Genomic DNA, 144,179 nt, shown 5'->3' on the forward strand with positions numbered 1-144,179 from the left:
TCACTCTACAGTTGCCCTCTTGTGTATTTTGTACCTTTGTGGAGATAGGCCAAGCTATTGAAAAGGGCAAGAGTAAAAGGCAACAATAGAATATAGATACCCTTAATAAAAACTTCCTTCTAAAAAAAAAGATATCCTTAAAATCGTCCCACTCTGAGACACAAAGCTACTGTCATGTAATTATTATGGACTGCTCCCCTCCAAAAATACTGAATACACACATCAATACACACTGAGCTCATAGGATATACTGACAAAAGAGCACAATATGGGCAGTATCATAATAGCATGTCCTTCTTTTTGCTGATTGGGAAAATGTATTTAGGTTCCAATTTTCTTATAAGTCGACTGAACTTCAATGCATTTGCCTGTTAAACTGTGTTAGGATTCTAGGACATACACACCAGGCCTTGAATGGGCCACTGTAAGATTTTTCACATTTGCAGCTCATGGAAGGCAGACTAGCTGAACATGATGACCACTAGCATTCTCTCAGCTGTGGGACTGGCCTCTATGACTTGTCAGACTTTTGTTCCCACATTTTGTCAGGAGAGACCATTCCCTGGAGAAGGACATCTATGGGGGGCAAGGCCAGCCCCCCACAACTAATCATGGGTTCAGTAAGCGCATTGTATGGTTAAGATACATAAAGATTATAATAAAGTCATAGAGAGCATGAGAGATAACAGATTGAAATAATGGAGTTAGACACATTTCATGGTAGCATGCTCACCTCATGGACGACCATGATCTTAGCAGCCAGGTCCACACACAGCATGAGCCGAGGGCAGGAGAGCAAGGTGAAGTGCATCGATTTATCGGTCCCAACACGTAGCTAACGGAGGCTTATATCTAGTTAGGGGGCATGATTACAGGTAACCAGATGTCACAGGAAGGGGCTGAACCATAGTCACTACAAGTAATAGGAGGGGGGATATACAATGGCCATAGGAGTAACAGGAAGGGGATGAGCTAGGGGTGAACACATGATGGGAAGGGGAGGGACTAAGGGCATACATGTGACAAGAAGGGCAGCTCCGTGGACTCAATATGGCAGCCAAACCTTGATCACCCGTGAGTGGGCTTGACTTCCCTGGGTTCTCCTTCAGAGAAACAATTTAGTACTCTCCTTATCAGAAGAGAGTGGGCCCTGCTTGTTGTGGGATAAACAGTAGTGTCTGCTTATTCTGAATGGCTGATAACCCTTAGGGAGAATATCCCCTACTTCTGTTGACCCCCAAGTGTAGTCATTTGATGCATGTAACAAGCAGCTAAGTTTGGCATGTATTTGGGGGAGACAACTTGGGAGAAATCCTCTGTTTCCCCAGACATTGTGCTTGGTAAGGGAGAGATTGGTAAAGAAGGGAAAGGCCTTCCAACAAAATGGATCGACACAGGGGCTCAAACATGGGACATTTGTGAGGATGGTGCAGGACAGGGCAGTGTGTCATGCTGATATATAGAGGGTTTTAGGGGATTGGTATGGACACAATGACACCTATCAACAACATAGAAAAGGCCGCACTTTGATGCTAATATTTCACGGCATCGCCAACGAGCTATAATATAAAGTCACATGAACTGCACGGTCAATCTACAATTCTTCTACAACAGTGTAACGTAGTGTCAATTCAATAAGCCTTTCAAAATCTCATCTACAGCAATGCACCAGGTGACATGTTTTAAAGGCTTCCCAAGCCAAAATTTCGTTCCTTTATGATGAACAAAAACAAAATGCAGTGCTGTCAAGTAAATTCTAACTCATTTTGACCTTCTAAGAGGGAATGAAAGTGCTCATTAGTGTTTCCAAGACTGAAGAGCACAAATAGTCTCGTTGTCCTCCCTTGATTGGCCTGGTATGCTGGAGACACAGAGGGTCTAACTAGCAACCAATCGATTAAACCAGTGAACCACTAGGGTCTCTTTCACACAACATGTTCGTGATAAAACCTTGCATTTATTCAGCAACCACGATTCTGAAGCAATTTCCAAAGAGATTTAGACACATTGGTTCATTTAGCCTCTTGTCTCTTTTAAGCAGATGTTGCTTCTAATGGGATACAGCTGAGGAAAGTCATGAACCATTAAGTCCATGTTCAGTATTGCTCAAATGGTAAGCTGTTGAATCGAGTCAGCATGCAGGTCCATGTGCCTGGCAACTACATTTCTGTTCATATGCCGATAGTCTGTATTCTGTCAGTCATCAGTTACAGAGATGATCTAGACATCTTCTGAATAGCACAAAGAGGAGACAAAGAAAACAATCTATTCAATTCAGTTAACTGGAACTCAATTTCCTGGAAAAGCCAGGACTCTCAGACAATACAGCTTACCTCAGGCCCGTAGAGCTGGCTCTTGCATTTATTAGACTGATTGAAATAATATAACACCCAGGCAAAGCATGGAGGAAATCAAAAGAAAACAAGACCAATCTGCTCAGACAGGGCACACCATTCCCAAACCCACAGAGTTCCACCCTGGACACAGGAGGTGGCTATGAGTTAAAAATGACTCCACAGCAACTACTAAGAACAGAAGGACAAGGTCAAATGCTAACAACTTGTATGAGAAATGCAACAAAGGTGGAGCCTAAGCATTAACACATGCATATTTACATTTTGTGAGCTAATGTAGGAGAAATAAAATGATCACTTTAGGAAACACTAGCCAGAGAACCCCGGCAGGATAAGGAAATTCTAATAACGTGGGAAGGTTCTGTGATGAATTTGCAAATGCTCAGTTCGATTTCCATTTCTCAAACATACAAGCAAAGAAGTCAAAGAGCATCCAGGTCTTCATGGGCAGGAGAGGGAAACTCCATGGTCACCCACCAAATGAAAAGCTCATTAGCAATAAGCATTCATGGAAAATCCCACACAAGAAAAATAAATGGAGCATGAAGAAGCACTAGCAAGAAAGTCAAACAAAAGGGGCGATAGTTACAAGAAATGCAAAGGAGGACTTTCAGGTTTATGACCAATATGTGAAGAGCCCAAAGTCACCATTTCAGTCTCAGATCAAAAAAGCTGACCATGTTGAAGTCAGAGTACGGAGGTCACAGGGCATGGTTTTCATGTTTTAATGTTGTACATTTAAAAAAAACAGTCATTGGGTCAATTCTGATTCAAAACATCCCTAAAGAGCAGAGTAGAATAGGCCCTGTGTGTTTCTGAAACCACAACTCTTTAAGGGAGTAGAAAGTCTCATCTTTCTACTGTGGACCAGTTAGTGGCTTTGAAATGGCTGAATATGTGGGCACATGTTCAACACATAGCCCACTACATCACCAACTCAACACAGAGCCCACTACCTCACCAACTCAACACATAGCCCATTACATCACCAACTCAACACATAGCCCACTACCTCACCAACTCAACACAGAGCCCACGACATCACCAACTCAACACAGAGCCCACTACCTCACCAACTCAACACATAGCCCACTACTTCACCAACTCAACACATAGCCCACTACCTCACCATGGGTGCACAGTGTTGTTATAAAACAACAGTGAGAAAACTAGAGGGCAACTAACATCAATAAAGGCATTCTCTTCAATGCCTCTAATTAATTAATCTAATTAGGACACAGCGCAAACATCTGTCCTCAAAACAGAGGGGAGGTGAAAATAGGTACTCTCTCAGCTGATTTCCACTGTGAAATCATTCTCTGTATCTGCCTATGGGGCCCTTTTGTTCAGTGGTGGTTTTAATCATCTGCCCTTAATAGTCTAATCAATTCAATTCATTGACAACAGTGATTTGAAGGACGTGATGGACTTAACTAAGGGATAGCCCAAAAGACTTTGCTCCAGGAGGACAAAATACCAGACCACAGCGCATCAGGTGGGGGTGTACTTGTTATGTTTTAAGGATAGGCAAACCCCAGGTAGACCAAATAAATTTTAATAAGGATAAATGATGTCAGAAAGTTGTATCACTGCCACTTCAATGAAGAAATACAAAGAAGACTGTAATCTATAAAAAAGTAGCATGTTCCAAAACAACTCACCTCCACAAATAATCACTTCCGAAAACTGTCACAAACATTTTTTTTGCACTTCACAAGAGTCCACAAAACATGAATCAACTTGCATTTAGCCTCAAATAGGTAATAAGTGGTCAAGAACAAGGTCTCGCGTTGTCCACAACGTAACTCCCTGCCACCACGTTTGGTCCAACTCACAGCAGAGCTATCACACAGAGCAGAACTCCCTATAGTTCTCCCAAACCTGTACATCTTTACTGGAGCAGGCAGACTCATCTTCTCCTGCACATTTTTGGTGAGTATGAACAGCTGCCCTTGCAGTCAGCAACCCAATATTTAACCCACTGTGACAAAAGCGTTCCTTTGTTCATATACCCCATATGCAATAAAGTATCATTATAGGAACTCATGAAAGACCTACAGAAAAATAAAGGCAGCCCCAGAAAGGCCCACCAATTTGTAAGGGAAGCTAATTCATGACACATCAGGCCACACAGGGCTCTGCCTGCAAGCACTCACACTTCAAGATGCAGTTCCTTAAATGAAGTCCCTGAGTGGTGAGAGCAACTGAGTGCTCAGCTACCAAACAAAAGATTGTAGACTGGAGGCAACCTTAGAAGAAATCAGCCAACTTCTGAAGTTAGCCAATGAAAATCTTACAGAGTATAATTTTACTCAGAAACCACATATGGTCACCATATAGAATCATATGGTAGGCAAAATGATTGATATTTACCAAACTATTAACTAATTGAGATAGAAGGAGCTCATTGGTAGCCAATCATTCATGCCATATTCATGAAAGCACAAGGGGCTTTCAAAAAGGTCATGAAAAATGGAATAAAGATAATGGAATTTATCCATGAAACTTTTGAAGCTACTGCATATCTGTTCCTAATAGATTATGCTAAACAGAATAATGTAATACATTTGTATTCATTCCTCAAATATTGTACATCTTAGAAATCTTTAGGACACCTGTTCAACTTCCATGAAAATTCAGGAAGAATATTAAGCTGTTTACATATAACATCTCTCTTAAAGATCTATTAAAGTTGACATTAATTTTATTCTCTAGCTATGGTAAAGATACCAGTTAGGTTACAGTATATTTGTATGATTCACAACAAACTTGATAGCTGAAAACTAACAGAATGTCTATTGTTCTGGGTCCTGTAATTTTACAAACTCAACTGTGTGGTTTGTCATATTATGGTTAGAAACTCAACCTTATTTTTTACTTTAGAGTTTTCCATCTCTGAAAGATTTCCAACTTACATAGGTTCTGGCTTTCCTGTGTGTGTACATGCACACATGTGTGCCTTGCTTCATTTTTGATGTCCCTGAGCATTACAGATGGTTAACATGGATAGGTGTTCATGGAGAGACTGGAAGTTTGTGTCTCCTCAAAGTCTCCAGGGATGAAAGTCTGAGTGATGCACTTTGAGAAACCAGTCACTGAAACCCCTATGCAACATCCCTGTGCTCTGACACACCAGGAGTCTCCAGGAGTTGGTGTGGATTTGATGGCATCTGCTTGATTTGATTCATTTCTAGGTGGGGAAATGAATTCTGGCCTCATTTGCTACCCTCAAGGCTGGCAGTTCAACTCTAGCAGCAGATCTAAGAGAGGAATATGAGGCTGATTGCTCCTGTATAGATCTCAGATACCTATAGAGGAACACTATGAGTCAGAATTGACTTAGTGGCAGTGAGTTAGTTTTGGGGGATTAGGGTCAATGAATATTTCTAGGTGGCACAAACAGATTGGACGGTTCCACTGAGGATTGATGAGGTAAACTCAGCCTGCATTACGGTGGAAGAACAGATCTGCCTCCACTATCATGATGCTCCAGAAACACTATGGAACTGTTCTGCTATATAACACATGACACAGCCGTGAGATGGAACTAACTCCATGGCACCTAACCAAATGGGAAATTGATCATGATGAGTGCATATCCTGTCTATGTATGCACATGGATATTGTGTTGAAAATATGACTAAATGAGAAACAAACACAATTCCCATTAAGAATCACCATGTCTATAATGAACAACATGTCAGCGTGGCCCATCTAAATTAGTCCGTGAAGAAGCCCTACTCCTCCAGTGGTTAAAGGACTGGGAGGTCCATGAAATGAAAGCAGTTGTGTTCCATGAGGTGGCCATCTGGTAACACATGATTATAGCCTAGAAACCCCAAGGAGGAGTTTAAGGTGCTATGGCATCACTCACAGAATCCACTGTAGCACAGTGGACAAAACAGGCCTCTGATCAAGAACACGTGGATAAATACTAGACTATTCAAGCATTACCATGCATGGGCACAGAGGAAATGGTATCTTATTTCAAATAAGATCCTGTCTTACTATATATAAGAGTTATATATCTGGAGGTTGCCTTGTATTAGAAAAAATTATGACATATTTTTTTAAATGAAGAGCTAGTAGTAGGACACATTTCTTGAACAGCAAATGCAAACAAATTGAAAAAACAGCTAACTTATGAAAAAAGTCAATCAAAATTTACATACTTAGAATTTGCTTCCAAGAAACTGTTATGTCCAGGTCTGAAGATTAATCAGGGCCACACAGAAAAGGATCAAATGCAAAGCTTCACTGGAGCTGGCCGCCAGGACACAGCTGGCGCTCAATCTCGAACTCTGGTTTACACAGCAAGAAACCACGAACGGGTGGGAATACTTTTCTCCTCCTATCACAACAGTACTCCCTGACTAAGGGGGATGGAGCAGCTAGGGAACTTCCTGCTGGTATCCAACATGGGCATGGGCAGCAGCCCACTAACATTTTGAATCTGGTTGGTCTGTGGACCAATGCAGCAATAGCAAGCTTAAACAATGGAAAAGTAGAGAGGCAAGTGTCAGCAGGTTAGCAAATGAGACTCAAGGTCCTTCAGTCAAAGTATGCAGCCCCTAGGATGTGGATGTATGTCCACCATTAATGATTTTAAAATAAGTCATGTGGGGAGAAGGGTGGGGTGGGGAATGGGGACCAACTCAGTTAAACATGAGCAAGAAAATACAGAAGCTAAATTCAGCTGGTTAATTAATAAACACCAGGATATTTCAAAACGTTTTCTGTATCCACTAGGATAAATGATAAATGATCGATTTAAATTCTTTGTCACTGTGAAAATAACTCGAATTTTTTAAAAGTGCTGACCTTGAGGGTACGTGCCACGAAAATACACCAATTCTGATTCATAGTGACACTATAGGATAGGGTAGAACTGCCCTGTGGATTTTCAACACTGAAACATTACAGGTGAAGAAAATCTATTATTTCTCCAGATTAATACAGAAAAGGACCTGAAAATAAATAATTGCTGGATTCTGCAAATCAAAAGGATGACAAAGGAAACCAAAATTCGCTATTAAGAAAATTAGTGGATATTAAATCTGGGTCAGCAATACTCTAAGAGCCAAGAGGGATGGCAAGGGGGTGGTGGCAGGGGTGGAAGAGCACAGTGTTAAAGAGAGATGATCCATTAACACAACCAATGTCTGAGGTGAGGCTTATTAGGGGACACATCCCCCCCGTGGAGCTCTTCACACTCCAAGTGGAAAGGTACAGCAGCAGCACACAAATCGCAGGAGCTCTATTAGAGTCTAAATCTTAGCACCCTGAGAGGTGAAAACTGAGACGCAGAGCAGAGATTGACTTCAGCCCGGAATGTGAAGTTAAGAAAGGCTTTATTTAGGCAGGGAAAGAAATTGCAGGCAGATTCCACAATACAAGGAGCTAGGTCAAGAAAGTCGCGCCTGGCAGTGGGGCAGTGGGACTTGAATAGGGTCCCAGACAAGGAGTATGTGTTGATAAGGGGAAGGCTTTTAGCACTACAGCTGCAAGGCCTTGAGTCAGGATGTCTCTGTGAATAAATCATGTTGGTTTTCTGCAGACCTGCTTCCCAGAATGCTGGGGGAAGGGGCTGTGTGGGCCCTGCCAGGAGAGAGAAGCTCCTCGGAATGCTGGAGGCAAGGACTGCAAAGTCCAGCAGGTCATTCTTCTGAGAAGCTGGGGCAAGGGGGCTGCAAAGTCCAGCAGGTCATCATTTTCTGAGAGGCTGGGGGAGGGGCTGCATGGTCTGGACCCATCCCAAATACTAACTGGGGTCAGTTAGTAAAGGGCTATGGATGGCAGTGTAGACTAAGCCCCCAATGAATTCTTTCTGATCATTAAGCAAACAGGTGGATTAAATTTGCCCGGGGGCAGAGGAACTTGGAAAGTGGACACCATCCACCTTTCTCCAGCCAATCTCGGTCATCAGTGGGGTGGCCTGATGACTGCAAGGCTGCCTCTCCTTTCAGTAAAGGCCACTCTGGGGTCCCCTTGCTCTCATGCCCGCGACCTGACATGGAAGGGACAGGCCCCCGGCAAGAACCCACCCCCAATCGCGTCTTTCTGGGGTGAGGGGTGAGCAGGAGCAGCTCTGAGCAAGAAAAGAAGCCGGAGCCCGAACGCTGAGGCCTGTAGCCAGCTCAGAAAGGATTTAACTGGAATGTCCCAGGGGTCGCGGTGACCTGGAACACTGGCAGACAATAATTTCCTTGAGAACCCGGACACAGCTATGGAAGCCAGGCCTGTTCCCTGGGAATCCAGACACAGCTGGGGATACCAGGCCTGTGGGGAATTCCGCGCCTGGGATCAGCACAGAAACACAGAAATTCACTCACCCTTGGAAACACGTGCGATGCTCACTCGGATCCTTCTCAGTCAGAGGAAATGGAGTCAGCAGGAAACTGTTATCACCTGGGGAGGGGGTAGGGTGGTGTCTGTGCGAAGGGGCAGGGCCTGGAGATAATAAGGGCGGTCTGAAGGGAGGGGCCTGGAGGTGAGGCTCAGGGCTAAGGATCCATTCTTAGTGGTTTCTTCTTAGTCTGGAAATCCTGCAGAAACCTGTGCCATTTGGGTGGCCCTGCTTGCATTTGAAACGCGTTTGCATTTGAATCACAGCAACACACAAGCCCAGTCAGAAAGACAAACTGTCAAAAAAAGTGGTGGGTGGAAGGCATGCTTCCCAAGAGGGAATTTCCCCTGAGAGACTCCAGCACCTAAGGCCACAGAGACACACACTTGACAGCATCTGATGCCATCTGCTCCACTTGACCACCTCTCTCCTGGCTTCCACCTGAACGCCTCTCAACCACCCAACTCAAAGAACAGGCCTAAGCTCTGTAGAATCAAGAGCCACAACGGGGAGACCCTGCACAACCTGCTTCATCCTCAGACAAGGATGTCAGGCTCTGCTCCCTGTGCTACAGCACCCAGACCCGAGACTCCTGTCCCTTGATGCATGTCCAGTGAGCAGCAAGATGGGAATTCCTGAAAATGCCACAGTTGTCCAGTTGTTATCTCCTCCTCCCCTGCTCTCTCTCTCCCCTCACTGGTAAAGATCTATTTCCCCATAATCTGTGGGTTCTGTATGACTCTTTTGATGAAACTTTCCGTGTGAATAAGTGTCTTATTTTCAGCAAGTTCCAGTCAACTAATTGTCCTTCACGGACTGTGGTTCCTTTAAAACATTTCATGTGTTGAGGTCTCTCCTTTCTATTTCTATGTCATTGAGTGTTTTTATCAGGAATGGTTGTTAGATATTGTCAAATGCCTTTTCTGCACCTATCAATATGATCATATGGTTCTTATTCTTAATCCTGTTCATATAGTTGGTTAAATAATAGTTTTTCTAATACTGAATCATATTTGCATCCCTGGTAATAATCTCACTGAGTCCAGTTGAAATATGAACTCAAAGTCAAGGATAGGGGCTCTCAAACTCAATCCATCCCATTTCCACAAATGTAGAGATACACTGCTCTGATATATGATCTAATCACTGTTCTAATCCAATAAAATTATGTAATCATCAAATATGCTACTTTATTGTTAAAACACCAGTATAATGTATCCTGTTGTGATGTGTTTTATAAATAATTTTACCCCATATACTCTGTAGTCTTAAAATTTTCTTTTATAGTTTCTCAGGCATTAAAGTAATAAATAAATAAATAAAGTTTCTCATACCAATCTACTACCCTTGTTCAATTTTGTCCTTGATTATTGCTTCATCTTGCAGGTATTTATATTAAAATCATGATTATATATATTCAACAATGATTCTGGAATGATTATTACTTTACTGCATATTTTAAAAAGAAACACTAACATTTCAGTACTTATACAAGGGAGGTGGTTGTTAGGGGGTCACTCAGTGAGTTCCAAATCATAGTGACCCCGTGTACCACAGGGAGAAACACTGTCCTGTCCTGGATCAGCCTCAGAATTGTTCTTGTATTTGAGCCTGTTGTTTTAGGATTTGTCAATCTAAAAAGTTTTCCTCTTGTTTGCTTCCCCTCTACCAAGCACCATGGTTGAAGTGATTTATCTCTTGTATTTGCCTCTAGTTTGCAAATACACAAACACACTAAGGTTTTACTTATATGGCATAACAGAATGCATTTAAAAGAACAATAAAGTCAGAGCTGCCATGTGAATTCTGACTCATAGAACCATAAGGAGCAGAGTAAAAGCTCCGTAGGCTTTTGTTTTTTGTATTTTATAAACCATAATGTTTCATCTTTACCACAGCAGGTAGTGTCCTTATAAAAATAGTCCAAAACGAGACAGGTGATGTAGTGGTTAATTTTTGTGGTCTCAGACATAGATAAGCTCCACATGGAAGTTAAAGTGTTCTAGTGTATTTGAGTATCCAAGAGATGAAGAAAATATTCCGTTTATTTCGTATAAAATTAAAATTGTGTTGTGTGGTACGAGTGGGGGGGTGCCAGTCCCCCACCAGTAATCACGGGTTCAGTAAGCACAATTGCATGGTTGAGATATATAAGTAGTATATTAAAGTCATCAAGAACATGAGAGCTAGAAGAGAGAGTCAAATAATGGAGTCAGACACACATTTCATGGTAGCATTGCTCACCTCAGCCCTGCTTGGTGGTTCATGTGGAGAGAGGGGGAAGGGAAGGAGGAGAGGAGGAGCTGAGAGAGAGAGAGAGAGAGAGAGAGAGAGAGAGAGAGAGAGAGAGAGAGATCTATCATTGCTACCCCAGGCCTATATACCTTTTGGTGGCATGCAAGCCCACTGATCACAGGTAAAGACATATGTCACAGGAAGAATTGGCACTATAGGTTCTACAGCAGTTAGAAGGGGTGGTCTAGCGACATACACCAATAGGAAGAGAAGGGATTGGGGTATACATGTGACAAGATGGGCGGATCCTAGATTTAGGATGACCTGTTCTCTGGATCTCCATAGGAGCCATTATCAGTAGGGTGTGAACTCCACCTGCAGGAACCAAATCAATGACTGCAGGCCTGTCCATTTTCCTTAACAGCAGGGAGCTGGGCCTACTCCCTAGTGACTGACTCTCTTCAGGGAGGATGTCTGTAAGCATCTGACCTCCCCCCACAGTGTTGATATGGTAGATGTATATTAATTGTCTTTCCTGGCCCTATGCACAGCTGTGAGAATTGTAAGGCAAGGATTGTAAGAGACCCATTTTTAAAGTGACTGAGGAATCACCTTATAGCGTCTGGGGTCTTAAAGGCTTGAAGATAAACAAGCGGCCATCTAGCTCAAAAGCAACAATGCCCACATGTGCGATCACAAGGTGCCAAAGGGACCAGGTATAAGGCAACATGCAAAAAAAAAAAAAAAAAGAATATATACACACACACACACCATGGTGAATGAAGGGGGATGTGCAGAGTGGAGACCCAAGGCCCATTTGTCGGCCACTGGAGATTCCCTCATAGAGGGGGTTAGGAGAGGAGTCAGGGTGTGATGTAGTACCGATGAAGAACACAGCTTTCCCCCAGATCCTGCATGCTTCCTCCCCCCAACTACCATGATCCGAATTCTACCTTGCAGGACTGGATAGGGCAGAGGTTGTACACTGGTGCATATGGGAGCTGGAGGCACAGGGAATCCAGGGTGGAAGATACCTTCAGGACCGGGGTGTGAGGGGTGATGCTGGGAAGTGGAGGGTGAGTGGGTTGGAAAGGGGGAACTGATTACAAGGATCCACATGTAACCTCCTCCCTGGGAGAGGGACAGCAGAGAACGGGGGGGAAGGGAGACTCCGGATAGGGCAAGATATGACAAAATAACAATCTATAAATTATCAAGGGCTCTTGAGGGAGGCGGGAGCAGGGAGGGAGGGGGAAAAAAGAGGACTTGATGCAAAGGACTTAAGTGGAGAGCAAATGCTTTGAAAGTGATTAGGGCAAAGAATGTATAGATGTGCTTTATAGCTTTATACAATTGATGTATGTATATGTATGGATTGTGATAAAGAGTTGTATGAGCCCCTAAAATATGTAAAAATATATATATATAATATATTCTTATTGCTATATATACGATGTGCACATTAAAATGCTTAAAGGGTTTTGTGAAAGTGCGGAAGTCGAATATCTGAAAATACTTGGATACAGTAAAATGTGCTGGTTAGCTGTTTTGCCCGCTGTCAAAAGAATTTTGAAAATATATGATCCTTTGAAATCTTACTTTCTATCACAGGATAAATGTCCTAGAATTTTAGAAGAATTTTTTTAAAAGGTATCTTCAAACATTTAGCTAGAGTTTTCACACAATCAAGCAGCTCTTTTTCAAAATACTATAAAACTTATTAAAGGTGACAAAATTTTGGTAATCGAAGTAGCAAATGAAGTTAATAATTTAGAATTTCAGTGGCAAGAGCAGTTAGAGAATATTTTTCTTCCGTTAACAATCTATAATAGTATAAGCCAGCTAGAAGAGCACGGTGCAATAAATCGTGCAGATATCATGAATCACGCTGAAAAGTTCTATAGTAACTGCATGGATTATTTAGAAGAGTAGACAGTACATTATAATGATATTGAACATTTTCATTGGGTTTCATTAAAACAAGAACTTAAATGGAATTATGTGCAAAAATCATTCGATCATATTACTCAAAATTTCCCATATAGTATTATTTCTGAAAACGATCTTTTTAATGAGGTATTGTTAGGTAGCTTAGCCTAGGGAATTGGGAAGTCCATTTACGCATGCCCAGGAGAGCCAGCAAAAGACAAAAGCTGGATTTTCCCGACCGTGGGCTTGGATGGGCATTACACCTGGAGCAGCCCACCTGGGCCTGGTGATTGCAATTCAGCCAATGGAATTGACCTGGGATCGTTCACCACACCTCCCCCGGGAACCCTTAAAAGGCAGGGACCAGAAGGGAGAGGGGCTCTTTGTCTTCTGTCTTGTCTTGCTTGGGCGGTCTGGTGGTCTTCGTGGGAGGAGAGAGATCCTTGCGTGTCCCGGAGCAGTCTCTGCCAGGCCGCATGGTCAAAGGAATCCTATGGGTGCCGCGTAAAACCTGATGCTTCTTTGAACTTTCATTAAATTCACTTGGATCACGAGCCCGGCTTCGGCGTGAAATCTTTCTCGCGTGGAGCTAAGGACCGAGGCTGAGATTTAGGCCGGAGAGAGAAACCTAACAGTATTATTATTAAAAATATATTGATAAGGAAAAGGTTAAACCTTGGGCATCAGCAAAACTCACAATAGAGAACAAATGGTTAGAAATATTTCATCATTTTGAAACAAACCATGTTCCATACAATAATGCACTAAAAATTGTGAAATACCTGCTGTCCTTACCAGGAACTAATGCTGTGACTGAATGTGTTTTTTCTGTTAAATAAAGTGTGTACATCAGAAAAATCACAATTAAGTGTTGAGACTTTGAAAGCAATTTCATGTGTGACATAATTTTACAAATTCTTGGGATAAATTTCATGACCTTTTAAACAACGACAGCAATCTACTCAAAAACTTCAATCAAATGAGAAATATGTCCATGAAAAAATACTATACATAATTTTAATGTGTTATATTTGTAAATTGTACTTATGTTGAAATTTGAAAATATATATTACAATACTGTTTTTGCATTCTATGATCGCTTCTCGGCCTTTTGGCTAAGATCAAGTGTAGTATCTGTTCTTATCAGTTTAATATCTGATACGTTCTCTATCCGAGGACAATATATTAAATGGATTTTTGGAGCAGGGAGTTGGAATAGGAGCTTGCTCCGTCCCCTCCACGCATCGACCTGGTATTGCAGTGCTTCCAGGAACGGTGCACCAAAAAAAAAAAGAAAGAAAGAAAGAAAATTTTTGTTGCTCCATATAGACCAAATTTTTATTCAAGAACCCAAGAACCTCCCCGCCCCCCACCGACCTTCCCCATCGGTCACTTTATCAATTATGCTGGAAACTGAGAGCAGCATAGTAAAAGCTTAGACAAATAGACATAAGTTAAGAAGCAGACTAAGACTTGAGACAAGAGAAAAGAGGGAAGAAACTGTTGTTGCTGGTTTTTAAATTGCAATATGCTTTCTTCCAGAGTTGATAAGGAACACATTCCCATGGCAGAGAAATTCATTCTATCTCAGTGTCCAATAGAAATTGTCCTCTGTCAAAAGTCTTTTAAGTCCTTTTTTTCTGTGGTTGCCTGATGATCACTGACTACTTTTCATTGTGAGTCCAAATTCTGCTTTTTCACTTGCTGTTTCAATAGCAATGATAAACAATCCTGGCCACACTAAAGATTGGGAAGGTAAAAATCTTGTGGATCATTGACTATCAAGGACAGACCAATGTACATAAGGTATTGAATGGGACATTAGATGAATTCAGATGAAGAAAAGACAACCCATGTGATTATAGGTGAAACAATGAAATAGATCAGAAACCTCCTCAGCTAATTTAAGGAGGTGTTCTTTCTCTCTGAATTGCTAATTTCAATCACTCAGTGATGTGTTCTATTGTCACTAAGACAAGGTCCATTTTTATCAGGTGTGTGCTCACTTTATTACCTCTGTCTACTTAGAAATGTTCTTAAAGGAAAGCCTTAGCCCATTCAATTTTTTTTGTTTTAATATGATGTACTTTTCCTGAATTGCTAATTAACAAAAGTCTAAGAAGTTGGGAAGCAAGCCCTCCACCCACCACTTTTCTGTCAGGTTGTCTTTCTCTCCAGGCTTGTGTGTTATTGTGATTCAAATGCAAGGTGTTTCAAATGCAAGCCGGGTCACCCAGAGTGAAGAGCTTTTAGCAGAACTTCCAGACTAAGAAGATACTAAGAAGGGAATGGTTGCCACTCCAGGCTTTGAGCTTCACTTCCAGGCCCCTCCCTCCAGGAGGCCCTCATTACCTCCAGACCCCGCCCCTTGGGAAACACCCCACCCCTACCCAGGTGACACAATTTCCTGCAGAACTCACTTCCTCTGACTGAGAAGGTGCAGCCTGAGCGTCCCCCAAGAGTAAGTGAGTCTCTGTTTCTATGCTCAACCCAGACTCTGAGTCCCCTACAGACCCTGCATCCCCAGCTGTGCCCCGATCCCCACGGATATTACTATTCCTGCATCCTGTCTGCCTGCGTTCCAGGTCGCCACGACCCCCTGGCATATTTCCAGTTAAATCCTTTCTGAGCTGGTTACAAGCCTCTTTGCCTTAGGTCTTGGGAATATGCCGGTCCCCTTTTCCTGCCCAGAGCCCCTCATTCACCCTCACATCTCACACCAGAAAGGCCTGATTGAGGGTGGGTTCTTGCCTGGGGCTCGTTCCCTCCTTGTCAATCTTCAGGCAGGAGAGCAGGGGACCCCAGCGTGGCCTTTACTGCAAGGAGAGGCCAGCCTTGCAGCCATCAGGCCACTCCCCTGATGACCGAGGTCTGTATTAGAGCTTAACTTCTCAGCACCTTGCTTTGCAAAAGGGCACAGTAGCAGTGACAGCCCCAGATCCCCGGATAGATTTAGTCCTCACATATCTTGCAGAACCCCACACAGAGGAAGCTTCCATGGAGTGCTTTCTGTCTAGGAAGCAAGGTTGTAGGTAACATGGCCCTCAGGCAGAGGGCTTTGGAGTGTGAATTACCTTCATCTCTCTCCAGGCAGCTGGGGAGGGCGGTCTTGCTTATAAGCTTACAAGCCTGTGTGTCCTTGATGGAGGTAACCAAACGAGACTGTACAGGGGTCTCAGAGGCCCTGGACCAATATTAAAGAAGTGTCTGTCATTGTGATGTATTGATTGGCCACCAATCATGCTTTTATGACCATTTCCTTTGCCCCTCCCCTCCCCCACACCCTCTTTAGCTGACATCTCAATTGTGAACCTGGGAAGCCATTTCCACTTGTAGGTGGCTTCCCTCACCCAGATGATGTGTTTGTGTCTTTGTGCTGCCTGTATCTCTTAAGAGTTAACAAGTGTTCCCTTTAAACTACACTGAAAATGGGTCTCCAGAACAGATCTGTCCTGTGTGTGCCTCCTCACTCATTTCTGCCACCAGAAACTAGCTTGTGCTCTGTTACAAACTGCAAAAGGGACTCCAATCTCAAACATAATTTAAGGAGAACATTTATTAAGTCATAATAGAGACAAAGAATACAAAGACACAAACAGAAGTCACCCGGATGAAGGAGATCATTAGTGGAAGTCAAGGTGTTTTACATGAACCGGACAAGAACAACTCAGTCTCTGGTAAGAAGCTAAACAGTTTATTTAAGGGGGACCGAAAAGAGAAAAAACCTGTGCAGGGACCAGCTCCCTGAAGAGAGGGAGAATGGCTGGTCTCCATCGCTCACGGACTTGGGTTTTTATAGGGGGGGTAAACAGTGGGGCCTTTTCAGCTGTGCAAATATGCAAGAACAGAAGCAGACTTTGCAGTTAGCATTGACATTTTAAAATCGTTTTTTTTTTTTCCTTTGAGATAAATGTGTGGCCTTATCTTGCAGTTGCTATTTTCTGGCAAATGTTTGCTTGACCTTAACCTCAGGGGAATTTCCATAGCTTGACACAAAATGGAGACTGCTACGAGATGGTTCCACTTAGGCTAACTATCACATTCCTCCCTGTGGTTATTCCACGTGTGAATCTTCCAGATGCAAGCGTTCAGAGGGCTGTGGAAAGGGTTCACTCTGGCCTACCCGGTCATATGATTTACTTGGTACCAACAACGTGACAGATTGCACTCGGTCTTGTACAAACTGCACTAATTTATTGATGATTAGCGGGCCACAAGTTAGTCCTATTAAAAGCAAAAGCAGAGGGCCTACTAGGCTGGAGGTTAGGGTGGTGAGTCATGGAGACCAGCTAAACATTTGCTGTCTTGGCTTTTTCTGTTTTCTTCTCGCTTGCTTAATCTTTTTCTGACTAAAGCTAAGGTATTTTGAGTATTCCTGAATGCTTGGCATAAAAGCAGCAAGTTTCACCCATAGCCATACAAAGGCCGCCTTGCTTAAGAAATAAAATGTTTAATCCTCGCCTGTTTTGTCATACTACTTTAGCAAGGGAATTGAGGGATTTTTCTAGATAACTGAAAGACTTCTTCAAATCCAGTAAATCATTATCGGTTCGCTGACTTAAAATTTTATAATTTTCATTTCCTTGTATAAAGGCCACCATTCCTACTGATGCTGACCCAGTTACACCTAGTCCCACAAATAAAGGAACCAAAATGGGGGCTCTTTTGACTCTGGAATAAATGTTAAAATGCTGCCACCCAGCTTCCCCTGAATACAGAAATACTTGGGGTAAAATATGAACCAATATACAAAGTCCTTTGTGGTTAGAGGTGAGTAAGGTTGTAGAGAACAGGCAGGGAGTGATTCCAGTAGAACAAGCAAACCACATTCCTGGTGGGGCTTCTAACAGAAAGGGTTCCTTGGAACTGGGTATAACAGAAACACTGGCACAATACTGACTGTACCGTTGGGGTTTCCAGCTGGTTTGGTAACAGTGTCCTTTCCCTTGTCAGTCTTCCAGAGTTAAGGTGGACCTTTCCCCAGCTTCCTTCCACCTGCACACACTACTGTTATTTTTATCATTGGACAGTGATGTTGGCTACTGAGGAGGTATCGTTAGATCCAATTCCTACAAAGTAGGGTGGTGCTGGGTTACGACATAGCCAACCATCCCTGGTGAAGTTTGGGTTAGTAGCATTTATAAAAGCCAAAAAAGGGTTCTAGGGTTTTTACTTCTACTAACACAGAGGGAGAATGGCTGGTCTCCATCGCTTCCAGACTTGGGTTTTTATAGGGTGGGGTAAACAATGGGGGCTTTTTAGCTGTGCAAGCAAGCAAGCAAGAACAGAAGCAGACTTTGCAGTTAGCCTTGACATTTTGAAACGTCTTTTTTCCTTTGAGATAGATGTGTGGCCTTATCTTTCAGCTGCTTTTTCTGGCAAATGTTTGCTTGACCTTAACCTCAGGGGCATTTCCATAGCTTTTCACAAAATGGAGACTGCTACAAGGTGGTTCCACTCAGGCTATTACACTTTGTCTTTCCCTCCAAATGAATGCGCAAGGCCATGCAAATAAGGTATACGAAACTAGAACAAGTGGGACACACACATGCACGCACACACACCACCACCCCTTTACGGCCATGCGAATAAGGTGTATGAAACTAGAACAAGTGGGACACACACACACACCAGCCCCACCTTTATGGCCATGCGAATAAGGTGTATGAAACTAGAACAATCTAAGCATGGCGCCCTCCACCAAGTCTGTGCGGGGCAGGGCCGGAAGTGCGTGTCACCAGCGTCTGGCGTGTATTTTGGCCTTTGGTGGCCGCCTTAGTCACACACACCGTCCCTGGACACTCGGAGCTGCAGCGGGAGTTTGAGGAGGGTCCTGAGCACCTCCAGGGCGGTGGAGCCTTTGGGAAGTAAGTGTAAGTTGTCGGGACGACGGTGAGAGAGGAGAACAAGTGTGTTTCTGTCTCTGAAACAGGGCGAGCGACGCGCCGACGTGCGGCGTCAGGACCCGGGCTCCTGAGGGCGAGGCTGGGCAGAGGAGCTCGGTGGGCAGCAGGCGGGAGCCATGCTTTCTGGGGTCCGACGGGGAGAGCACGCACCGCAATCGCCTGGCTGTCCTGCCCGTCAGGGCCAGAGGGCTTTGCACCTCTCCCTGAATGACAGAATTCACTGGATGGACAACCGCTTATAATTGTATTAGAGCTTCTTAAATTCTGAGCGCTCCAATTTGCAAAAAGTGGTGGCCTCAGTGGTTACAGATTGGGATGCTAACTGCAAGGTCAGCAGTTCAGAATTACGAGCCACACCTGGACAGAAAAGCAGGGTTTCTACTCTTGTCAAGAGTTACAGTCTCAGGAACCCACCCGGGGCAGTTCCAATTGCTCCTAAAAGGTCGCTATAATTGGAATCCACTAAATGGCAGTGAATTGGGTTTTAGGTTTCTATTGCTGATGACAGTGATAACAGTGTCCATTTGCTGTGCCCCACTTTGATTAAGCCGCCATTAAATTCTCTCTGATCATTAATGAAGTATATAGATCATCCCTCCCACTGGGAAAATGCATTAGAAAGTAGATCGTCTGAACTCTGCAGCCAGCCCTCTTTGCGGGCCTGCCTCGGTGTATGCCTGATGGAGGTCACCTTACTGAAGACAGAACAAGGGACATTGTCGTGACTGTTGCCTTGACTGGCTTTGTATGAAAGCCCTGGACCAGTCTTGTAAGTCCTTCTATTGAATGAGGTGCATGTCCTACTCATGGTCCCTTTCCTGCTTCTGAAGTCCCACCTGTACCTGTGATGTATTGATCTGCCACCAGTCATGATCTGTGACATGCCTTTTGTTCTATGCCCTGTTATCCAGGGTCCAGGCTGTGAATCCTCAGGTGTTATTTTGACCTCGTGCTAATGGTCTCCCTTATCCATATGGTGTGTGTCTCTTGTTGTCTCTTAAAGTTCAATAAATGTTCTCCTTAAATTATATTTGGCATAGGGGTAACTTTTGTACCCTAATACACAATTTGGATCCTAAATGACTCAAGATACAGTTCTACTTTGGGACAGCATCTTGACAGCCATACCTGCAGCTAAATTGCGGCCCTGCAGCCCCTTGGCTTCTGTCCTGAATGGGCAAGTGTTACAAAGGTCTTTTAGTTCTGCAGATAAGTGCCCACTCTGTCCCGCAGCCTCACAGACCTCTGTGTACGTTGGCAGATCTGGTTCCCCAGATAAATACTCAGATGTACACCACTTCACGTATTAACCTCCTGCCCAGAGGCACTCAGCTCTCTTGTTCCGTGGCCTGGGAATTGCACTGCTCTGTTTCAGTCTCTTGGTTCTGCAGCCACCATGTCTCTGTTGCTGCTTCTCCCCTTCACTTCCTCTCTTGTGTCACAGCTGCCTGTCTGCTGGACTGAAGAGTTTCAGTGCAAGAATCTGAGTTTCAAAGGCCGCTACTCCTGGTTCTTTCTCTTTTTTCGATGGTAGTGAGATCCCAATTTCTGTCTGAGAAATGCCTCAGTTAAACCTAACAGACGTCCAATGTGACTCATTTCCAGGTTGGGTTTTCAGGCAGCTTACTTGCATAGCCCCAAGTCTCAAGGGTATCAATCTATTGTTTGGCAATTTTCACAATTCTCTTAAACCAAAAAAACCAAACTCACTGCCATCAAGTTAACACTGACTTATAGCGAGCCTGTATGACAGGGTACAACTGTCCCACGTGGGTTTCCAAGACTGTCACTCTTTAGTGGACTAGAAAGCCATGTCACTCGTGAAAGAAGAAATCCCCATCTTTCGTTCTAGGAGAAATTGGTGGTTTCCAACTGCTGACCTTGCTGTGAGAAGCCCAACAGTAACCACTATGCCACCAGATCTCCTTTTCCTCATTCACATTGTCAGATGACACACCCACCTAAACATTTGGAAGGAGTTAAGGGACCATCTCTAGAAAGACGTACAGGTAAACTAACTGCATTGCGTTACTGCAAATAATACTACAATTAAAATGTCATTTGTCTTGGAGTTCAAAAGTGCACTCACTATGGGGGGATATTTACTTCTTCATTCTTATATACATACATGTATATAGATTTTAAACTAATAGATGATGTATAAGTGTTTAATTTGGAGCCCTGGTTTTGACATGTGTTAAGTGTTGGATTGCTAACCTCAAGGTTAGAGGTACAAACTCATCAGCTGCCTGCCGTGGCTTTCTAGTCTCAGAAACTATAGAACAGTTCTCCTCTGTCCTATCGGTGCTTACATGTGTAACTCTCCTTGATGGTGACTTTGAAAGTGTTTCTAAAGTGATTGTACAATTTACAGCTCCTGTAGAAAAATAGCATTCCGTTTATAATAGTTCTTTATATAGCCCATTTCAAACTTTCCAGATGCTTTAATTAACACCATCATCATAAAGGTTCATTGATTTGTCATTCTCCTTGACAGTCCCACAGTAAGGAATTGATAGTCCATGTGCTTTGAGGTAGCGGTCCAGGTTTATTGTTTCTTCTTTTTGACATGTGTATTTGGTTGTCCAATCTCTATTTATTATAAAGTCATCTTTTACTCATAGGTCTGAAAATTATGAGTTTTAGCTTTTATTGCTCATGGTGTTAACATGTTTTCCGTCACTCAGTAGGAGACCGTTAACAGTATTGGGGACTGTGTTAAGAAGACGGACAGGAACACTTACAGCATCTGGACCTAAACTACTCACATTGTATCCTCCCATCAGCCTGCAGGAGGAAGAAGTGCCTGGTTTGGGTATTATTATTTCTGGGATGTCCTCATGAGAGACTGAAATTCGTGAGCATCATTGGAGCTGATACAGATAAGACAAACATAGAACATCCCAGTTCCTGGCAATGTTACAAGGACCAAAGAAAATGACCAAGGCTCAGGTAATTCTGATGAGTTTTATCCTTTTCTGTATTTCCTACTGGAAGTGCAGAACCTGTATAATAACTGATTCGGTTCCTTGGAAAGTGGAAATTTGAAATAGTAGAAGTTAGAGATGAACTTTGACTCTGACTTCAACATTGGGATGGAGAAGATTAGGAATATGTTGATCACAGGAATAACACTAAACTACTGACATTGAACATAATACATCACTACGGATTCTTTGGGTGATATGAGCTTTCAACTGATAATTCATTATTCTATGGGCAATCCATGAGAATCATTCAAATTTAACACTATGCTTTGTTTTTAAGGAGAAATAAGATCACTTCTTTAGGAAAGTCCATTATTCCATAGGTTTTTTGTCTGAGTAAGTTTCTTTAATGTTTGTTTCTGAAGGTGGTATTAAATAGTCTCCCAAACTGCAGCATTCTCATTAATGCATTTGAATGGGCCTTGTAGCAATACTAATTTAAAAATGGGTGTCAGCTTTTCACCTCCTCTAATTCTAGATGTAGGAGAGAGAATCAACTATCAGCTTCAACCCTGATTCATGTGAACTTAAACATACATGTACTCTCCAATGGTTTTCCAGTTCTAACAGCAGTTATCTTTACCACAGTTATCTCCTTCTCAGTTCATTAATTTTTTGCAGTGGCCACATATAAATTACAATCCAGTCATAGGTACAAGTTTTATTAAGTAACAAAATGTAACTTGCTATCAGAATCAATAGGATAGACATTGGGATTCATATTAAGGAAACATGTAGGCAGATTTGCTCCTCTTCAGAGCAGGCCTGTTCTTTCTGCCCCTCTCAGCCATTGTGCCTTCTCAATATAGGCTCATTTCTTAGTTCCATCTTTACAGTCTCCTCTCAGCTCCTTGGTGATATGGTCCTCTTGATCTTGCCTGCCTGTCCGACAATCTTGGCTGAAAAGCTCTTTGTGGATCTCTCACCATTGGCTCTGTCACTGTGTCCCATCTGCCCTGGTCATTATCTTCATTGGTATATCTCTTGCTCCATGAATATTACAGTTCATTTTGCAGGACCAGCAGTAGACCTGTCCCTATGAGGTAGAGGTTCAGGATGTTCCATGATTTGCCCTGCAGTATCTCACAAAACTAAATAGCCACCAAGTAAATAACTCTTCAAGATGTGGAAGCTGGTGAGTCCCAAATCCATAGGTCAGTTATCACTCTGGAGCAGTGGTTCTCAACCTTCCTAATACGGCAACCTTTTAATACAGTTCCTTACGTTGTGACCCCCAATCATAAAATTATTTTCCTTCCTTCTTCATAAGAGTAATTTTGCTGCTGTTAGGAATCATAATGTAAATAGGACGTGTTTTCATTGTTACAAATTGACCATAATTAAAGCATAGTGTTTAATCACAAAACAGTATGTAATTAGATATTGTGAAATATTTGTTTCTAATGACAAATAAATGAAATTTTGTTTTGAAGCAATGTGTAGTATGGGTAATAGTCTTCACACCCGGTACTCATATGTGGGAGTATCTGCACGTGGGTGGACCTGCCTGGATACAGATAGAGGAGCGGTGTTTTGGTTCCTAAGACATTGGAAATATGTGTTTTCTGATGGTCTTAGGTGGCCCCTGTGAACATGCCATTTGATCCCCAAAGGGGTTGAGACCCATAGATTGAGAACCGCTGGTCTGGTGGATTCACCTCATTGATGTGTTTACAAAGGCTGATGAACCAGATCATCAGGTGAGACCACAGTCCACTGCCTCACAAAGTGAAGTTGTTGAATCTGGTCAGCTAATAGGTTGCAGGCTGAGGAACCCAAATGGGAAGGTCACATAGCAGGCTTTTGGTTCACAGAGTGGTGGAAACTCTGAAATTAGGTCACACAGGTGACTCCCAGTTACAGGGATGTCAAGGAAATGGCTCCTGCATTTCTGGAAGCTGGCAAATTCCCAATTCAAGAGTTCAAGCTGAACCATGTGCCTGCAAGAGCTAACAAAACCAAACCAGCAGGTCAGATGACAGGCCAATATTCCACTGTCTCTTCTCAACCATGCCTGCAGGCAGTTCTCTCTATCCCGCCCCTCACTCTTTCTGTCTCTCCATCTTGACATGATGGCTTCTTGGGCCCATCTAGCACCTTTCCCGCCTAGGCAAGATTAGAATGGCAACAGAACTAGGAGAGGCCCATTGGAGAGCATATAGTGAAAGATGGGAGGTCCAAGAGGACATTGTAATTAAAGTTAAGGCAATACTCTCCAAAGGTGGCTGAGAAGAATTTGTCCGAAGGTAGGCAAGAGGACCTTGTTCTAAAGTGGCCTTTAGGAGTATAGAACGTTGTTCTGCACTCAGGAAGGTAGATATTGCCTATAAACTTTCTGTTCTTGGTCCTGACTTATAGCATCTTGTTCCTGATCCTGAGTTGTACCTTGTTCATTAATAAATCACTTTTATCTATGAGTTTTGTGTGGCCATAGCAAAGGATTAATAAACCCAGAAGAGAGACAATGCTGTGGGCAGAATGACTTATGTAAGAATTGACAACAAATTTTGGACAACTGAGGTATCTTTGAACTTCCATCATAGGGATCATTTCTGAATTGAGCCGGATAGCTGTCAGCACTGAAGGTATAGAACATCTCATAATGGAGATGCTGTTAGGACTCCTAATTCCATTTCACATATACTGTTAACATGCTTGTTAATATAAACAGGTCTGTGTTTATCTACTGTGTGTGAGTATAAATCTGAGCTCTTTCTAGATCATTCAGATAATTTCACTTCTGAAAATTCTAGTTGTATGAGTGGGTGCATTATTGTTGGGGCATGGGTGGCCCCAACACTCAAACGGGTTCTCAGGAGCAACTTTGTGATTGTGGAAAATATTAAAGATAAGACAGACAACAGGCACAGGGACTCCTCTTCCCATGTCAAAACTGAGAGGGAATGTATTTTCCAATGGGTATAAATAAAGGGGCTTACAAATCTCTCATAAGTCAAGTACATGTTACAGTTAACTTATATAGTCAATGGGTAATATAAGCAGGTAACAATTAAAAAATGGAGGTGAGTCGCCACTTTGACCTAGTGGTAGCTGACCTCAAACCTTCCACCCCCACTCCCAAACCTTCCCAGGTTTTGCTACAATTATGGATTGTTTGCTATAGAACAAGATTGCTCTTATCTACAGACAGCCTTCAGGCATAGCAACTTATCCAGAGACAGAAATGAGGAATCTACTATGGTAGCTCCTTTAAGACTCCTCCGTAATGGAGTGCTTTTGCAGGGGGCACTTTATTTGGCCTGAAGAACGTGTATTGAAACCATTTTTATCTCAGAACAATGAGATCTTTCTCAAAATAGGGCTAGTTTTTTGTGCCCGTGGTTGCAAGTTTAGCAATAAGTTCAAATAGTTTCTCCCAACCTTCAGTTTACCACAAATTATGGAATGCACTATCACAGAATAGTTTTTATTACTCTCTTGCTTTCTTTATTGTAAGATACACTCTCTTAAATCTTCAAATGGAAAATACCTCATTAAATAGTCTCCTCTTTCTACAGGAATCACTGACATTCGATGATGTGGCTGTAAAGTTCACCTGGGAGGAATGGCAGCTCCTGAACTCTGCTCAGAAGACCCTGTATCAGGATGTGATGTTGGACAACTATTGCAAATTGGTTTGCATTGGTGAGGAGAATTCCCACCTTACGTATTAAAATCTTTGCAGTGTCTGTAGTGAACTCAAGAGGTAGATTCTCATTGCATCCTCTGGTCCTAGGTTAGAGGGTGCAGTCTAATACACTTGAACGAACACCCTTTGCTTTGTTGCTTTGAATATTATTTCCCCAGAAATACACCACTACAGGCTTCACAAACCTATGTTTAATTTTTGTGTGTCTAATATTTTGCAATTTATTATGAATTGGTTATTTTGTTGTCAACCCAGAAGCTTTGTCTCAATTGGAACAAGAACAACTGTGGTCTGTGTGAGAAAAAAGCTGTAGTGGAAGTTTTTCAGGTGTGTGAGCAAAAAACCTTAAGGGGAATTTTCTGGGGGAGTTGATTCAACTGGCATAAGGCCTCGCATCCATGATAGGTGTCAGATCATACACTGAAACTCCGTGCTTCAATGTGAGTCCTCACTTTCCATAGATGTACAGAGAAAAACTCCTCTAGCTCTGTGAGATTAGATTTCCATTGATTTGTATGTTTGGTTCCACAATTTTCTTTCTTGGAGATTCCCAAACCTTTCCCTTTTTTATGTTCTCCCACCTTACTATGAAAGTCTTAACTTGCAAGCTTCTCTCCAAACAGAGAACTTTTCTTTTTTTTTTTTTAGAACATTTAATTCTTAATCATCCTCCAAATACAGCACATTCCTCCCCCATTGAATAAGAATGGATTTCCCTTTGTAGTATCTCTCCACCCCCAGCTTGGAGCTCCCGCCATAAACGGGTCTCTCTTGTGCTTCCTTTGCTTCCCCACTTGGATTTTCCCTTAAGTTTCTCATTTCCATTTGCTCATTTGTTCTCCTGTCCCTTTAAAGTTTTCTTTATTCTTTCCTTTTTTGAATAGAGATGGTCAAATTGCCTTCACTGTTGGGATTTCTTAACATACACATTTCTCTATATTTTACTCCTTTTGATGCAACACGTTTATGACTTGTGTTATTTTAAGGTATTTAAGGCCATCTTCCCAGCAGAAAAGTTATCAATGTAGGCTATCCCTTAGCATTCTACCTTCAATGTTTTTCCACCTGTGAGATTATCTTTAAAGTTGTTTACTCCTCTGATAATTTTGTCAGTGAAAATGAGACATTTTAAAAATCCTGTATTCTTGGTTCTGTCATTAAATGCATGTCTGCAATTTCAGTCTGCAAAAGTCAGGTCAAATTTTGAATATATTTTTAAATCATTCTATTGGGAGCTCTTATATATATCAGAACATTCCATAGTTAAATCACATCCAGCAGCATTTTACAACAGATACCACAATCAGTTTCAAAACAATTTCTTCTTGAAGTTCTTGATATCAACTCCCCTTTATCAACCGCACCCCACCCCTTAAATTTCCTTTTTGTGGAAAACAGAACCTGGATAATAGACTAAACAGGTTCCCTTTGTTGCTGTCACTCTAGGAGTCAACTGTTTCTTTGTCTCTTAAATGCCTTCTGGATGAGTGCTAAGGGATAGTTGTGTAATTGAACCACAGCTCTAAAAAGGCAGACAAAAGCATGTAGGCACTCGCCACCTCCTTGATGCCTGGTCTGAGTGGAATAGAGAAAGAGACTGTATTCTATCACCAATTTACATAGTCTAGAGCCATGCAAGCCATCCCCCCACCCCAAAACAGGTGTCTCCCTTCCCCCAACCATATATAAACCAGTTTACTATCCAAACTTACACACACATACATACCTAACAAGGTGGTCAGTGTCTGACCATGGAGGTCCCTGAACTAGTTGGTTGAGTTACTTAGCCCCAGTGCTGAGAGCAGATAGAGGGGAGTGACTTATTCCTTGAGCAGGGAGAACAATAACACTTCTGTTCTTACAGAAAAAGCTGGGGGCTGCTCGTGATTAGCCATGCACTTTTATGAGATATCATTAAGGTATCACTTTAATGGGAGGATATTGTGAGGATGATGGTGATGAAGTTTAATAGAAAAATTATGACTGCGAGTCTTCTGTAGCCCACCGATGCGAAGGCTCCCTCCACCCAGAATCCTGGTCTTACAGGCTTCTTTAATTTTGACAATAACGAATTTGTCTGCTTCTATTCTCTTCCTGGTCCTCAATTCCCACAGCTTGATACTTGTCATGAAGCGTTCTCCTAAAAGAATCAGTCTATCCCAGATTCATATTTTGCCCATTTTGTTGTATATGCCTGCTGAAGGCTTGCATGCCTTGCTACTGTATAAATTCACTGTTAAATGAACTCGATCACTTATTCGGCATTGCAGATGAGGCCTCAGTACCCTGTCTTTGCTGTCTGCTTCGTCTTCCTTAATTTCACATGCTGCTCCTAAGGACTCATTTGACTATGGGGCTTGATCCCACACTTTGTTTGATTTAACACTTGGTGAAAAAATTTAAATAACACTTGCAGTAACTGGTTTTGCAGGCACATAACTCTTAACCTACCACTGACAACATTGAACTTCAGGAAAGATTTTGCAATGTGTTTTTTGATGTTGAATACAACACTAGTCTTCTTGAATTTGTCAATCTCAACCATATAAACCACTTGATTCTCTAATTAAAATGGCTACAACTTAATGTCCAATAATACATATACTGTAAGCATTTGAACATTTCATTTTGCTTTTGACAACTTAAAATTATTCTTGATAATACTTCATAAATTTCATCTTCTAGTTATTTTCACTCATTTTCATTGATGCCATGTCACCCACTGAAGGTCCCCAAAGCGTTACTCCATTCACATCATTGCTGTTGACTGTACTTTGAGAAGTTAGTACTTCTAAAATGTTATTCTGGTGCCAGTAAACCCGAGGGGCTCATGTTCTAGAAGTAAATTACCAGTTCCTGCTCCCAGTCTGTCTTTCTGGATATTCCACTAAGACCTGGGCACCATGGTTGATCCTGCTTGAATTTGAAGTACTGGGTGGCATTGCTTCTAACATCACAGCAACATGCAAGACACCACAGGACACTGGAAATTGAGTTTTGTAAGCTAGAGTGTAGGCTCTCCATTAACATAAGGAATATCTTTGTGTACTGTAATAACTTTCATATATACTTATAAAAATTTTTCTCCTAACTAGAACAGTCTCCATTTTTCACATTCCCAACTTTGTCTAGTACTCAGCTGTCTTCCATTAAAGATTGGTAGAATGAATATCTGACGTCTAGCAACTGAAATTAGCAGTCCTTACCACCACTATGGTCTAGGGGTCTCAGTGTCATGCTTGTGTTACGTTCTTTGTATATTTTCTTGGGCATATTTAAGCAACTACTAAATATCGGTTCATTCATCATTTTCATATTTAACCCGGTTTCTACAGTAACTGTTTTTACAATTTGGATTGTTTACACAATTACATTTGTAATGGTGGGCAAGAAGCATTAAGCATAGTATTTTATTGACATTCATATGAGCGTTGTCACTAAAGATCTACCTTGCATCAATGCATGTTTTTAGGTTCCATTGTAAATCGAGATGATGAAAAGATTCAATGTTCTGTTCTTTTACAGTGATCTAAAACGTTGATGATCATGAGCTGCAGCACTCACAACACAAAAGAAATCTGGACAAAACCAAAAAATGCTATAAATTTAATACATTGGAAAATATTTTTCATCACAAAAATAATTTTCCTCAACAGGAAAATTATGAGATATTTGGCTTACATGAAAAAAAATAGAATTAGGTTTAATCATTCTTGCATTAAATCTGAAGAATAGCAGCAAAATAAAGAAGTCAGTTGTGCTCAATGAGGATGAGAAACCTTTTCTTGAAATTGAACAAGAGCAATTTTGTACTGGAATGAAATTCTCAGAGTGTGAAAAATCCAGTGGTATGAAGTCACAATGCATTCAGCATCGGGAATCTGACAAAATTGAGAAACCACACATAGGTGATAAATGTGGGAAAACCTTCATCAAGGAGTCTATCCTCTGTGAGCATCAGTTCATTCATATAATAGATAAGAATTATGAATGCAGTCAGTGTGGGCAAGAATTCGACAAAGTATTCAAACTCACTGCACATTATCGAACAACTGATAAAGGAAAAAAAACATATAACTGCTTGGAAAGTGGCCAAGCTTTTCATAGAAAATCATACCTCAAGAAATAATGAGAAATCGCATGTGGCAGGGATGCCCTGTGTATGCAGTGAATGTGGGAAAGGCTTCACTACTAACAGTGATCTCATTGCTCATCAGCGAACTCATGCTGGAGAGAAATCCTATGAATGTGGCAAAGGCTTTATTCAGATAGCACATCTCAAAACTCATCTACGAACTCATAATGGAGAAACCCCTTATGTATGTGATGAGTGTGGTAAAGCTTTCAGCCAGAAGCGATACCTTAGAGCACATCAGATGTGTCACACAGGAAAGAAACCCCATGTATGTGGTGAATGTGGGAAAGCCTTTGTCAGGAAGTATGTTCTCACTAGTCATCAGCGAAATCATACTGGAGTGAAACCCCATGTATGTGGTCAATGTGGAAAAGATGAGCTCACTGTTCATCAGCGAACTCATACTGGAGAAAAACCTTATGTATGTGGTGAGTGTGGTAAAGGTTTCAGCAGTAAACATTGCCTTAAAGCACATCAGACATTTCATACAGGAAGGAAACCCTATGTATGTGGTAAATGTGGAAATGCCTTTACCTGGAAGAATATTCTTACTGATCATCAGCGAACTCATACTGGAGAGAAGCCCTATGTATGTGGTGAATGTGGAAAAGCCTTTACCTGGAAGAAGGGCCTCACTGTTCATCAGCGTACTCATACTGGGGAGAAACCCCATGCATGTGGTGAATGTGGAAAAATCTTTATCAGGAAGAGTGAGCTCACTGTTCATCAGCGTACTCATACTGGGGAGAAACCCCATATATGTAGTGAATGTGGAAAAGCCTTTATCACAAAATATGTTCTCACTCTTCATCAGCGAACTCATACTGGAGAGAAACCCCATGTATGTGGTGAATGTGGAAAAGCCTTTATCCAGACATCACATCTCAAAACTCATCTACGCATTCATTCTGATTAAAAACCTTATATATATGGTGATGGTGGTAAATCTTTCAGCCAGAAACTGTGCCTTACAATACATCAGATTTTTCACACATGAAGACCTTTAAATGTGGAATATCTAATATGCAGAAGTCAAGTATAATTCAACATGAGAAAATTCTTAATGAGAAAACCTTTCAATGGGGCAAGTGTAACAAATCTTCCAAAACAAAGAGGTACTAGGGCTTGGTCTGGGCTGATTGCGGGACCAGATAATTGTAACTTACCATGTGACTACACATTCTCTGAATGGCTGTCACTTTACTGACATGGCCCACTGTTGTGGGGAGAGGGTCTTCCAAAGTTCTGCACAGCACATGGGCACCTCCTTGCTCTTCAGGCTTTCAGTACCCAAACGAGAGCTGAATTTGGTGTTTCTGGATCACAGCTATGCCAAGCAGCAGAGTGCCCTCCCAGATGCCAGTAGTGTCCACTCCATCTGCATGCTCTTTGTTACCACCCAGACACAGCACAACAGTATCATAAAATAAGACTGGAGAAAATAGAAGATGTATGGGAACAATTAGTTCAGAGGATGAATGGACTACAGCAAACCTCAGTCTCCACGACCCTGAGACAAGAAGAACTAAGTGGTACCCAGCTACCACTGCTAATTACTCTGAAGAGGATTTCAAAAGAGGGTCCTTGTTAGACTGGGAGAACAAAGTGGAACAAAACTCAGTATCATAAAATAGACCAGACTTACTGGTCTGATGGAAACTAGTGGAATACCAAGACTATAGCCCTTCACTCCTAAAACTGTCCTCACTCCTCTGACCCAGGTTTAAACCCAACAATGTACAGGCTTGGAGGGGAAGAATAACATTCAAGAGGTATACACTCCTTAAAAAAATCAATCATTCCAAATAAAAAGGACAGCATTTGCTTATGGATAAAAAATCTTAAAAGCAAGACAGAACAGAAAAGAAGGATGAATAATGATGGTAAAACACAGGGAGGGCGAAAGTGGGGAGCGTGCTGGTACATCTTGGGGATTGCAATCTACATAGGAAGTTTTGAATGGAAAACCAATTTACTCTCTAAAGTTTTTTTAAAAATTAAGAGTTCATGTCTCATCAATTATTTCTTGTAGGATAGTCCCATGTAGCTGTAGTGCGTGTGGGTAAACTTTTACCAGTGTTGACATAAACACACGACAGTGAAAAGGCTTAAGTTCAGTCAAGATGGGAAAACTCTCCACAGGGAATCACTTGACATCACATAACACTGATCGCATGCAGGAGGAAAGCTCTGGCAATATAGTGACTGCAAATTTTTTGGCCTCATCTGTCAGTAAACTACATTAGGATTCTAACTGACATAGTTCTGGTTTGGGATTTGTATAGCAGACACCTCATGAATACATGAAACGTTACCATGCATATGCTTTTGGTGACTGACAGTGCCTCCAGTATCCAATTACATTTTATTTTATGTTCCAGAAAGCCCATAGGATAAACTGTGATGTAATAATTGGACAAAAGGGCTGAACAAAATGTCTGCCACATTGTTTGAATACAATGTAAATCCTGCAGGAAACCACATGAGTACAGAGACTGGGAAAGCTGATGGACTCATCCTGTGTGCATATGTACCAAGTCCAATGTCTGATTTTACATTTGATCTCTCTTGACCCATGTTAATTCCGTTAATTGGAGAGATACTGTACTATTAAACAAGAATGTGAATGGCCTTGTTGTCATGCAGAATTCTTTGGAAAGTGGATGATTGCAGATGCAGTTAAGGTAAAATATAAACCTTTATCCTTTGAGATCCTTTTTGACTCATTTAAAATATGTAGTGTTTAATATTCCTTTTTGATGGACCTTTATCTTTTTTCCTTTGTTGTTTTTAAAAATATATTCCTCGGTATAAGACTTCCATGATGTCTACTAGTGGTATTGCTGGTTTATATGGGATTTCAAGTACTGGTTGTTTTAAGTAGTGAGATGGTTTTTCACAGTGGCTGCATGGTACTTGTGTGTGTCTGTATGTATTTATAAGTCCACCAGCAGTATATATGACTCCCAATCCTTCCATATCCGCCAGCATTTGTCGTTTTGCTTCTTTGGTTTTGGCTGGAATTAGGTGTTAAGTCCTCTCATTGTGGTTTGAATTTGCATCTCACTGAAGGCTAGTGATCATGGGCATTTTTTTTACATCTGTTAATCATTTGTCCTTCATTTTTAGTGAACTGTGTTCATATCTTTTCACATTACTTGATTGGGTCTCTTGTTATTTTCTTTTTGAGATGTTGTAAAAATCTGTATATTTTCTTAATCAGCCCTTTGTCTGATGTGTCTTTGGTTAAAAATAAATAAACATTTTCCTAATCCGTGGGCTCCCATTTCACTCTTCTAATGCTGTCTTTGGATGCGCATAAGTGGTGTGATTTATTTATGTCTAAATTGGGAGACTATTCTAGCCAGTGAGCTCTGGGAAGATCCATGTGTCTCCGAAAGCCAGTTTGGCAGTCGAGGGGCTGAGGGTATTACATTTCTTTCAGTGGGTAAGCAGGAAGAGGCTGAGGACTCGACTCTCCTTTTACAAAGGCTAAGGCAAGTTAATTTTTCCTAGCTTTTGGAGGGAAAAAAACTAACAAGGGTTGGTATTTTTGGTGCTGGGTAGTGCCTCTTTCAGGGACTGAACTTGGACATTGTGAGGGGCCTCACTATGGATGTGTAGAGGAGACAAACCCTGGTCTTTTGATTCTCCAGGAGTCAATGGGGCACTTCCTTTCTGCAGGGTTTAACATAAGGCTGGGGAAGGTCAGACTCCTTGGGAAGAGTAGGGTAAACTACCTTAGGGACGGGATCCTGGGCTAGCTACTGCACTACCCTTAGTTGTCAACAAAGGTCCTGTGTGGAAATTTGCTAAAATCACATGGAGATCTTTCTGCTTGGCACATTTAAAAAAATCATTCCAGGATTCCATGCATATATCAATTATATAAAGCATATCTGTACATTCTTTGCCCTCATCATTTTCCGAGCATTTGCCCTCCACTTAAGCCCTTTGTATCAAGTCCTCTTTTTCTCCCTCCTCCCTCATGAGCCCTTGATAATTTATCAATTATTATTTTGTCATATCTTGCCCTGTACGGCATCTCCCTTCACCCCCTTTTCTGTTTTCCATCCTCCAGGGAAGACGTCACATGTAGATTCTTGTATTTGGTTCCCTCTTTCCAACCCACTCACCCTCTACCCTCCCCTTATTGCCCCTCACACCCCTAGTCCTGAAGGTATCATCCACCCTGGATTCCCAGTGCCTTCAGCTCCTATCTGCACCAGTGTACCTACTCTGCTCTATCCAGATTTTCAAGGTAGAATTCGGATCATGGTAGTTGGGGGGGTGGGGCGGGGAGGAAGCATTTAGGAACTGGAGGAATGCTGTATTCTTCATCTGTGCTACATCGCACCTTGACTGACTCATCTCCTCCAGTATACCCTTCTGTGAGTGCATCTCCAGTGGCCGACGAATGGGCTTTGGGTCTCCACTCTGCACTTCCCCCTTCATTCACTATGGTAAGATTTGTTTTGATGATGCCTTATACCTGATCCCTTCGATACCTTGTGATCGCACAGGCTGGTGTGCTTCTTTCATGTGGCCTTTGTTGCTTCTGAGCTAGATGGCTACTTGTTCACCTTCAAGCCGACCCCAGACACTATCTCTTTTGATAGCTGGGCACCATCAGATTTCTTCGCCTCATTTGCCTATGTACCCGTTTGTCCATGACGATCGTATCATGGAGGTGTGCACCCAATGATGTGATTTTTTGTTCTTTGATGCCTGATAACTGTTCCCTTCGGAACCACTTGATCACACAGGCTGGTATGTTCTTTCATGTGGGCTTTGTTACTTCTGAGCTAGATGGCCGCTTGTTTATCTTCAAGTCTTTAAGACCCCAGATGCTATCTCTTTTGATCGCCAGGCACCATCAGCTTTCTTCACCACATTTGCTTGTTCACCTGCTTTAGCTTCAGCGGTTGTGTAGGGAGGGTGAGCATCATAGAATGCCAGTTTAATAGAAGAAAGTATTCATGCATTGAGGGAGTGCTTGAGTAGAGGCCCAAGGTCCTTCTGCCACCTTAATACTAAACCTATAAATATAGACACATAGATTTATTTCCCCATCCCCATATATATATTTGCATATGTACATGTCTTTGTCTCGTCCTCTATAAATGCCCTTTGCCTCCTAGCTCTTTCCTCTATTTCCCTTGACTTTCCTCCTGCCCCACTGTCATGCTCCGTACCCACCTGGGTTACAGCTATACCTCTTCGTTACCTTACTCTTGATCACTCCCTACCAGGCCTGCCACTCCCACCTCACCACCAATTTGGATCCCTTGTTGTTCTCTTGTCCCTTGGTTTGTTAACACCACTTCCTTACCCCCCACCATTCCCTATCCCCAGTCCCCCCGGAACTGTCGGCTCCGTTGTTTTTCCTCCAGATAGTTCAGCCTATCTTATTTAGACAGACCTGTAGAGATAATAACATGCACAGAAACAAGACAGAGGAAAACAAAGCAACTGTATACAACAAAACAACAACAAACCACTGACGATCAAAACAAAAGACATCGAGAAAGAAAAGCTTGTAGTTAGTTCAAGGATCGCTTTTTGCCTAGATCCAGGCTTTTTGTCAGGCATTTTGATCTTCTATCAGCCATTTTCCTTGAGCAGCATTGTTTCTGAGCTCAATATATATATTAACATTCATATTTTGCCATTTCACACAGGAATAACCAAAGGCTACAACCAAATGTAATAATCAAAACTTTAACCTCATATTTCCAGAAAACGATTCAGTAAACTGCTTTGATATGACTTCTGGCTAACTAAAGTAGAAGCACATCCACTCTCCATCTTTATGATTTGTTTCTCCAGTATCCCACTCCTGGAACCATAATGACTTAGTCTAGGTAGACTAGAGAAGCAAATCCACAGAAACTCATATGTGTATAAGAGAATTTTATGTAAAGGTTAAGTGTACATTAAGAAAACATCCCAACCCAGTGCTGTCCAAGCCCATAAGTCTGACATTAGCCCATATGTCCATCACCGATCTACAAAGTTCTCCTTAATCTCACAAAATACACCTAATGTGGGAAGAAAGCCAAATCAGTGAGTATGTAAGTATCTCAGCACTGGGAGGGGTCTCCATGAGGCTTCTCCAGCATGAAAACTGCATCAGGGTAGGTCCATGTGGCTTCTCAGGGATGTCTCAGGAAGTGAGCCTTGCCAGCTGAGGCAGAGAACTAGGTATGGCAACTGCACATTTGTCCGGTCATCAGAGAACAAGGGACAAGATGGGCTAGGATCACCAAGCCATTTATCTCTCTGCCCTTCAATTAAAGTACCCTTTAATCCCACTTGTGTTTATAGGCATGTTGGAACAATAAACCTTAACTATCACACCTCCTATAGCAGTGTTTTCAACCTTCCTAATGCCTCGATCCTTTAATACAGTTCCTCATATTGTGGTGATCCCCAACCATAAAGTCATTTTTGTTGCTACTTCATAACTAACTTAGCTATTGTTATTAATTGGGTGGCCCTGCAAGGGGGTCGTTCGACCCCCAAAAGGGGTCATGACCCACTGGTTGAGAACAGCTGTCTTACAGGGTTGTCTTGCTGAAGAATTGAATGAGTAGCTGAGAATCTGAGTTTTCTTGAAAACCAAAGGGACACTTCTCCTATTTTCTATAAAACTGCTCTGACTAGCAATAGACAAGATGGCAGTAAATTTGTGCTAAGTGCAGAGGCCAGATAGATAAATATTCAAAATGTCAAAAGCATATGGCATGAGATTCCGTTTGATAAAGCTATTTCTGGAAGGGTATTGCTCACACCTCCTTCCCTTTCACATTTTTCTGTTACTTTAAACCACTTGGGTTGGTAATGTGTAATGCCTGAGGCTGGGTATCAACTTCTCTAGGCCAGGATTCACAGAGAGTTAGCAATTATGATAACAGCAGCCCGGGTGACTATGCTTGATATAATGCCATCACTTCAATGAAGAGATTTTCTGACAGCAGCCAGAGAGTTGGAGGTGTTATCCTGGTGGGTGTGGTTTTCCCCAGTAGATTGGTAAGTGAATCCTCTCTGTTAGCTGTGTAGCTTTTGGCCATGTCCAGGACCTCACCAGATGGGTGGATCTCCAGACATGAGACAGCATCTTGCCATATTTCCTATTTAGCTTGGATTCATCCATCTTCACAACCCGTGAGGAAGCAGCCTGCCACCTGATCCACCCATTTTGGGTTCATGAGGCACTGGACTTACTTGAATCAAGAAAAGGGTCCAGACTGATATCTGAGCCTCTCTGGCCTCTACAACTGTGAATTGAAAAGGTGAGTACTGTGAATAGAATTCTTCCTATTTGTGAGACTCTGTAAGCATGGCTGGACAGGAGAAAACAGGGCTTTGTTTTGGGGTAGAGGCTCAGAAACTCACATGGGGCCATTTATCTTTTCTATAGGGTTTTTATGAGTAAGCATTGACTCAATAGAGTGAATAAGGATGTTGAGGGCAAGATTATGGAGGGCCGCAGTAACCAGCTTGGCTCTCTCTGAGGTCTCAGAAGACACAACTTACCATTCACAGGTCAGGATTCCTTTTGGAGCAGATTCATCAGAATGAGTTCAGGGACCCAGTATTTTGGAATTTGCCATCCTGTGTTTGTTGAAAAATGAGGCTTTACCTATGGCCTCTCTGGAATGGCTGACCATAGAACTTTCCCACCATTGTTCATAGCAGCTGTTGCCCAGAGATATAGGGAGACAGTGGAAGTCACGGTGGAGTCCTGGCCCTTCATCTCGCTGCCCCTGGTTGTTCTAGTGACATTCTCACAGGCCACCTTTTGCTTGTGAGAGGCAATTGTCTTCGTATTCTCAGTTTCAAGAGTGTTTAGATAACATTTGACATTCCGTTGCTTTTAATTTATGTTTGTCAGAGAAGAACCATGCCTCATAGTGTTTTCAAAGGTTGATTTTTCAAAATAACTCACCAGACCTATCTTTTAAATTTTCTCTGAGGAGAAATGCACCAACTTCTCAGTTAGCTGTTAAATATGGTAACTATTTGAATAATTAGGGGCTCCAAGTTTAAAGAAGTTACTATGCATTTCAAATTTATTTCAAGAAGGAAAATGACACATTGTGATGCTTTAATTTGAAGGGGGTGTTAACTTTTTCTAACAAAGTTGTTCCATTTAAGATCTTTGTGTTTGCATTTATATTTGTTTGATTGTCTAGTAAAATTCTCTAAGGTTTTAGGAAAAAGACGTTGCATTCAGTGTGCTCTTACTAATGTTTCTGAGATGCTTGCTAGGTGTGACATAAGAGTGGATCGATTAGAAGGTGGGTGGAGATAACATAGGCTTAAATAAGACACTGTGATAGAATTTTCACATTAGAATCTGGGTAGGTGTAACCCAATAAGAATTGTGTTAGGAAATTTGAATTAATGTGGTGAGAATATTTCATTTAGAAGCATAATTCATATATTGAATTCTATTTATGGATCCTAAAATGCCTATCTCTGACACAGTGCTTTATGCATTTCTTGTTAAGAGCCATGGACTCTGTCCTGACTCATCCTTATCCTCAGTTCTGACTCACAGTCAGCCTTTGTTAAAGTGGAGACAATACTGTCCAATCCATTGTCGCTCATAGGATCCTAAAGGATAGTATCTTATGGCTTTCACAACTGTCTTTCTGTAAGCAAACAGCCTCATCTCCCTTCATTACAGTAGCTGATGTGTTTAGCCCACTCATTTGGCTGTTTTTGACTTAACCCACTAAGACAGGAGATCTCCTTTCATTAGTCATTAGAGAAATATAAATCAAAATCAGGGATTAGATATCATATTACACCAATTCAAATGGCAATCACTTTTTAAAACGTGATTAGAAGTTTTGAAAAGGATGATTTAATAGTGGGACCCTTATCCATTACTGGTAGATTATAATAGGAAAAAGCATGATATGGATAAGTAGAGGCTGTGGTGTTAAGAGCATTTGAGCAGCCCTGTGAGATGGAACTAGTGGTAACTGCTTGAGAAAGGAGCAAATGAAAGTCTCAGAAGAACAATAGTCAATAAAAACAATAAAAAGATAAGGAAAACAGATGCTGCTGAATATCACTACAAAACACCCTGATAAGATCAGTATGGATCAGGATGGGAGAGAAAAATATATAGCAGATATCAATTTCTTTACCACTTTCAGAATTATTTCACCTCTCTTTAAAGTTGGAGGACACTGATATGGTTTTCCTCAAATTCTCTTTCGAATTTGAACAGAAATTGCCCCCTGGAATCAACTTTTGTTGAAAAACAAACAAAGATGGCACAAAAATAAAGAATATTACTATTTAGTACAGGACTCCATTTAAAATTTAAAACGATATGTACACACATGGGTACAGAAAGCAAGTGATTATTATAAGGAAAAGATGAGAAGATCAAGTGGAGATTAGCAAGAAACAATAACAACATGGTAATAATTTATATAATTAATGTCCCTGAAATATGTGTGAGAAAAATGTCAAATAAGAATCTAATTTGCTGAGTTAACATCAAAAACACACTAAAATTTTATCTTTAAAAAGAACTACAGAGAGGAGAGTGAGACTGGGAAGTGGGGCAGGTGGAGGGAGAATTGGGGTGGGGAGAAACTGAGTTGATGTCACAGGGGGAACAGGGCACTAACCCACCCAAGGGGAAAGTATTGGTTGTGTCCCCAAAGAACTGGAATGTGCATATAGATCCCGCCATGACACACCAAACCAGGAGGGTAACGTAACACGTGGAAGAATCCACAAAAAGACTGGCCCATACACCGGCCCTAACCAGAATCAGCCCGACCCCCACCATGGACGGGCATGCCACAGAAAATGAAAACAGACCGTCTGGTGAGGGAAAGAAACTGACCTACCATACCCAGAAGGAAGCTGAAGTAAATGAAGGAGGTGGAAGGGGTGGAGCACACCTGGGCCCACCAAGCTCAGAGGATGATAGCCCAGCTAGAGTGCCCAATGCACAGAGAGGACCATGTGGTCTGCCCCACTGAGAGATGTGACATGCTGCACTGACCCATGCCTCAACATGGGACAGCACCGGAGACATTGTGGGATGTGTGACTGAGTTGGCCCCACCAAACTGAGGCAAAACACTGGAGCATGTAGTTGAGCGTCGGGGAAAGCAGAGCAAGGAGGCCCCGGGGGAGTGTAAAGGATGGACTTTGGGGCCAGGACTTGACACCCTATCAGACTCATCCAGAAAACACTCCTAAAGGTCAGCAAACAGACCTTGGACTGTTAGCAGGCTTTTATTGGTTTTGTTTTTTGTGGTGTTTTTTTTTTCTCTTTTAAATTTTGTATGTCAGTGACTTTTTTGTTTGTTACTTTGTCAGTGTTGCTGCCGTCATTGCCATGTTCTTCTGTGTGACTTTGGTGCTTTCGAAGCCATCCGCAATTTTATGCACACATTATTATTTCTGCAGGTCCATCTAGATAAGATAGGCTGGATAAGCAATATGAGAAGAAAATAATGGAACCAATGGTCCTGTAGGGACATGAGAGCATTGGAGGTGGGGGAAGGGAGGAGTTATTGTCCAACCTAGGCACAAGGGAAAAACAAGTGGTTCAAAGCCAGTGGCAGAGAGGAATGAGAGGACTAGTAGGGAGTGACCAGGAACAATGTAAGTGAGAGGAATTACTGAAACCAGAATGAAGGATGAACATGGTATTGGGACAGGAGGAAAGCATAAGGAAATAGAGGAAAGGAGTAGTAGGCAAAGGGCATACTTACAGGCCTAAATACAGACATGTACATATGTAAATATATTTATGACTATGGGGGAAATAGACCTATTTGCATATAATTATAGCTTTAGTAGTAGTGTAACAGGTGGACATTGGGCCTCCTCATACACATTCCCTTAATACAAGAGCACTTTTCTCAGCTAAACTGTCATTCCGTGATACCCACCTTCCCTACATGATCACTAAAGACAAACGTGTGCATAAGCAAACATGGTGAAGAAAGCTGATGGTGCCTAGCTATCAAAAGATATAGCGTGGGCTCTTAAAGACTTGAAGGCAAACAAGCTCAGAAGCAACAAAGCCCACAGATAAGAAGCCCACAAGCCTGTGTGATTGCGAGGTATTGAAGGGATCAGGTAGCAGACACCAAAAATCAAAAACCATCATTGTGTGATCACCTTCTCCATATAAACGTTGAAGTCAAATGTGTGCATAAGTAAGTGTGGTGAAGAAGGCTGATGGTGCCCAAGTATCGAGAGATATAGCATCTGGGGTCTTAAAGGCTTGAAAGTAAACAAGTGGCCATCTAGCCCAGAAGCAACAAAGCCCACATAGAAGCAGCACACCAGCATGTGTGATCATGAAGAGTCATAGGGACCAGGTATCAAGCACCAAAGGTGAGGGGGCGGGATTCATATCATCATGAATGAGGGGAGCATGTGATGGGGACCCAATGCCCATTTGTAGACAACTGGACATCCCTTGCAGAAGGGTAGTGGGGAGGAGATTAGTTACTCAGTGTTCAGTGTAGAAATAATGAAACACAACATTTCTCTAGTTCTTAAATGCTTCCTCCCCTCCAATTATCATGTTCCCAATTCTGCCTTGTAAGCCTGGTTAGACCAGAGGATGTACAGTGGTGCAGATGGGAACTGGAAACACAGGGAAACCAGGACAGATGAACCCCTCAGGACCAGTGGTGAAAATGTCAATTCCAGGAGGGAAGGGGCAGTAGAAAGGGGAAACCTATCACAAGGATCTACATATAACCTTCTCCCTGGGGGATGGGCAACAAAAAAGTAGGTGAAGGGAGACACTGGGCAGTGTAAGATAAGATACAATAATAATTTATAAATTATCAAGGGTTCATGAGGGAGGCAGGGGAGGGAAATGAGGAACTGATTCCAGGGGCCCAAGTGGAAAACGAGTTTGAGAATGATGAGAGCAAGGAATGTATAAGTGTGTTTTACTCAATTGATGTATGTGCAGATTGTGATTAGTTGTATGAGCCCCAATAAAATGATTTAAAAAAATACTACAGAGAGAAGATTGAGACAGTCTTCAGGAAATGACATGAAAATCCCAAGCAAACAAGAGCAGGATATTGTTTGGAAACAAAGTTAGAAATTATTACATATGAGAATGCCACTAATGAGGAATGATTTCTTTTGATCTAATCTAGTACAAAAGACATCCTATGTATCTATTTATGTTACCAGAAAAATATGAACATGTTTTAATCTCTAAAATATAGCAACATAATCAAATCTGAGAGTATAATTCCATTTCAACCACAATGAGCATAATGAGACATGGAAGAAACATTGCTTCTGAATTCTGCTGCTTAGTTTTTGCAGAAGACTGGTGTTCTGAGGGCTAGCACAAGCCAAGGCCAAGAAGAGCAGATTCCGTAAACGAAGCATAGACATGCTTATGAGAAGTGAGGCGGTTCTCTAATGGGTGAGTTTGTATTCAGGTAGCCTGGTAAATTTCCTGAACATTTGGAGGGTTCCACTGATATAAAAGAAAGTTCCTCCTACCTCTCTTTTTTTTGTGTTACTTTACTCAGGGTAAGAAGACTTGCATCTGAAATGAGTGATTCCAGTTTCTATGGTCTTCTCTGCACTTTCTCTCATAAACATTTCCCCCAATTAACTGGATGCCCTTAACCCCTGCTGAGGCTAGCATGCATATATACATATAATTTTTATAAAGCTGTTTCAAACATTTATTCTTTCATTGTAGAATCAGTTTGTCGAGTTATAAAAATATATGCTGGCCTCTTGTTTGAATGTGAATTGAATTTTTAGATGGTTTGGAAACAAATGACATTTTAAAAATTCACTTTATTGGAGGCTCTTACACTTATAACAATCCATACATCCGTTTTGTCTAGCGCATTTGTATATATGTTGTCATCATTTTCAAATCATTTTCTTTCTACTTGAGCCCTTGGTATCAGCTCCTCATTATTTCCCCACCCTTCCTCCCTCCCTCATGAAGTCTTGATAATTTACAAAGTACTATTTTTTCATAGCTTACACTAACCACTGTCTCCCTTCACCCATGTTTCTGTTGTTCATCCCCCTAAGAGGGGATTATAATCTATTGTGATCGGTTTACCCTTTTCCCCCTCACCTGCCTCCTACCCCTATAGTGTAGCTACTCCCATTATTGTTCCTGAGGGGGTTACCTATCCTGGATTCCCTGTGTCAAGAGCTCTTATCTGGACCAGTATACATGCCAGATTTGTGAGGTAGAATTGGGGTCATGATAGTTGGGGGAAGGAAGCATTAAAGGACTAGAGGAATGTTGTATGTTACATCGGTGCTATATTGCACCCTAGCTGGCTCCTCCCTTGTACATATTTTTTACAAAGTTTTTAAGCATATGAACACACTTAGTAATATAAACTGGAAAAAAAGAACCATGGATTAGGTGAATTTACTGAATTAGGGGTAAAGGAAAAAAAACTAAGTAAAATAGTTCGCATATGAGCAGTGTGTACACATCACTGCTTGCCCTCCTGTTTTCCTGTTCCTGTAGTTCATCCATTTCCCCCCTAGTGCAAGTCATGTGAGAGAAGGAATTGAGGTTTAGGGTGAGGGATGATGAGCGCGTAGGCAGCTAGAACTGTGATATTTTGCAGCCATGTAAAAGATCAGGTACACTATCAAGTGTCAAAATGGGGGAGAACAAAAATTTAATCAACATATGCAAATGTGTTTTCCTAGATAGGACGTTCCATAGGATTCAGGAACTTGAAAATGTATCATTGTTAGAATCAGTCTGTAGTTAAGATAAGAATCTAGGTTCTGGGATTAATCAATGTTTCCAGTTCAAGAAAAAGACTCAAGGGATAGAATTAGGAGTTAAGTGTCATGAGTCAAGCCAGATTAAAGGGTCTTATCATTAGAAAATGTAGTGCTTAAAAGATTATGTTTTGAGTTGATTAGGAGCATATGTGTTAAATTGTAATGATGTAGAGTCATGGCTTTAAGATTAGAAATTTGAGGCTTTGGTTTCTGAATTTCAGATTAAGGGTTATAAAGTTAGAATTAAGATTCTAGAATATATTCAAAGTTGTGATGCCAATTTAAAGATATGGCTTACATGCATTAGACTAGATTTAGAGTGTATGGTCATAGGATTTGTGAAGCATGTTGAATTTGCTGTGGGTAGCAGGGAATACTGAGGGTGTTCATAGAAGTTCTGTATGCTAAGGGGCTTTTCAGGTGGTTAGGTGTGCCGTGCTTTAGGACGTATCAGTGATTTGTAAAGATGCTAGTTTGTTAATATGTAAGGGTTAATGGTTTGGAAGTTGGTGATTAGCAGTTAACAGTTAGGGATTTAAGTATCAAAAGTCATTCTGTGTGTTCAAATGCAGTCTACAACTTTTTTTTCTTACATTTATTAACTATAGTATTTATGGCCTATTTGGAATCTTTTATGTATGAAATCATTAATTTTTGATGAGCAAAGAATTTTTACTTTGGGGTAGTTTTTCTCCCTTTAAAAAAATCTTTTTCAAGTTTGTTTAGCTAGTACAGACAGTACAAATTTTTATTGAGTGGTGAAAATGAATATGTATGTTTTGCCTGTTTCTGAGGTGGGGTAATGCTTTTGTCTTTCTACTAAGCCTGACATTTGCAATGTTTGTTGTTGTTCTCATGAATGTATATTAATATATTGGGTTATACCTGTTTCATGTGCGATTTGTAACTGTTTTTTTTAAACATTTTATTAGGGGCTCATACAACTCTTATCACAATCCATACATATGCATACATCAATTGTATAAAGCACATCTGTACATTCTTTGCCCTTATCTTTTTTTTTCTTTTCTTTTTTTACATTTTATTAGGGGCTCATACAAGTCTTATCACAATCCATACATATACATACATCAATTGTACAAAGCACATCTGCACATTCCCTGCCCCAATCATTCTCAAAGCATTTGCTCTCCACTTAAGCCCTTTGCATCAGGCCCTCTTTTTTTTTTCCCCTCCCTCCCCACTCCCCCCTCCCCCATGTGCCCCTGGTAATTTATACATTGTTATTTTGTCATATCTTGCCCTATCCGGAGTCTCCCTTCCCCCCCTTCTCTGCCGTCCATCTCCCAGGGAGGAGGTCACATGTGGATCCTTGTAATCAGTTCCCCCTTTCCAACCCACTCACCCTCCACTCTCCCAGCACCGCCCCTCACACCCCTGGTCCTGAAGGTATCATCCACCCTGGATTCCCTGTGCCTCCATGAAACGCCTTTGATTTTGTATAGTATATATTCTGTGTCTATTTAGATAATTGATTCTTTTTTTCCATCAACAGGTGTATTTGAGTACTTATTTTCTTGTGTTAAATCAATTATGGGAATGGGATACATTACAATTAATCATGATGTATACTTAGTTACATAATTTGTCTGACTCAGTTTTCAATTTTTGAAAGAACTCATTCAAGCAGCCTCATTATCAATATTAGTCTACAGTTTTCTTAAAGTATCATTTTCTGACATTGGTTTTAGGTTTATTTCTGTTCTCATAGAAAGAGTTATCTTCCAAAATTATTGTTGTGCTTGAACCCAATAACTTGAACTTAAACAGCAAAAAGGTGTTTATTCATCCTATGTAAGTACTCTGGTTTTTGGCTGCCAGAATCTTCAGTTTTCATCTATCTTACAGTTAGGCTAGAAACTTCTCATGAAATTTTATTGATTCAATTGATTATAGACTTTCTAAATGGGCTGAAACCCACTTAAGTATCATCAATCCCTTGCTCTGATATTCCAGGTGACCCCTCAGTGTAGAGGCCTATATGATTCATGCTTCCCTTCAAAGATAAATAGCTGCTCACGACTGAGTGACTGTGTGCTGCCCTTACACTAGAGTCCATGTTCTGAAAATACTGTGCCATAAGGCATCCTGTGTGGACTTTAGAGAATCTTCTTCAGCTCACCTCCAAAAGAATAGTTTTCCGAGGGGTAGGAATTCCTCAATGCTTTTGTCATCACCTTGTTTGTTCTATTTTTTAAAAATCAAACAAAAGTAACTACTTCCCCCTTTACATAAGTGAAATAATAACTTTTGTAAACACAACTAATATACTAGCATGTTTTTTTCTATGTCTTGGGTGCTTATTAGTGGTTTCTGAGGCTGTTGTTATGTTAGCTGTCATTGAGTTAATTCCATCTCACAGGGACAGAGTGCACAACAGAACAAAACACTGCACTCTCCTGTGCCGTCCTCACAATTTAGGATGAACCCATTGGGGCAGTCACTTTGTTAATCCATTTAGTAGAGGAATTCCTATTTTTCAATGCCTCTCTTCTTTACCAAACATAATGTCCTACTCCCGAGACTGTTCTCTTTGATAACATGTCCAAAGTACATAATTTGAACACTCACCATCCTTACCTCCAGTAGCACTCGGACATTACTTCTGCCAAGACAGGCTTGTGTGTACTTTGAATGTCCATGGTACTTGGGATATTGTTGGCCAGCACTACAATTCAAACACAGTGAATCTTCTTCAGCCTTCCTTATTCAGTGTCCATCTTTCAAATGCATATGAAGCCATAGACAATAGCATGTTTGGGTCAAATGAACCCAGTCTTCTAAGTAATATCTTTGCTTTTCATCACTCTAAAGAGGCATTCTTCAGCAGATTTATCCAATGCAATATCTGTATTGATCTCTTGATGGTTACGTTCACCATTCAAGGTTTTTGGGTTTTTTTTCTTCATTTTTTGCCCATAAGCTAACCATTTTTCTGGAAGGAGTTAACATTCACTCAAGCTTAGATTAAGAACTTTGATCAAGGAGGGGCCTGGTATACAACCTTGTTCTTCAACCCACCTGCCTCAGAGCTCGAAGAGTGAAACCTGGACTTAAGACCTAGGGAAATGGTGAGTCTTACATTTCAGATATTCATGATGACTGGGCAGGAGACAGTCAAAAATAAAGTGTGTATTTTTCTAGTAGCCTGACTTGCAGATTAGTTTTATAGGGGCACTAATCTACACCCCTGTCAAATAACGGCCACTTCACAGGACCTTGCCTTAGAAACTCTCTGGGGCTTTCAAGAGGGCAATGCCAATGATATCCAAGTAGCCACTCAGGCTAATGCTGCCTACTTTATCACAGCATAGCCTCTTCCCTCTGCACTCATTTTGGCTTCCTACCCCTCCAGTCTTCCTGATGAAACATATTTTACAAGCTCATGCCTCCACACTAGCTTTCTTCCCCCTCCCTAGAAGTCCAAGACTATGGATGGGACATCCTAACCCAAATCGATAAGCCCTCTCCCACAGTTTGTGTTATTTATCATCAGTCAGCATTACTTGGAGAGATTGAAACCCTTGCTCTAGGCCCAGATGACATAATGGATAAGGCATATCTTTCCTTGATCCATCTCATGTAATTTTAAGCTTCTGCCCTCACCCTGGCTCTTGGCATCACCTATCTACCTACCCTTAGCCATTCCTTGAGTGCAAGTTGTAGTCTTTTACAAAGGCTTTACCATTGGGCATCCTTAAACACAAGAGCTGCAGAGAAGAGAAAATAAACACCCCTTTGTGCTTGTTCCCTAGTTAAGGTTGTCTCTGCATTGACAAAGTGACCTCTAGGATTTGCTGCTCATGTCCTTCTGTCCCTTGTTATCCACTTCTAAAGAAGTTTCTCTGGCTACCACACTCTGCTGTGCATATTATTATGGGCCTTTAATGGACTCCCTCAACCGTAGTCATTTCTTTTTATTTCTTTCAGTTTTTTGTTTTGTTTATTTCTTTAAAAATTAAAAAAAACATTTTATTGGGGACTCTTAACAGCGCTCATAAAAATCCATACATCAATTGTATCAAGCACATTTGTACATATGTTGCCATCATCATTTCCAAAACACTTTCTTTCTACTTGGGCCCTTGGAAACAGCAGTCATTTCTTAACACACAATAGATATTTTATCTAAGGGCATGGGCGGTGCTAAAGTTTTATGAAGAGCTCAGCATGGGTTTCAGCGGCATGGATGAGCATGATTCAGTTGGATTACTTTCGCCAACCATGCCAAGAGTTACGGACAGTGGTGGAGTGTGGTCTGGTAAATAACTTCCTTTATAACATATAACTTCCTTAAATTAAATGTCTTGTGAAAAAAGTTGTTTATCTTTAATGGGGCTTGAGGTTATTTATATCTTAAAAACATCCGATTTACTCTAACATTGAATATTATATGTAAAGAATATGTATTAAATGTTGTGCTAGACAGGGTTCTCTAGAGAGACAAAACCAGATTGCTAGTAATTTTCTATATATATTTATAAAGATAGATATATAACACAAGAAATGAACTATTAAAGTATATACAGATAGATAGATATATGACATAAGAAATGAACAGTTAAATTATAAAGCAATACAAATGACTCAGTGAAACTCACTCCCCTGAGAGTGTTGGTAGACACTAGCAGTCCTTTAAGTCTTGAGGGCTGCCAGTTCCACCTCTGTAGAGCTGGGCTGTATATCCCCAGGCAGCAAACAGCAAGACAGGTCACTAACTGTCACCAACTTTCGGTCCCCAGCTCTAGAGATGTACATTCCAATCATGTGGGCTTAAAGGGACCTCAACTTACAGTGACACAGTCCACTGGCTATGCGTCCCACAGGTAGTGTAGCCTCTAAATTGAGGCACAGAACAAGCATGGCAGCCACACACTGGTCCATTGATCAAAGAGGAAGAGACAAGAAAGGCGAGACTCACCGAGCCACTTATCTCTCCGGCCTTCAATTAATCTCACTTGAGTTTATCAGCCAGGCTGGCACAATAAACTATCGCAATCCACCCCTTGGCAACCTTTCCAGACATTGATGAAAACACACTTATACTTATCATCAATCATCTATCATATATGTAAATAAAAACACACTAAGTCCAATTGTATCTGATATATCATACCTGAACAAAGGAAAGATATGCAATAAGCACATAAAAAGAAAATACATTGACAATTACAAACCTCGCTTTTGCAATTGATCACGTGGTCGTAATTGATAGGTAGAACTACCTTCTACTACTACCAATTCTGTGTTACCTTTGCTCTCAGCAAGCACCTCAGCTGGTTGCAGTTTTTTTGCCTGGTGGAGTGACCCAGGCCTTCATTCCTGAGGGGTCTGGGTCATTATAAGTCCTGTCAGGATTGGGTTGCTATAATTTACCATTTACTTTAATTACAGGGCATCGTAACACTAAGAGTCAGCCTATGGGATCTCCTGGATTCCAGACATATTCTTCTTTACCTCCATTATGTAGTACCAGTCCAATTTCTCCTTGGTAATCAGGATCAATCACAACACTTAGTACAGTTACACCCCTTCCTGACCTGTTGATCCAAAGGCCTGAGAAGGCCAAAGTGGCCAGGGGACATTATAAGCTGCCAGTTCATGCTGTGTTTCCAGGTGGGAGAGTTCCTTCCCTCGGGACCAGGACCTCCAGGCCTGAGGAACACAGGGTTGCTGGGACAGGAAGCAAAAATGCTGCAAGTTGATCACTAGGAATAATAGTGAGTGGTGCCATTCCAGCTTCCACCATTTGGTTCCTGGACCCATGAATTCTGGATATTGGAGATACAGCACCATATATTGACCGCTGGTTTAGAACATGTACTAAGATTGACTTAGTACATTAATATCTTACTTGATCTATTAAGATATATATTATTCTGGCAGACCTGTGATTTACATTGTCAGTGAACATTATTATAAATTTTGCCTGATGACCAACCCCATTGTTTGTGTAAATAGCTTCCAGTCATGTAAAGATTAATTCTGTACAGGTAAATAACTCAGTTATTGTAATGTGCAGCTAGGCTATACTGGTCCAATATCCATCCCTCAAGAATGACTTAAAAATTGGTATTAGGCTCTAATCAATGACACTATTAATGGAAGAGTCTTAAGCTCCAAGGTTATGATTAATAAGATTCTCCACCATTAATTCACAAAGATGTCTCTAAGGGGAACCAAAGGCAGATTAAAAAAACAATCTCATTCCTCTTCAATTCTTATTTCCTAGCATAGTAAATCATATGACTGCATGATTCAAAATGGCCTGTGCAAATCCATTTTTAATGACTTCTAATTTTCCAAGACTCATATTTTGTATATACCACATCATGATTAATGGATGTTTCAATGGTTTCTTCTCAGTTTGAGTTATGCCATATTACCCAAGGAAGGTCATGAAAAGACTTGCTTCATCTCAATCAGTGGTTCTCAACCTTCCTAATGTCGTGACCCTTAAAACAGTCCCTGATGTTGTGCTGACCCACCCCAACCATAAAATGAATTTCATTGCTACTTCATGACTGTAATTTTGCTAGTTATGAATTGGGCAACCCTTGTGAAAGGGTGGTTCAATCCCCGTGAAAGGGTCATTCAACCCCCAAAGGGGTCATGACCCACAGGTTGAGAACTGCTGACAAGATCATTAAGGTCAACTCTACTTAGAATATTGGAAGTGACCTGTCAGAAGAATAAACCATATCCAACTTGGAGGAAGAACAGCCAGAATACTCCTAAGACGTGAGGATGGTAAGCCTTAGTCTCACGTATCTAGACATGTCATCAGGAGAGTCCTGTTACTGGAAAAGGTTATCACACTAGGTAAAATGGAGGATCATTGAAAAAGAGGAAGGTCCTGCATAACAGTGGCTGTCACATGGGCTCAAACACAAGGGCAGGGGTGGCACAGAAATGACCAGTGTTTTGTACACAGGGTGACTATGAGTTGGCGCCAACTTGAGGATCTCTGAGGACCTATCTTTTGAGGTGGCAACTCTTCCCTCATCCTAGTTTGAGTGTCGTCCTACCTGAGGGATCATCTTCTGGCACTGCATCAGATGATGATCTGCTGCTATTCATATTTTCAGTAGCTAATGTTTCAGAGGCGGTCTGCCTCTCAACCTTAGTCTGTGTGAGTCTGAAAACTCTGAAGCCTGACTACCATGTTTGGGATTTGAAAAAGCAGCTGGCATAGTTTCCAGCATGACACAGACCACCACATTCTGACCAACTGACAGATGAACAGTGACATCCACTCTGATTGTGTATAGACCCAAAAGACTTGAAAGCAGATCCTCATAGAGGGATGGGGATACCATTGTTCATTTCAGAAATGTCAGCAATAACCAAACAGCTCCAATAAGATAAATGTTCAACAGATGAACATACAAACAAAATGTAAATACAAGTACTGCTGTGCCAGTAGAAGAAATGAAATCTGGATACAATAAGGGCAGAGCTTGAAGACATGCTGAATGAAACAAGCCAATCACAAAAGGACACATATTGTATGACTTCACGTATATAAAAAGACAAGAAAAGGCAAATGTTTAGATATCAAAGTTTATTAATAGTTACTAGGGTCAGGATAGAGAAAGTGCGGGGTGGAGGGAAGGGGTGAGGGAAAAACTACATGGATCATGGAATGTTAGTTTGCAAGCAGATTCTTGTAATTGCTGTCAATAGGCTAAAACCTGGAAATAATAAACAGGCAAACGTTGTGTGATGGAGATACAAGGGGGCTTCAAGAAGTTGGTGGGAAACTTCCATTATTTTCAATTTTATTTGCAGTCATCGCTGGGGCTAATTTTTGCTGCTGATTTGTTTGCTGGCCTGTTCTTGCACCTGCCTGACCAGGACCAAGGCCTTCCTGAAAGCTGGAATGACATGGTCCACTGGGGTGACCAGTGTTCCCCAGGCCCCATGCTCACTCAAAAGCAGAGCTGCCAACACCTGTAGTTGCCCAGGAGCCAGCAAAGGCCCCCCACACTCCCTATCCCCAAAAATCCACACCCCCTTGCAGCCAGCCCCACCTTGCAGGAATGAGAGGTAATTGGGAAGCATGGCTACGGTAGGATCTTTGTTCTCAATTTTCTCCAGGTCGCAATCCGGCTGCTTCGTCATTTGGGAAAGCTTGCTGCAACATGGAGGGAAAAGACCCAGCCAGTCAACTTAGCAAGCTATTCCTGGGGCCCTTGCTCAGGTAAGCAACACAAATGCCTGCATAAGATGCCCACATCCTGCCTCCTGATCCACATCCTGGTCTCCAAGCTGGACTCCATCATCTTCCCAACCCTAAAACTGTTCCCTCGGTCTGATCTGTTCCGATGCCCACATCACAAAGTTGAGTGTCAGCTTCATTCTTTCACCCTATATGCTACCAAATCCTGCCAGCACCTCCCACCATCTGCCCCCAACCCAAAATGGCCCCAGTATCTCCCATCAGCCCCCACTCCATTCCCTTGGCCATGGCCACACCACATTCTTGAACTATCCCAACAACCTCTTACCTGCTCTGGCTGCATCCACACCTGCACCCTTTTCTAAGTCCCTCTACCAGGCTCCACACTGAAGCCCCAGTGACGTACCTAATATTGCCCTGACCACGTCACTGCTCCACTCAACTCCCTACAAAGGTTCTCTTTCCTCATCAGGAAGCCTGATATGAGTTATTGGAGCCCGGTTAGCACCAGGACCTGGCTGGCCTGTGTACAGCTCCTTCTTCTTGTCCTTTCAAATGCCTGTGCCCCTGAGGCATTTGAAAGGGAGGACAGGCCCCAGCAATGTTCCTGCACCTTCATCCTCAGCTGTAGGGCCCCATGACCTTGATTTCCACTCAGCCCAGCATCATTAGGATGTGTGTGCACACCTCTGGGTCTCTCGGAAGCACAGATCACAGCAGCAGCCACAGACTGCACGCCAGACCTGCACTGAGTCACTTAACCCTCAATGCAAACATCAGGCTCACGTTAAAGACCAACCACTAGAGGCCCAAGGAGGCTCAAAGACTTTCCCAAGGAAATCAGCTAATGAATAGAAGACTAGAATTTGATCTGTAGCTGTAGAATTCTCACTGTAGGGACCTGTCAGCCTACACAGACATGTTGGAGGGCTTTGGTCTCTACACAGGAGCTGGCATCTTGAAAGTACAGTGTGAACCTTCACGGAATGAACAAGAGCAGGTCTCTGTACATGAATCACCCTCCAGACTCAGGCAGGGACTGGAGCAGAACTTCCCCCTGGCCAGGGGCCTGTAGGGATTCCCATGTGGCTTGGCTTTCCTAGACCCGCTAGATTGGGAGGTGGAGAATTAAGACTACAGTAAAGAGCAGGCATCCTGGTAGTCTGGTGGGTTGCATGCTGGGCTTCTAACCAAAGAGCCATCAGCTGGAAACCACTGGCTGGAAAAAGATGAAGCTTTCTACTCCTTTGAAGAGTTACAGTCTGGGAAACCCTCAGAGGCAGTTTTACGCTGTCCATAGGGTCCCTGGGTCAGAATCGCTGGCAGAGAGTTTGGAGGGGAGTGCTGCCTCTTGTCATGTGAGCACGTATTCAGGGAGTGGTGTGGGGCACCAGGGCCAGTCCCTCCGTCTCTCACTGGCAGAGCCACGCTGCACCTGGATGATTTCCTTGAGCAACTCTATGGCCTCTCAGATCTGGGTCATGGCTTTGTTAAAGCTGGAACTTTTTCTAAAACCGCTTATTCAAAAACAAAACAAAACCAAAAAGAAGCCCCCAAACCAAGCAACACACTCAGGGAATTTTTATTAAAATAGAGATAAAATGACTCCAGGTGGGAATACACAGTTAAAATGGAGTCTGCATACATCTAAACATAGGACAAGCTACCAGAAACTTCTTCAGAGGCAACAGAAACGGAAATTTCCCTGAAGGCAATAAGCAGGAGCAGCTCCCACACTCCCCCACACTAACAAATTTGCAGAAATGTGGATCCAGTTCAACTGCCTGGATGTCTTTTACTGGCTACTTTCTCTGCATGAAAAGCAATTAATTATTGAGGGCAATTTTCTCCTGTTCCTCTTAAAGAAACCTTCCCTCCAGCTGTCTGTCCTCCACGAGGAACGTTTTCCTCCAGCTTCTTTCTACTGCTAAACACAAACAAACGGTTTGGTAAAAATTAAAGAAACAACAGGCACAATTTTTGAAGACTGGATGTGGGACCGGGAGATCTTCCTTACTGAAGGGGTCTTGCCCTTCTATGGAGACCTATACACTTTCCCAAAGAAAGACTAGCCTTCACTTTGGCTGAGTTCCTGCTCATGACCCCATCTTTGTACAGCTGGGCCCATCTCTTTCTCCTTTCACTTGCCACCTGCCAGACTGTTGACTGATAGCAACCAAACTGGGTCACCTCCCTTGAGGCCCCCAGTCCTGGAAGGACTTAGCCCAGCAACCTGGGAATGCCAATCATGTCTCAGTGCGCGGTGGGTGTGCTGGAATATCACTTCAACACCCTCAAGGCTGGGTGTACTCGCCGCAGACGCCCTACTGGCTGGCAAGGAGCCAGGGTGTTTCCAGACCGGGTTCTCCCCCCAACCCGCTCCTTGAGAAAGTTACTGCACAGATGACAACACTGGGCAAACCTCAGGAGGAAGCCCTAACGTTCTGTGCACCAGCTGCAGCCACTCGCTTCCTGAATAACGTTCAGGAATAGGTAGCGAGAGAAGAAAGGGACCCGGGGCTCACCTTTGAGCTGAAGATGTTCCAGGAGTCTCGGGGAGGAGGCACCGCTGTATGGAGACAATGTAGGGGGGCTAGGAGAGACCTGCAAAGCGACTAATCGGGAACACTGACGCCCCAAACCAGTCTGGGATCCCCCTTTCTCAAACGGATTCTGACAAGGAATCCCAACTAATCCCCAAACAGGGGGATGGGACCAGTCTCTCGGACAGCCCCCAGCCAGGCTGCTGTGTGCAGCAGGGTCACCCCAACTGGTCACCAACGCAACCCCAACGTGGGCTCGCTGACTACACAGAGCTCAGGATGCAGGCGCTTCTCTGGCTCCATACTCCGTGCACAGCAAGTAGGTTCCGTGCACAGCAAGTAGGTACCGCGCTATGACCCTCACTTCCGGCTAGGACACCGCCACTTCCGCCCTGTCGCAGCGTGACCTAGAATAGGAGAAGCATAGTCATGGGTGTGATTGGGAAACACATAAGTGAAAATTCAGGCAGGACTTAGACTTCATTAAGTATAGCTATTCAGGAAAATATGGATGTGGCAGAAATTAATATGGATGTGGCAGACCTCAAAAACAGTAGTTCTTAGTGCTTAAATTCCCACCAACATATTTGAAAGTTTGTTCTTAATAACACTGACCATACAGGAATGAATTCAGATGAATTGGAAATGATGCAATATATAGGTCTTAGTGGGGGGGGGGAACCCACCAGATTCTTATCCTGACAAACGGCTAGATTATTATCAGATGTATGATCAAAGTCACATACCCCATACAGCACTGAGGTAAAAGCACCAACCTGTCTGTGACATTGAGTATCCACATGGTAAAAGGTGACACCTGAGTCACTGTGATAGTGGGTCAAGATGTCATTCTCTTACAACCAGAATCTCACAGCTGTGCTCAGGGCCATATAAAACAATTAAGAATACACTTCTACCATATCAACACAGTTTTATACAAAACAAACTGAATATGTTCTTCAGCTCTTGGATACTCCAGTACATTTTAACTTCCATATGGTGCTTCTACATGTCTGAGACTGAGAAAATCAACCACTACATCACCTGTCTAGTTTTGGACTATTGTCTATAAGGACACTACTTGCTGTGGTAAAAATGAAACATGTTCTATAAAATGTAAAAAACAAAAGCCCAAGGAGCTGTTACTCTGCTCTCTATGGTTCTATGAGTCAGAATTCACACAACAGCTCTGACTTTATTGTTCTTTTAAATGCATTTTCTTATTCCATATAAGTAAAACCTTAGAGTTTTGTGTATTTGCAAACCGGAGGGAAAAACGAGATACATCACTTCAACCATGGTGCTTGGCAAAGTATAGGGGCAGCAAACAAGAGGAAACTCTTTAGATTGATAAAGGTGAGACAACAGGCTCAAATATAAGAACAATTATGAGGACGGTTTAAGGCAAGCCAGTGTTTCTCCCTGTGGTAATAGGGTCACTATGATTTGGAACTAACTTAGTGACACCTAACAACAACCTCTCTTTTACAGGGACTGTATGTACAATAAGTACTGAAATGTTAGAGTGTTTCTTTTTTAAATAAGCAGTAAAGTAATAATCATTCCAGAATCTTGTTGAAAATATATAATCATGTTTTTTTTAAGGGTAGAATTAATATTTTATTTTCATTTACAATCAGATGGTAATTGATTGTTCCTTTTTTAAATACAAAAAGATTTACACAGCTGATGGCTAGTTACATTTTCAGGAAACATAATTAACTCATTAATGGTAGCTTCAAGTTTTTCCTTATTAGCACCAGAAAATTCACCCACCTTTATACAACTGAAATGCTGGCATACATTTGACTTCGCACTCAGAAGCGACGTCCTAGCAGTCATCCTCATCAACTTCAAGGCAGGCCGCATTGCCAGACTTTGCACACAGGGAATGACAGAAAGGCCCCCACTACGAGGCTGAGAAGTGAATCACACCAAGCTTCTCTCCAGCACTGTTCAGGACAGCCTGAGAATCCTCCTTGCTATCACTCTGCTTCACCATTTTGACCACTGGGCTTTGTTGAGTGACCGGGGTCACAAGTGGAACAAAACAGGACAAGGCACTGGACTGAGCTTCTCATATATATCTTAATAGAGAATACATGCTGATGATTATCAGACAATATCTACAAGATACAAATTATTATGAGAGGCAGAGGGTTGCATGAACAAATCTCAAATTCCCTTAGGATATTTTTCCAACCTTGGGCCTCTACTCAAGCACTCCCTCAATGCATGAATAATTTCTTTAATTAAATTGGAACTCTGCGATGCTCACCCTCCCGACACAACTGCTGAAGCCAAAGCAGGTGAACAAGCAAATGTGGTGAAGAAAGCTGATAGTGCCCGGCTATCAAAAGAGATAGTGTCTGGGGTCTTAAAGGCTTGAAGATAAACAAGTGGCCATCTTGCTCAGAAGCAACAAATTCCACATGGAAGAAGCACACCAGCCTGTGCGATCACGAGGTGCCAAAGGGATCAGGTATAAGGCATCATGCAAAAAAAAAAAAATGTATACCTGCAAGATGAAACAATAGTGAAGGACAAAATTCAATACATGTCGATTTCTACAAGAAACCTTATTTATTATTTTAACGCATGAGAAACTTTAAAAGAACATTTTATGACTATAGAGAATATGGGGTAAACTTATAAAATGGACTCTACAATAGAATGTGTTATACAGGTGTTTTAACAATAAAGGAACATATTTGATGATTACATAACTCTATTGGTTTAGGAGAGTAATTAGATCATCCATCAGAACAGTTTATCTTTACATTTGTGGAAATGGGATCGATTGAGTTAGAGAGCGCCTATCTCTGACTTTGAGTTCATATTTCAACTTCACTAAGTGGGATTATTACCAGGGATACAATAATGTAACCGACCACATAAATAGGACAAATAATATGATATGGTGAAGACCCATATCATATTAATAGATGCATAAAAGGCATTTGACAACATCTATCACCTATTCCTGATAAAAGCCCTCAATAACATAGAAATAGAAAGGAGAGACCTCAACACATTAAATATATTAAAGGAAACACATTCTGTGTAGGACAATTAGTTGACTGGAACGTGCTCAAAATAGACACTTGTTCACATAGAAAGGTTTCATAAAAAGAGAAATACAGAACCCACAGATTGGGGGGAAATAAATTTTAGCGGTGAGGAGAGGGAGAGAGTAGGGGAGAAGAAGGCAAATGGACAACTGCTATTTTCAGGAATTCCCATCTTGATGCTCACCTGATCATACACAGGGTGCAGAGCCTGAAATCAGCGTCTGAGTTTCAGAGGTGTCCAGGTGAAAAGCAGGAGAGACGTGGTCAGGTGGAGCAGATGGCAGCAGATGCTGTCAACTGTGTGTCTCTGTGGCCCTAGCTGCTGGGGTGTCTCTTGGGGAAATTCCCACTTGGGAAGCCTGCCTTCTACCCACCACTTTTCTTTTTTTTCTTCTACCACTTTTCTTTCAGTTGGTCTTTGTGCCTGGGCTTGTGTGGTGTTGTGATTCAAATGCAAACGCTTTTCAAATGCAAGCAGGGCCATCCAAAGTGATCAGGTTTCAGCAGGGCTTCCAGACTAAGAAGAAACTACTAAGAATGAATTCTTTGCCATTCCAGGCCCAGAACCTCACCTGCGGGCCCCTCCCTCCACGACATCCTCATTATCTCCAGGCCCCGCCCCTTTGCGCAGACACCACCCCACCACCTCCCCAGGTGATACAATTTCCTGCTGAACCCACTTCCTCTGAGTGAGAAGGATCCGAGAGGAGAGGGCGACCCACGAGTTTCTGCAGGTGAGTGAGTTTCTGTGCTGACCCCAGGCGCGGAATCCCCCGCAGGCCTGGAGTCCCCAGCTGTGTCCGGGTTCCCTTGGACATTACACTTCCTGCACCCTGTCCGACAGCGTTCCATGTCGCCGCGACGCCCTGGGGACATTTCCAGTTAAATCCTTCTTGAATTGGTTGCAGGCTTCTGCCTTCGGGCGCGGGAATACTCTGGTGGCTTTTCCTGCTCAGAGCTCCTCCTGCATCCTCACCCCTCCCTCCAGAAAGGCGCGATTGCGGGTGAGTTTTTTTCCTGGGGCCTGTCCCTTCGTGTCAGGTCGTGGGCAGTAGAGCATGGGGACCCCAGAGTGGCCTTTACTGAAAGCAGAGGCCAGCCTTGCAGTCATCGGGCCACCCCACTGCTGACTGAGGTCTGTATTAGAGCTTAACTTCTCAGCACCTTGTTTTGCAAAAGGGTACCAGAGCAGTGACAGCCCCAAATCCCCACACAGATTAGGTCCTTGCATAGATTGCAGAGCCCCACATGGAGTGAGCCTCCATTGAATGGTTTCTGCCCAGGAACCAAGGTAGTAGGTAATCTGGTCCTCAGGCTTTGCAGGGTGGCTTAGCTTCAACTCTGCAGGCAGCCCATGGAGAAGCAGTCTCTCTTGGAGGTTTGCCTGAGTGTGTGTCCTTGATAGAGGTCACCAAACTGGAGACAGTCCTTCCAGGGGACTCCTAGGCAGGAGCCATGTCCTATCAGCCTTGCCCTGACTGCATTGGTCAGGAGGCCCTGGACCCATCTTGTAAGCCCGCTATCTAAGGATGGAATGTCTGCCATTGAGATGCATGCTTTTGTGGGTTTCCTTTGCCCTGCCCCTCCCCCACACCCTCTTTAGCTCACATCTCAGTTGTGAACCTTGGAAGCCATTTCCACCTCCTGTTGGTGGCTTCCTTCATTCAGGTGATGTGTTTGTGTCCTTGTGCTGTCTTTGCCTCATAAGATTTAATAGATGTTCTCTTTAAACTATATTTAAAACAGGGTCTCCTTTTTACTCTACTGCATGTTCTTAACCATTTCTGCCCATCAAAAGCTAGTTTGTGCTCTGATTTAGAGCAAAAGGAACTCCAATCTCAAATATAATTTATGGAGAACATTTATTAAGTCTTAAAACAGATGAAGAGAATAAAAAGACAAAGGAGATCATAGTGCACTTCAGGGAAACAGTCAAGTCGGGAATCTAATGAAATAAGATTGCAACAGAGGAAACGGTCACACGTTTCTCATTGGAGGAGCTTCAATACAGCATTGTTATCAATGGGACTACAGAAGCAGGGACAGGACCGTAACTGAGCCACCTTCATTGCCAGATAGAGCATTTTACAAGATTGTTCCAAGTCCTTCTGACCCAGGCAGTCAGGGCTCAAGTGCTAAGGCATGGCTCCAGACTATAGGACCCCCTGCATTGCCTGGAGATAGGTGGATGGTGTCCACTTTCCATGTTCTGCTGCCTCTGGGCCAATTTAATCTATTTCCTTGCTTGATGATCAGAAAGAATTCAATGGAGGCTTAATCTACAGCCATCTATCCTATAGCCCTTTACTCACCGGAGTGCTAAGACTTTAATCTCTAATACAGCTCCTGAGATTTGTGTCTGCGGATGCTGGACTTTTCCACTTGGAGTGTGAAGTGTCCCAGAGGGGGATGTTTCCCCTAATAAGCCTCACCTCAGAGATTGGTTGCATTGATGGCTCATCTCTCTTTAAACTGCGCTCTTCCCCCCCTGCCGCCGCCCTCTTATGATCCTTCTTGGCTTTTAGAGCTTGCGGGCCCAGATTTAATATCCACTCATATTTTTAATAGGAAATTTTGGCTTCCTTTTACATCCTTTTGATTTGCAGGACCCAGCAATTATTTTACTTATTTTCAAGTCATTTTACGTATTAATCTGGAGAAATAATAGGTCTTCCCCTGTAGTGTTTCAGTTTTGAAAATCCACAGGGCACTTCTACTCTGTTCTGAGGGTCACTGTGAGTCAGAATTGATGTAAGTTAGCGGCACATGCGGTCAAGGTCAGCACTTTTTGGTAATTTCAGTTATTTTATTTTCACAGTCACATAGAATTGAAATCTATCATTTATCCTACTGTATACAGAAAGCGTTTTGAATTATCCTGATGTTTATTAATTAACCAGCTGAATTTAGCTTCTGTATTTTCCAGCTAATGCTTAATTGAGTTGGTCCCCATCCTCCCCAACCCCCTCTCCACACATGATTTATTTTGAAATCATTAATGGTAGACATACATCCACATCCTAATGGCTGCATACTGTGACTGAACGACCCTAAGTCTCATTTGCTAACCTGCTGACACTGGACTCTCTTTATTTCCATTGTTTAAGCTTGCTATTTCTGCATCGGTCCCCAGAACCACCAGATTCAAAATGTTAGTGGGCTGCTGCCCATGCCCATGTTGGATACCAACAGGAAGTTCCCTAGCTGCTCCATCCCCCTTAGTCAGCGTGTACAGTTGTGATCGGAGGAGAAAAGTATTCCCACCCATTCGTGGTTTCTTGCTGTGTAAACCAGAGTTCGAGTAGTACGCTTGGGGCCCGATGGATTGAGTGCCAGCTGTTTCCTGGCGGCCAGCTCCAGTGAAGCTTTGCATTTGATCCTTTTCCGTGTGGCCCTGATTAATCTTCAGACCTGGATATAACAGTTTCTTGGAACCGAATTCTAAGTGTGTAATTCTTTTTATCCTTTTGATTTACTTTTTTCATATGTTAACTCTTTCTTCAATTTGTTTGCATTTGCTGTTCAAGAACTGAGTCCTACTAATAGCTCCTCCTTTGAAAACTTGTGTCATGATTATTTCTAATACAAGGCAACCTCCAGATATATAACTCTTAAATATAGTAAGGTAACATATTATTTGAAATAAGGTACCATTTTCTCTGTGCCCCACTGCATGGTAATGCTTGAATGTTCTAGCCTTTTATCCACGTGTTCTTGATCAGAGGCTTGTTTTGTCCACTGCGCTACAGTGGATTCTGTGAGTGATGCCACAGTACCTTACACTCCTCCTTGGGGTTTCTAGGCTATAATCATCTGTTACCAGATGGCCGCCTCATGGATCACAACTGCTTTCATTTCATGGAGCTGCCAGTCCTTTAACCACTGGAGCAGTGGGGCTTCTTCACGGACTAATTTGGAAAGGCCACGCTGACATGTTGTTCATTGTAGACATGGTGATTCTTAATGGGAATTATGTTTGTTTCTGATTTCATCACATTTTCAACACAATATCCATGTGCATACATAGACATGATATACACTCATCATGTTCAATTTTCCCTTTGGTTAGGTGTCATGGAGTTAGTTCCATCTCATGGCTATGTCATGTGTTATAGAGCAGAACAGTTCCATAGTGTTTCTGGAGCATCATGTTTGTGGAAGCAGATCTGTTATTCCACAGTAATACGGGCTGTTTACCCCATCAAGCCTCAGGGGAACTGTCTAGTGCAAGCTGTTTGTGCCACCTAGAAGCATTGATTGTCCCTAGTCCCCAAAACAAACTCATTGCCACACAGTCAATTCTGACTCATAGTGTTCCTCCATAGATATCTCATATCAAAATCTATACAGAAGCAACCAGCCTCATTTTCCTTTTGCAGATGTCCTGGTGGGGTTGAACTGCCAGCCTGCGGGGTAGCAAATGAAGCCAGAATTCATTCCCGCCCCCACCCCCACCCCTCACCCCCACCCCGCCAAGGAATGAACCAAATCAAGCATATGCCATCAAACCCACACCAACTCCTGGAGACTACTCCATGTGAGTCAGAGCACAGGGATGTTGCAGAGGGGTTTCTGTGACTGGTTTCTCAAGTGCATCACCCAGGCTTTCTTCCCTGGAGACTGAGTAGACACAAACTTCCAGCCTTTCCATGAACACCTATCCATGTTAACCATATCATGCTCAGGGACATCAAAAACTAAGCAAGACATACACGCATGCATGTACACACATGTCAGAACCTATGTAACCTGGCAATCTTTCAAAGAAGGAAAATTCAAAACTATACAATGAGGTTGAGTTTCTAACTATAACATGAGAAACCACACAGTTGAATTTTTAAAATTTGCAGAACACAGAAAAATAAAGTCATTCTGTAAATTTTCAGCTATCAAATTTTTATGTGAATCGTATAGACACACGGTAACCTAACTGGTCTCTTTACCACAGCTAGAGACTAAAATTAATATCAGCTTTAGTAAATATTTATGAGAGATGTTATATGTAAATAGCTTAATATTCTTTCTGAATTATGGAAGATGAACAGGGATCCTAAAGATTTTTAAGATGTACAATATTTGAGGAATTAAAAAAGATTTATTACATTATTCTATTTAGCATAATATTGCACTGTTTTGCATAATTTATTAGGAAAAGATATGCAGTGGCTTCCAAAGGTGCATGGAAAAATTCCATTATCTTTATTCCATTTCCCCATGACCTTTTTGAAAGCCCCTTCTGCATTCATGGCAAGAAGGATTAGCTACCAATGAGCTCCTTGTATCTCAATTAGGTAATACTTGATAAATATCAGTCATTTTGCCTACCATTGGGTTCCATATGGTGACCGTATGTGGTTTCAGAGTAAAGCTATACTCGGTAAGATTTTCAATGCTAACTTCAGAAGTTGGTTGGTTTTTTCTAAGGTACTGCTACCTTGCCTTCAGTTTCTTTTTTTTTTTTTTTTGGACCCGGCAGGGTGTTTATGTGTAGAGGTAGGTGGCAGCGGGACCGGGAAGGGGCTACAGGCCGATGACATCGTCGTCCACCTCCAGGTCAGCACGGGCGCTGCAGCCGGCTCTGGGATGCTGGGCCCCGGAGCTGGGGTCCAGGCCGGGCTTCGGCTTTGGGGCAGCCGCCCCGGGTCGACCCGCGTCCATGACTCCCAGCACGGCGTCCAGCATGGAGGGGCCCAGATCCAGGTGGAAGGTCAGCAGAGGGTCGGCGGGCGCACGGAGCGGGGGCGCGGGGTGCTGCGGGGCTCGGGGCGGCCCGCCACCGTGGCGGCTCAGAAACGAGGAGTCCCTGAAGGCGTCGCCTCCGCGCCCCACATGCAGAGTGTGTCTGAAGTCGCTGAGTGGAGCAGAGATGGACAGCACGCCGCGCTCTGGCCGCTTCTTGGGCTGTGGGGCCCCCAGCTGCTTCAGGACCGGCATCTTGCAGCCATCAGGAGGCAGGGCGGTCGCAACCCCGGCTCTGCAGGGAGCTCCGTGCCTTCAGTTTCTAATCTTCTGTTTGGTAGCTGAGCACTCAGTTGCTCTCACCACTCAGGGACTCCATTTAAGGACCCGCATCTTGAAGTGTGAGTGCTTGCAGGCAGAGCCCTGTGTAGCCTGATATGTCAGGAATTAGCTTCCCTTACAAATTGGTGGGCCTTTCTGGGCTGCTTTTCTTTTTCTGTAGGTCTTTCATGAGTTCCTGTAATGATACTTTATTGTATGTGGGACACGTGAACAAAGGAGCCCTTTTGTCCAGTGGGTTAAATATTGGGCTTCCGACTGCAAGGGCAGCTGTGCACACTCACCAGAAATGTGCAGAGAAGATGAGTCTGTCTGCTCCAGTAAAGATGTGCAGGCTTGGGAGTCCTACGGGGAGTTCTGCTGTGTGTGATAGCTCTGCTGTGAGTTGGACCAGATGTGGTGGCAGGGATTTATGTGTGAACAACGCCAGCCCTTGTTCTTGACCAATTATTAGTTATTTGAGGCTAAATGCAGTTTGATTCACATTTTTTGTGGACTCTTGTGAAGTGCAAAAAATAAAATATTTTTGGTGACAGTTTTGGGAATGATATATTAGTGGAGGAGAGTTTTTTTTGGAACATGCTATTTTTTTTTAATCATTTACTTTGGGCTCAGACAACTCTTATCACAATCCATACATCCATCCACTCTGTCCGATGTCTCCCTTGACCCACTCTTCTGTTGTTCATCCCCCATTTGTCTTTAGTGATCTTATTGGGAAGTTGAACACACAATGGTATGAAATTTTGGAACATGCTACTTTTTTATTGATTTGAATCTTTTTGTATTTCTTCATTGAAGTCTCAATGACACACCTCTCTGACCTCCTTCATCCTTATTAAAATTTATTTGTTCAACCTGGGGTTTGACTATCCTTAAAACATAGCAAGTACATTCCTTCCTAATACCCTGTGGTCTGGTATTTTCTCCTCTAGGAACAAACTCTTTTGGACTACCCATTAGTTAATCCCATCACATCCTTCAAATCACTGTTTTCATTGAATGCAATTGATTAGACTACTAAGGGCAGATAAGGAAAACCACTTGTAAACAAAAGGGCCCCATAGGCAGGTACACAGAATGTTTTCACAGTGGAAATCAACTGAGAGAGTACCTATGTTCACCTCCCCTCTGTATTGAGGACAGATGTTTGCTCTGGGTCCTAACTAGCATAATTAATTAGAGGCATTTAAAAGGATGCTTTTCTTGTTGTTCGTTACCATCTAGTTTTCTCCAATATATTACAACACTGTGCACCCATGGTGATGTAGTGGGCTATGTGTTGGGTTGGTACCCACATGTTCAGCCATTCAAAACCACTCACTGGTTTACAGTAGATGAGGCTTTCTACTCCCTTAAAGAGTTGCAGTTTCAGAAGCGCACAGGTCCTGTTCTACTCTGCTCTCTGGGGATGCTTTGAGTCAGAATTGACTCAATGACTGTAATTTTTTTTTTAATGTACATCAGAAAGAAAACCATGCCCTGTGACCCCCGTAGTCTGACTTCAACATGGTCAGCTTTTTTCTCTGAGACTGGAGCGGTGACTTTGGGCTCTTCACATATTGGTCATAAACCTGAACATCCTCATTTGCATTTCTTTTAAATATTGCCTCTTTTGTTTTACTTTCTTGCTGGTGCTTCTTCATGCTCCACTTATTTTTCCAGTGTGGGAAGTTCCATGAATGCTTATTGCTAATGAGCTTTTCATTTGGTGGCTGACCATGGAGCTTCCCTCTCCGGCCCATGAAGTCTTGGGTGCTCTTTGACTCCTTTGCCTGTATGTTTGAGAAACTGAAATCGAACTGAGCATTTGCAAACTCATCACAGAACCTTCCCATGTTGTTAGAATTTCCTTATCATGCCAGGGTTCTCTGGCTAGTGTTTCCTAAAGTGATCATTTTATTTCTCCTACACTAGCTCACAAAATGTAAATATGTATGTGTTAATGCTTAGGCTCCACCTCTGTTGCATTTCTCATACGAGTTATTATCATTTGACCTTGTGCTTTTGTTCTTGTTAGTTGCTGTGGAGTCATTTTCAACTCATAGCCACCTCATGTGTCCAGGGTTGAACTGTTGGTTTGGGAATGGTGTGCCCTCTCAGAACACATTGGTCTGGTTTTGTTCTGATTTGCTCAATGGTTTTTTATTTGCTCAATCAATCTAAAAATCTCTTATATGCAAGAGCCAGTTATATGGCCCTGAGGTAAGCAGTATTGTCTGAGGGGCCTGGCTTTTCCAGAACAATGAGTTCCAGATATCTGAATTGAATAGATTGTTTGCTTCATCTCCTCTTTGTACTACACAGAAGATCTAGATCATCCCTGTAACTGATGACTGACAGAATAACAAACTCTCGGCATATGAACAGAAATGTAATTGCCAGGCATTTAGTTGTACACACATGGACCTACATGCTGACCCGGTTCAACAAGTTGCCATTTGAGCAATACTGAAATTGTGATTAACGTTGGTGACTTCAGCTCTATCCCATTGGGAGCAACATCTGCTTAAAAGTGACAAAAGGACTAAATGAGCCAATGTGGCCAAATCTTTTTGGAAATTGCCTCAGAATCGTGGTTGCTGGATAAATGCAGTGTTTGATCATGAACATGTTGTATGAAAGGGGCCCTAGTGGTTCACTGGTTTAATCGATGGGCCACTGGCCAGACTCTCTGTGGCTCCAGCATTCCAGGCCCATCAAGGGAGGACAAGGAGGCTGCGTGGGCCCGTGAAGATTTACAGACTTGGAGACACTAGCGAGCAGTTCCACTCCCTGTTTTATGGTCAAAATGAGTTAAAATGTACTTGACAGCAGTCCATTTGGTTCATCATGAAGGAATGGGAAGCCTTTAAAACATGGCAACCGATGCACTGCTGTGGATGAGATTTTGAAAGGCTTATTGGATCGACATAAGCTTACATTGTTGTAGCAGAATTTTGGAGTGACTGTGACAGCTCATGTGACTTTATGTCATAGCTAGTTGGCCATGCTGTGAAATCTTAGCATAAAGTGCAACCTTTTCTATGTTGTTGTTAGGGGGCTTCATGTCCATTCCAGCCCCTAAAGCCCTCTATGTAACAGCGTGACACACTGCCCTGTCCTGCACCATCCTCACATGTTCCCACGATGGAGCCATTGCGACAGCCCCTGTGTCGATCCATGTTGGCGAAGGCCTTTCTCTTCTTTGCTTCTCTCTCCCTTACCAAGCACCATGTCCTTCTCCAGGTACTGGTGTCTCCTCAAAAAATGTGGGAACAAAAGGATGACAAGTCATGGAGGCCAGTCCCACAGCTGAGAGAATGCTAGTGGTCATCATGTTCAGCTAGTCGACCTTCCATGAGCTGCAAATGTGAAAAAATCTTTAAAAATCTAAAATGTGAAAAAATCTCAAAACCCGGTGTAAAAGTACTAGGATCCTAACACAGTTTAACAGTCAAATGCACTGAAGTTCATTCAAATTATAAGAAAATTGGAATCTAACTACATCTTCCCAATCAGCAAACAGGACATGCTATTATGATACTGAACATATTGTGCTCTTTTTTCAATATATCCTATGAGCTTAGTGTATATTTATGTAAGTATCCAGTATTCTTTTAGGGGAGCAGTCCATAATAATTACGTGACAGTAACTTTGTCTCAGAGTGGGAAAATTTTCAAGATATCTACATATATTCTTCTTTTAAAAAATTCTTTTATTAGGGGTTCATTACAACTCTTATCACAATTTATACATACATCAATTGTGTAAAGCACATTTGTACATTCATTGCCCTCATAAATCTCAAAGCATTTGCACTCCACTTAAGCCCCTGACATCAGCTCCTCATTTTTCCCTCTCCCTTCTCACTACCCCCTCCCTCATGAACCCTTGAGAATTTATAAATTATTATTTTATCATATCTTATACTGTCCAAAATGTCCCTTCACCCACTTTTCTGTTGTCAATCCCCCAGGGAGGAGGTTATATGTAGATCCTTGTAATCAGTTTGCTCTTTCTACCCCACCCTCCCTCCATCCTCCTGGTATCGCCACTCTCACCACTGGACCTGAATGGATCATCCACCTTGGATTCCCTGTTTCCAGTTCCTATCTGTACCAGTGTACAGAGGGTATTTATATTCTATTGTTACCTTTCACTCTTGCCCAGTTTCCCCTTTTCAATAGCTTGTCCTATCTCCTTGAAAGTACAAAATACACAAGAGTGCAACTGCAGAGTGACTGGAAAGTAGGCAAGTAACATAGACACACTACAGAAAACTTCATAATTCACCAAACAATCATCTCTATCATCAGGTAATATGTCACCTCTTGATCATCACGTAGAATTCTTCAAGAGGATACCATGACTCTAGGGCTTTGGGTTGCTACTTTGCTAGTTCACACCTGCAGTTCTCCAATGGTTAAGGAGGGGCTAAAGAGAAAAAAACAAATTCTGCAGTGTTTCCTAGTTGTTATCTTGCTTTCACCTTGTGTTTCACGTTCTGATAAATATTCTGGTTGGTCCTGTGCAAGGTGGTGAATTGCTTTTTTTAAAAAACATTTTATTAGGGGCTCATACAACTCTTGTCACAATCCATACTTATACATACATCAATTATATAAAGCACATCTGGACATTCTTTGCCCTAATTCTTTTTTTTTTTTACATTTTATTAGGGGCTCATACAACTCTTATTACAGTCCACACATATACATACATCAATTATATAAAGCTCATCCATACATTCTTTGCCCTAATCACTCTCAAAGCATTTGCTCTCCACATAAGCCCTCTGCATCAGGTCCTCTATTTTTTCCCCTCCCTCCCTTCTCCCCCCTCCCTCATGAGCCCTTGATAATCCACAGATTGTTATTTTGTCATATCTTGCCCTATCCGGAGTCTCCCTTTCCCCCCTTCTCTGCCGTCCATCTCCCAGGGAGGAGGTCACATGTGGATCCTTTTAATCAGTTTCCCTCTCCAACCCACTCACCCTCCACTCTCCCAGTATCACCCCTCAACCCTTGGTCCTGAAGGTATCGTCCACCCTGGATTCCCTGTGCCTCCAGCTCCCATATGCACCAGTGTACAACCTCTGCTCTATCCAGTCCTGCAAGGTAGAATTCGGATCATGGTAGTTGGGGGGAGGAAGCATCCGGGATCTGGGGGAAAGCTGTGTTCTTCATCGGTACTACATTGCACCCTGACTGACCCATCTCCTCTCCTAAACCCCTCTATGAGGCGATCTCCAGTGGTCGACACTTGGGCCTCGGGTCTCCACTCTGCACTTCCCCCTTCATTCACTGTGGTATATATACATACACACACACACACATACATATATATTCTTTTTTTTTTTTTTTGCATGATGCCTTATACCTGGTCCCTTTGGCACCTCGTGATCGCACTGGCTGGTGTGCTTCTTCCATGTGGGCTTTATTGCTTCTGAGCTAGATGGCTGCTTGTTCACCAAGGTGGTGAATTTCTATCCTCCCTCCAATGGAAGAGAGGATATGAATGTGGAATCAAGGCTTTTATTTTTGATCATTCATCTGATTTATTTGTTCTGACTGTTCTCTATTTCTGAAACAGCTAGATAGAAATATGACTGCAGTTGGTCAAAGACAAATTGTACAGAGATAAACTCATTATGCTAGAAGCATGCAGTCCTTGGGAAAACATGTAATTAGTGAGGAAGTGTGTCTAGTGCAGTGGTTCTCAACCTTTCTAATGCTGCCACCCTTTAATACAGTTTCTCATGTGTGGTCACCGCCCCCTACCATGAAATTATTTTCATTACTGTAATTTTGCTACTGTTATGAACGGGAGACCCCTGTGAGAGGGTCATTCAACCCCCATGGTGGTTGCAACCTACAAGTTCAAAACTGCTAATCTAGTGGGTGAAGTGGGTTAGCTAAACCCTGATGGAAATCCTTAGAACAAGACCCCTGTGTCTGTTTCCCAGGACTGTCATCTTCATCCTTTCACATAATGGAATGCATGATACCTTGCCGAACCAGAATCTATGGGATGTTTTAGGACACTGACTGTTGGGGAGGCGGCTCTGAATTTCTCCAAGGAAGAATGGGCATTGCTGAACCTTTCTGAGAGGAAAGTATAGAGACATGGGATGATGGAAACTTTTAGAAACCTGGCCTCAGTAGGTATGATTATTTTCATTAAAAAAAAGGTGTGTGTGTGTGTATATATATTTGTGTGTATTTCATACTCATTGATGCTACTGCAGTATGTGGGCTGAGTAATGGGAATACTCTGTTACATAAACAAGTGTAGTACTTTCCTCTCAGGGGCATGCATGTCATGTTTCCCCCATGAATATAAGGCTCTTAGTGTTATACTGATTTCTTATATCAAGTGTGACTGTATGTCTACTAAATTTCCTTACGTGTTATAAATGTGAGTGTTGACCTTTTGTGCAGAGAGGCTATGTGTGTGTTGTGCCTTGTAAGAGCTCTGTGTTTTTACAAGGTTTACATGATAGCTTTATCTATTTATTATCTCTTTATCCATTGTGTGTCAAGCACATTTCTACATGTGTTACCTCATCATTCTCAAAACATTTGCTTTCTACTTGAGCCCTTGGTATCAGCTCCTCAATTTCCCCCCTCCCTCCTCACTGCCCCTCCTTCATGAACCCTTTATAATTTATAAATTATTATTTTTTCATCTTTACACTATCTGATGTCTCCCTTCACCCACTTTTCTGTTGTCCATCCCCCTGGGAGGGGGTTTTATGTAGATCCTTGTAATCGGTTTCCCCTTTCTGCCCCACCTTCCTTTTACCATCAAGATATCACGACTCTCACCACTGGTCCTGAAGGCATCTTCTGTACCAGTGTACATCCTCTGGTCTCGCGGGATTTGTAAGACAGAATTGTGATCATGATAGTGGAGGGGAGGAGGAGCATTTAGGAACTAGAGGAAATTTGTATTTTCATTGTTTCTACACTGTACCCTGATTGCCTCGTCTCTTCCCTATGATCCTTCTGTAAGGGGCTGTCCAGTTGCTGACAGACGGGTTTTGGATCCCCAATCTTCACTCCACTTCATTTACAATATGCCCGATACTGATCCCATCGACACCTTGTAATCCATAGGTTGTGTGCTTCTTCCGTGTGGGCTTTCTTGATTCTAAGCTAGATGGCCACTTGTTTACCTTCAAGCCTTTAAGATCCCATATGTTATATCTTTTGGTAGCTGGGCACCATCAATTATCTTCACATTTGCTTTGCACACAATTGTCTTCAGCTATCCTCTTAGGAAGGTGAGCATCATGGAATGCCAGGTAACAGAACAAAGTGTTCTTGCATTGAGGGAGCACTTGAGTGGAGGCCCAATGTCCATCTGATCCCTTAATACTAAACCTATTAATATATGCACGTAGATCTATTTCCTCACTCTCATATAAATATATTTACATATGCACATGCTTGTATTTAGACTTCTGTAAATGCCCTTTGTCTCATAGTTCTTTCCTCTATTTCCTTTTACTTTCCTCTTGTCCCACTATCATGCTCAGTCTTTAGTTCAGTAATTTCAGGGTTTCAGTAATTCTTCTCAGTTACATTGCCTTGATCAATCCCTACCAGGCATCTTACACTCTCCTTGCCACTTATTTTGTATCAGGGGAAAGGCCAGCCCCTAACACATCACAGCAGGTCAGTTGGTGCAATTGTGCAGTGATAATAAGTAAAGATTATAGTAAAGTCATAGGGAGCATGAGAGATAGAAGAGGGATTGAAATAATGGAGTTAGACACATTTCATAGTAGCATGCTCACCTCAGCCTTACTTGGTGGTCCACATGGGGAGAGAAATATTTATTGCTAACCAAGGCTTTTATATCATCTGGGGATGTGCAAGCCCCCTAATTACAGGTGAAGAAATCCATCACAGGAAAGTGTTGTGCTATAGGCAATATAGTAATGGGAGTGGGGTGATGTAGGGGTTCATATGCTGTTGGAAGAGGAGGGAGTAAGGGTATGCATGTGACAAGATGGGCGGACCTGAGATTCAGCATGGCAGCCTAACTTTGGATGTCACTGAGCAGGTTTGACCTGTTCTCTGGCTCACTATAGAAATCATTATCAGTAAGGTGTACTGTAAACCCATCTTGCAGGGTCCAAATTGAAGCCTTTAGAGGGAAGTATCTCATTGTCCTTAATGGCAGGGAGTGGGCCCTATTTGTGGTGGGACTAGACAGTCCTCTGGCAGCTGACTGCCTTCAGGGGTATAACTTGACAATCATTTACCATTAATTGTGAGCAGTGTCCTAAGTCTAACATATATTTGGGGGAGATGACTTGGGAGAAACCTTTATGTTTCCCACAATTTTGGATCACTTATTGATTATTCCCTTTTCCCCAGGTTGGTTAACACCACTTTCTTTCCCCCACCTCCCCTTCTCCCATGTCATGCACCCCTCCCCAACCATGGGTCCTGTTGCTTTCTCCTCCAGATTGTTTATCCGACCTATATTATCTAGTTAGAACTGCAGATATAATATGCACACACACACACACAAACAGCAAAACAAAATGACAAAAGAAAACAAAACAACAGCAACAAAAAATCAATGGGAAAAAAGAGAAGAGCCTGTAAAAAGTTAGAGGTTTGTGTGTTGACCTTTAGGAGTGTTTTCCTGTGGAGTCTGATGGCGTGCCACACCCTGGCCCCTAAGTCTAATTTTGGTACTCTCTTGGGACTTCCTTGCTCTGCTCCCCTTGCTGTTCTGTTGCATGACGCCCTTAGTGTTTTGCCTGGGTGTGGTGGGGTCAGATCAGATGCAATTCCCACACTGTGTCTCCAGTGTTGTCCCCTATAGGGCTGTAGGTCAGTGGGGGATGTCATGACTCATAGACAGGGCAGCCACAGTCCCTCTTTTTGCATTGGCTGCTCAGAGCAGGCATTTTGTCCTCAAAGCTGGGTGGGCCAGGATGTGTGCTCCACTCTCTCTTCCTCCCCCTTCATTTTCTCCCGTGTGCTCTGATCAGGCATGTCCCTTTCCCTGAGCTGTAGCTTCAGTGTTGTCCTCTGAAGTAAATTCTTCTGTGGGGAGGGGCAGCTGTCCTCTTAGTTGGGATTGGGGCTGGCCCCTCTGATACTTTTGTTGTAAATAGATTTTCACCCACCAAAATTCCACAGACCTAGAGGAACATAGGACTGGCTCAGTGTCAGCAAATTGTTGATTATCTTTTCACACTTTCCTTGTGATGTGTTTTTCTCCAAGAGCAGCATGTCAAGGTACACCTTTTCGGCCTCATATGACACTAATGTTATGGGGATCTGCCTTAGGCTGGGTTCTCTAGAAAAATAAAACTATAGACACTGACATATGCATAAGAGAGAGCTTTTCATCAAGAGAACATCCCAGCCCAGTCCAACTGAAGCCCATGGGTCCAATGCTACCTAGAGCATCCATGGCTCAGTGTGTTCAAGTCCCCAAACTTCAGTGTTTGGCTGAGCATCAATCCTTTCTGCTGTCCAGCTTAATATATGTGTATCACATACATATATGTGTGTCTATATAGTCACTCTAATATTATATGTGCACACGAATGCCTTGGTTTAGTTTATTAATTCATCAGTATATGAGGACCTTCAGCACTACAGAAAACTACAGGACTCTAAATTCATGACTTTCATCACAGAATGGGTGTGAAAAAATTCCCTGTTTCAGGGTTTAATCTGAATAAGTTTGCACTTCCTTTTCTGTGAGATAAATGCTATAATTTTGATCATGCTGTATTTTCTTTTTTTATTAAATCATTTTATTGGGGCTTGTAAAACTCTCATAATCCACACATCCATCCATGGCGTCAAGCACATTAGTACATGTGTTGGCATCATCATTCTCAAAGCATTTTCCTTCTACTTGAGCCCTTGCTGTCAGCTTCTCATTTTTATTCCCCCCTCCTCATGAGCCCTTGATAATTTGTAAAGTATTATTTGTTCATCTCTTACACTGCCCGATGTCTTCCTTCACCCACTTTTCTGTTGTCTATCCCCCTGGGGAGGGAGTTATACGTAGATCATTGTGATAGGTTCCCTCTTTCTCCCCCCACCTTCCCCTTCCCCTCCTGATTAGCAATTAATAGTTAGGGAGTTAGGTACCAAGAGTTATTTCAGCGTGTTTAAATGTAGCCTACAACATTTTAACATTTATTAGCTATTCATGGCATATCGTGAATATTTTATGGATATGATAATAAAATTATGATTAAAGGAATTTTATTTCTTTTTGGAAGCCTCTTCTTCCTTAAAAAATGTTAACCTGGTAGCTCTAGTTAGAACATACAGTCAATTTTTAATATCACTGGTAACAGTGGACATTTATGGTTGACCTTTTTCTGATGTGGGGTGAAGTGTTTTCAAGTATGACATTTTGACTTTTGCTTTTTAGGAATGTATATTAGCATATTAACATATTGAACTATATCTGTTTTATGTTAGATTTGTAGAGGTATTTTTCCTTAGCATGAAAAGTCTTTGACTTTGTTTAGTATGTTTTATGTATCTATTTAGATAATTAATTCTTTTTACATTAATTGGTATGTTTCTTTTTTTAAACGTTTTATTAGGGGCTCATACAACTCTTATCACAATCCATACATATACATACATCAATTGTATAAAGCACATCCATACATTCCCTGCCCCAATCATTCTCAAAGCATTTGCTCTCCACTTAAGCCCTTTGCATCAGGCCCTCTTTTTTTTCCCCCTCCCTCCCCGCTCCGCCCTCCCTCATGTGCCTTGGTAATTTATACATAGTTATTTTGTCATATCTTGTCCTATCTGGAGTCTCCCTTCCCCCCCTTCTCTCCTGTCCCTCTCTCAGGGAGGAGGTCACATGTGGATCCTTGTAATCAGTTCCCCCTTTCCAACCCACTCACCCTACACACTCCCAGCATCGCCCCTCAATTGGTATGTTACAGTGCTCATTTTCTTACGTTAAATCAACTCTAGGATAGATTCTAATTAATTATTGTATGCAATTATTTTAATGTGTTTTCTGACTATTCCCAATGTTTTCAAAAACGTTTTCATGTAGATCCATTATCAATATTGCTCTACATTTTTCTTGAAATATCATTATCTGACCTTGTTAACAGGTTATTACTGGTCTCATAGAAAATATTAGTAAGGTTACTCTGATAATCATTGTTATGTTTCACCCAATAACGTGAACTTAGACAAAAAGAATAAAGTGTCTATTCATATTGTGTCAATACTCTGCTGTCTAGCTGCCAGAATCTTCAACTTTAATCTGTCTTACAGTTAGCCATGAAATTTCTCATGGAATTGAATTGTTATTCAGTTGATTGTAAACTTTCTGAACATCCTGAAACCCACTCAATTCTCATAGATCACTTGCTCTGGCTGGATCCTCTGGCCTTGCAGCTGACCCCTCAGTGTCGAGTGATAAATGATTTACACCCCTCTTGACGGACAAATCGTCACTCACACCTGAGACTATGGATGGAACATCCTTGAACCTAAGCCAATAAGCCCACTACTACAGTGTGTGTTGTTTGCCATCAGTCAGCATTACCTAGAAAGCTTGGAATCCAAAATTTAGGTGAAGATGACAAAATGGTTGATCAGTCATCTCTTTTCTGGATCCATCTTGCACTTTTAAGCTTCTTCCCTCACCTTGGCTCTTGCCATGACCCATCTACCTGCACCTTGCCATTCTGTGACTGTGGCTACAGTCTTTCACAAAGGCTTTAAAATCAGGCATCTGTAAACACAAGAGCTTAAGAGCGTAGCAAATAAGGTTTCCCTTGGCTTTTTTTCGTGTTTAGAATATCTCTGTCTTGTCCAAGGTACCTCTAGGATGTCCTATTGGTGTCCCCCGTCTCTTGTTGTCCACCTCTAAAACAAGTTTCTCTACTTACCTCACTATTGTGCATAAATGGACTACCCAACCATAGGCTCTTCACACACAATAGGTATGTTGTAAAGAGTACCAGGATGCAAGGGGATTGGAGCAGGTCAAACTTGGGGTTACACTTGGCTGAAGTGGCATATATGACCATGATTTAGCTTGCTCACTTTAGCCAAATATGTCAAGGGTTATGGTCTGAGGTACAGTAGAGGCTAGTAAAGAACATTCTTTATAAAATATTCCGTTCTTCAGTTAGATTGCTGGTGAAAAGAAGATATTTACCTTTAATGGAGCTTGAGAAATTTGAGGCCTTAAATATTTCCACTTTATTCTAAAAATAAATATTATATATATTGGTTGTGGATCCAAAGTTGATAATGATATTTGGGAAATTAGTAAAATTGCTCTGCAAAGATAGAGTGGACTCTTTTTTAATGCAAACCCCCAGCTTTGAGCATAATTTTGATCCCAGGTGGTGGGGCTGGTCACTATTTAGCACAAGAAGTATAGGCCAAGAACATGATATGCCTTTTTCAACATTGCCTCCTCTTCTGTTTCAGTACAAAATTTGCCACAAAGAAATACAGTCCAGTCTAGGGAGCTAGAAATCTGGTACTAGTGTCTTGCACATTGAAGCATGACAAGGAAGGATTTCAACTTCTGACTGGGTCGTGACCCAAATCCATTCATCTGACTCCAAGCTGGGTGAGCATTCCTTGGGTTCCTGGGGTCAGTACTGGGCAGAGGAGTTTGAGGGGAAGCAGGAGGGATCTGAGCTTTCTGGTGTCTGAACCCAGGAAACACCAGTGTACAATAAACCAGGCTGCCCCATTGGTCACGGTCCGAGCAATTTGTGCATCTCCCTGAATGATAGAATTTGCTGGTTATGTAACCATTTATAATTGTATTAGAACTTAAATTGTGAGCACTCCAATTTGCAAAAGGTGGGTGGCATAGTGGTTACAGATTGGACTGCTAACTGCAAGGTCAGCCATTTAGAATTACAAGTCACGCCTGAGGAGGAAAACAAGGTTTCCAATTTTGTAAAAAGGTATAGTCTCAGAAATCCACAAGGGGTCATTTTACCTCCCTTTAAAGGGTCACTGTAACCAGAATCCACTCTGTGGCACTGAGTTGGGTTTAAGGTTTGCGTTGCTGATGACAGTGACAACTCTGTCCGTTTGCTGCCTCCCCAGTTTGATTAAGTCTCCACTGAATTCCTTTTGATCATTAACCAAGAATGTAGATCATCTTCCCCTTGCGGAGAATGCCTTTACAAAATAGATTGCTTGCACTCCTCTCCATCCAGCCCCCTCTAAGGGACTGCCTAGATGTATCCTTGATGGAGCTCACCTTACTGAGGACAGCACAGGGGCCATTGTCATTAGTCCCGCCTTGACTGCCTCAGTTTGAAGGCCCTGGACCAATCTTAAGTCTTTCTATCTAATAATGTGCATGTCCCAATTATGGTCCCATTCCTGCTGCTGCAGTCCCACCTGTATCTGATGTATTGCTTTGCCACCAATCATGATCTGTGACATGGCCTTTTGTTCTGTGTCCTATTTATCCAGGGTCCCAACTCTGAATCCTTAGTTGCATTTGAACTGCTAATGGCCTCCCTTATCCATATGATGTGTGTGCATGTCTTTTGTTGTCTCTTAAAGTTTAATAAATGTTCTCCTTAAATTATGTTTGACAAAGGAGTCACGTTTCGACCCTAACACACAATTTAGGATCATCAGCGCCTCAAGGTATAGTTCTTTGGGACAGCATCTTGACAGCCTACCTGCAGGTGAGGTCAGGCCCTACAACCCCCTGGCTTGTGTCCTAAATGTACAAATGTTACAAAGTTCTCTTGGTTCTGTGGATAAATTCTCTCTCTGCACCTTAACCTCATACCAGATACACTCAGCTCTATGTGGGTTGGCAAATCTAGTTCCCCAGATAAGTACTCAGATGTACCCCCATTTCACCTCTAACCTCCTGTCCAAAGGCACTCAGCTCTCTTGTTCTGTGGTCTGGGATTCCCACTGCTCTGTCTCAGGCTCTTGGTTCTGCTGCCACCATGTTTCTGTTGCTGCTTCTCTCCATCACTTCCTCTCTTGTGTCACAGCTGCCTGTCTGCTGGATTGAAGAGTTTCTATGCAAGAATCTGGGATCCAAAGGCCCCTACTCCTGCTTCTTCTTCTTTTTAAAAAAATCATTTTATTAGGGACTCATATAACTCCTAGTACAACCCATACATACATCATTTGTGTAAAGCACATTTTTACATTTGTTACCCTCATCATTCTCAAAACATTTGCTCTCCACCCAATTCCCTGGCATCAGGTCCTCATTTTTTCTCTTCCCTCCCCACTCCCTCCTCCCTCATGAACCCTTGATAATTTATAAATTGTTATTTTGTCATATATTTCCATGTCCCATTTTTCTGTTGTATGTCCCCCAGGGAGGAGGTCACATGTAGATCCTTGAAATAGGTTCCACCTTTCCAACCCACCCTCCCTATGCCCTTCCAGTATGACCACTCACACCACCAGTCCTGACGGGATTATCTGGCATGGCTTCCCTGCATTTTTAGTTCCCATCTGCACCAGTGTACATCCCCTGGTCTACTCAGACCTGCAAGTCAGGATTCAGACCATGACAGTTGGAGGAGGGGAGGAAGCACCCAGAAACTTGAGCAAAGTTGTATTTTTCATCGTTGCTACATCACACCCTGATGTTTCATCTCCTCCCCAAGACCCTTCTGTAAGGGAATGTCCAGTGGCCTACAAATGGGCTTTGGGTCTCCACTCCACACTCCCCCGCTGATTCACTATGGTAAGATTTTTTGTTCTGATGATGCCTGATACCTGATCCCTTGACACCTTGTGATTGCACAGGCTGGTATGCTTCTTCCATGTGGGCTTTGTTGCTTCTGAGCTAGATGGCCGCTTTTTTACCTTCAAGCCTTTAAGACCCCAGATGCTATATCTTTTGATAGCCCAGCACCATCAACTTTCTTCACCACATTTGCTTATGAACAAATTTGTCTTCAGCGATCATATTATGGAGATGAGCATGCAATGTAACGACTCTTCTCCATCTATCTCGATCAATAATTTGGCTGGGTAGCATATTCTTGGGTTTGCATTGTTTTCCTTCAATTTTTTGAAAATGTTACTCCACTCTCCCCTCTTCTTCAGTTTCTGCTGATAGGTCTGATCATATTCTAATTTGGGAACCTTTATATATGATTGCTTGTTTTCCCCTTGCTGCTCTCATGATTTTCTCCTTTTCCTCAAAGTTGGATAATTTAACTATTATGTGCCTTGATGACTTCTTCTTGGGATCCAGTCTTGCTGGGATTCTTTCAGCTTCCTGAATAGTTGCCTTGTTTTAATTCACTAAGCTTGGGAAGCTTTCCTCCACGAATTCTCTCACTACTGTTGCAGATGACTTCTTTGTTGTGTCTACCTCCAGTAAGCCAATAATTCTAATGTTGTACTGCTTCATAGCATCAGACATAGCTCTTAAGTTTTCTTCAGCTTCTCTGATGATCTTATTAGATTTTTGTTCTCGTTTGTTGAAGTCTGCTTGGCTGTCCTCCAAGTCACTGATGCGGGTCTCTGATTCTTCCAGTTGCTTGTTGAGGTCCATGAGTCTGCTACTGGTTTTTGTTATCTCCTCCCTAAGCTCCTGTATTTCTCTTTGATTTATGTTTTGTACCTTTTCCATCATTTCATCCTTTTTCTGTATTGTTTCCCTCATGTCCCGACTCCAAGTAACATTCTGAAAATTTCTTTCTGTGGCAGCCCAATGTCTGCTTCCTCTATGCATGGCATTATGTTCAGGACATCTTCTGGCTTTGCCTTTTGTTTCTCTCCTTTTTTGGTTGAGGTTGTTGGGGCTGATGGCTGCTTGTGTTGCGTTGTTTTAGATGAGCAAGGTGCCATTTTCCAGGGAGTCGAAGAGCACTGGCTCTCTCTGGGAGACTTTGAACTGCCTATAGCTTATTTCACTATGGAATTAACCTACCACTTTGTCCTCCTGTGGCTTTCCTCTTAGGGGAGTGACCCAGAAGGTTGCCTGCTTTGGTGTTGCAGAGGTTGGGCAGAGGCTCCTGCAGCAACTTTTGTTGAGGAGTGTTGGCTGAGCTGCCTTATGCCCCCCAGGCACAAAGGCAGGAAGGAGTTCCCCAGTAAGAAGTTGAGCAGAGTATCCCCTGTTGGGGGTCAGCAGGGATTTCTCCAGCCTCACTAGCTACACAGGGTGGAGCTCACCTAGCTCAGTGTGGCTCAGGTGTAAATGCCCTAGGCTAAGGAGAGTGGTCTGGAGGTTAGCAGTAGAGTTTGAGAGACCAAGAAAGAGGAAAAGAGGAGAAAAAAATTAAAAAGCAAGCCAAATGAGCCCGTGAGGGGCAGGGGAGGGGGAATATAGTGAAAAGATGGATACAAAGCAACAATGTAGCTGAGCCCTTATCCAGGCCAGTGAAGCTGCAAGGGTTTAATCTTTGTTCGTAGGTGGTAGCAGCAAGCTGTGGCTGTGTTGAGAAAGGGCCGCTGTACAGCCCTCCAAAACTGATAGGGTGACAGAGAGGAGATGCAAAAGTCTAATGCCTGCCCCAAGGCAGGTGGTGGCGAACTGTGGCTGTGTTGAGACCAAGCTGCCCTACAGGCTCCAAATAGTCCTGGCTCTGGCAGAGACAGTGGCGGGGCAAAGGTCAAGCCCCAGCCAGCCTCCACTGAAGTAAGCCAAAAGCCCCCAGCCCCTCAAAACCCCATGGGTCTGTGCCTACTTATCTTTATGATGCTCCTCCTGCGTTCCACCAGTGTTCAATTATCTCTAAGTAACTCTCCTGGGCTGAATTCTGTGGAGTACCTCTGGTGTTTGTTACTCCTCCTCCATCTTGCCGGAAGTCCCCCTGGTTTATCTTTTTTGTTGGTAGTGAGATCCCAATTTCTGTCTTTGAAATAACTCAATTAGTTGTAACATGAATTCCAAAGTGACTAATCTGTAGGTTAGGTTTCAGACAGTTTATTTACATAACCACAAGGCACAACGGTACCAATGTATTGTTGGCCAAGCTGCCCAATCGTCTTAAACCATGAAAACACAAACTCACTGCCATCAAGTTAACAATGACTCATAGTGAACCTATATATATGACAGCCCCAGTGGTTTTCCAAGACTGTAACTCTATAACGGAGTAGAAAGCCATGCCACTCATGGGAGAAGGAAGCCTCATCCTGCTTTCGAGTAGAAATTGGTGGTTTCCAACTGCTGACCTTGCAGTTAGCAGCCCAACAGTAACCACTATGACAGACTACTTTGCCTCGTTCACATTGGCAGGCGACAAACCCAGATAAATAATTTGGAGGAAGTTAAGGGGACATAGCTAGACTGTGTACTTGTATAGGCCACCTGTCTAACACAGTGATCCTCAACCTTTCTAATGCTGCGATTCTTTAATACAGTTCCTCATGTTGTGGTGAACCTCTAACCATAAAACTACTTTTGTTGCTACTTCACGACAGTAATTTTACTACCGTTATGAATCAGGCGACCGCTGTGAAAGGGTCCTTTGACCCCCAAAGGGGTCTCAACCCATAGGTGGAGAACCACTGATCTAACTGCATTAGGTACTACAAATAATGATACATTAAAAACGTTATCTATATTGGGATTCAAAAGTGCACTCATGATTGGGGGATATATACTTCTTCATTTACATTTATATGTAATTTATATATGTATAGATATACATTTCAATCTAATAAATGTCATATAAGTGTTTATTATGGAGCCTTGTTTTTGACATGTGTTAAGTGTTGGACTTCTATCCTCAAGGTCAGAGGTATGCACCCATTAGCATCCTGTCATGGCTTTAGAATCTTGGAAGCTCTGTACAGCAGTTCTCCTGTGTCCTCTCTGCAGCTTATACATCTAACTCTACTTCATGGTGAGTTTAAAAGTGTTTCTAAAGTGATTTTTCAATTTATAGTTCTTCTATAAAATAATCTTTAGTTTATAATAGCTCTTTATATAGCCCATGTAAAATGTTTCCAGATGCTTTAGTTAACATAATCATCTTAAAGGTTCATTGATTTCTCATTCTCTTTGAGAGTCACACAGTAAGGAATTAGTAGTTTGTATGCTGTGAGGTAGGGATCCAAATTTTGTTTATTTTTTTGATATTTATATTTGATTGCCCAATCTATTTGTTATAAAGTAATCTTTTATTCACATATGTGAAAATTATGAGTTTTAGATTTTATTGCTCATGGTATAAGCATGTTTCCCATTACTCAATAAGGGCACCGTTAACAGTATTGGGGACTTTGGGTGTTAAGAAGAGGGAAAGAACAGTAAAAGCATCTGGACCTACTGGTTATGTGTTACTCACACTGTATTCTCCCATCAGCCTGCAGATGGTGCATCACCAGCAGCTTAGAAGAAGGAGGAAGAGTGCCTTGTATTATTACTTTTGGGATTTCCTCACGAGAGATTGAAATTTGTGAGCATCATTAGAGCTGATCCAGATAAGACAGAGCATCCCAGTTGCCTGTAGTGTCCTAAGGACCAAAGAAAATGGCCAAGGCTCAGGTGCTTCTGATGTGTTTTATCCTTTTCTGTATTTCCTACTGGAATTGTAGGAGCCTGTATAATACTGATTCAGTTCATTGGAAAAGCAGAACTTTGAAATAGTAGAACTTAGAGCTAAACTTTTATTCTGATTTCAACATTTGGCTGGAGAAGATTAGGAATATATTGATCATAGGATTAACAAGAAACTATTGATATTGAACATAGTATACCACTGAGGATTCTTTGGATAACATTATCTTCCAGCTCATAATTTATTATTCTATGGCCAGCATATCTTTCAAATGATATGCTATGCATGGTTTTTAAGGAGTAACAAAATCGCTTCTTTAGGAGAGTTCAGTAAACCGAATGCTTCTTTCTGAAGGTGATATGTTAAATACTTTCCCACACAGCAGCATTCTCATGAATGCATCTAAAATGAGTCTTGTTGCATTAGTGGTTTAAAAATGAGATAGCCTCTCACTTCCTCTAACTAGAGATTCTGGAGAGAGAATCAACCGTCAACATCAGCTCTGATTCATATGAGGCAGAGCTTAGACACACCTGTACCCTCCAATGGTTTTCCAGTCTGACACCAGCATCTTTGCCACACTCCTCTCCTACTCAGCTCATTCTTTTTTTTTTTTTTTTTTGCAGTGGCCATGGACTAATTACAGTCCAGAGTCACAGGTACAAGTTTTATTCAGTAACAGAGTGTAATTTGGTATCAGAATTAATAGGCTACACACTGACTTTCATAATAAAGAACCACGTAGGCACATTTGCCCTTCTTCAGGGAAGGCCTGTTTTCCCTGTCCCCTATCAGACATCTTTCCTTCTAAAGATAGGCTCATTTCTTAGTTCCATCTTTATGTGCTCCTCTCAACTCCTTTTGGATATCCTCTTCTTGATCTTGCCTGCCTGTCCCACTGAAAAGCCCTTTCTGGACCTGTCACCATTGGCTCTGTCACTCTGTCCCTTCTGCCCTGGTCATTGTCTCCATTGGTGCAGCTCTTGACCCATGAATAGTACAGTTCATTTTGCAGGAGCAGCAGTAGACCCATCCCTATGTGGTAGAGGTTCAAGATGGTCCATGATTTGCTCAGCAGCATCTCACAAAACTCAAAAGTCATAAAGTAAATAAATCCCTCTTCAAAATGTGGAAGCTGGTGAGTTCCAGATCTATATAAAGGTCAGGAATCAGTCTGTAGGTTTTTCCTCATTGATTTGTTTACAAATGCTGATGAACCAGATCATCAGGTCAGACCACAGTCCACTGCCTCACAAAGAGAAGTTGTTGAATCTGATCAGCTAATAGGTTGCAGGTGCTGAGGAACCCAAATGGGAAGGTCAGACAGCAAGCTAATGGCTCATAGAGTGGAGGAAGCTCTCAAGTCAGGTTACACAGGCAGCTCATAGTTGCTATTCAAGGAAATGCCACATTAATTTTTTGGAAGCTGCAAATCCCTAATCCATGGGTTCATTCTGAACTGTGTGGCTGCAGGGGCTAATAAACCCAAATCAACAGCTCAGATGACAGGATAATGCCTCACTGTCTCTTCTCAAGCCATGCCTGCAGGCAGTTCTCTCTCTCCCTCTTAATATGATGGCTTCTTGGGCCAACCCAGCACCTTCCCTGCCTAGGCAAGATTAGGAAGACTCCAGAGATCCACCCAGCAGAATTAGGCTGGGGGCGCATTGGAGAGCATGTGGTGAAAGATGGCAAGTTCAAGAGGACCTTGCAATTAAAGTTAAGATAATTCGCTCCAAAGGTGGCTGAGGAGAATTTGTCCTAAGGTTGTCAAGAGGAGCTTGTCCTAAGGTGGCCTTTAAGAGCTTACAAAGTTGTTCTGCACTCAGTAAGGGAGATAATGTCTATGAACATTCTGATCTTGGTTCTGACTTATAGCTTCTTGTTCCTGATCCCCAGTTGTACCTTGTTCATTAATAGACCACTTTGATCTATTGAGTGTTGTGTGACCACAGCAACAGATTATCAAACCCAGAAGTGAGACAGAGTGGTGTGGAAGGATTGACTTGTTTTAGAGTTGACAAAAAGTGTTGGAGAGTTGAGGTATGTTTGACCTCCCCCATCTGCACTGTTCCCGGTACTTATTGCCACTGAAGGTACCGAGCCTCTTATAATGGTGATGCCGGTAGAAACCCTAATGCCATTTAATAACAAATAGGTCTTTATCTACCTTGTGTGATTATAAAGCTGAGCTATTTCTAGAACATTCAGATAATGTCACTGGAACTCAAAATTCTAATGTTATGAGTGGGTGCATTATTTTCAGGCACTGGGGTCCCCAACACTCCAAAAGGGATCCTCAGGAGTGACATTGCAATTGTGAAAATATTAAAAGACAGAGAGCAGACAGCCGGTCACGGGGGCTCTCTTCCCATGTCAGGCCTGAGAGAGTGAATATATTTTCCAATGGGTATATATAATGGAGCTTACAGATCTTTCCATAAGGCGTTCGTGTCATGCAGTTAGCATGTACATAGTTAATGGGTCATATCATAAGCGAGTAAAATTCTAAACAAGCAAGATGCTGAGATACCATCTTGACCTAGTGTTAGTTGACTTCAAACCGGCCCTGTGCCCTCCCCAGGCGTTTGCTACATTTATGTTGGGCTGGCTCTAGAACCTGATTACTCTGACCTCCAGATAACTTCCAGGCATAGTGAAGTAGCCAGGCACAGAAATGATTCCTCTACTATGGGAGCTCCTTTAAGCCTGCTCCTTAATGTGGAGCTAGCTATTGTTGGGGGCACAGTATTTGACCTGGAGAATGTGTATTTGAAAACATTTATTTCTCAGAACACTGGAGATCTTTCTAAAATTAGCGCTAGTTTTCTCGGCCGATGGTCGTGAATGTAGAAATAAGGTAAAATATTTTGTACCAAGTCCTCAGTTAATGACACATTATGGAATGAACTACCACAATAGTTTTTATTACTGTTTTGCTTTTTTTACTGTAAGATATTTTTTAAAAAAAAATCTTCAAATGGAAAATACTTCATTAAGTAGACCCCTCTTACTACAGGAACCACTGACATTCAACGATGTGGCTGTAAAGTTCACCCGGAAGGAATGGCAGCTCCTGAACTCTGCTCAGAAAACCCTATATAAGGATGTGATGTTGGAGAACTATCGCAATCTGGTTTCCATTGGTGAGGAGAATTCTCAAGTCATTGACCTCGTCACTGGCTTTTCCTGTCTTATGTGTTAAAAACTTTGCGGTGTTTGTGGTATTCTCAAAGAGGTCGATTCTCATTGCATTGTCTCATCCTAGGTTAGTGGGTTAGGTCTTCTGCCCTTGAAAGGACTCTATTTACTTTGTTCCTTTGAACATTATTTTCCTAGAAATACAAAACTGCAGTCTTTACAAACATTACGTTAATTTTGGTGTGTGCAAGATTCTGTAATTCTCATAAACAGGTTATCTAGTTGTCACCCCAGAAGCTTTCTCTCAATTGGCACAGGAGAACTGTGTTTGGTATTAGAAGCAAGCTATAGTGGAATTTTCTCATGCGTGGTCAAAATACCTTACGGGGAATTGGTTGCGGTAGTTGATTGAACAGGGAGAAGGCCTCATATTTATGAAAGGTGTCAGAAAATGCATACAAGTGTGTGCTACTTTGAATGTTAGACTTCACTTGTCCTAGATGTTGAAGGAAGTAGACCTGTAGCTCTTGTGAGATTGATTTCCGTTTTCTCTTTTTCCACTATTGTATGTTTGCTTCCATAATTTTCTTTAACATTCTGAAAATTTCCCTTCTTTTATGTTTCCACTTTACTATGAAAATCTGTCTTGCACGCCTCTCTCCAAATGGAGAACTCTGAATTTTAACTGTCCTCTGAATACAGCACATTCCTCCCCTACTGAGTCAGAATGGATTGCCATTTGCAGTATGCAGCACCGTCTTGGATCTTGAGCTCCCACCATAAACGGGTCTCCTTTGTGCTTCCTTAGCTTCCCCCCTTGGAGTTTCTCTAAAGGTTTGGTGTCCATTTTCTCATTCATTGTCCTGTTCCTTTAAAGTTTTCTTCATGCAGTTGATATCAGTTCTTTCTGTTTTCTTAGAGTCATGATCAATTTGCCTTCTCTGTTGGAATTCTTTAACAGACATATTTCCCCATATTTTACTCCTTTTGGTGAAACATATTTATGACTTCTGTTGTTTGCAGGTATCTAAAATCATCTTCCTAGCAAGAAAATTATCAGCTTAAAGTATACTTTAGCACTGTACCTTACATTTTTTCTACCTGTAAGATTTTTTTAAGTTGTCTGTTCCTCCAATAATTTTGTAAGTGGAAAGGGCATGTTTTTTTTTTAATTAAGCAATGTCTGCTATATATTTCTTACTATGTAGTGTGCCTTCCTTAGGCCCACCCCTTCTTAACAGGTCCAATACACGAAAGATGACTGTTGCTGCTTCTAAAGGACATTTTTGCAGTATATTCCAATAGGTTTTATTGCTGTTATTCAAACAATGCATAGTACATTCAATATTGCTCTCTTTTCTTCTCTGTCTCTTGAGTAGCCTTTTGGTTTCCATGTGTAAGTTGCCTTTCATGTCATCCCACATCTCATCTGGTCTCTGTCATTAGTCTTCAGTCAGACTTTTATTCCTCATGTTTATTCTTTACATAGTCTCTAAGCTGTGCTCTAGCTACTTTGGATAGCTTCTACTTGGATTTGAGCAATTTATGATCTGTTCCACAGTTAACCCCTGGGAGTGTTTTGACTAATAAGCTTCTCCACCATTTCTTTCTATAGATGTGGTTGATTTGATTTTCATTTGTTCCATTCCGGAAAATCCATATGTGTAGTTTCCATTTCTGGTGTTTAATAAGGAATTTTCTATGAATTCATCATTAGTCTCAAAATGTTATCAGTGAACCTGTGTGTCATTTCTGTTACTAAGGTCACATTTTCCAATTACTGATACTTTCCCAAAATTTTACACTTATCAGTGTGCATGATTGTATGGTTGATCAATGTCAGGCTGAAAAATTCATGTGAAAATTTCAATATATATTTTAAAATATTTTATTGGGAGCTCTTATAGATATCATAACTTCCCATAGTTCAATTACATGGAGCAGTCCTGTACAATAGCTACCACAGTTTGAAAACTTTTTCTTCTTTAATTCCTTGATATCAGCTCTCCTTTATCCCTTCTCCCCTCAATTTCATTATTGTGGTGGAAAATAGAACCTGGATGAAAGTGTGAGCAGCCTTATCTCTATACTCCTTACCACAGGGCTTGGAAGACCAGTTCTAGTGTTGGAAGAAAACCCCCACAAGTCCCAAAGCTAGAACTGCTAATGAGCAATCTCCAGACAGAGTTTTCCCCCAACTGCCCTCCAGTAAGATGTTAGTATACAGCTGTTACAGGTGCCTGACTTCTTGCTTCTCAGCTGAAAGATGCCTAGCTTTGAAAGCAATCAGGTTCCCTTTGTTGCTGTCACTTAAGGAATCAATTATCTCTTTCTCTCTTAAATGCCCACTGGATGGGTCCTAAAGGACAGGTGTGTAATTGAAGGGCAGAAATAAAAAGGCTTTGCATTCTTTCACCAATTTATATTATCTCAGGGCATGCAGCTCCCCCGCCTCCCACACAAACACAGGCAGACACCTAGCTACCTAACAAGGTAGGCAGGATCTTTAGCCTGGGGATCCCTGAAATAATTGGATGAGCAACTTAAGACCAGTGCTGAGGGTAGGTGGAGTGGAGTAACTGTCTCCTGAGGGGGGAGAACAATAACAACAACATGTCTGCTCTTGTCGTTAAAGCTGCTGGCAGATAGTAATTAGCCATGCGCTTGTATGAGGTATCATTAAGGTGGCACTATAATGAGAGGATAGTGTGGCGATGATTTTTAACTAAGTGAATGTGACTGGGACTCTTCTCCAACTTAGTGAATGCTTCTATGTTTGCTTTAATTGTTGCACAAAACTGAATAACACTTGTACTAACTGGTCTTGCTGGCAGGCATATGAATATTAGCCTACCACTGACAAAATTATACATCAGGGAAAATATTGCAGTGTGCTTTTGGATAATGAATATGATGCCAATCTTCTTGAATTTGTCGATCTCAGTCTTATAAGCCACTTGATTATCTAATTAAAAATAGCCAGTACCAGTCTATTAAAGTTGAATAATGCATACACTATCAATTTTTTACCATTCCATTTTTTTTTGACAACTTGCAATTTTTTCATGATAATATTGCATGTATGCTATTTTCCATTTACTAGAGGATATTAGCAGCTATTTTTTCTCATTTTCAGTCATGCCATGTCAAGCACTGAAGGTCCCCAAAGCTCTTCCTCCATCTACATCATTACGGTTAACTGTACTTTGAGGATTTAGTACTTGTTCAGTGTTATTTCATTGCCATTAAACCTGAGGGGTCCATGTTCCAGAAGTCGATCACCAGATCTTCCTCCCAGTCCCTATTTCTGAAGATTCCACTAAGACCTGTGCACCATGGGTGGTCCTGCTTGTATTTGAAACACTGGGTGGCAGTGCTTCTGGCATCACAGCAACCTGCACGCCACCACAGGACAGCACTGTAAGATGAGTGCTGTGAGCTAGAATACAGGCTCCACAAACATAAAGAATGTGTTTCTGTACCATAATCCCTTTCATATATACCTGTAAAAATGGTTTTCTCCTAAGTAGAACATTCACCATGTTTCGCATTTCCAACTTTATCTAGCACTTAGTTGTCTTTCAGTAAAAATTGATTAAATGAATACATTTAACCTCTACCAAATGGAATTAGCAAGTCATATCACTCCTGTGGTCTATTGGTCTTATGTCTTCCTTCTGTTATGTTTGTTGTATGTATTCATGTACCTCTTTAAGCAAATATCAAACCTGTGTCCATTTATCACTTTCATATCCAACCTGATTTCTATAGTAACTATTTTTATCACTTGAATTGTTTACATGATTGTATTTCGTCCAATGGGCAATAAACATTAAGCATAGTCTTTTATTTATAGTCATAAAAGAGGGTTGTCACTAAAGATCTACTTTATATCAATGCGTATTTTAAGGGGTCCATTGTAAACCAAGATGTTTAAAAGAGTCAATGTTGTGTTCTTTTATAGAAATCCAGAAAGATGATGATCATTTGCTTGAGCACTTGCAATGTGAAAGATGCATTGACAGAATGGAATGGTGCTACAAATGTAATACATATTCTCAGCATAAAAATAATTTTCCTCCAAAGGTAACTTATGAGATGTTTGGATTACATGAAAAAAATGTAAAATCAGATTTAATCATTCTGGAATTAAATCAGAACAGAAGCAACAAAATACAGAAGTCAGTTGTGCTCACTGAAGATGAGAAAATTTTTCTCCACAGTGAACAAGAGCAATTTTATACTGAAATGAAATTCCCTGAGTGTGAACCACCCAGGTTCATGAAGTCACAGTGCATTCAGCATCAGGAGTCTGATGAAATTGAGAAACCACACACAGGCGATAAATGTGGAACAACCTTCATTGAAGACTCTGTGTTCTATGAACACCAGATTATTGGTATACTAGATAGGACCTACGAATGCAGTCAGTGTGGGCAAATATTCAAGAAAATGTTCAAACTCAATGAACATTATCAAAAAAGTCATGAAGGACAAAAGCTAGGAAAATGCTTGCAATGTGGGAAAAATTTTCACAGTGTATCATACCTCTAGGGACATCAGGAACCTCATGTGGCAGGAATGTCCTATGTATGCAGTGAATGTGGGAAAGGCTTCACTAGGAAGAGTGATCTCACTGCTCATCAGCAAACTCATACTGGAGAGAAACCCCACATATGTGGTGAATGTGGAAAAGCCTTTATCAGGAAGACTCTTCTCACTGTTCATCAGCGAACTCATACTGGAGAGAAACCCCATGTATGTGGTGAATGTGGCAAAGGCTTTAGCCAGAAGAGTAAACTTACTGTTCACCAGCGAACTCATACTGGAGAGAAACCCCATGTATGTGGTGAATGTGGCAAAGCCTTTTTAATGAAGAGCGATTTCACTGTTCATCAGCGAACTCATACTGGAGAGAAACCCCATGTATGTGGTGATTGTGGAAAAGCCTTTATTCGGAAGCATGCTCTCACTGTTCATCAGCGAACTCATACTGGAGAGAAACCCCATGTATGTGGTGATTGTGGAAAAGCCTTTATTCGGAAGCATGCTCTCACTGTTCATCAGCAAACTCATACTGGAGAGAAACCCCATATATGTGGTGTCTGTGGCAGAGGCTTTATCCAGAAGTCTGCTCTCACTGTTCATCAGCGAACTCATACTGGAGAGAAACCTCATGTATGTGGTCAATGTGGAAAAGCTTTTATCAAGAAGTGTAACCTTACTGTTCATCAGCGAACTCATACTGGAGAGAAACCTCATGTATGTGGTCAATGTGGAAAAACTTTTATCAAGAAGTGTAACCTTACTGTTCATCAGCGAACTCATACTGGAGAGAAATCCCATGTATGTGGTCAATGTGGAAAAACCTTTCTCACGAAGGATGGTCTCACTGTTCATCAGCGAACTCATACTGGAGAGAAACCCCATGTATGTGGTGAATGTGGCAAAGGCTTTAGCCAGAAGTGTGCTCTCACAGTTCATCAGCGAACTCATACTGGAGAGAAACCCCATGTATGTAGTCAATGTGGAAAAGCTTTTATCAGAAAGAGTAAACTTACTGTTCATCAGCGAACTCATACTGGAGAGAAACCCCCATGTATGTGGTGAATGTGGAAAAGGCTTTATCAAGAAGACTGCTCTCACTATTAATCAGCAAACTCATAGTGGAGAGAAACCACATAAATGTAGTGAATGTGGCAAAAGCTTCATTCGTAAAGGAAATCTCAAAACTCATATAAAAATTCACAGGAGTAAAACCCTATGTATGTGGCAAAGGCTTTATCCAGAAGATTTCTCTCACTGTTAATCAGCTAATTCACACTGGGGAGAAACCCCATGTATGTCGTGAATGTGGAAAAGCCTTTATCTGGATGGCTTCTCTCACTATTCATCAGTAAACTCATACTGGAGAGAAACCCCATGTATGTGGTGAATGTGGAAAAGCTTTCAGCCAGACACAATGCCTTACAGCACATCAGAGGTTTGACAAAGGAAAAAAGCCCTTTGCATGAATTAAATGTGGAACATCTTATATGTGGACATCAGATCTCGTTAATCATGAGAAATTTCCAACAAGAAAACCTTTCATTGGAGTTAGTGTAACAAAGCTTTCAAAACAAAGGAAGAGGTGCTGGAGTTTGCCCTGGGCCAAGTGTGTGAACGGACAGTTGTGACTTACCATATGGGTACCCGTGTTCTGTGTTGCTGTCCCTCTACTGACATGGCCCACCATTTAGGCGGCAGATGACCTTCCAGACTTCCACAGAGTGCATGTTCTTCCTCAGATGCATGAAGGTTCCCTAGACTATGCATGGTAGTCCCTGGAGAAGTGCTGACAAGGTGGGGAAACCACAGCTTCTGAGAGGAAAGCCTCACTGCCTTCATTCCCTTGTCTCTGCTGAAACTGAGTTTGTGTCTGGGCTCACACTGAGTTCCCATCACTGTGTAACTTGCACAGTAATACATGGCCGTGACGTCAGGATTCACAGAGCTCAGTTTTAAATTAACCTGGTTCTGGGATGTATCCCTGGTGATGCTGACTCAGTACTGGAGAGCTGGATTATAGTTTGCGCCCCCCATTCTCCCATATTATCCCAATCCACTCCAGATCCTTTCCTGGAGCCCGGTGGACCCAGGTCACATGATAGCTGGTTAAAGACAATCTAGAGAGAGCACAAGTGAGAGACAGGGTCTGTGAGGGCCTCACTAGTCCAGGGCCTGACTCTTGTAGCTGCACCTGGGCCTGTACAGCTGGGGATAGAGAGAAACCCAGTGAGTCATGTGCCCTGATGCTTCACTCCCAGACTTCATGTCTGACTCCCTGAACCACTCACCACCCTGAGTTGCCAGAAAGAGGAAAACCCACACATGCTTCATGTTCATGTGGATAAGATTCGTGACACCCAGAAAATGCTCTCCAGGTGAGAAGGAATATGAATTTAAGTCCTTGCATGTTGTGGTTTTATTTGGGTTCTTGTCAGGCATTTGCGAGTGGGAGGTGCATGGTATGTAAAGGTGGAAAGGGCTGAATGGGGCCCCTGCCTCTGGGACTCACACTAGAAAAGTGATGCTGGTGGAGTCCTTGAGAGAACACAGCCCTCTCTTTGAGGTCTTCACTCTACCAATCCTGGGGACATCTGTGCAGATTTTAAGTTTAATGTAGCTTTACATCTATTACCATCAGAAGTACACAGATGATCTGGTGAAATTAAACACAATCTCTATGCTTACCAGGCAATGGAATCAAGACTAGGCCTACCTGAATCTTTTCATTCCCTTTGACCACGTAGGGAAACAAGTATATGTCTCCTTAAAACTCCTTTCCCCTTTAACATTTCAGAATATTTGGGAAGGGATAAAATATACTGTGTTATAGTCCATGTTTAATATTGAAATAAAAGTGTTTCCTACCAACAAGGTTATTTGTGGGGTTACAGAAACCCACAGAAATCATAAGAAGGTCATGTTTCGTCCCATGGATTAGTACCCTATGTGTGTGATGGGTATTCTGAGCCCCCTGCTGACAGCAACTCATCACATACAGGAGAGGTGTTTCTTCAGCTTACACTGTCTTCCAACTTCTGTGGGGCACACAGTAACATTTTCTCTGGTCATAAGCATTCAGACTGTTGGTCAGGAGTGTTACCTGCAGTTGTCTCTGCAGATTTCAAAACACGGGCAGTGGAGCTCCCATAGTGGTCAGCACAGCAGCTCTAACTGCAGTCTGTATCCAGGCTCCTGTGGGGCCTTAGCATCCCTGCAAGTCAACTTTCTCCCTGAGGTTATTTTTACCTCTGGTCCCTCAGTGGGAAAAGCTTTAGAGGTAGAGAGTGCTACAAGTTGCAAACATTGTGAACTGGATAAAGTGAAAGGAAGTATGATCTACAGACATAGCTCTTTATACAGATTTTGATATTGAGATATACGCCACAAAAAATACTGGTAAAGAAAATCTGGCTCAAAGACAAAGATATTCTCCAGGATTTAGGCTGCCTTCTTTACAGAGGAACGGGGAAGTATTTAAATCAGGCTTCTATTCAAAATAATTTAAACTGGAACTTTTTAGTTAATTATTTGATGTTAAGGGGAAAGTTTCTAGTCCGAATTTTTTTGGGGGTAGTTTTCTGTTATGTTTGATGGGAAATTTTGCAGATGTTTGTAATTGTTGAAAACAATACTCTAATGCCACTGAACTACACCTGAGAAGAATGTTGCAAATAGTATTTTGTTGCATGTTTCATGAGAAAAATATGTTCCAATACATGACAGAAAGTTTTGCACTCATAGCTGCAAACGGACAGAAATTCTTGCCAGTACAATATTTCAAAAACTTTAAAATACTGAACAGGAAAAGGGATTATGATATAAACCAATAACTGAATTTACAAGAAAAAATTTCATAATGAAGTAGTCTATGTTTATTATTTTATTTGATTATTTGTTTTATGCCCAAACCATCTTATAGTTAGCTGTGGTCATCATATAATCATTTGTCAATTTCACAGGATTAAGAGTGAAGGGGTGGAGTCTAGCCAGTTAATCAGATTATAGCCAATGTGGCCTCTGTGTTGGAGTGGCCTTCTCCTGAGGATTCTGGGAATTCCTTCATTCCTCCTTGAATGTAGGAGTCTGTCTCTCTCTGTCTCTTTCTGTTGACTTCCTGGGAGACATTGCAGCTGACAAGACACGTGGAACTATGCGAGTGCTCTCAGCTGGAGAAATCACGTGGACCCATGCCAGCGCTGAGATGCTTACAATGCCACCAGATCCAGAAGACTTCCCACCCACTGGCCTGTGGTCTTGCTGCATTTGGCATCATTGCATGTGTTTTGTGAGTCTGAAGAAGACTTTAAAAATAGGTATCGGACATATGGTCTAAGATTGGACTTAAGGACTTGATCTGGACTGGACTGGGTGGGATGTTTTCTTGATATTTGAGTTCTCTTGTATATAAAGCTATTTCTCAAGGACGTGAGTGTCTATGAATTTGTTTCTCTAGTCTACCCAGAGTAACACAGATATCATATCATCCCACAGTTCCATCACATCAAGCAGGATGAAAACATCTTTCTTGAACTTTTTAATATCGGCTCTCTTTTACCCCACCCATTGCCCCACTGTACCTCCAAGAAATCCTTGTTTGTCTTGCTGCCTCTATACATTTATCAATTCTGGGTTTGTATACTGTTAAACAGAAAGACACATAACAAAACTCAAGAGTATTACCCCCAATTGCAAAATACATCTGAGATGAACCCAAAAGGAATTGCAAGTTGAGGAAGAAGGCAGTCCAAGTGTAGTCTTCTGTCCTTCCCTGGAGTCCAGGACTGAACCAGTTATGTTTAGGATCTATTATGTCAGTCTGGCTCCTGGAATGTGGTGACCTTGCTGGATAACTGCCTTTCCAGGGCTTCTGTGTTCAAACATACTCTTTAGGTCTGGTGTCCTACAGCCTGCACCTTCTACCTTTGGTTGAACACATGCTAACATTCCCCAAACTGATTGTTAAATATATTACAAGGAATACAAACGACAATGACAAAACTAACTCCCTGCCTTCCAGTAGATTCTCCCTCATAGCACAGCCCTATTTTGTCATCTTTGCTGGTGAGGAGGGAACACTGTTCTTTTAGCAGCGCAAAAGAAGGATGCTTACAAAACAACATCCCTGAACTGACCGCAAAGTGACACTGCTGGCTGGGGGGAGTGAGACCCATTACTGATGAGCCAGCTCCATCTCTCCTCTGTGTGTGCAAAGTACTGTTGCATGCAGTGTTTGTTGGTAAACTGTGCTTTTGCTGGGGACCGCAGACAATGGTTTAACAGATTCATGCTGTTAAGTTGACCTTACATTACAATAGAGGGGGATACTATTATTTTTGTACATCTACCTTTAAATTGAAGCACAGCAAGTGAAAAAATATATTTAAAAGGAAAGCTAAGTGTTGGATTGACCCTGTGAACAGCTCACTGCTTTGGGATTGCCAAATTTGCGGGTAGGGAGCTTGGTTGGGGCCTGGGATATAATACCGGGTGTCCTTTAAATTGGTTTATTCACAGAGAGCACAGCTGTGCTCTCAATCATGCCGTCCGAGTTCACAGCACCTTCCTGTGCTTTGCTTCCCTTGCAGGTGCTGTGGCAACTCCCGGCTGAACTGTTGATACTTCAGGATCATTCCACAGAAGCCTGCAGAGACAACTGGAGGCTTGATGCTGAACTACAAGGTCTGCAGAGGGAGGAGAGCTCCCACTGGTGATAATCCCTAGCTATGCTCAGCTCCTTCCTGCAGATGATTACATCAGGCCACGTGGAGAGAGTCTCAGCACTGGGGAAACAGGAGTTCTTGGAATCTGCCAGGAGCAGGGCTAGGTGTCGGTGGAGGTGTTTCTATATTGCTTTGAGAAAGGAATCACAAAATGCCTCACCGTGCTAGTAGAAATAGGACCTGGTATTTCGAGGTTTCCGGCACTTGTCCTGCACAGGCCTGGTACCTTTCAGAACTGGTGCCCAGACTCTAGCCTGATCCACTTCTGAATGTACACTCCTCCTCCCTGGGCCATTCACTGTATTAGAAAATTGACACCCCAGGACCACGCATAAACAGCGGATAATTCTGAGCTGTTTAGGAAACCACTGTTATAAGCACAATAAAAGTGCACTCTTCTAAAAATAATTCACAGGGTACATAAGGGACTCTAGTGGATTGATTATACTCCTCCCTTGCCCCAAACCACAATAACCTCTGGAATCTCTCATGAATATAGATGCCAAAATCCTCAACAAAGTCCTGGCCAATAGAATCCAACAGCATATAAATTTATTTTAAAAGACCAATATTCTCAGGTCAATGAATCAGGACAGAAAACCCAACAATAAAAACATCCACATACAATTGATTTTTACATTGGCCCAAAAGACATTAAATGGGAAGCAGGTGCCCTCCTCAATAAATGGTGCTGGAAAATCTGGATATACACCTGCAGAAGAATGAAATGAAATATCTCATTCTATGTACTAAAATAACTCCAGGTGGATTAAACACCTACATGTAAAATCCAGAGCTACCAGCATCATTAGTCCAGGGAATACATGGGCTGGCAGAATTAACAAAAGAAACATACTCCATAGAAGGTAAAGTAGATGAATGGGACCTATGAAAAAGAAAACACTTGTGTAAATCAATAGAGTTTATTTAATAAAAGAGTAAAAAGAGAACCCACAGACTGGAAAAGTATATTTAGTAATGACACATCATATAAAAGACTAATGATTAAGATCCACAGAATTTTACAAGGTTATGGCAAGAAAAAACTTTTGATAAGATGGGCTAAAAACCCGAACAAACAATTCATACAAGATGATAGGTAAATGGCTAATAAACACATGTGGAAATGCTCTAGGTCGGTAGTCATTCAGGAATTGGAAATCAAAACAACAATGTGATACCAACTAAGGCCCAGTAATGTATCCCAATTTAAAAACAAAACAACAGAACAATAAAGGGTGGACAGGGTCTGGTGGGCTAAGGACTTTTGTATAACTGCTAGTAGTCATGTAAATCTGTACAGCCACTATAGAAGGAGATATGGTGATACCTAAAACATGGAAATTGAACTACCATCTGACTCACCAATACCATTACTGGGCATATACCCCAAAGAAATAAGAAAGAGATGATGAACAGACATGCATTCCCCCATGATCATTGCAGCACAGTTCACAATAGCACGAAGCTGGAAACAGCCTAAATTCCCATCAAGAGAAAAGTAGATACATTAAAAAAAAAAAAAACTCTGATGTAAACACACAAATAATATGATTCCATAAAAAGCAGCATTGAAACACCTCAAGTCGTGGAGGGCTCTGGAAGAGATTAGGCTGAGTGAAGTTAGTCAAGCACAAAAGGACAAATGCTATCTAAGTCCACTGCACTTGGGAAAAGTGGCAGAAAGGGCACAAGCTCAAGTTTGCAGGCCATCAGGTCTTCTGGCTGGGAGCTAGATGGCCTGGGAAAGAGCTGGACCAGTGCCATGAACCACAAATCCTCTGTTCAAGGTAAGTATAGTGGAGGTCATTTGGCCAGAGGACACTTCCTGATCTCCTGATAGCTGGGATCCATTGGTGGGGGAAAGGGGGCAGGATGCTGAGTAGTAGCAATATGGATCTGGGGTGAGGTCCCCTGGAGAGGGTGGTGGCCCTCTCAAAGGGGTGAGGCTTAGTGATGGTAGGGGGTGGGCAGCACTGGAGAGGGGGGATGGAACAGTCAATTTTGGGTGAACATTAGTGCGTGTCTGTTGGGGTATGGGAAAGGAGAGCTGACAGCCAAGTGGAGTAAGGAGGGACTGCAGGTGCTCTTGGGATCAACAGGTAGGGAGGGTATTTCATGACTTGCACTCGGAGAGCAGAGCTGACCTAGGACTCTGGGGTTACCTGGGAAACCAGGTCAGATGTCACAGAACATCGGGAAACTGAATCCTGACTCTCAGAGTACAAGTCATGCTGCAGAGCTGCTTCTGTGGGATCCCCAAATGGGAACTCCACTGGGGGAACTGGATTCTACCCCAGACTCTGTAACCTGAGGATTTAAGCTGGAAAACACATGGTGTCTGGGGTTGAAGAAAACAGCTGTACCAAGAGCTGTCTACTATTGGTTGTCTAACAAACAAGTCTTGGTACAGCAAGTGTGCTGTGTTAAGACGTATTATCCTGGCAACTCTGTGAGGCTGTTCTGTTGCAGTCTGCTTATACTCATCTACATTAGACTGTTTCTCAGAGGTTTGCCGCCATTGGAGCTCACTGTCTTGTAGCAGTGTAATTTGTTTGGTTATTTTTCAGAAAATGAAACCTAGAGATGTTGTGCTCACAGGGAAAGAAAGCATAACAAGGTTTTAGGGTGCTTGAAGGGTGGAGGAGAAAAAAGGGAGATGATGTCAAGAAGTCTAGGAAGGAACCCTATCATTTGGAAAACATGTATGAGTATGCAAGAAATTGCACAATTAGTTTTGACAGAATTGAACTATGGAACAATATGACCTATACAGTGGTTCCCAAGTTAAATAATTTTAATTTTATCAAATAAAAGGTAATAAAGGAATAGCTCAAGGAATGGGTTTGTGGCTTGCACTAAATCCTATCCCCAATTTAAGAACTGTCAGTTTGAGCCCAAAGGACGATGGCAACGGAGTGACACATGCCAGGGGGACTCTGCAGAATACAGCCCAGGAGAGTTGCTTAGAGGGAAATTCAATGCTGCTGGATCGCAGGAGGTGCATCATAAAGATAAGTAGGCACATATCCACTGGGTTTTGAAGGGCTGTGGGTTTTGGCTTACATCAGTGGAAGCCGCCGGGGGCTTGTCCTTAGCCCAGCCACTGTATCTGCAGGAGCCTGGACCATTTGGAGCCTATAGCAGGGCTTGGTCTAAACACAGCCACAGTTTTCCCCTGCCTGCCTCAGGGCAGGGACAGGACCCTGGCAGCTCCACCAGCAGGGATCAGGGTTCAGCTACATTGTTGCTTCTGTTTATATCTCTGCTCTCTATTCCAACATAGCCTTGGAGGGCTGCACAGGAGCTTTTTCATGTCATGGCCACAGCTTGCTGTGCCTACGTGGTCTGAGCAGGGACTAAACCCAACACCCCACAGCTCCACAGGCAGGGATCAGGGTTCAGCTACACTGCTGCATCTGTTAACATCTCTGCTCTGTGACCCCCCACATCTTTGAGGGCTGCTCAGCAGCTTTCTTGCTACTCTTGGGGCTCAGCTGCGTATAGCAGCTGGGGCTTGGGGCAGGGAGTAAGCCCTTGCAGATCCACAGGCAGGGAGTGGGACTCAGCTACATAGTTGCTTTTGCTTCCCTCACTTCCCTATACCCATGCAGAGTCTAGTCTAACATTTTAATTTTTCTCCCCCTGCTCTTTATTCCTACTCTGCTCTCTCATGCTCCTTTGCAGACATATGGGGCACTCCCATTGCCCTAGGGCATTTGCGCCTTGGCCACACCCAGCTAGGTGAGCTCCACCCTGCATAGATAGCCAAAGGCTAGGGAAAGGCCTGCTTGCTCTCCAGGGGATACTCCTCAGACTTCTCACCAGGGAGTTCCTGCCTGAGTACCTGGGGACATAAGGCAGCTCAGCCAACACTTTTCAACATTCAAACCAATAACAGGAACATCAGCCCAGCCTGTGCAACACTGGTGCAGGCAGCCGACCTGCCATCTGGAGTACTCCCCTGATAGGGAACTCACAGGAAGATAAAGTGGTAGGTTAATACCATAGCAAAATCAGCTGTAGGCAGTTCGAAGAAGTATTCCTGTAAGTCTTCCAGAGAGAGACTAGAAAATGGCACCTGGTCCATCTAAAATAACTCAACGCAAAAAGCCATCACCCCTAACGACCTCAACGAAAAAACAGGAGAAAAAAAAGACAAAGGCAGAAGATGTCCTGAACATAACAACATACATAGAAGAAGCAGACATTGAGATGCCACGCAAAGAAATTCTCAAATGCTGCTTGGAGCCATGCAGGACATGAGGGAAACAATACAGAAAAAGGATGAAACGATACAGGAGCTTAGCGAGGAGATAACGAAAAACAATAGCAGAATCATGTTCCTTGAAAACTGATTGGAGGAGTCAGAGAACCCTATCAGTGTCTTGGAGGACAGCCAAGCAGACTTTAATAAATGTGAACAAAAATCTAACAAGAGCATCAGAGAAGCTGAAGAAAACTTAAGAGCTATGTCTGATGCTATGAAGCGGAACATTAGAATTATTGGCCTACCGGAGGAAGACACAACGAAGAATCATCTGCTACAATAGCGAGAGAATTCTTGGAGGAAAACTTCCCCAGCCTAATGAATGAAAACCAGGCAACCATCCAGGAGGCAGAAAGAACACCAGCATGACGGGACCCCAAGATGAAATCACCAAGGCACATAATAGTTAAACTATCCAACTTTGAGGAAAAGGAGAAAATCATGAGAGCAGCCAGGGAAAAACAAGCAGTCACATATAAAGGTTCCCACATAAGGATATGCTCAGACCTATCAGCAGAAACTATGAAAAAAAGGAGAGAGTGGAGTAACATACTCCACAAATTGAAGGAAAACAACGCAAATCCAAGAATACTCTACCCAGCCAAATTATCGATCAAGATAGATGGAGAAGTAAAAGTCTTCCCAGACAAGGAAAAACTCAAAAAATACGTTACAACAAACCCAGCCTTACAAAAGATCCTCGCCGACTCAGTATGGGCAGATGAACAACACTCACCAAGCACAAATAAGAGACCAACACATAGAACAACTTCACCCAGAGCACAACAAGGAGAAAACAGACCCCAAGATAGCAATGGTTTATGGATGGAAAGAAGTCAAGAATGGTACACACAAAACCACACACTAATGAGAAAGGAAAGTAGGAAAACTCCCAACACAAAAGGTATAAAATGGCACCACAGAGTCCACAGATGGAGATAATAACCCTGAATATCAATGGCCTGAACTCAGGCATTAAAAGACTGAGACTAGCAGAATGGCTTAGAAAACACAACCCATCAATTTGCTGCCTATAGGTGACATATCTCAAGGCTACAGACAAAAATAGGCTGAGAATCAAAGGCTGGAGAAGGACCTACCAAGTACACAGCAATACAAAAAAAGCAGGGGTTGCAATCCTAATCTCGGATTAAATTGACCTCAAAGTACAAACCATAAAAAGAGATAAGGAGGGATACTATCTAATGCTCAAGGGAATCATAGACAATGAACCACTAAGCAATGTAAACATATATTCCCCAAATGAGAGACCAGCTGAATATGTCAACCAAACACTCCAAAAGATTAAGAAAAAATCACAGACCCGACAATTATAGTGGGTGACTTCAACACACCACTCTGAGAAAGATAGATCACAGGGAAAGAAACTCAACTATGATGCACATACCGGCTTGGAAAGAACTGGAGGAAATCATGCTAAGTGAAGCAAGTCAGGTACAAAAGGAAAAGTAAAACATGATCCCCCTGAGGCAAATATTTAAAAAAATGCTAAAGTGGCCTAGGGGAAAAAGTTACTATATACTAACTTTTTTGGGTTGAAGACTGTGTAGTATGGCAGAGACCAGATCAAAACCAGGGATGCACATAGTAGACAACTGGGGAGGAGGTGGGGAAAGAAAAATAAAAGGATGAATATAAGGAAGAAAAGGTGAGCTGGGGCATGGGGCACTAACCCACCCAAGGGGAGGGTATTGTTTATATCTCCACAGGGAAAGTGGGACCAGACTTTCACCCAGTGCCGCAAGGTGTGAATACAACATTCCGGCGTGGAGTAGGGAACCAGTGGAGAGGTCTGGGAGGCTGGCCCCAACACCAAAAATTAAGTGGATTCCTGCCCCTCCCCCAAGAAGAATTTGTTTCAAAGGACTACATTGATTCTACAGCTCGGGCAGAGGGATATATCGGATCAGAGCACACGGGCGCAGATGAAGGGGAGGAGGAGAGAGTAGAGCATAGCCTTGCCCACCAGGCCGTGAGGATGATGTTCCTGATTAGAGCAGCCAGTCCACAGAGAGGACAACATGGCCCCCACTATAAGACATGATACCCCTCAGTGACTAATGGCGCTACAGGGGAAAGCACCAGAGACACAGTGTGCAGATTGCACCTGACCTGATCCCATCACACTGAGGCAAATCACTGGGGGAGTTCAGCGGAACAGCAAGGGAATGGAGTGGCAAGGTCCCCAGGGAATGCTGAAAGTGGATTTGGGGCCAAGGCGTGGTGCCCACACAGACTGCACTGGAAAACACTCCTAAAGGCCAACAAACGAAACTTGAACTACCTACAAGCTTTTCTATCTTGATGTGTTTTGTTTTGTTCTTTGTCTGTGGTTTGTTTTGTTGTCTGGCTGCATACTGTTGCTTTGTTTTCCTCTGTCTTATTTTTGTGCTTGTTATTATCTCCACAGGTTTGTCTACATAAGACAGGCTGGATGAACTATCTGGAGGAAAAACAAAGGGACCGACAGTTCTGGGGGTATCTGGGATAGGGGGAGGTTGGGCGTAAAGAAGTGGTGCTAACAAACCCAGGGACAAGGGAACAACATGGGATCCAAATTGGTGGTGAGGTGGGGAGTGGCTCGCCTGGTAGGGAATGATAAGGGCAAGGTTACTTAAAGAAGAGGTATAGCTGTAACCCAGGTGGGGATAGAGCATAATAGTGGGGCAGGAGGAAAGTCAAGGGAAATAGAGGAAAGAACTAGGAGGCAAAGTGCATTTATACAGGTCTAGACAAAGACATGTACATGCAAATATATATATGAGGATGGGGAAATAGATCTATGTGTCTATATTTATAGGTTTAGTATTAAGGTGGCAGAAGGACCTTGGGCCTCTACTGAAGCACTCCCTCAATACATGAATAGTTTCTTCTATTAAATTGTCACTCTATGATCCTCACCCTCCCGACACAATTGCTGAAGCCAAAGCAGTTGAACAAATAAATATGAAGATAGTTGATGGTGCCCGGCTATCAAAAGAGATAGCATCTGGGGTCTTAAAGCCTTGAAGGTGAACAAGTGGCCATCTAGCTCAGAAGCAACAAAGCCCACATGGAAGAGCACATCAGCTTGTGTGATCACGTGGTCCCGAAGGGATCAGTTTTCAGGTATCAAAGAACAAAAAATCATATCATTGGCTGCACAGCTCCATGATACGATTGTCGAGGACAAACGGGTGCATAAGCAAACGTGGCGAAGGAAGCTGATGGTGCCCAGCTATCAAAAGAGATAGTGTCTGGGGTCTTAAAGCCTTGACGGTGAACAAGCGGCCATCTAGTTCAGAAGCAATAAAGCCCACATGGAAGAAGCATACCAGCTTGTGTGATCACGAGGTGCCAAAGGGATCAGGAATAAGGCATCATCATCAAAAAAACCCCAAAAACTTTAACATCGTGAATGAAGGGGGAAGTGTAGAGTGGAGACCCAAAGCCCATTTGTAGGCCACTGGAGATCCCCTCACAGAGGAGTCTAGGGGAGGAGATGAGTCAGTCAGTGTGCGATGTAGCACCAATGAAGTATACAACTTTCCTCCAGTTCCTAAATGCTTCCTCCACCCCACCCCCCAGTTATCATGATCTGAAATCTACCTTGATAGAGCAGAGGTTGTACACTGGTGCATATAGGAGCTGGAGGCACAGGGAATCCAGGGTGGATACCTTCAGGACCAGGAGTGTGAAGGGCGATACTGGGAGGGTAGAGGGTGAGTGGGCTGGAAAGGGGAAACCCAATTACAAGGATCTACATGTGACCTCCTCCCTGGGGGACAGACAACAGAAAAGGGGTGAAAGGAGACGCTGGATAGGGCAAGATATGACAAAATAATAATTTTAAAATTATTAAGGGCTCATGAGGTAGGGGTAGCAGGGAGGGAGGGGAAAAAAGAGGATCTGATGCAAAGGGCTTAAATGGAGAGCAAATGCTTTGAAAATGATGAGGACAAAGAATGTACAGATGTGCTTTATACAATTGATGTATGTATACGTATGAATTGTGATAAGAGTTGTATGAGTCCCTAATAAAATGTTAAAAAAAGAAAATAATCTAAGAAGTTGTCCTAAATATAGAAGAGCATGGAAATAATATTTGTGAAAGCCTTATTAATTCCCTGTAGTATGCAGATGCCTTAATACTGCATGCCATAAGGTAGTGTGACTTGAAAAACGTACTGATGAAGATCAGAGACTGGTGCCTTAACTACAGAATACAGCTCGAAAAAAAACAAAATCCTCACTATAGGACCAATACAAATTACCATGGAAAATGGAGATATGATTGAAGTTGTCAAGGATTTCATTTCACTTGGACCTCAATCAATATACACAGAAGCCATAGACAAGTGATGCGTTTCCCTGGGCATATTTGTTTCCCAGGACCTCTTTAAACATTTAAAAAGCAGTGTCTATTTGAGAACTAATATTTACCAGATCCAAGCTATTTTATTTTTAATTGTCTCATATGCCACTGAAAGTTGAAAAATGAATGAGGATGTTTAAAAGTAAAATGATGTATTTTAATTATAGTGCTAGTGAAGAATTTTATAGTTTGATGCACTGTCAATTGTAGCTTAGAAGTTGTACAATTATAATGCTTGTCATAAATGGATACTATGAAAATTTCATTTTAAGTATATTAGACATTTGTTGAGAGATCTGTCCATTAAAGGACATCATGCTTGATAAAGCAAAATATTGAAAAAAGGATGAACTTCAACAATATAGAACATCACAGTAACTGCAACTAAGAGCTCAAACTTGACAACTGTGAGAAGGAAGCAGGACCCATATGTGTTTCATGCTTTTTGTTTCTAACATTTCTATGAGAGTGACATGATTTAATTTGACTTAAACAGCAAAATGCAATGCCAATGACAAACATTTTGCTTGATGGTTACTTAATTAAATTTTTCCCTTTACATATTGGCACCTGATAAGGATACCCATTTAATACCTCTTTTATTTAATAATATGCTGCAAGTCTTTATGGCAGTTATTGATCAACAAGTGTCTAATAAAAGCTGAAAATGGTAGCAAAGATGTAAAACTATAATTGGAGATGGTATCACTCTAAACATGGACAATCCAAGGCCCTACAAGAAAATCATTGCATCCAAATGAAATGTTCAGCAATTTCACAGGCCATAGGTCAATATAGAAAAGTCCATTTGGATTCCGTGTACCAACCGAGAACGCTCTGGAAAGGAAATCAAGAAAATAATACCATTTACAAGAGCCACCTATAAGATAAAATGGAAAAAACCTGGGCAGAAAAACAAACATCTGTACAAAGAAAACTTTAAAAACACTACTACAGGATACCATAAGACATAAATTGAAAAATTAGCCATACTCTTTAATAGGGAATTTTACTTTGTGAAAATATCAAACACACCACAAGTGATCTCTAATTATAATGCAATTCTGATTCAGATCCCAGCATCTTTCTGAAAAGTTGAAAAAGAAAGGGAAGAGATTCTATGCCTAGAAGCTCTGATGGTGCAGTGGATTATACAATGGGCTACTAACTGCATGGTCCTCAGTTAAAAACTGCCAGCTACTCTTTCGGAGTAAGATGATCCTGAAAAGTTTTACGATCTCAGAAATCCAAAACGGCCAGTTAGCCCTTGTCCAATAGCAGTGGTTCTCAGCCTTTCAAATGCCATGACCCTTTCATACAGTTCCTCATGTTATGTTGTGGAGAACCCACACCATAAAATTATTTTCTTTGCTACTTCATAAATGTAATTTTGCTACTGTTAAGAATTGTAATATAAATATCTGATATGCAGGATGCATTTTCTTTGTTACAAATTGAACATAATGAAAGCATAGTGATTCATCACAAAAACAATATGTAATTATATATTGTGAAATATTTATTTCTGATTACAAATAAATGAAATTTTGTCTTGAAGCATGGTGTAGCATGGTTAACAGTCTTTAATATAATGACAATAAACTGCATTGTTACATTTTGCAACTGTATGCATAAAAAGCCAGCGTCCGTGCAAATGCTGAGAAACCTTCTTTCTCACCAGATCAGAAGTTCTCAGTCTTTGCAAGAGCACAACGAAGTCTACTTTGGTATTTAGACTTGATAACCAAAAAGCTGGAAAGCCCTGTTTCACCGATATGTTGTTGGAAATGGAAGAAGATGCAACACAGTCTCAGATAGGTATATGACTGCCAACACTTGATCCAGAAATTTGTAACTGGCATTGTAGCAAAATCAGTTTGTGCTGCCTCACTGTTAATGAGTTCAATAAACACCTCTTGAACTGTCTCCGGAGCATCTTCAACTTTGACTGTGAATGGGTGTCTAGCAAGTGCAAATGGAATGTCAGGTAGATTTGGAAAGTACAATGAAATTTTATCTGCAAGCATGTGCAAGTGTTCTTTCATAGGAATGATCATCGTCATTCTTTTGTCTGGTTCAATGTCATGTTCCTCAAAAAAAGCAGATAAGTTAGGCAACATATAAATTTTATTTTCATCCTTTTTTTTGTGCCAAAGCTAAAGTTTCATTTGGAATGATCAGATCTTTTTAGAAAATCAAGTCATGTTGCATTTGTTCCTCACAGTGATCAATTTAACTCATTCAAGATGGAAAATGTGTCAACCAAGTAAGCTATTTTCTGTAGTTTACTTTGATCGCTGAAAAGTGCTTTGAACTGCGTTGTTGCCTTCTGATTTTAAAATGCTTTGAGTTCATCACAAAGCTCAAAAACACGTTTTAAAACGTTTACTCTTAACAACCATCTTACTTCCGTGTGAAATAGCAGAGCATTATTGTGCTCATCCATCTCGTTCTGCAGTTGCAGTCAACTGTTTAAAGTGCTCGCCTTTACAAAATTGACAGAACTTATGACACTATTCATTATTTCTTGTAACTCTTGTGGAAGCATCTTCATTGCTAATATTTGCCGATGAATCATACAGTGAATTCCGTTGACTTTTAGTGACTCATTCAGTACCAAACGTTGAAATGCAGGTAGGCATCCTAGCATAGCTGGAGCACCATCTGAGTAAACTCCAAAAACTTTTCCCAAGAGATCTTATGCTCTTTCAGAAATGAACCAGCTGTGTCAAATACATCATCTGCAGTAGTTGTCGTTTCAAGAGGTTTGCAAAAAAGAAACTCTTCTTTAAAGTTGCCATCATTAACATACCTCAGGTAAACCAGTAACTGGGAACAGGTTGCAATGTCTGTAGATTCATCAAACTGGATGCTAAATATTGGAAGTGACTGGATGCTAAATATTGGAAGTGGAGCAGATTTAATTTCTGGGATGACCTGATCAAGGATATCAGCAAACTGTCACCTATTCTTCTGCGGACAGTATCATTAGATAAGGAAATTGAACTCAATTTCATAACAAGTTTGTCTCCAATCATAACTCAAACAATGACTTTGGTCACTTGCAACAATAAATCCTCAGCAATGGTGTGAGGTTTCATAGCTCTGGCAACTCTGAGTGCCACCAAGTATGAAGCTTCATTGGCTGTTAACGTTTGGTTTGTGGTTTTGCCACCAGTGTCAAGTCTGGCTTTCTTGAGTCCATGAGCTTTGCTTCTAAAATAGTTGGTATAATTGTTGGCAAACTCAGATGCTTGCTAACAAAATAGCGTTATAGTTTCTTTGGCTTCATATATTCAGCTGATAGAACTTCACAACAAATAACACATTGTGATTCCTCAATTCCTGCTGTAAATATTGAGATAAATACATACTGTAAAAAATCCTCACTATATTTTATTTTGTTAACATTCTTCTCTACATGATTCATTGTCATGGCATGGTTTTCTAATGAAAATAATATAAAACAATCGCTTTAATAATACAAAAGGTGATACATGGCACAGTTCAGTCAATAGAGTTCGTTAAAGTTTCCTGTGATTTACCATTCTGTGGTTTTGGTTTGTTTGTGTTTTTTTACATACCTGTTACTCTCACAAGGGAGAAGTATTCATATCAACCATAGCTGAACTTAACAAGACCAATCAGCGTCAGGATTAAGTTGCCATGGTACAGATATCCACATATTTTTGCAGTAGTTGATGATTTCACGGTACAGAATTTTACATTTACCCAATAATTATAATTCATGAAGTGTCGTTTTACCTCCAATACTGCTGCTTTCAACACAGTAGCTGCTTTTAGCAGAGTAGCGAACTGCTTGCAACAAAGCAACTGATCTCTACAGAGTAGCTGCTCTCTACACATGTGTTACTGGTCCGCTTAAGCACATTATGGTGCCAACCCTTTCACATACACTTGTATTTGTATGGGGTAGGCGCGATGATGTCATCACACCAGTTACCCATATGTGGGTGTATCTGCATGTGGGCATACCCACCTGGAGATGGATGGAGGAGTGGTGTCTTGATTTCTAAGACCATTGGAAAATGTGTTTTCTGATGATCTTAGGTGATCACTGTGAAAGGGTTGTGCTAGTCTGGGCACTTTAGAGAAACAAATCTACAGAAATTCATGTATAAGAGAGAGTTTTATATAAAGGTTAAGTGCACAGCAAGAAAACATCCCAATCCAGTGCTACCCAAGCCCACAAGTCCAAGATTAACCCATATGTATGACACCAATCCATAAAGTCCTCCTATATCTCACAAAAGACATGCAATAGCACTGACTGAAGGAGGAAAGCCAAATCAGTGGACCTGTAAGCATCTCAGAGCTGGCGGGGGTCGCCACTCGGCTGCTCCAGCACCCAGGCCTGCACTGGAGTAGGTCTATGTGACTTCTCCTAGGGGATGTCTTGCAGGAAGTGAGCCTTGCCAGCTGAAACAGGGAACTGGCCAAGGCAGCTGCATCCTAGTCCGACTATCGCAAAGCAAGAGACCCAACAACTAGAAAGGTGAGGATCATCGAGCCATTTATCCTTCAGCCCCTCATTTAACCCCACATGTGTTTACCAGACATGTTGGCACGAGTAAATACCTCAAATGTCGTTCACCCATCCCCCCCCCCACCAAGTGGTCTTGAACCATAGGTTGAGAACCAGAGCCTTATAGAGTTTCTAATATTCTTAAGTGACTGGACTGCAGTGAGTTGGGTGTTTGGGGTCCAGCCTCTATACCTGCAACTGAGATAGACCCAAGGAAACAAGGACAATCACAATGAGCCATGTGATCAAGAGAAGCATCTCCACACTATCATGTCTGAATCACTAAGGCACTCTCCTCTGAAAACGTCTCAGAATAGACTCACTGTGTTTTGATTTTTCTAAATGTAAATCAACCAGATATTAGGGAAGAGGCTGGAAAGGATGTATTTCTATATAAGCCAATGGTCACACAACATAAAATGCTTCATAAAGCAAAGGCAGGTAAACCACTCAAGAGAGATTTGAAAACAGTTTCGCTTTGCAAATTAATGGATTGAAACCTGAGGGCACAGACATGAATGACCCAGCAAACTGTAGTGAAGAGAAATCATTGTCCACTCCAATGAGGCCATCCCTGCACTCTACCCCTGGTCTTTCCAGTTTTCCACCTCACCACTTTTTAGCACTTATTTCATGGAATATAATTGTTTTCCTCTTTTCACAACTTTTTACCTTACTCTACTATTTCCTTTCTAAAGCTTTACAGCAATCTTCTTCTTCTTCTTGTTCTTCTTCTTGTTGTTGTTGTTCTTCTACTACTACTACTACCACTACTACTGCTGCTGCTGCTTCATCTTCTTTTTCTTTTAAATTAAGAGAAAATAGAATGATTCCTACTGAAATTCCTGCTAAATCTGTTGCTAAAATCCAAATTTTGTTTTAACAAAATAAACTAAAAAACACAGCAGACCATCCTATTTGTGCTCTCACTTGAACCTGCTCCTGCAACCTGGGCCTGTGCTATTTGGGCCTGAGCACACCCATTGCCCCAAATTCCCTTCAGTCCAACCCCACCCCTGTGCTGCAGAGTGGTTTGTGTGGGAATTCACATTGACGTCTCTCTCTGTGTCTTCTTGCACAGCCATACACAGCTGGATCCTCAGTGGTCACAGAACTCAGGTGCAGGGAGAACTGGTTCTTGGATGTGTCTGGGTTGCTGACTTCATCTCTGAGATTTGGTGTGTATTCGCTAAACCACTCTGACCTGTAGAAGCTCCTTCCCATCCACTCACAGCCTCTCTCAGGGCTGCCTGATCTGCTCCCATGTGGCACTGGTGCTGGAGACTGAGTCCCCAGTAATGGTGCAGATGAGAGTGAGGTACTGTGATGGTCTCACCACCTCAGGGCCTGACTACTAAAGCTGCACCTGGGACAGGACACCAGGAGTCTTAGGAAACAAGCTTTGAATTTCCCATCTGTCCTTAAATCTGCTGTGACCTAGTGCATCTCCCTGCCACTGACCTGATGGGAGACCTAGGACCATCAAAACGAGGAAGCGGATGGAGACAGACATTTCTGTATCAAAGTCTCCCTGGCTCAGCAGACTCTGGAATTCTGGTTCCAGAGGAGAATCTTGAGGGGAGTGAAGGTGGGTGTTCATATCATTTGAGAAAATAAACCACACCAGTCTTCTGCTGGTGCTAATGGACAGGGGTCACAGCTCCACAAGGAAGCTTCTCCAGAGCTGGTCCTTGAAGCAAGTTGGATGGCAAAAATATGTCAGAAATGTGAGTGAGGTGGCCCACAGGCATACACTGAATTTTTACCCTGCCCAGATCCCAATATTTGCAATCACAAAATTATCAGTGTTCCATTGTATATGAATTGTTTGATTTGAACACACGCATCCACTAATGTATGCATTACTGTATTCATTGTGAGTTCTGAGAGCTATGAAGACACCAGACAGTCTTCTGCACGGAGGGAAAATCAGTAAACCAAGCAAGAAACGAATGAGCTAAGAAACGAATGATCTCGTCCTCAAACTAAGCCCACTGCGAGTGCACCTATCCTGTCTCATGGGAACCTTATAAGACTGATTATAAATGTTCATGAGAACTTCTTTGACCATAAATACTTACAGGAAAAGACAACCTCATCTTACTCGGGAGGCACAGTGGGCTGGTTTACAGTGAGCAATCCAATACTTATCCCACTGTATCACCATATCTTCATATATCTCTACACCAAGAAGCCCGTATAAAGGGCTTTATAAATGTCACATAGAGAAGCCAAGTGGTGATTTTTTAATACTATTATGTGACTCTGAGCTCTGGGCTATGAATAAGGGGGGCCATATCCAAAATTATGGCCATTCACTTACCTTTTGGAAAAGAATGTCGAAAGCACCACAAACTGGGCTATCAATATAACAAACATCTGTTTTGAGGGAAATACAGCCAAGGAATACCTTAGAAGGAAGGATGATGAGACTTTGTTTCATGTAATTTGGACAGGCTATCATGACACCAGTCTGTTGAGAAAGACATCATCCACGATAAAGCATGGGATCAGTGAAGAAGAAGGTGATGGATTGACACAGTGACTCTAACAATAAGCTTAAAAATATTCGTTATGGTTATGGTACTGAACTAGGCATGATTTAGTTCAGTTTTACATTGAATCACTTAGCGTTGCAATTGTCTCTGTGGCACGTAACATCATCAAAACAAATGAAAAGACACAATGTTCTTCCCAGATTGAATGACAGTGCTGGGGGAATGGGTATATGTTTTCTTTTCCTTAGAAAAGGAAATATGTAACAGAATACACTATAACTGTTCTTACGTTGAAGTTCCCTGTGCCTTCATTAGTTATTGGTTGCAAAAGTCTTATCTACATATTTATAGAACATTAAGCATCCAAGGTTGTTTGGGTGCAAAAACAGTTAAAGACTCGTATTGACCCTACATGAAAGGGAACTGTCTGAAAGGATTTTCTTTTCTGTAATAATAATTGGATAACCATATCAGGTCTTTAACCAACTGAATTGCCAAGGTTTTGAACTGTCTACCTTTTGGCTAGAAGTTGAGCATTTAATTATGCTCACATAGTTCTGTGTTTCAGGTTCACCTATGTACAATTTATATGCATCTATTTTTACTTTCTACAGGTGAACATTTCTGTGCACGATGACTGGTCTTAAGACATTAAGTAGAGTTCTTCAATGCAAGTACTGTTACTATTATATGTTCCTTGAGTATTTACTATGGGATTCTGTCCTAGGCATTGTGTGATTTTAATAGTAACCCTGGGCACCATCTTCAGTGCCAGATACACCTCCCAGAGTTGTGCAAACTAAGAGTGGCTACTATATTAGCCAAATACCCCATAAAACATATCAAGGAATTGGCGCATTTGGGATATGGTGTGGCAGTTTCATAATCTCTTGTCAACTTGGGAAGGGATGGAGTCTAGCCTATCAATCAGGTCACAGCTTGATGACTTCATGTGGAGGTGCAAAGGAGATAAATAGCTCACTGGAAGCCAGACCCAGATAGAATCTCTACCTGTTGAAATATTCCTGTTTACAAAGCAACATGGTGCTACACTGATAATAGCCAGAGCCCTGACACTGGAGAGGCAATGTGAAGACCCATGCCAGTGCTGAGATGCTTCCACCACCACCAGATCCACAAGACTTTCCACCCACTAGCCTGTGACCTTTGTCACTACATGTGTTGTGTGAGTCTGAAGAAGAATTTATAGATTGGTGTCAGCCATATGGGCTAATATTGGACTTATAGACGTGATCGGAGCTGGGATGTTTTCTTAATATACAGTTACTCTTTGATATAAAGCTCTTTCCTATACACATGTGAGTGTCTCCCTGGATTTGCTTCTCTAGTCTGCCTGGACTAACACATGGCGTTAGAGAATAATGTTAAATCTGTCATGGGCTGCCTGAAGTTCTGTCTTAGAGTAAGCACATCTTGTTTACTTCTTGTAAGTTTTCAAGTAAGATTTTATCTCACTTATCTGGGCATTACATTAGGAGGAACAAGAACCCAGAGAATGGTCTTGTGCTTGGTAAAGTAGAATGTCAATGAAAATGGGAGAGACTCTCAATGAGATGGATTGTCACAAAGGCTGCAACGATGAGTCCACATAGAGCTACCATAGTGGTCAGCACAGCAGTTCTAGCTGACCGGGCACTGCAGTCCTTATCCAGGCTCCCGTGCTCACCTCTTTCTTCACTTGGTCCAGAGTGGGTGGGTTCTTATATCCTTGCAAGTCAGCCCACCCCCTGAGGTTAGTTTTATGTCTGGACTCCCACTGACTCTCCCTCACTATAAAATAATTTGGACATAGAGTGTGATACAAGTTGCAAAGACTCTGAATTGGTTGCAGTGAAAGGAAGTATGATATATACATGTAGATATTTATCTAGATTTTGAGATTGAGATATATACCACAATAAAATACCGATCAAGAAAGAAATTTGCCTGAAAACCAATCAAATATTGAACACCGGTTAGGCTTCATTCTTTCCACAGGAAGAGGAAACGTACTTAAAGAAGATTTCTATTCAAATTAATTAAAGCAAGAGAGTTATAGAGTTATTTATTCCATGTTAAGGAGGAAATTGACAAGTCAGAATTCTTTTTTATGGGTTTCAGTGACATGTGATAGGAAAATTTTCAGCTGTTGATAATTGTTGAACACAGTGATAATCTAATTCCATTTGTGTTAGTGTGGGTATATTAGAGAAACAAGTCCACAGAAACTCATTTGAATAAGAGAAAGTTTTATATAAATGGTAAGTTTACATCAGGAAAATATCACAACCAAGTACTACCCAAGTTCACAAGTCCAACATTAGCCCATATGTCCAACACTAATGCACAAAGTCCTCTTCCATGTCACAAAACACATGCAATGAGGCTGATTGCAGGAGGAAAACTGAATCAGTGAGCAGTGTAAGCATCTCAGCGCTGGCAGGGGTCTCCACAGAGCTATTCCAGCACCCAGGGCTGCATTGGGGTAGGTACATGCGGTGTGTCCTTGGGGATGTTCTTGCAGGAAGTGAGCCTTGCCAGATCAAGCATGGCACTGGGTAAGGGATCTGCAATCTGGTCCAACCATCAGAAAGCAAGAGACCCAAAAACTAGAAAGGCAAGGCTCACCGAGTCATTTATCCCTCCGCCCCTCAATTGACCCCACATGTGTTTATCTACCAGGTTGGTACAATAAACCACCTCCCTCTCCATTGAATTATGCATGAGAAGAGTGATGAAAATATTAGTTTGTTGCACGTGTATGAGAAAAATAACTTTAAAAATATGACATAGTTTTTCAACCACAATCAGAAACTGATGGAAAGTATTGCTGGTACAGCAACACTTCAAAAAGCTAGCTAAAACATTGAACCCGAAAAGAGATTATGAAATAAGCCCAAAATTTGAATTTGTAAAATTTGTTAGCAATGGAATAGTCTTTAGTTAATATTTTAATTATTTTCTCACTTTTTTCCCTCCAAAACCATTTTTTTGGGAGCAAATACAGGTGTCATGTTCATCAGTAGTTCAAGTGCATCAAGCAGCATTGTATGACTGCTACCACAATTAGCTTCAAAACATGATCTTCCTTCTTCAACTAATGGCATCATCTTCCTTTATTCCACTCCCCCACCCCCCACTGTAGCCCCAGAAGCCCTTATTCTACTTGCTGTCTCTTTATGTACATCAATTCTGGCTTTCATCTACAGTCAAACAGAAAAACATATCGCAGAAATTCAATAATGCTATCCCCCAATGACCAAACACATGAGATAAACTCTAATAGGAATTTTAAATTGAGGAAGTAGGCAGTCCAAGTATAGTCTGCGGTCCTTGCCCAGAATCCATAACAGACCTAGGTGTGTTTCAGATGTGTCAGTCTGGCTACTGGAATGTGAGGATCTTGCGAGTTGACCGCCTTTCTCAGGATTTTCTGGAACCAAAAGCACTCTTTAGTAGCTGGTATCCTGCAACACACCCTGTGGCTCATGCTGAACAAGCAAACGGCTTGTCCTTCACATGACATTAAATACACCAAGCAACAACAACAAAAACAACACAACCAACTCCCTGCCTTCCAGGAGGTTTCAGCTCACAGCACAACCCTATTTCTCTATGTTTGCTGTTGAGGAAGGAACACTATTCTACAACTGCAGCACAAACAAGACATGCTTGCAAACCTCCATTCCTGCACTGGCCACAGGTGAAGCCACTGGCTGTGAGGACTGCTGCCTACTTTGATGATGAGCCGGCCCTGTCTCTTCTCTGTGCGAGCAAACTACTGTTGCACACAGAGCCTGTGTGTGAGCTGAGCTTTTGTCAGTGACCTCACACACTGGTTTTACCGAAATCAACAGTTATATTTTGTGCAGTACACAAGAAGGGGAGTAATTCAACTTGAAGGGAGACTAAGGTTATTTTTATAAAAGTACCTTGTAAATTGAAGCACAACCAGCAAAATATATGTAAAAGGGAACCATTAACATGTTAATAATAATTTTATAAATAATATCATAAAAGGTGTCACAGAAAAGGATGATATAATTAAAATGAAAACACGATGTATTGAAGTTCTATGGAGACCAGGATGATGGAAAAAATAGAACAATTCCTGATAATATCAAATATGATTAAACAAAATACAGAATACACAGAAAGAAATTAATGGACATAAACAAACAAAACAAGATACAAATTCAGAAATTTGATAACTATAAGCCATTGGCACCAAGTGAATCCCAAATCACAGTGACTCTCGGACAGAGTAGAACAGCTCAGTAGGGTTACAGACACTATTAATCTTTTGGAGGAGCAAACAGCCTCATCTTTCTCCCTTGGAGGAACTGGTGGTTTCAAACTACTGACCTTGCACTTTGCATCTCAATATAAAATAAACAAAAAAGATGGCAAAATTAAAAAAAAAAAACTGTCCCAGTGGAGGCTAAGAGCTAAGTGAGAAAGTCCTAATTCCAACAGGAAATCCTCCCTGTCATCTATCTGTGCCTGTCTAGGACTAGGTGTCTGTGCTCATGAATCCTGCATGCCCCCTGCTGCCCAGTGTCTCCCCTGCAGGGGAGATTTGTGTCTGGGTTCACACTGACTTCCCCTCACTGTGTGTTTCCCTTGCACAGTAATACATGGCCGTGTCCTCAGCAGTCATGGGGTTCAGCTGCAGGGAGAACTGACTCTTCGATGTGTTTCTGGTGATGGAGAGTCGGCTTTGAAAAGACGGGTTATAATATGTATTACCACTAGAGCATATCTCTCCCATCCACTGCAGCCCCTTTCCAGAAGTCTGGAGAATCCAGTGCCAGCAGTAACCACTGCTTGTGATGGCGAAACCAGAGACAATGCAGGTGAGGGACAGCTTCTGGGAGGGCTTCACCAGTCCTGGACCCGACTCCTGAAGCTGCACCTGGGACAGGACCCCTGAAAACAAAAACAAATGTTCCATGTCAGTCACTTGAAGTCATAACTATCCCCATAGACCCAGGTCAGATATCTGTATCTCTCACCTTGGGGAACTGTCACCAAGCATAGGAGAACACATAACAATAGCATCTTAACACCACACCTCTGCTTTCCCAAGAGACCTACAGCCCTGTCTGAAGAGAACTGATAGCTTTCCCACCCCAAGGGTGAAATTGTACCCTAGTACCTGAAATATAATTTGCATATGAGGATGTCCTGTCCTTATAAACAGAAAGTGTAGAGACCAGACCCCCTCTATCTTCTGAGCTCATGGTAGGGTAAATGTTTGAACTCATATGCATATTAGTCTATAACAGAAGAAGTTTTTATCAAGAGGTGTGTGGGAGAGGTCAAAGAGTGCCCAGAATTTCTGAGCCCAGTGTTCTTTCCTTCCAGGTCCTCATTGTTCCTGCCCTGCCTTGGGCTCCTATATGTCCTGTGCCCCAGAGAGTGGGCAGAATATAGTTTGTTAAAACCATTAATTGGACCCCAAGTCATCTTCAGACCTCACAATTTCCAAGGTCCTTTTTTTTCCTGTATACCCTGAAACCTCTTAATTAACCTCCTCAGAGCCTTAATAGTTTTCCTTGTGTGGGAGTGACATCTTTGAGAAGCATGAATATCAGGTTAGTCCCAAGGTGTTGTGGTTGATAAGATCCCAAAGGTCCAACTCTTCTATGAAGCCATTCAGTTCCAATTTCCACCTACTCCACTCTTGAGGAGATTCCCTTATGTTTCTGGATTCTGTGAATCAATGAAAAATCCAAAAGAAATTAATGAAATTTTGAGGAAAGGAATCACGTGGCGGTGGGTTCTGTTCAGTCCAAATTCTGACACTCAGGAAAGGGTAAACCAGATGCTGTGCCCAAAGGACAAGCTCCACTCCAAGCTTTGCAGTTTATTTGCACACATCTGACCTGAAGCCTCAGGCAGAATGTTTCCAGTCAACATTGTCCCTCTGCTAATCTGTTGCAGCCAGGATTTCCCAAACTTGGGCCATGGTCATCACCAACCCCACTACTCTTACCTGTAATACCCACACTACATCCCAGAGCCCGATGATCGAGGTCAACCTCAGTGTAAGTAAAGTGATTCAAGTGTTATTGGGTCTCAGGGAAGAACGTGACACCTGGAAAAGTTGGGCCCCAGACAAGACAATATTTTAATTCAGTAGCCTCTAAGAAATGCAAGATTCTGAATAGAAAACCACTCCCTGGTTTGCTAGAATATCCGGAATAGTGAAAAATCAGTCGAGTCATGATTTCAAGTACAAAGATGGAGAAAACCAGTAAATGAAAAATAATCATTTAAGAAAAGGCTCAAAGTAAGAGTCAAGTACAATATTTTCGACTTTGAAACCAAAGACCTTTTCCTGAAACCCACGAGGCACTCGTCATTATAATTAGGTCCATCCATCCAACTGATCCTCGACATTTAGAGATTAAACAGACACTCTTGTAAATGTCCCTTGCCCTGGGACTCTGGTTCCATTGAAATGTGAGCATCTCCAACCACAGACAGCCTCTCCATTTGTGCTCTGGGCAAGCCACATCACAACTGCTCATGGGTCTCACCTGACATTTATTCCCTCAACTCAAGGATTGTCTAATTTTGGAAAATGGTACGTATTATTGGCTATAGAAGCTGTGACATCTATAAACATGTAGTTTATAGATTCTTTCCTCATAAAGTTTAAAATATTTTCCTCAGACCGAGGGTTGACAACACTCATTTGCTGATTAATTAGAATCTGTACACCTCCAAATTAATGTTTCTTTTTACGGTGGGGAAATCCAAGCACTAGGTGTTGGTCACCTGGACTTCTTTGTGCCAGAATTTGCTGAAGGGAATAAGCAATTACTTTAAAGTGAAGACACATTGTACTCACTACAATCCAGGGGTGAAAGCACAGGACACTCTAGCATTTTTCATTTGGAGATAATTGAGTTGGTTCACTTTTCATATGCACACTGGCAGAGCATCACTTGATCCTGTTCATTTCATCAAACCCCCATCTCACTGTCTGCTCTTGGTGCTTGTCTAACCGATTCAAGCTTGAGACCGTGATGTAGCTTGTGTTAATCTGGGTAGACTAGAGAAAGAAATCCATGGACACACATATGTGTATAAGAAAGATATTTATATACAAGAGCAATTGAACATTGAAAAACATCTCAGCAAAGTCCAGATCAAGTCCATACATCCGATATTAGCCCATATTTCTGATATCAATCTGCAAAGTCCTCTTGAGATTCACACAACACATACAATGATGTCAAATGCAGAAGATCACAGGCCAGTGGGTAGGAAGTCTTTGGACCCAGTATCATTAGGAATATCTTAGCCCTGGCAGAAGTCTCTGTGGCTTCTCTGGCTTCTGTGGTCTGGTTCTGTCCATGTGGCTTGTCTTCTGGAATGTCTCCCAGGGAGTAGCAGAGAGAGAGAGGTGTCTTCTTCCTCCAAAGAGGAAGTATCAGAATTCTCAGAAGGTCATGCCAACAGAGGTCCCTTTGGCTATCTTCAGATTGACAACCTAGACTCCACCCTTACACTCTCAGTCCTTAAATTGACACCAGATTAGGTGACTACCACAGAGCTGCACACTAGTTCAGGTCACTGCCATGATCATATCATAATTTCATAGCAGTGATTAGTAGGGGTCTTCTTAAGTGTCAACCACATGACATTATTCATGTACACATCACTATCCTAACAGGTTTGGTACACATGTTCTCAATGATTTCCTGCTGTCTCCCTGTACTCTGAAGAAGCAACACATCAAACTCTTCTAGACTCAGATGTCTGGGTTTCTTTTGCAGTCCCCCATCTCATGAGGTTGGGCTTGGTCAGTCTCTTAATCAAGGTGCACTGCATCTCTCAAAATTCTGAAAGATGGAAATAATAGAAAATATGGCTTATGAAAATGCAATAATATTTGCTCCAGTTGTCTATTGTTGTACACGGAATAGATATACATTGCAGCTTAAAATTGAAAGAGCTTTTTGCTTTTTATTTGTTGCTTGATTTCCCTTTTAACTCTGTTGATGCACAAAAATGTCTGATTTTTAGAAGGTCACTCTCATCTATGTTGTCTTCTTTGTGTGTACTTCCTTTGCTGTGTTTGACAGCGTATGAACGCCCTGAAATGGGGCACTAACATGTGTCCCTGCTTCCTTATAAATGGTCTTCATAGCTCTGGGATTCATATTAGGTCCTTGATCATTACATTTAAAACAACAAACATCGTATTTTGAGAGAGAGAGCTGCTATTAGGAAGGAAAAGGAGCAAGTTCTTACCTTCTCTGAAGAAGATGTCTTGGATGATATTTAAACTCAATAAGGTGAGTCTGAAACATTTAAGAAACAGTTAAATGTTCCTTGGGTTAAAGTAAATAGCATCTCCATGGAGCACAGACTTTAAAAATACTGTTTTCTTGCAGAACAATCCCTTACGATGCAGATAATAAACAAAACCCTATTTCCTTATATCCCTTGATCATGGCTACAGTAACAGATGAGGAGTCACTGCCCCATGCACCAAGATCCACCACTCCTGACTCTGAGAAGAGCAAAATGACTTTAAGGCTCAATACCAATTGGTAAAAATCTATCTTTTAAACAAGCGGCCATCTAGCTCAGAAGCAACAAAGCCCACATGGAAGAACACACCAGCCTGTGTGATTGAGTGGTCCCGAAAGGATCAGTTACCAGGCATCAAAGAACAAAAAATAATATCATTGGCTGCACACCTCCATGATAGGATCGCTGAAGACAAATGGGTGCATAAGCAAATGTGGCGAAGAAAGCTGATGGTGCCTGGCTATCAAAAGAAATAGTGTCTGGGGTCTTAAAGGCTTGAAGATGAACAAGCGGCCATCTAGCTCAGAAGCAAAAAAGCCCACATGGAAGAAGCACACCAGCCAGTGCAATCATGAGGTGCCAAAGGGACCAGGTATAAGGCATCATGAAAAAAAAAGAGATATATATATATATGTATGTATATGTATGTATGTGTATATATATATATATATACACACACACACCATATTGAATGAAGGGGGATGAGCAGAGTGGAGACCCAAGGCTCAAGTGTCGGGCACTGGAGATCCCCTCATAGAGGGGTTTAGGAGAGGAGATGGGTCAGTCAGGGTGTGAGGTAGTACCGATGAAGAACACAGCTTTCCCCCAGATCCTGGATGCTTCCTCCCCCAACTACCATGATCCGAATTCTACCTTGCAGAACTGGATAGGGCAGAGGTTGTACACTGGTGCATATGGGAGCTGGAGGCACAGGGAATCCAGGGTGGATGATACCTTCAGGACCAAGGGTGTGAGGGGTGATGCTGGGAGAGTGGAGGGTGAGTGGGTTGGAAATGGGGAACTGATTACAAGAATCCAAAAGTGACCTCCTCCCTGGGAGATGGACGGCAGAGAAGGGGGGGAAGGGAGACTCCAGATAGGGGAAGAGATGACAAAATAACGATGTATATATTACCAAGGGCACATGAGGGAGGGGGGAGCGAGGAGGGAGGGAAAAAAAAGAGGACCTGATGCAAAGGGCTTAAGTGGAGAGCAAATGCTTTGAGAATGATTGGGGCAGGCAATGTGTGGATGTGCTTTATACAGTTGATGTTTGTATATGTGTGGATTGTGATAAGAGTTGTATGAGCCCCTAATAAAATGTAAAAAAAGAAAAGGAAAAAAAAAGAAAATGATTAGGGCAAAGAATGTACAGATGTGCTTTATACAATTGATGTATGTTTATGTATGGATTGTGATAAGAGTTGTATGAGCCCCTAATAAAATGTTTTTTTTTTAATCTATCTTTAAAAGGACAAGTCTAAAGTCATGCCCCCGAGCAGCTCTCTATTTAGGCATGAAGTCTTCCATCGGAAGAGGAAGAGCATAATGATTCGTAGCTGAGGCCCTGGGGAACCTTTGCAGCAAGGGAATGAACAACTTGGAAGGAAAGTTCTCTGCCCAATGGGAAAGGGCAGGCAGAACGTGTAGATCCGTAGAACCTTCGCAGACTAAAAGGAACAGGTAGAAACCACATCTCAGAGCCTAGTCCAGGAGGACCCCCTTGGAATGAGGCTCAGTAAAAAGACCAGAGAAATGCTCATGGCCCTCACCCTGCCACAACAGGGACCCGCACTCAGTAAAAATAACAGCAAGGTGCATCAGGGAAGTTAATATCGAGATTCTCTCTAGCGATAGTGCAAGTGAACACAGAGCAAACACATTTTAAAAAGAGTTTTATAGAAGAATTTGAGTCCTTTAGTATTTTAAATAAAAACCAAGGTTAGCAGTGATGTACATTGTTTGTAGTTAACTACAAATGGATCCATGACTATATTTTAACAAACTCTGACAATTAAAGCCTAGCAGAACTTTGGTCATAATCAGTCCTCAAGAGAAAACATCATACAGAACATAATATGCTGATATATGTGGACATATTGAACATGCCCATCTATCCACAAATATTATGGGTAATACTAAATAGTAAGAAACGGTTGTAAGTGATACACATCAATTTGGGATACATGATTGACACAGAGATGGGCACTATAAAGTTAAATATGAAACCCTAAAATTATGATTAAAAAACCTACAGGAAAATGTCAATAAATGTGGTATAAATAGTATCATTAACAAGGTCACAAAGATGACCTAATACAAAGAAAAACATAAAGTGGGTATTTATTTTTGGAGACTATTACTATAGAAAATAAAGAACATTCTATCCAATAATGTACATTACGTGTAAGAAAAAAACAAGAATACACAGAAACGGAGATCATGTAGCCTTATGCAGCTCATACGCCTTTCTTCTCCTGGACTTCACATTGCCTTCTCCCCCACCTCCTTTCACAGGGATGCACGGCAATGGCCTGCGCAGCAACGGAGCACAGTGTTCAATGAATGTGACTATGAACAGGGTCACTGGGGATGTGTACTTGATATATGGGAGGAGGAGTATAGTCTGCACACACCACTCCATAATACACTGACTCGTAGCTGATGTAAGAGAATCAGGAGACAGAATAGTGAGACAAAATGTATACACTTTATACATTGGTCCAACCCCAGCACATTGGCCTGGAGACAGAGATCCAGGTGCTCAGATGAAGTATTGCCAAACCTTCACGTTTCAGTCTCTGACCTACTCACCTCTGAGAGCTGCCCCAATATGACGAAACCGACATATTCTTGGGAATGAGGTCCATGGTTCTGAGATGTATTATAAAGAGTGAATGAGACCTAAATTTAAATAAATACATCATGAAACTATATCTGGTTGGAGATTTGCATGTCATTGGTAGCTTTTTAATACATTTTAAAATGGGTTCATCTTGGTTGAGATTGTTGACTGTATCCTCAGAGAACACAATCCTGTCCATGACTTTCCCATTCACCAAGACGAAGGTCCCATTCTTCCAGAACACAGAAAGTGATGGGGAAGATGGCTGAGGAGGTAGACTTGGCTTAGCATTGAGGATGACTTTAGGAATAAAGGCAGTAGTCCTCTACTATCGGGAACTTATATATTTATCAGGCACACATCACAAAACCAAGAACATTTAAACGGTCAGATACACATTTTCTCCTCTCCATTAGATTATGGTAGAATTATTCAAAAGTTAGAAGATCAGCTAAATCTAGCAATCTCAGTGAATTCTTCCCAAAGTGGCTCCAATTCAATGATTGCTGTAAATAGGAATGGCTTTTGTAAGTCACTAAAGAGAAAGAGCTTTTCTTCAACAACTACACTGCCATGTCTACTTAAGAGTCATTCTACTGTGGAAAGAGTACATATCACTGTAAAGCAATTTACCTTTGTCACAGGAAGATATTTCTCATACAAAATGTCATCGTTAATAATGTCATTCACACCTAATTTTACATTTAATACAGATTCTTATACTGAAATATCCGAAAATCCTCACGTAAAGTTGCATGTCACTAGATACTGGGAATGTTACTGGTGTCCCAATACAAAATAGTAGCAAAGCCACCAGAAGGAGAGTGACAGGTATGGACTCTCTGGGTGAAACCAGAAAGAGTGGCCGACATTCTGTGAGGCTGTGAAGGTGAAGATACAGCATCCAGCATGAAGAACTGAATGATCCCTTTTGGCCCTAGAGATCTCCCTGAATACTGAATTTGCACAGATAAGTTCGTGTCTCTGGATTATCACGGGTTGAAGGTTCTGAAGGATAGATCAACACAAGATATTAGCACACAGATAATAAAATGCAATGGATGAGCTTGTGTGTTTTCATATGGGGCTCCAGAAAAGACACACACACGTAGGCTACCATCCAGATTAGGAAAACAACCAAACCAAACAACAGCAGCAACAACAAAACCTGTGTCATGTGAAGAATAATTTCAACATAAAACATGCTGACTGCCTAGATTTTAACTACATCTTTAGCTAGATGATTGTCAGAATGCCTCACAAATTGTGTTGGAAGAACATGCTGTGGAATTTCCAGCAAATAGTCAAACACTTAAGAGTTCACTTTGCCAGCTACAATGTTCCTAGAGTCTGATTGGAAAGTATTTATCTGAAAGTCATGAGAACTCTGATGCAAGGACCCCTGGCAGAGTCATTTCTTGTCCTTAAAGGTTAGCAAGTTGATTGTTGCTGTAGGACAGAATATCTTTTCCTGTTACAATATAACTTTTGAATATAGATAACAGGAGTAGGCACAGAATTATTATTTTTAAATTAGATGGAGATTCCCCGAGGGAACTCTAAAATTTAGAGAATCCACACATGACAACAGGAAACTAGTGTTGAAGCTCGCGCTGCACCTGCTCCTGGGTCTGAGTCCTGTGCTCTGAGGGTCCTGAGCGCCTCCTGGGGACCAGTCTCCTCCCTGCAAGTGGGGTTTGTGTCTGGGCACACACTGACTTCCCCTTACTGTGTCACTTGCACAGTAATGCAAGGCTGTTCCCTCAGCTTTCAGGTTATTCATTTGAAGATAGAGTGTGTTCTTGGAGTTGTCTCTGGAGAGGGTGAATCGGCCTTTTACAGAGTCTGTGTAGTATGTACTACCACCATCGTAGCTTATGGTTGCCACCCACTGCAGGCCTTTCCCTGAAACCTGGCGGACCCAGTTCATGCCATAGTCACTGCAGGTGAATCCAGAGGCTGCACAGGAGAGTCTCAGTGAACCCCCAGGCTTTCTTAGGTCACCCCAGACTCCACCAGTTGCACCTCACACTGGACACCTCTAAACATAGAGTCACTGTGATTAGACGAAACACATACAATCACAGACAATCGCAATTATACACACATACAGCAAGCTCTCAGCAATTGCCATGTAAAATTGTCAAAATGAAAGCCAACTTTGGTATAAAATTCATTACGTGTCCTCTGTACTAGCTCCTGAGTTCAAAATAGTAACTAAGACCCCGGAGACAGACTGTCTTCTGAGAAGGCCCACATCAGGGACTGTGGCTGGTTTATCAGCAGACAGAGAGTTGCATTTGCATATCCCCTGATATTTAGAAGCAGATGAGTAGAAAATTTAGGCAATAATTCTCCCTCGGACCCAGAGAAATACAAACACTATCAAAGAAAAACTGCACTTTAACAAACTGTTTATCAAGCATTGCTTTAATTGTTCTATATTATCAATATTTTATAAAGTAGTTTTCTATTTGTAAACTTTATATTACATACAAAAAAACTTTTTAATTTTGTGGTATGAACACTCACAATGCATCCTCTCTCATTCCCCTTAAGATGTGGATACACATGATGATAGTGGCCATTCAATTATATGTTTCTGGTGTGGGAATCTTACTGATTTTCTTGCCTTCCAAGGCATTCCCACATTTCAGTGACATTTGTACCCTGTGGACAGGAAGCTGTTCATAAGGCATGTCCACAAAACATGCAGAATGGTGTCTCTCTGGTTTCTGATCTGGGAGATTCAAGTCCCCCTTCTTTTGTCATGATCAGGAAACCTGGCTAATTTTCACTTTTCTTTATTTTCTAAAAGAGTTAATTTTCATATCATTGGCTTACTGATGGTGTTCCTATAATTTCATTTATCTTGGTTCCTTTTATATTGCCTCCTCCCCTCTGCTACCTATGCTATGGATACTACCTATGCATACTCATCTTTTTCTAGGTCCATTAATTGGAAATGGAGGTAATCAATTTCAGAGTTTTGCTTCCACACTATTCAAATGTGTGTGGTTATGAACTGCTTTCTAAGTTCTCTTCAGATAAACCCCACAGTTTGTTGTCTTGTGATTTCATTTTCATTTAACCCAGTACAGCCATTCAGTATGTGAAAATCATTAAATGCATGTTAATGATACAAATAATATAGTATACATCCATGTATTCGTCACTCACACTCACTCACTGCCATGAGTCAGTGCAGACTCACAGTGACTCACGGGGACAGGATAGAATTGCCCCTGAGCATTTCTGAAGCTGTAACTCTTTATGGGAACAGCAAGACCCATTTCTCTACTTGGAACAGCTGGTGGTTCAGATCTCCTGAAATTTGAAGTCTCAGCTTAATGAGCAACCACTATACCCTCACGATTCATGTGTGCATGCGTACATATATTTAATTGTGTTTATGCATACAACTTATAAATGAATTAACATTGAAATTGGTGTGTGATTTTGTAATAAATATTAAAGAAGCAAAGATTATTGGAGAAAATATTTTGGAGGGAAAGGAAACCCTAGATACTAAGAGGAAGCTCCCATGCCTCCCCCATCGCCCTTGCCCAGAAGTCTGGCTCCTGTGCTCTGTGCAGCCCATGTGATCCCTATAGACTGAGGTCATTATTGCAGGGAAGGTTGTGCCTGGGATGGTACTGAGTCCTCTCACTGTTCCTCTCACATAGTAATGGACAGCTTTGTCCCTCAGTGGTCATTGAGCTCAGTTACGGGGTGAACGACTTGGTGGATGTTCTTCTGGAGCTTGATAGTCAACTCCTTTGAGGTGGGTAATTGTTTTCTGCTGATCAAACATATTGATTACAACCACTGCAAACTTTTCTGCAGGTTGTGGTAGATTTAGCTCCAGAAATATGGAGCCACAAGAGACAGCAAATCTTAGGGGGAGGATTTGTGAGGGATTCATCACTCCTGGGCTCAAATCCTGATGGTGTACCTGTCACAGGGCACCCAGGACAGGGAGAAAAATCCATGATGACAACTAATGTAAGCCTCTTTTATATCAACCATTTTAAAATATCTTGATATTGTGAGAAATACATAACCACCAGGCCAAAGAATATCCGAAAGAAAATAAAAACTTATGGACAAGTTATGTAGTTCGTAGAGATCTCTGACCACAGTGTCGTGTCTTTCATCATGTTTTGAAATTTAACCCGAAAATTGAAGGTGTGATCTGCGTGTTTCAGGAGGAAAAAGTTTCAGGAGGAAAAAGTAGAGAAACTTTCAGTCTTTTCTCAAAAACCGAAAAGAGAAAGTCTAATGTCTTCATCTTCTCTGGGATTGGCCTCCATTTATTGAGAACACAAGATCCTTAAGCTGAAGAGCAGAGAAAATGTCTGGACACAGAAAGCATAGAGAGTGTTAAGAAATTCTGATTTCATTAAAACCCCCAGTTGACAGTGGATATTAATTCTACTGTGTTTCCTCGTTTCTCTGAATATTCTCTTGAGAATTCAATCCTCTTTATTTTTTCTAACATCTAAATCAGCACCAGTTGAGACAATGTACATGTACAGTTTCGAGGCACAAAATGGGCAAAAGAAATGAATAGATACATGACTAAAAGAGGCATCCACATTGCAAAGATACACATACAAATATGTTAACTTCCATTACTCATTGGTGTTGTTATTATTTGGTTGATTTTGTTTTTCAGACCTGTTTTGGAATAGTTAGAGAGGACCTGGCCATATTTCCCAGATAACATTTTTAGTACTTTCATGGAACCTTTTTTCTTCTTCTTTTAAACATATACCTTCAATGCAATCTGTGGTGTATTTTTTTGTTTCCATGGATTTTCAGTGTACATCACAGTAATATAGAATCATTGAAAACTTCAGTAGTTTCTCTGAGAAACATGCTATACTCAGCAAATAACCTGAGAAGCTATACTAACTGAAAACCATGACATCAAGATTGTAGGAAGTCATGTTAATGATCTGTCATGTACAAATGACACAAAACTACATATTGTAAGGCAGCATGGCTTGTAAAACTTACTGATAAAGAGCGGGACTGCTGCTTTCCCCTTAGTTTAAAATTCAATGTAAAGAAATTAAACTCTCCACTATGTGACCAATGGAAAATATCAGATAAATGGAGATAATATTGAAGCTGTGAAGGAGTTCATCTCGCTTGGATCTGCAATCAATACTCATGGAAGCCACAGTCAATTAAATGATGCAGTTCGTTGAGCAAACCTGCTGCACAGACCTCCTTACAGGTTGAAGAGCAAGGATGACACTTTGAGGACTCAGATGTACCTGGCCAAAACTATGCGGTTTCCAATTGTCTCATATGCACATGCAAGTCAGACAATGAATGAAAAAGATAGAAAATCAAACGATGTACTTGAATTGTGGTACTGGTGAATAATTTGATGGTAGGGTGGACCACCAGAAGAACAAACAATTGTATATTGCATGATGTTTAATGCTTAATAGAAATAAGTGAGGTGATTACTCATCTCAAGTACTTTGGACATATGTCAGGAGAATCAGAGCTTGAATAAGGACCTAATGCTTTATAAAGCATAAAGTAATTTTTTAAAAAGCTGACCTTTAACATGATAGATTGGCAGAGTAACTGCAGCAAAGGCCTCATGAATCACAGCTGTGAGGATGAAGCAAGACCCATGCTTCATTCTGTTTTCTCTCATGTTGCTGTGAGTCCAAACTGATTTGATAGGACTTAAAATGCAAGGTCAATGACAAACATTGAACTCAATGGAAAGTAAGTGAAGGCATTCTCCTTTCAAATTGGAACTAGATAAGGCTACCATTGAATACCAATCTTAGTTCATATTGTGCTGAAACTCTGTGGTAGTTACATAATCTGGTGTCAACTTGAGAATTATGATAGCGAATGGGGTGGAATTTAGCCTGTCAATCAGGTGATAGCTTGATGACCTCATTTTGTAACACTATGGAAATAAATAGCTTGCTGGAGACGGGATCCACACTCACTCCCTTGTAGGATACAAATGCCTTCCCAGCTTTGTCTCCCCCAAAGATATGCCAAACATTAGAGGCTATATTCCAGCACATGGTGGGAGGTCATATGTTTAGAGATATTCTCCGTGAGGATATCTGGTCCACTGTAGGTGGGGTTCACATCCTACTGATAATGTTTCCATGGAGAGCCAGAGAACAGGTCAAATCCGCTTGGTGACATGCAAAGTTAGGCTGCCATCCTGAACCTAGGATCTGCCCATCTTGTCACATATATACCCTTAATCCCTCCTATTCCTTTAGGTATGTACCCCTAGATCACTGCCCTCCAATTACTGTATAACCTATAGCACAACCTTTTCCTCTATGTATTAATCTGTAATTAGGGGCTTGCACGCCCCCCCCAAAAAAAAGATACATAAGCCTGGGTTAACAGTAAAAAGCTCTCTCCCCTCTCTCTCTGGCTCTCTCCCCATCCCACCATCCTCGCTCCCCTGTTTCCTTTCCCCTTGTCCCCCTTCCCCTCCCCCTCCCACCTGCCCTCATGTCTACCATCTCCACGTGGACCATCAATCTGGACTGAGGTGAGCATGCTATCATGAAACATGTCTGATTCCATTATTTAAATCTCTCTTCTATCTCTCCTTATTCTCTATGACATTATTATAATCATTATATACCTCAACTGTACAATTGTGCCTATTAAACCCGTGATTCATTGTGGGGGAATGGCTTTTCCTCCACACTCCCCGCGAGACATTCCTACTGATAAGACACATGGAGCTACACTAGAGTCCTGCAGCTGGAGGGGCCTGTAGAGACCCCTGCCAGTGTTGAGATGCTTCCATTGCCACTGGATCCACGTCTTTCCACCTACTGGCCTGTGATCATTGCATGTGTTGCATGAGTCTGAAGAAGAATTTGTAGATTGATATTGGACATATGGGTTAATATAGGACTTATGGACTTGATCTGGATTTGGTTGGGATGTTTTCTCAATATACAATTGCTCTTTTATATAAAGGTCTTTCTTAAACAGATTTGAGTGTCTATGAATTTGTTTCTCTAGTTAATCCTGACTAACACAAACTCTGAACAATAGTTATCAATCAACAAATATAAAACAAATGCATTCAAAATGGCATCAAAGAAATAAAACACTCTATAATTGCTGATAACTCTCTATAATTGCTGATGATTTTCTAAACATAGAAAATGCAAAAGCCCTAGAAGAATAATATTGAAAGCTCTAAAAATGAAATCAGAAAATAATACAGTTTACAATAGCCACCTAAAAGATAAAATAAATGGAATAAACCTAAGCAGAGAAACAAAATTCTTGTGTAAAGAAAACTATAAGAAAAACACTACTCCAAGATACCAAAAGAAATGCAAATAATTAGAATAATAGACCATGTTTATGAAGAGGAAGGCTCAACTTTGTGAAAATAACACACTCTAAGCAATCTATAATTGTAATTTTATTATCATTATAATTAATTTCTGAACAAGATCCCAGCATCTATTACTGATCAAATTTTAAAGAAATTACTCATTAATTAAAAAAATGAAATCTATCTGTCATAACAAAGGCCAAAGCTACACACACACAAACCAAACTTAGTAAATCCAGTGGTGTTGTGAATTACACAATAGACTATTAATTACAAGTTCTGCAGTTCAAGACCACCATCTAATCCTCAGGAGAAAGATAAAACTTTCTGATCATAGAAGGTTTCAGAGTCTCAGAAGTTCAAAAAGCAATGATGTTTTGTCCTTTACAGTTTCTATGAGTCTTAATTGATTTAACAGCAATAAATTCGGTGTTGTTGTTTTTTTTTTTTTTTGGGTGGGGGACAATCCCTACAACTGCACCTGAGATTGGCCTGAGGGAAAAAGGACAATCACAGTTCAAGTGGACTACTGCTAGACTTGTCTCCGAATCCCTAAGACACTCTTCTCTGGAAATGTCCACCAGTAAAAAAAAAAAAAAAACACTCGTGTTTCAGGTTTTCTGGATATGAATTAGGTAGAATCTAGAGAAGATACTCGAACAAATTGGTGCATATATAAAGCCCAAGGTCACACAGCAGAATGTTTCACTAATCCAGGCAGATTAACTACCTGAAGAAATGATTTCAATTACTTGAGAGGACGGCATTGAAGCTGCACCTAGGGGAGAGGGGCATTTTTGATGAGAGCAAATGGGAGCAAAGAATGGGGAGGAAGGGACAATGGAGCACATCCTGGCCCATCAGGCCTGGAGAATGATATCCCCACTCTGAGCAGCCAATGGACTGAGTGGACAATATGGCTGATCCCACTAAGAGAAACACCATCCCTTGATGGCCCCGGGCCCTAAGGGGTCAACACTGCAGACTCAGGGCCAGGACTGGCTAAGACTGACCCTGTGACAAACCACTAAAAGTGTGCTGCAGAGCAACCGTAGAAGCAGAGCAGGGAGCCCCTGAGGGAGTACAAAGGACAGACTCGGGGGCCAAAGCATGGTACCCCATTGGACCTGACTGGGGGACATACTTAGAGATCAAAAATCAGACCTTGATCTATTTACAGGTTTTTCTTTCCTTTAAAATTTTTTTTTCTTTTTATTAATTTACTCTTGTATGGGTAATTGGATTTCTTTTTTGTTGTCCAAGCTGTCTTCTCACTCATCGCCTTTCTTGCTATGACTTGATTTTGGTGCATATTATTATCTCTACAGATCTATCTAAATATGATAGACTGGATAAACAGTCTGGAGGAGAAAACAACGGGACCAATGGTTCTGGAGGGACATTGGAGAGAGGTAGGAGGGGGAAAGGAGGTGGTGCTAACCAACCCAGGGACAGGGGAGCAATAAGTGATCCAAACTCAGTAGCAAGGAGAGTGTGAGTGACCTGGTAGGGATTCAGCAAGGGCAAGGTAACCGAAATTACTGAAACCCAAATGAAGGCTGAGCATGATAGTGGGACAGAGGAAAGTAAAAGAAAATAGAGGAAAGAACTAGGTGACAAAGGGTATTTATAGAGGTCTAAAGACTGGAATGTACATATGTAAATATTTTATATGAGTAGAGGGAAACAGATCTATGTGCATATATTTATAGGTTTAGTATTAAGGCAGCAGATGGACGTTGGGCCTCCACTCAAGCACTTACTCAATGCAAAAACACTTTGTTCTATTAAACTGGCATTCCAGGATGCACACCTTCCCAACACGATTGCTGAAGAACAATGTGTGCATAAGCAAATGTGATGAAGAAAGCTGATGGTGCCTGGCTATCAAAAGATATAGCATCTGCAGTGTTAAAAGCTTGAAGATAAACAAGCGGCCATCTAGCTGAGAAGCATCAAAGCCCACATGGAAGATGCACACCAGCTTGGCTGACCATGAAGTACAGAAGGTACCAGTTATCAGATATCAAATAACTAAAAATCATACCAGTGGGTGCCCACCTCCCTGATACAATCAATGAAGACAAATGTGTGCATAAGCAAATGTGGTGAAGAAAGCTGATGGTGCCCAGCTATCAAAAGATATAGCATGTGGTGTCTTAAGGACTCTAAGATAAATAAGTGGCCATCTAGTTCAGAAGCAACAAAGCCAACATGGAAGAAACACACCAGCCTGTGTGACCACGAGCTGTCAAAAGGATAAGGTATCAAGCATCAAGGAACAAAACATCATATCACTGAAAAAGTGGGTGAGTGCAGAGTGGATACTCAAAGCCCATTGGTAGCCAACCGGACACCCCTTACTGAAGGGTGGTGGGGAGGAGATGAGCCAGTCAGGGTGCACAGTAGCAACAATGAAACATATAACTTTCCTCTAATTCTTGAATGCTTCCTCCCACCACTATCATGATCCCAATTCTACCTTACAAATCTGGCAAGACCAGAGGATGTACATAGGTACAGATAGCAACTGGAAACACAGGGAATCTAAGACAGATGACTCCTTCAGGACCAGTGGTGAGAATTGCAATACCTGGAGGTTGGAGAGAATGTGGGGTAGAGAGAGGGAACTGATGACAAGAATCTACCTATAGCCTCCTCCCTGGGGGATGGACAGCAGAGAAGAAGGCGGGGGAAGATGTCGGACAGTGTAGTATATGACAAAATAAAAATTTATGAATGATGAAGAGTTCATGAGGTAGGGGGGAGTGGCGAGGGAGGGGGAAAATGAGCAGCAGATACTAAGGACACAAGTAGAAGACAAATGTTTTGAGAATGATGATGGCAACAAATGTACATATGTTTTTTGACACAATGGATGTATGTATGGATTGTGATAAGAAGTATATGAGCCCACAATGAAATGATTTTTTAAAAGAAATTATTTCAAAAATATTTTTCCTGTGAAAATTAATGGATTGAAATTGAGGACACAACTTTGTATGAGTGTGCAAGATAAACAGTAAAGAAGAGTCAGTGTGAACCCCAACGCTGTCTTCCCAACCCAACCTGTGTTTCGTACAGGAACACTGGAGTCTTCGGAACAAGCATTAAAGGACCAATGGGTCTTTGAATCTGCTGTGACCCTCTGCATCTCCCTGCCACTGACCTGATGGGAGAACTAGTACTATCAGGCGGAAGAGAAAGGAGACTGACGTTTCTGTATCAAAAGCTCCCTTAATCAGAAGGTTCTGGAATTCTCTTATCACAGGGCGGTGATGGTGGTGGTCTCGTTATGAAAGAAACCACAACAGACATTTCCCTAGGAGTGTTCCTGGCTGTTATAAGAGGTGGGAACTATGACCAGAGTGATAATGCACAGGCACCACAGCTCCACAACAAAGTGTCTCCAGAGCTGGTTGCTGAAACAAGTTGGATGACAGAGATGGGAGTGATGTGACCCACAGGCATGCCTTAAACTAGGAGGCTCCTTAGATTCCAATATTTGCAACTATAAAATTATCAGAGTTCCAGTGTACAATATTGTTTGATGTGAACATATACTTCTACTATTTCATTCATTAATTTATTTTTTGTTAGGTCTGAGAGCTAGAAACATACCAGATCTTCTTCTACACTGAGGGAAAACCAAGAAAGGAAGCAGCTGATTTAGGAAACGAACAAGCTCTTCCTCCAAAACCAAACCCCCTGTGAGTGCATCTATTCTAATAGGAACGCTATAAGACTTGTTAGAACTGCTCCTTAGGCTTTTTTGTGACTGTAATTACTTACAGGAATAGACAACTTCTTCTTACTCAGGAGGATTCCTTATCTGGTTTGAATCCCTGACATTGTGGTGAGCAACCATATCCTATCCCTCAGCACCACCATATCCCTTCATATCTCTGCACCAGCAGGCACATGTTACAGGGTTTCTTAAAGGTCACTTTTAGAAACCAAGTCATGACATTTTCAATATTATTATATAAATATTAACTCTGGACTATAAATAAGGAAGGTCATAGAAAAAATGATGGCCTTCAACTTGTGATGTTGAAAAAGAATGATGAAAGTACTGTGGGGCGGACTGGCAATATAACAAATGGATCTGTTTTGAAGGGAGTACAGTGAGAGAGTTCCTTAGAATCAAGGATGGGGAGACTTTGTTTCATGTAAAGTTATGATTCCTGTCCCTTGAGAAAGACATCATCCATGATAAAGTAGGAGATCAATGAAGAACAAGGTACATGATGAGATAGATTGACACAGTGGCTGTAGCAATGAGCTAAAAATATTCATTGTGATTATGGTGTTGAGGGAGACGTGTTTTAGTTCTATTGTATTTTCAATTACTGTGAATTGGAACTGACTCTGTGTTACTTAACATAATAAAAAAGAAATCAAAATACACAACATTCTTCCTGGGTTGAATAACAGTGCTAGGGAAATGGTATATGATTTATGCAGAAAAGCACATCTAGCAAAGGGAAATATGTAACAGAATACACTGTCTTTATAAGTGCTCTTATGTTAACGTTCACTGTGTCTTGGATAATTATTGGCAGCACATGTCTTGTCTGCATATCAATCGAACTTTAAGCATCCAGGGTTATATGAGCGCAGGATTGTTGTTAGAGACTCCTAATGAAGTCTCTAACATGAAAGAGAACCATCTGAATAGAATTTTCTTTTCTGAAATACTGATTGGAGAAAGTTATCAGTTCTTTAACCAACGGAATCACTGAGTGGTTTTGAACTGCCAACCTTTTTGCTAAAATTGAGCATTTAATCATTGTGCCACATACCTTTGCGGTCCAAGTTCTCCTGAGTATAACTTACATGAATCTACTTTTACATTCTGAAGATGAACATTTCTCTTCATGGTGACCAGTGTTAAGACGTCATATAGATTTCTTCAACGTCAGTGCTACTGCTATTTTTTGTTCCGTGAGTATTCACTGTAGTATATGTAGAATATGCTGTCCTGTATATTGTGTATTTTCCGTAGCAACCCTGGACACTATCTGTAGTGTCAGAAACAGCTGCCACAGTTGTGATAACTAAGAGCGACTCTAGTAAAGGTCAAATACCCTATGAGAAATATCCAAGATGAATTGATGTACTTGGGTTATGGTGTTAGAGAATAATATTAAATATATCACGGGCTGCCTGAAGGACAAGCAGGTCTGTCTTGAAATAAGCACATCTTGGCTGCTTCTTTTTTTTAAAACATTTTATTAGGGACTCATACAACTCTTATGACAATCCATACATACATCAATTGTATAAAGCACATCTGTACATTCTTTGCCCTCATTGTTTTCAAAGCATTTTCTCTCCACTTAAGCCCTTTGCATCAAGTCCTCCCCCCCTCTCCACTCCCCCCTCCCTAATGTGCCCTTGATAATTTATAAATTATTATTTTGTCATATCTTGCCCTGTGTGGCGTCTCCCTTCACCCCCTTTTCTGTTGTCCGTCCCACAGGGAGGAGGTCACATGTAGATCCTTGTAATCGGTTCCCCCTTTCCAACCCACTCACCCTCTACCCTCCCAGTATCGCCCCTCACACCCCTGCTCCTAAAGGTATCATCCAGCCTGGATTCACTGTGCCTCCAGCTCCTATCTGCATCAGTGTACATCCTCTGCTCTATCCAGATTTTCAAGGTAGAATTCGGATCATGATAGTTGAGGGGGGGGGGGAGGAGGGAGGAAACATTTAGGAACTGGAGGAAAGCTATATTCTTCATCGGTGCTACATTTCCTCCCCTAGACCCCTCTGCGAGGGGATCTCCAGCAGCCGACAAATGGGCTTTGAGTCTCCACTCTGCACTTCCCTTTTCATTCACTATGGTAAGAGTTTTTTTTTCCTGATGATGCCTTATACCTGATCTCTTTGACACCCCGTGATTGCACAGGCTGGTGGTGCTTCTTCCATGTGGGCTTTGGTGCTTCTGAGCTAGATGGCCACTTGTTCACCTTCAAGCATTTAAGACCCCAGACACTATCTCTTGTGATAGCCGGGCACCATCAGCTTTCTTCACCACATTTGCTTGTTCACCCACTTTGGCTTCAGCGGTTGTGTCTGGAGGGTGAGCATCATAGAATGCCAATTTAATAGAAAAAAGTATTCATGTATTGAGGGAGTGCTTGAGTAGAGGCCCAAGGTCCTTCCGATTGGCTGCTTCTTGGAAGCATTCAAGTAAGCCTTTATTTCCTTTATTTGAACATGTCATTACGAGCACCACAACACCGAGAATGGTCCTGTGCTTGGTAAAGTAGACTGTCAATGAAAAATAGAGTCTTTCAAGGAGGTGGATTGTCACAAAGGCTGCAATGATGAGTCCAAACGGAGGAATGATTGTAAGCAGAGTGCAGTTCCGAGCAGTATTTCATCCTGTTCTTCATGGGATCTCTGGGAGTTGAAGCCAATTCAAGGGTAACAACAATTCAACATGTTCAATATTATTTAGGTCATTCTGAGTTAAAATTAATACATAAATTTAGACTTGTGAGTGTTCACTGGAATGAAAACATTGAACATCCACCTGATGGCTTGGTGAAAATTTGAAGCTCACATGAGAATTTTTCCTGCATTAATATTTTATAATAAGGCTGGTGGCATAGTCGTCATGTGTTGGGCTGAGATCTGTATGCAAGTGCCCACTGCAAAGAAGAAAGACAGGGCTTTCTACTCCCATAAGCAGTTAAAATTTCAGAAACCCACAGGGCGTCACTGTAAATTGTCATCAACTGGACGACAGTGAGTTTGTTTTTGTTTTGTTTTATAATTCTAACTTTGACAACAAACAGCACTAGTTAGTACCCTGAATGTAAACTGAGATTTCATCGATACCTGTTACTTTGAAGTCTGCCTTTGCATAAACGGTGAAACACAGACAAAACCCATTCCACTCAAAAGATGGCAAGTTCAGACACATGAAGGTTCCCTAGAGTCTGTGCTTGGTGGTCCCTAGAGAGGTGCTGACAAGGTGAGGAAACCACAGCTTTTGATGGGAAACGTCATTGACTTGTCTCTTTCACATCTGCTGAAACCATGACCTGATGTACTAAGGTTTGTGTCTGGGCTCACACTGACTTCCCATCACCGTGTCTCTAGCACAATAATACATGGCCGTGTCCTCAGGATTCATGGAGCTCAGTTTTAAATAAACATCACCCTTGGAGGTGTCCCTGGTGATGCTGACCCGGGATTGGAGAGCTGGATTATACTTTGTGCCCCCATTATGCCATATTACCCCAATCCACTCCAGACCCTTTCCTAGAGCCTGACGGATCCAGGTCACATGATTGCTGGTTAAGGAGAACCTAGAGACAGCACAGGTGAGAGACAGGGTCTGTGAGGGCTTCACCAGTCCAGGGTCTGACTCTTGTAGCTGCACCTGGGCCAGGACACCTGGGGATAAAGAGAAACACAGGGAGTCATGCGCTCAGATGCTGCATCTCCAGACTTCATGTAGGAATCTCTGAAGCACACACCTCCCGGAGTCGCCACCAGAAAGAGGAACACCCACACAAAATTCATATTCATGTGGATAAGATTTGTGACATCCAGAAAATGCTCTCCAGGGCAAGAAGAAATATGAATTTAAGTACATGCATGCTGTGGTTTCATGGGACTGGTATTTGCATGTGGGAGGTGCACTTGTATCTAAAGGTGGAAAGGGCTAAATGGAGCCCGTAGCTCTGGGACTCAGACTAGAAAAGCGATGCTGGTGGAGTCCTTGGGAGAACACAGTCCTCTGATGTCTCCACTCTACCAATTGTATGCATATCTGTGCAGATTTCATTTTCAATATAACTTTATATGCATTTCCATCAAAAGTACCCAAATGATATATTGAAATTAAAGACAATCTCTATCCTCACCATGTTTGGAATCAAGACCAGATCAACCTGAAATTCTCATACCTCTGAACACAAAAAAGTGAATATCATCCCAAATTCTTCCTTCCCCTATTACATTTCACAATATTTGGAACAAAGTAAAGACACTTAAATGTTGTATGCAATATTTAGAGTTGGAATGAAATTGTTTCCTAACAACAGGTTTATTTGTGAGTTAAAAGAAACCACAGAAATAAGAAGAAGCTCATTTATCCTCCCATGAATTAGTACCGGGGGTGGGTGTTGGGCTCAGCGTCTTCAGAGAGTCCCCTGCTGGCAGCATCCCATCACATACAGGAGAGGTGTTTCCTGGGCTCACACTGTCTTCCAACTTCTGTGGGTCACACAGCAACATTTTTTCTGGTCCCAAGTATTCATGATTGGTCAGGAGTGTTACCTGGAGTTGTCTCAGCAGGTTTCCTGCCATGGGCAGTAGAGCTACCACAGTGGTCAGCACAGCAGTTCTAGCTGACCAGGCACTGCAGTCCTTACCCAGGCTCCTGTCCTCACTTCTTTCTTCTCTTGGTCCAGCGCTGATGGGTCCTTAGCTTCCCTGAAGGTCAGCTTTCTCCCTGAGGTTAGTTTTATGTCTGGACTCACACTGACTCTCCCTCACTGTGAAAAACTTTGGAGGTAGAGAGTGCTACAACTTGAAGACAATCTGAATTGGGTACAGTGGAAGGAAGTATGATCTATAGATATAGATAATTATATAGATATTATATTGAGATATATTCCGCAATAAAATACTGATTAAGAAAGAAATCTGCCTGAAAGACAATGAAGGTATTGAACAGAGTGTAGGCTTCACTCTTTCCACACGAAGAGAAAGATACTTAAAGCAGACTTCTATTCAAAATAATTGAAGCAAGAAAGTAAAAGTTATTTGTCCCATGTAAAGGAGGGAATTGTCAAGTCGGAATTCTTTTTGATGGGTTTCTGTGATGTGTGTGATAGGAAAGCTACAGTCGTTGGCAATTGTTGAACATGATGATAATCTAATGCCACTGAATCATTAATGAAAAGAATTGTTGAAAATTTATTTTTGTTGCCTATACATGTACCATGAGAAAAATAAATAAAAAATGAAAGATAATTTCTTCATGCATAATCAGAAACTGATGGAAAGTCTTGCTGGTACAACACTTCAAAACACTAGCTAAAATATTGAACTGGAAAAGAGATTATGATATAAGCCAGAAATTTGAAATTAAAAAATTGTTAGCAATGGAATAGTCTTTATTTAATATTTAATTATTTTCTCATTTTTTTCTCCAAAACCATTTTATTTCGTGCTTATAATCATATCAATTCTTAGTTCAAGTGCATCAAGCAGCATTGAACAATTGTTACCAGAATCAGTTTCAAAACACCCCCTTCCTTCTTGAACTCCTTGGCATCAGCTCCCTTTTATCCCCGCCACCCCCTACTGTAGGCCCCAGAATCTCTTATTCTCTTTGCTATCTCGATGTGTTCATCAATTCTGGTTGTCATCTAATGTAAAACAGATAAACAAAGAACAAAAATTCAAGAATGTTACCGCCCATGACAAAAATACATCTGAGATAAACCCAAATAGGAATTGGAAATTGAGGAAGCAGGCAGTCCAAGTGCAGTCTGCTGCCCTTCCCCAGAGTCCATCACAGACCCAGGTATGCTTAGGACCAAATGTGTCAGTCTGGCTACTAGAATGTGATGACCTTGCTGACTGACTGCCTTTCCCAAGGCTTCTGGATCTAAAAATACTCTTTAGTAGCTGGCATCCTACAACACACCTACCTTCTTCTGAACACATGCTAACATTCCCCAAACTGATTGTTACATACATTACATGGAATATACAAAACAACAACAACAAAACCATATCACTTCCTTCCAGTAGATTCCACCTTATAGCACAGCCTTCCAGTAGATTCCACCTTATAGCACAACCTTATTTCTCTATCTCTGCTGTTGAGGAGAGAACACTGTTCTTCACTTTTAGCACAAAGGAGGGATGCTTGCAAACCTCCATGCCTGCACTGGCAGCCGAGTGAAACCACTGGCTGTGGAGACTGATGCCCAATCCTGATGATGAGCCGGCTCTGTCTCTTCTCTCTGTGAGAAAACTATTGCATCCAATGCCGGTGAGTAAGGTGTGTGTGCTTTTTCTGGTGACCCCAGACATTGGTTGAACAGAAATATTCTGTTAAGTCGTCCTTACACTATAAAAAAAAGGGGGAAATGCAAATGGATGGAAGAATAAGGTTATTTTTATCAGGCTACTTTGTAAATTGAAGCACAACCAGAAAAAAATATCTTTAAAAGGAAAACCATTAACATGTTAATAAATATAAACAATATCATAAATGATGTCACAGAAAAGATGAGATCATTAACCTAAAACACAATGTAGGAAATTCTATGAAGACCAAGGTAATGGGAAAAAAACCAATTCCTGACAATAGTATTAAGTATGTTTAAACAAAATACAGAAAATAAACTAATGGGCATAAGCAACCAAAATAAGATTCAAATTGGAAACACAATTAACGTAACTCACTGGCACCAAATGAATTTTGACTCATAGTGACTGTCTAGAGTAGAGTAAATCTGCCTCTTAGAGTTTTAGGCACTGTAAACCTTTTTTTAATTAAGAAATTGGCAATTTTATTATGAGATATATAATAGATAATATTATATCGATGCTAGATTTCTTATTTAATTTCAATATTATTTTGTTAAAATAATTTTTGAATGTATTCAAAATAAAAATATTTTAAAACATTTTTTCAAAACTAATATGTTTTAACATTTTATTTCTTTCAAACAAAAACCCTTTTATTAAGACCTAATCCAGACATCATCCCATTCTACAGTTAAATTGTATCCAGCAGTATTGTAGAGTTAGAAAACATGTTTTTTCCTTCTTGAACTCCTATTAACTCCCCCAGCTCTCTTGCTGAAACCCCCAGGAACCCTTATTCTGTAGAGTCACCCATGCTGTGCTTCATACATTAAGAAACATATAAAAATATATGAGGATCAAAAATGCTACCAACAATAACAAAACACAGCAGAAATAATCCCTTAAATTTGTAAAAATCACATAAAATGTTAAAACCCAGATTCAGCACAAAATTCATAAAAGGAGAGATCAAGTGAAAAGTTCTTATCCATCAAAGTCAGATGTGTCACTCTGAAATTCTATAGTCATCTCTCCAATACTCTCTGATCACCAGCTTTTTCCACCCCTCAGTTACGGTCAGAGGGAAATCACAGGAGGTGTATTCCCTGTGGAGATCCTGCACATGGATTTTGAGCTTTCACTGTCATCCATGGCCTTCTGCATGCCAGAATCTCACAAGTTAAGTTCTGATACTATTAAAAAAATTTTTTTTTGTTTTTTAAGCTCTGATACTATTGGCTTCTTTGGATTTGGATTATATAATTTACATTCCTTGTACATCTTTTTAAAGCCTCATCTGTCTCCCTTGGATTGGCTGATGCTTTTGAACAGCTTACCTTGTACTTAGCATCCCAATGTGAAATCCACTATGCCACCAGGATAGTGGAGTTGTAAATAACCTTTCTTTGCATATATTATTTATTAGTTATTTATTATACTTTGTTCTCCTGATTGAAAAACATATAGCTGAAATTTAATTAGGACTGGTACATTTATTAAATTTTAAAATGTTAAATAATTTTAACATTAAAATTTTTTTAAAATGGTTTCAGATTATTTTAGGTAATTACAATTAGCTGACCATTTTGCACCTCATGCCATCAAAGATGTTGGGTGTTTTTGAGTCACTTTTACTCATGAAGACTCACAGCAAATATATACTCTTCCAAATCCTGAACCATCCTCACTTGCTCTTAAGTTTCATACCATTTTTGCAGCCACTCTGTCTGTGCTTCTAACTGAGCGTTTTCCTCTGTTTTGCTGACACTCTACTCAACAGGATGTCCTTTCTCTAGGAACCAGTTCCCCTGATCACAGATTCAAAATACGTGTGAAGTCACACTATTCTCAGTTCTAAAAAGCATTCTGAGATATGAGTCTGGAATGTCCTCCTCTTATGACACATTTGCTTTCTTTTGGAAATCAAAGTTTTCATTCCAACAAGTGTTCCCTTCCTTGGGACTCCAATGAGTAATCTTACAAAGGAGTCTGCGAACCAGACAGCTCATTCCAGTTCACCTGTTCCCCTCTGTGCCTGGACACTTGTTTCTGCATCAAGGGAGACAGTGGAGAGCAAGCATTATGAAGGATATGCCACAAGTTTAGCCCCAGAAGTCACCCAATTATTTTCTCAGACTTAGAGATCTTTAGTCAATTATCACTCACAGTGCACAGGGAGCATTGTAGAAAGAACTCCAGAGGCCTGCCCCGGGCTGTAATAGATCAGCGAGCTCAGGACATTTGAAATTATGCTTTGCACTCCTGAATCTGTGCATACCTGTATTTCATTGTCAACAGATTTTGAGTAACAGCTAGGATGAGAATGACCATGATAATCAGTTTGTAGAGAAGGAAAATGGGTCATACAAGATGAGTATGAAGCATCAGAGTAACTTTAATATTTGTTCCTCCGTTCAAGTATGCAGGGAGGAAATTTAAAAGTCTGTAAATTTAGAGGTGAGTGGAGAGAAAAATTATCCCTGGTGTGGCTGAGAGGTAAGAGAGGAAACCTTCATTCAACAGGAAATCCTCCCTGTCATTCATGTGTCTGTCAAGGACTGGGTGTCTGTGCTCAGTGGGTCCTGTGCGCCCCCTGCTGCCCAATGTGTTCCCTGCAGGGGAGGCTTGTGTCGGCTCACACTGACTTCCCTCACTGTGTTCCTTGCACAGGAATACATGGTTGTGTCCTTAGCAGTCACGGCGCTCGGCTGCAGGAAGAACGGATTCCTCCATGTGTCTCTGGTGATGGAAAGTCGGCTCAGGAATGACGGGTTATAATCTGTACCACCATCATAATCTCTGTATCCCATCCACCGCAGTCCTTTCTCTCAGGTCTGGCAGATCCAGTTCCAGTCGTAACCAATGCTGGTGATGGAGACACCAGAGACAGTGCAGGTGAGTGACAGCTTCTGGGAGAGTTTCACTAGTGCTGGCCCTGACTCCGGAGGCGGCACCTGGGACAGGACGCCTGTAAATAAAAATAATTGGAATCTGTCAGTCACTTGCAGTTACAACTATCCCCATAGAATCAACACTGATATATGAGACCCTCAGGTTGGGGAACTGTCAACAGGCACAGAACTCACAGAAATGGCATCTTTAGACCACAGTTCTGCTTTCCCAAGGGACCCCCAGCCCTGTCAGAAGAGAACTGATAGCTTTCAGTACCCAAGGCTGGGATTTTAACCTAGTGCCTGCAGAATGATTTGCATAGGAGGGAACCCTGTGTTTATCAATAGAGGTTCTTTTGTTTCTTCTGAGGCCATTGTAGGGTAATTCTTCTTTTGAACTTATTTGTGTGTTAGGCTGCAATGAGAGATCACTTTTCCTAAGAGGTGTGTGTGAATGGCCAAAGGAAAACCCAGCATTTCTGAGCCCAGTATTCTCTCCCTCCAGCCTTCATTGCTCCTGCCCTGACTGAGGCTCCCGTATATCCTGTGTGTCGAGGACTGGGCAGTATGGAGTTATCCTGTGTGTCGAGGACTGGGCAGTATGGAGTTCCTTGTAGCCATCAGGTCCACCCTAGAGTATCATCATTGCCCCACACTCTCCAACACCCATGTCTTCTTTAGACACTGATGCTGTGAGGCAGAACTATGGGCTGTCACTCTACGTGCCAAAGCCTCTCTCGGCCCTTACAGGAAGTTGGAAGCTGCTTAAAGCTAGAGGGCATGCTCACATTCAGGTCTTTGTGAGAGGAAGCCGGTACACCTGGTTGAGACGCCATCTAGGTCAGACGGGCTTGATTCAGCCAATGGGTTTAAGTATGGGTTAAGTATGGTCGACCACGCCTCCCAACTGGGGCACTGAAAATGCCCAAAACTTTGAGACTACAGCTCTCTCCCAGCAGACACTATGCAGTTCAGTGCCTCCCGGCACTTAATAATTTAAGTATAAATTATTTCAGGAATTGTAAAATCATGCTTTGTTTTGTGTTGTTTTCTCTTCAAAAGATATTTGATGTCAGATGTGCACACAAACAGTTTCAACCAACTGGCATTTGGGGAAAAATACAACAGTGGAGAGAAACGGAATGTGTTGAAAGAAGCACATTGAGGGCAGAATTTAATGACATTGAGAGAACACTGGGCCTTCTGGGATTGATTTCAACTCATCCCAAGTTTGATGTGTTTCTCCCTGTCTTCTCAGGAAGAACGATGGATTTTCATTTTCAGGATTTTCTCGTAAGGAAAATAAGAGATATTTGAACTGCCATTCCGGAGGAGTCCCTGGAGATGCTCTCGGCTTGGGTAAATTGGGAAAGTCTAGACACAAGAGGAAACAAGCACTCAGCACCCCTGTACTTGCTCCCATGGCAAAAACTGTGTCCCCTGTACCCTGAGCTCCCTCTGCTGCCCTCTTGGTCTCCTGACGCTTGAGATGTTTGTCCACGTTCCTTTCACCGTGTCTCCTGGTACTTTTCCCACACAATACATGCATGCCAGTGTCTCCAGGTTTCAGATTATTGCTAAAACATGCTTAGCTGGCTGAGCTATCATGGTTGCAGTGTGTTGATTTTGAAGACGGGGCTGTTGCTAAAATTGTCATCACCAGGCTTCTTTGCCACTTAACACACGCTTTGTTTCCCAGAGCCTGATAGATCTAGAAACTTGCTATCTGCAGACATGGCAGTGAGACATAGCCCTCTGAGAAAGCTTTCTGAGCCCATCACTGGTCTGTAGCAGCTCTACCCACACTATTATACCAAGGAGTACGGAGGAGATCTAATTTAAAAGAGTTCTAAGATGAAAAGCACTGTTTTTGATGTTCAAGGTGCTCACAGGGTAAGAC

General features: G+C 41.8%; 2 protein-coding genes and 1 non-coding gene across 3 annotated transcripts; 2 read left to right on the forward strand and 1 right to left on the reverse strand.

Annotated features, from left to right (window-relative positions):
• Positions 1 to 13,959: 13,959 nt before the first annotated feature.
• LOC142443885 (U2 spliceosomal RNA) lies at positions 13,960 to 14,150 on the forward strand. Its single transcript, XR_012783611.1, has one exon. It is a non-coding gene; the product is annotated as a U2 spliceosomal RNA (small nuclear RNA).
• Positions 14,151 to 29,708: 15,558 nt separating this feature from the next.
• On the forward strand, positions 29,709 to 91,040 carry LOC142443206 (uncharacterized). The gene is given in 5 exon segments (XM_075544722.1): positions 29,709 to 29,741; positions 30,083 to 30,382; positions 77,695 to 77,702; positions 89,415 to 90,408; positions 90,410 to 91,040. Coding segments are annotated over 5 exon segments (1,551 nt in total). The 3' UTR covers positions 90,626 to 91,040.
• LOC142443335 (cdc42 effector protein 5-like) lies at positions 62,609 to 63,097 on the reverse strand. The gene has a single exon (XM_075544771.1). The coding sequence runs from the start codon at positions 63,095 to 63,097 to the stop codon at positions 62,684 to 62,686; it is 414 nt and encodes a 137-aa protein (XP_075400886.1). The 3' UTR covers positions 62,609 to 62,683.
• Positions 91,041 to 144,179: the final 53,139 nt, after the last annotated feature.

The sequence above is a fragment of the Tenrec ecaudatus genome, chromosome 3, assembly GCF_050624435.1.
Source record: "Tenrec ecaudatus isolate mTenEca1 chromosome 3, mTenEca1.hap1, whole genome shotgun sequence".
Lineage (NCBI taxonomy): Eukaryota > Metazoa > Chordata > Mammalia > Afrosoricida > Tenrecidae > Tenrec > Tenrec ecaudatus.

Excerpts from the sequence above, each read along its gene's own strand:
- LOC142443335 (XM_075544771.1), bottom strand. The coding sequence starts at position 63,097 with ATGCCGGTCCTGAAGCAGCTGGGGGCCCCACAGCCCAAGAAGCGGCCA.